Source organism: Gymnodraco acuticeps, unplaced genomic scaffold (assembly GCF_902827175.1).
Source record: "Gymnodraco acuticeps unplaced genomic scaffold, fGymAcu1.1, whole genome shotgun sequence".
NCBI classification, from domain to species: Eukaryota; Metazoa; Chordata; class Actinopteri; order Perciformes; family Bathydraconidae; genus Gymnodraco; species Gymnodraco acuticeps.
In genome coordinates, this window is record NW_022991970.1 from 310915 (window position 1) to 455093 (window position 144179).

Sequence of the window (144179 nt, forward strand, 5' to 3'; positions counted from 1 at the left end):
TCCATTTTGTTTTACGCTGCTACTTATAATAAATCACTTATAATTATATCAATACCAATCTGGTCGTGTCGCTTCCCTTTTGGTTCCCCTAGCCCAATAGGGAACGTAACACATTATAATGAACTATTCTTGTCTGTCACATACTCTTCTTGTCTGTCACATAAGCGGTATTGCGCTAAAGGGAAATTATTTTGACCGGACATTTTGACCGAAGATATTTAGATTTGCCGGCTAACGGGAACTCTGACGTAGCCATTTTGTGTGCTTCGCGGATGCGCTCGGCTCCTCTCGACTGCTGCTCGGGTCTGCTCGGTCAGCTTCCGGATGAGGAGGCATTCGTTCGACCAATTTACAGTAGATAACATTACAAACATTTTTAACAGGGGCCATAATAGTGTAAATAATGTTTGTTTTGGCAGTTATAACTGAATGTAATGTTTTCTACTTGTGTACATCTGGGAAGGCATTTGCCTTCATCAGATGGAAAGTGTCTTGACCAACAACTTAAGTGTTTCTTATAGCTATGCAGGGCATGCAAGCGAGCAAACACTAACAAGAACAAACAAAAAGTGAAATGAAGAATAAAATTGAAATTGTACAATATTGTGGTGGTTCATCTTATAATTCAGTCTAGAGAATGCACCAGACAGCATCTAAGACCTGCAAAAATCAAAATGTTCTAGGGGGAGGCCCCCCAAACCCTTCGTGCGTAATTTCGTCCGCGCGCATTTTCAGGGCAATCTCTATTGGGCTCAGGGCCATCTGTAAATTAGCTTAGATGGCCCACAGGACCATCTCCCAACATTCTTAATGTCATGCACTGTATAGTTACTACCCCAGTTCCTAAACTCTAATGGAAACGCAGCATAAAGTGAGCCTGGCCTAACTATACCGTACTAAGCCGTGCGAGGCCCTGCATTGGAAATGTGCCATAACAGGGAGGTGGGGGCTCCTGAACAGAGTCACGGGGAGATGGGGGGCTCCTGAGCAGAGTCACAGGGAGATGGGGGCTCCTGAGCAGAGTCACAGGGAGATGGGGGCTCCTGAGCAGAGTCACAGGGAGATGGGTGGGCTCCTGAGCAGAGTCACAGGGAGATGGGGGGCTCCTGAGCAGAGTCACAGGGAGATGGTGGGCTCCTGAGCAGAGTCACAGGGAGATGGTGGGCTCCTGAGCAGAGTCACAGGGAGATGGTGGGCTCCTGAGCAGAGTCACAGGGAGATGGTGGGCTCCTGAGCAGAGTCACAGGGAGATGGGGGGGCTCCTGAGCAGAGTCACAGGGAGATGGGGGGCTCCTGAGCAGAGTCACAGGGAGATGGTGGGCTCCTGAGCAGAGTCACAGGGAGATGGTGGGCTCCTGAGCAGAGTCACAGGGAGATGGTGGGCTCCTGAGCAGAGTCACAGGGAGATGGGGGGGCTCCTTAGCAGAGTCACAGGGAGATGGGGGGCTCCTGAGCAGAGTCACAGGGAGATGGTGGGCTCCTGAGCAGAGTCACAGGGAGATGGTGGGCTCCTGAGCAGAGTCACAGGGAGATGGTGGCTCCTGAGCAGAGTCACAGGGAGATGGGGGGGCTCCTGAGCAGAGTCACAGGGAGATGGTGGCTCCTGAGCAGAGTCACAGGGAGATGGGGGGGCTCCTGAGCAGAGTCACAGGGAGATGGTGGGCTCCTGAGCAGAGTCTGAGAGCACATTTCTCCCCCCTTCTGTTGACACAGGCCAGATTAACATGGCAGTTTAAAATAGTGCATTAGTTTGTCTGTGGACAGTGTGTGCATGTGTCTTTTGGTAAATTTTTGGTAGAGTTTGACCAAATGTGGTCTGAATGTGTGTTTATATCCTCTCTGTGTGTTTGTGTGTTCAACAGCCTGGAGGAGATGAGTGTAGCTGAACACAAACACACACTGTGTATCTCTACACAGCCCTGTAGGCAACAGGTCACCAGCAGCACACTTTGTCCTGCCAAAGTTCTCTCAAGCAAGGCACTGCACCTCTACCTGCTGAGTTAGAGTAACTGATACTTGTTTCCAATGCAATTCGATACAACATAGAGAATTGTGATGGAAGAGGAGAAGCACACATTTTTAATGGTGTTATGTCATGAAAAAGTAGAATTTAAATTTCAATACATTGTAAACGTCTGAAATTGTAGTATCTAACAGAGGGAACTTTTTTAATTACTCAAATGCAGTTGCTATGGCAGCAGTTGTCAGGAAGAGGAAGCCCTCACCATAAGAAATCGTCTGAAACTAAAGTTTGTCTGAGAACATCTCATCTTGATATAGGCTTACAAGTGTGTGTGTGTGTGTGTGTGTGTGTGTGTGTGTGTGTGTGTGTGTGTGTGCACGCATTGTGTGTGTGTCTGTGTGTGTGTGTGTTTTATGGTCCTGAGAACTTGCAAGATACAATCTGGCCTTGCCCAGTGGACTTTGCTATTATAAACCTGTTTCTTATTACAGGGGGAGGAATGTGTGTGTGTGTGTGTGTGTGTGTGTGTGTGTGTGTGTGTGTGTGTGTGTGTGTGTGTGTGTGTGTGTGTGTGTGTGTGTGTGTGGTGTGCAGTTTGTCTGAGGTGACGCAGCGAGCTCTATGGTTAATGTAGCGATCCTTACATTATATACTGTGTGTGGTGTAAAGCTGATCACTTAGAGATGCAAAATGTGGCTCTGAAGTACAGAAACACACACTAACGCACACACTAACGCACACACTAACGCACACACACACACACACACACACACACACACACACACACACACACACACACACACACACACACACACACACACACACACACACACACACACACACACACAATGGCTGTGTAGCTGCTAAGTGGCCTTCTCTGGCAGTGAAAGCACTCAGTGTAATGTCCAGTGTTTGCAGTGGGCTGCTGTTATATTAGTTTGGCGATGAATTATTTCACTATGAATTCAACATAATCTGCTGACAGCAAAAACGTCCAATGTTTGCAAACAGCTGACAAGCTGCCTCTGATCTGCACCAAGAAGTCACTTTTTGTCTGGAGTTTGAATGGAGGAGGAATCTTTCTTTTTAACCATGCTAGCGTATCGACTGTGCTTCAATACCAGATTCAATCCTTCCAGTCATAGTGTTGTGTGCTTTTTCTTTTATTATTACACACACCCGTTTAAATACACATAGCAGCTTAGTCAGTAAAATAGTTTTTAGTCTTTAGTTAGTGGCCATTGTATTATAATTTACCCACAAAGGGGTTTGTATTTTAATTTGAAGACTCAATCTGCCAAAAATATTTATACCCCATTCACAGCTTTATTATAGTTCTAATTCTGAAAGTAGCATTATTGATATATTTAAGTATTTTAAAATTGTATTCCAGTATTTGAATACATTTTCTTTTCACTTTCCGTATCTCCTTAGGTTTCATATAGCAGTAGCAGTAGAAATACAATTTAGAGAGAAATTATAACCATCCATATTGTCACTCTACTGTATTAACAGAGGAATAAGAACATTAACGAAGTCCTATCAACTTTGATGTGTTTTTCCTTATAGGCCTACTTAAAAACCCCACGCAAACACACTTACACACTAAACCACACTTTCCATAGGCTAGTGTTGGTGGTTACACACCTCACCCTGCGACCCAAACACACACACACACACGCACGCACGCACGCACGCACACACACACACACACACACACACACACACACACACACACACACACACACACACACACACACACACACACACACACACACACACACACACTCCCTCTCCCTCTCTTTCACTTCCTCCCTCCCCTTGTCGCTGACAGCTCGCGCAGGGTTCATATCGTCCCTTCGAGAGAACGTGCGCAGCCCTCGCGCGCTGTTATCTGCGCTAAAGAGCTGCGCTAAAGAGCTGCGGTGCACTCTTTTTTTCCCACCGAGTAACCCTGCTGCTTTTGAACGAACACAGGATTGTTTTTGCTCCTTTTTTGCGGAGTTTAAACCTTGAGAACACTTGCTTGTAAAAGGGATTGAGGAAGACTTCTGAAAAAGTGAGTACACTGTTTGAAAATGGAAACTGTCAAGCAACTTTCCTTTTTTATACTGATAGTAGAATACGTGCTATACTTACAGTTATATAACCTGGCTTAAACCCCCCAAATAGCCGTATACTTCAATAATGACTCTTAGGGTGTAACTTGTTTTTTAATAAGAGGAATGTTCTATCCTAATAAGTGCTATTAGTGTAATGGCTCACACTCCAGGATTTCTGTGCATTGCATCATTTGACAGTGCTCACTAGTTGCAGACTTGAAGACGGTGGTCAGTGTAGGTAGGATAACTGTTAAAAACCGACACCAATAGTTTTTACAGCAGGACCTCCAACTTATGGTTTAGTTTGGTGCCAGTGGCTGGCATGGAGCAGACTCAGAAACACTAACTTTAGCACTTGTCTGCTGCAGGGGGGTAATTTACCTGCTCTGCTGCCAGTCTGCAGAATGGTGTGGTGTCTCCATTTGTCGAAGCAGATTATGGGTGTTAATTTTCAGCAGTGGAGTCCCTGATTTCTACTTAGAATGTAAACTGACAGCTAAAGAGAGAGAGAGGAGGCTGTAGGAGAATTTATAGGGTTTACACTTTCATGACTCTAAATGAATGGGACCTTGCTGATTTCATTTCCTGGACTGCTCATTAAAATCTACAGGCTGAATGAGAAACGTTCACAACCTCCAAAAACCACAATCCCAGAAACTGCAGACTAAGGGCCCTTAAACCACACGGAACGTAAGCAGGAGTTAGCCAGCACCTGGATTCAGCCGTGGTGCATGTGTGTCATTCAATCATGAGGCATTTCCATCTGCAAAGCCAAGTGTGAGTTACCAGAGGCTCTGTGACATCTTTCTAGACAAATGGCCATAATATCATTACATTTTGATTACCGTGCACACCCACCACAAAGGATCGAGAGTGGTGCCTTTATGCTCTCAAATCAGCTTGACTTCTGTAGGTTACTGATTCAAATAGAAGCTGTTTATTTAAAAGCACACATTGTTCAACACAAATTTGCCTCAGAAAAAATAAAACTAGATTATTAAAAAGGAAGTAAATACTAATTAATGCAAATAACTGTAGCAGCCAGGCCGCAGCAGGTCATTGTATATGGCGTTTAGCGACAAATACAACCGGGATTAAAGCCTGAAACTCTTCGGAGTATTTGCTAGCCTTAAGCACATCACAGTTTTCATGATTACCCCGATCATGACCTCAACTTGATAAGGCTCTAATACATCACCTTAACCCTACCCACAGTACATTTAAAAATAAGACTGTTCAAAGCACACACTTTCAGTGTTGGGACTTGCAAAAAGTATGGAACCGTGGAGTAACTCATCGATGTTTGCAGATTTGATGGAGCAAAGAAAGCCAAGAGCAGAAATGTTGTTTCGGTTTAGAAAGGGATTAAGATCATCTTCACTGTATCCTCTGTGGCCCTGCAAACCTGCCTGATGTACTGTATGTGTCATTCTATCTATCTGTGTGTGTGTGTGTGTGTGTGTGTGTGTGTGTGTGTGTGTGTGTGTGTGTGTGTGTGTGTGTGTGTGTGTGTGTGTGTGTGTGTGTGTGTGTGTGTGTGTGTGTGTGTGTGTGTGTGTGTGTATGTGTGTGTGTGATCAGAGGGGCATCTGAGTTTGTGGCAGGATCAAATGTCTGTCTCTGCCACTTTAGTGTAATTAGATTAGAATATTGTGTCTCCTTAGCTAAACAGTCAGTAGAGACACCTGTCTGTCTGTCTGTCTGTCTGTCTGTCTGTCTGTCTGTCTGTCTGTCTGTCTGTCTGTCTGTCTGTCTGTCTGTCTGTCTGTCTGTCTGTCTGCCTGCCTGTCTGTCTGTCTGTCTGTCTGTCTGTCTGTCTGTCTGTCTGTCTGTCTGTCTGTCTGTCTGTCTGTCTGCCTGTCTGTCTGTCTGTCCTGTCTGTCTGTCTGTCTGTCTGTCTGCCTGTCTGTCTGTCTGTCTGTCTGCCTGCCTGCCTGCCTGCCTGCCTGCCTGCCTGCCTGCCTGCCTGCCTGCCTGCCTGCCTGCCTGCCTGCCTGCCTGCCTGCCTGCCTGCCTGCCTGCCTGCCTGCCTGCCTGCCTGTCTGTGAGACACTACAACTGAAACCTCGTCCATTTTGCTTACACCTGATCACTTCCTGTACTGCGACATGCCAGGACATCTCCCAGGAAGAAAGCCAATTTGTTTGTGTTTCAAACTAGAAAATCAGCTCAACAAAAGCTTAATTAGTTTGATATATCAGGTGATTTTATTTCCAGTCACATAATGTTTTCGACCAGTAATTCAGTTTCCTTTTCAGATGCTGATTTGTCAGAGGTGGTTGCAGGACGGTCGCTAGGGAGCAGCTGTCTGTCAGGACCACCATGGAACGAGAGGGCTCATTAAGGAGGTAAGAATACACACACACACTCTCTCCTTGTCACCGTCTTTTGGGTACAAAGGTAGATGAAAGTGGAAAACACACTCCCAGAAATGCTCACACACATTCCTGAATGACGTCATTCATTCTTTCACTCGTGAAAACATCCCCCTTATCCTCCTTTGTTTAGTAATTAGACCAGAGCATTTTCTCTCACAACTCTTCCTGTTGTTTCAGAGCCAACAACAACCTCCAGGTTGCATCAACATCTTCTCTTTTACGTAAATGCGTCGAACAATCCCTTTCCTTCAGCAGTGGCATAATCTCGGGTTAATTAATGCACGCTCTTGATTACACTTGAGTCTTTGTATCTTCTGTTTAATTCTCTGCATCATCCATTCATGAGGAAAATCATTTGACTTAAGTTGCACGAGGAAATGTATCCTCCTTTTGCTTAAAAACAGTGTGTGTGTGTGTGTGTGTGTGTGTGTGTGTGTGTGTGTGTGTGTGTGTGTGTGTGTGTGTGTGTGTGTGTGTGTGTGTGTGTGTGTGTGTGTGTGTGAGAGTGAGTGTTTGTCTAGGCCCAGGGCTCCTGTTTCTCGCTCTGACCTAATTATCTGGAGTTGAACTTAGATCTAGGCTGACAGACAGACCTAAAAAACACACACACACACACACACACACACACACACACACACACACACACACACACACACACACACACACACACACACACACCTCTTTCCTCTTCCATATTCTTTTACATGCTTCTGTTCCCCTTTAGTCTCGTTCCCACTTCCTTTCTCTCCCCTTCTCTTTCTCTTGCATCTAGTCTTTGTGTCCACAGTTATTTAAATTCAATTGAGTTCATGTGAACAATGTTCATTGATCATAGATTATTACAAATGTATTGATAACAAGTAAGACAAGTAAATCATTTCTCAAAAAGCTGACCAAATCAATTCAATAAAAAAAAAAAAAATGAACCAGTGATCAGTGATTCTGGCCAACATGTGCAGTAATATCAGCTTGTGTACAACTTCCATCTGTCCTGGGCCACACACACAGAAAAGGAGGAGGAGGAAGTGAAATGTGTGTCACCTTTAATTCCTTCCTCTCCCTCTTGGCAGCTCTTCAACCTCAAAGGGTTCCTTTGTTTGGCACAAAAGCTTGCAGGGTCACATGGTCACAGACTGGCACAGATTGGCAAAGACAGAAGAGGGTAGAGAAGAAAAAGTTACGGTAGGAGAAGTAGGAGGGAGGATTTACAGGGATAGAAAGGAAAGGAGAGAAAATGGCAAAAAAGGCATGTGAAAGAGCGAGATAGAGAACAGGGTCACTCCACTATCTTCTTCTATTCCTTTCATCCGCCACTTGTTTACTTCAGCGTGACACACATACTCATGGAGTGGGAATATGCGGTTCCTTTTCAATTACTAGAGTAAGTAGTAAGTACATAGTGTGTGTGTGTGTGTGTGTGTGTGTGTGTGTGTGTTTTCTGAAGAAATGTGTGGTTTAGTAGTTTGACTGAATGTGAAAGTCTTTGTCATTCTTTAGAAACCATACAGCATTATTTCTAAGTACTGGAGTTCACAGTGTGTCTGTTTATTCTTACTCACATACAGTTGTGCATCATATAGCAAATATACTAACACATGTACTGTATATACCTGTAGGAGAAAACATTTCCTCATTATCTGCATCTGACACATCAAGCAGTTTTATTTCCTATCTCTAGAGTTTCAGCTCTTAAACCACATGTTAGTCCTTGTTCCTCTTCTTCGTGCACTTTGTAGGGCTCTCATTGACATTGCTGCTTGAATAATGAAACCCAGAAACCCAACAATATCTTACAATCCCTTACTGGACACAATGATCTCTATTTCCTCTTTCTTAATAAAAAAGTCTACATCAGCATGTGATTTAAAACAAATGTCTCCATTCCTCACTTCACTCTCTATTTTTATTTTCTGCTATTACTTGTTGTACTGCAGATTGTGTAAAGTGCCTTCATCCCACCCTTCTCCCCTCATCCTTGTCTAAGTATTCCCTCTTTTTTCCCATTAGTTTTTCCATTCTCAATTTCTCTATTTAAAGCGTCCTTTTATGCTCTCTTGATCGCTCTCCCTTACCCACTTATCTCTTTAATGTATGTTTCCAAAGAGCTATAACGCAATATCTTGTGTAAACATTACCAGATGGCCAATAAAAAGTAATAACCCATCAAGGAATGCCAATGTTTTCAGCTATTACAATCAAGATGAATTTAAGTGGGCTATTTTTTTCCACAGCTGTATCTCGTAGTAGAACCTTTTTTCTACTTGATGGATAGATTTTGGAGTGTTGTTGAGTTTTCTATCTGTTGAGTGTGGTGTCATTAGTGTTAACATATACCATAAACACTTGTCCCGTACCAAAATATGCTGTCATTTCTGCTTATAACTATTTCCCCTCTCTGCATTCTGGATTTCGAGGAGTCTCCACAGTAAGCTGAGGTTGGGCAGCAGCTCGTCCTCCAGTCTGAACGACCTCTCGCAGGCCAAAGCCCCGGGGGGGGGAGATAAGGGAGGAGCAGCTGGGGGCCTGTCTGAGGAGTGCAGCAGGGACAGAGGGACCCAGAAGAGGAGTGCCGGGGCCAACGCCACCTGGAACAGGTTAGTGTTTACTGCTTAACTTGTTGTAATTATCTAAATATGTGACTATATAAATGTTTCTGTCCTACATTAATGCAACCCTACTCAATCTGTCACGCATGTATGTTTACACACATGGACGTAGATGTGTGCATTTTATTCATGCTGTGAATACAAATCTTATTTTACACACATGCATATAAGCATCACCTCTTTCTGTTCTCTTCCCTGAGGGTCCATCACCGCTCTCTTCTTATCTCCATTCACCCCTCACTCCTCTTTCATCTCATTCTGCCTCATAGAGCCTTTTCTTCCTTGGTTCCCCTCTCTCTCTTCTTCGGTTATTTTGATGGTGTTTCAGCTTTATATGACACGAGACAGCAGAGTGAAAAGGTTTGCTCGGGGGTTGATGGTGGATCTGCATGAACAACATGAGCTGAACTCAGCTTGAGGAATGAAATCATAACATTTAAAAAAACTTTTTCTTCCATGAAATGTTGTCTCATGCAGCAGCTACTCATTAAAGTCAGGGGTGAATAAAGTAACCCAATTTTTACTCTGTAACTAGTACAAGTCCTGTGTTCAAAATATGACTTCAGTAAAAGTACAACACCTTGGCATTTACCAAAAGTAAACTTGTAAGCATAATGGCCCCTTTCAGAATGATTTGTAATAAATAACCGGATTTTGATTAATGGTGCATCACAGATGGTAAAGGTGAAGCTTTTTTGTATTACTTTATATATTGCTGCTAGATATTTAACCCATAATTATATATCGATGTTTACTGATTATTTGATTTGTATTTTGTATTAGTTATATAATAATCCTAATCTATAATTGTGTCTCCCAGCATCCACAGTGCAGTGATATCAGTGTTCCGGAAGAAGGATCTGGGAGAAAATGAACTCTACACTCTGAATGAAGGTGTCAGGTTAGCTTCCTGTCTCTTCATCTGTCTGTCTGTCTGTCTGTTTTTATGTTTATTTTCCTGCTTATCACTTTCTCACTCACAGAAAAATTAACCAAGCACGACCAATGTTGAGTTTGGGATGAATAGTGATAGTGCTTTTACTCTGTAATCCCCCACCTTCCCTAGCTCACGTACAGTTGAAGCTTCAGCAAGCTAATCTTAATGACATATTAGCAGTCACAGTTTTACTGCCTATTGTCCACTGAATCAGAAAGTCCTTCGAGTAAAAGAGGGAACGATGGGGGGAGGTTACAGAGGGTTCACTGCTGTGTTTTTAATTACAATAGGGCTGTCAATAGTGACTCCAATCCTGTACAGTAAACTACACTCACATACACATAGTATACACATACTGTACATGCTACCTCTTTTTTAAATAAGCATAACTCTCCACTTTAAATATAGTACATAGTATTGCCATATTTTATTACATTTTACTGCACTCAGTTTCCTCCATAACTATATTTTGTCTACATTGTGTCTTTATTTTTCATTTGTTGCAATAGTCTTAGCTTTTTTAATTGTGCAATTTTGTATCCACCACTTATACCAAAGCAAATTCCTCGTATGTGTAAACATACTTGGTAATAAAACAGATTTGGATTCTGACTCAAGCTGTTGTATCTTCACATTAGGAGAAACACCTGATTAGATACAGACTAAAGGTCAAATTCTCTCTTCCTGTCATAACAGCTGTAATTTCTACATGTTTACAGTTTATTGGAGGAAATTGCTGTTGTTGAATTGTTCTTTGTCTTCGGTGTGAACAACATCTCTTCTCATTTCCTGAGTCTGCTGCTGTTCAAACACCGCAGCTTTCCAGTGCACTAAAGCTCATTAGTTTTTCTTCATGTTTAGGCAATACAATGAATGTTGTGTTTGTGTTGTGTGTGCACTCATGTGAACTTTTCTTTCAGGCAGCTGCTGAAGACAGAGCTGGGCTCCTTCTTCACAGAGTACCTTCAGAACCAGCTACTCACTAAGGGCATGGTGATACTGAGAGACAAGATCCGCTTCTATGAAGGTATTCACACAAACACACATCAGAAACATGCTGTATGTGCACATATTCTGATGAAGCCCTGTTTAGCAAGAACATCCTGTTTAATGGTAAAATGATAGACATAGGAAGAATCCAAGTTAAGTCTAATTGAATAGAAAAATAGAAAAGTGACGCCAAACCTATCAAGACTATTTGTTTGGTTTATCCTAAGATTTCAATTCCACTTATTTTACGAACAACTGCCTCCTGGCTTTAGAAAATAGTTTTCACATGCAGTGCCAGTGAGTCATTACAGGGAAACTTCAAGAGTTTTTTTCTCAATGTGACAAAAGTCACGAGGAAGAAATAATAATTGACAAAAATATCAGATGCTTAGTTAACCCCTCCAGCTATTAGTTTGAACTGTTAGAAGAACAATCTTTCTCTCTCCACCATCTCTCTTTATGAAGGACATTTTTCTGGAATACACACCTGTATGCACACAACACACACACATACGCACGCACGCACGCACGCACACACACACACACACACACACACACACACACACACACACACACACACACACACACACACACACACACACACACACACACACTTCCCCCTCCCGCATAAACACACATACATAAACACAGAGTCAGAGTTAGATAGAGGCATTTAAGAGGAAAAAGTGAAATCAATGTGTTCTCTTTGTTTTATTAATGTATGACTTTTGTTGTGTCGCTTATTTGAAGCAACAATGCACACACACTGACTCAGATTTTCAGGGCTGTCGTCAGAGCTACAACACAGGAAGTGATGCTTTACTTCAATTGCACAATATCCAGTCAGTGAGAAATTTCTCAGATGCATTGTTCAATGTGTGATTCAATATGCCTGCACAGACCTATGCTGCAAAAAAAGCTTTACAAATATCTGATCTTTTTTAGGGATTCTCTTCTCATCTTTTCTTTTCTACATCAGCTATGGAGGTTTGATTTTTTTAAGCTAAAAATATAGAGAATATTTTGCCTTGAGTGCATACTTTACAAATGCATCGTCTAACATTACAGACATAAAAGATTTGCATGAAATAAAGTGAACAGACAACCACTGCAATGAGATCAAACCACATAAAAACGTAGAAATTACATAACGTAGGACACTTGTTGACTGCATGTGCTAGACACTTGTTATTTTTGTTTATTTTTACTTTGTGCTGATTGGCTGTTTGTCGTCTTCTTGTTTGTTTATTATAGGTCAGAAGTTGCTGGACTCCCTGGCCGACACATGGGACTTCTTCTTCTGTGATGTTCTGTCCATGCTGCAGGCCATCTTCTATCCTGTACAGGTACACATACACACACTGCCGTGAACACACTACCATGCTTATATTATCCTAACAAAACTGTGTGTTGACCCATGTGTGTGTGTCCTCAGGGAAAAGAGCCATCAGTGCGTCAGCTGTCTCTGCTTCACTTCAGGAACATCATCACCCTCAACCTGAAACTGGACGAGGCTCTGTCTCGACCCCGAGCCAGAGTCCCTCCTTCTATCATACAGATGTTGCTAATACTACAGGTACACACACACAAACACACAAGTTATTTATCGTTTCCTTTCATTTCTCTCACGCTATCTCCACACACACATTTGGCTCTCATAAACAAACATCTATTAATGTTGTCGGGTGAGGAGGAAGAGGGTAAGTGACAACAGATGGAGGATTGACGAGTACAAAGAGCTGTAGACTTTTTTCTTGCAAAGGGATCTCACAGGAAGTAATCTCAGTCTTCTTCCCATGACCACTCAGTAGTACCCTCTGCACCCTGTCTCTTTGTGTCCTGACAAAAACTGAAAAAAGTGTTTCAGACCGAATTAGTAAAAAACTTGTTTTCTTGAGGATGTGTGAAATATTTGTGTCAACTGCAAAGTGAAGAGAGCTCAGGCATGCATGTTTCCCCTGTGGATAATATAGTGAGTAACATTAGGGGACTGTTGTTGCTCCATAAGGCTGAATCAGGTTTATTTCAATGTGGTTCTTCATCCATTCTGCAGTGACTTATAGCTGCACACAGTTAATGATATATTACCTTTACTCCTCGTGGGAACAGGAAGAGAGTTGTTTTTATGTATTATTTAACCGTGGTGATGCTGTTCTTTTGCAGACAACACGCACTGGAATTATAAGTTAAGATGCTTCTCATTTCACAAAATTCACACCGTGCTTATTCGCCCTCTGGATTTCCACAATTTGTAATGTTACTTTTAATGGATGCATTCATCATTTTTTCTCTTCTGAGTTTTTTTAAGGCCGAGGTCAGGACTTGTAAAACTAGCTTGAAACATTACATTGCAGTGAATTTAGACACGTACACTCCAAAACACAGTTGGCCATGTATTGGTCAGATGTGAGATGTGGGTCAGGGAGTGAATGCAAGTGGATTGGTGTGTTCTCAAGTGAGTCTGTGTGCTGTTTTTGTTGGGTTACTTTATTTTAGTGACTCATTGACCCAAATTTGCCTCGTCCAGACTCAGAGAGAGAGAGAGAGCATGACAGCTGGACAAGGGAAGGTATACAGAGTCAAAAAAGACAAGAATAGAAAACAGGATACATTTATTTGTTTCTCTTCAATTGTGTACAGATTTTTAAATGTTTTTTCCCCCACAATAAATATCAAATCAACAGGTAGCGTAAAGATATAAAAGCCAACTGTTTTTTTTTAAGGCAGGGCAGTTACAACACAAGGTTGAGTGTAAGAGAGATAAAGATCTGCAGAGCATTTGCTGTTTTTGCGACTTCTTGTTTCATCTGTCAGTAATTTCCCTGTTCGTTCTGGGATGCCAATTCGCCAAAGTCTGGTCTATTTATGTGGTTTTGATGCTAAATGGTTCAGAGTTCTGATATTTGATTGATCTTGCCTTTGTCATTCATAGACTTTTCTCTGAAGTGATGTCAGGGTCCACATGTTTCACACCCCTCAGGCTACTCACACTAAATGCAACTTCTGCGCAGAGCCTGGATCATTTAAACAGTAACGTTTTTGTTTACTTTTCCTTAAAGGTCCCATGTCATGCTTTTCCGGTTATTACCCGTCCCCTTGTGTGTTATGAAGGTTTTTATTCATGTAAACGGTCTGCAAAGTCACAAACCCTCAAAGTACACCCTGTAGGGCAGGGGTGGGGAACCTTTTTCCTCTCAAGGGCCATTTCAATGTTTTCAACATCCTCCGAGGGCCGTACAAATTATTGACCTCTGCTTAAAAATACTAAAATCACAGCCCACTCATTTCACCTTTCTTTCATGCTGTGCAAAGAAAAGGCAACCTCTTAATCCAGATATCTTGCCATGACTTGCGCATGCATGCACGTGCACAGTTGTGGCATGACCACCAAAACAGAAAGATATGGACACAAGATGTGTGCAAATGTATTTAGTTTCCTATCCATGTGAACATGATTTAAGTGGGGGGGACCTAACCTCCTCTAGGGGGGTCCCTCCCCTGGGAAGATTTGTTTTTAAATGTTTAAGTTAAAAGCATCAATCTGGTGCACTGAGAGCAACATTAAGAGATCTATGGATACATCTTTCAACACCCAGATGAAACAGAACTGTAAGCAGATTTTCTTTTTCTTTATGGATATTTTACAAATCACTCACCTCACCTTTCAAACTGTATTCTTGTTTATTAATAACAACTTTTTTTACTGTCATATAGTATTTTATACCTGTTTACTTTATTCTCTTATTTTTTTATAACTAGGCTATAATGATCATATAAAGATGTGCCTTTACCTCACTGGTTGTAGAAAAAGCTTCTTATATTCGTTAGCATAGCTAGCTAACCAGATGCTAATAACAACAAAGTTATTGACTGTATAATCAGTATGACAGATCGCCACTGGGCTTACAACTAAGACACAGCCACGCAAAAACTGCAGCATGTGTACGGCTCCTTATGGGTACTGCAATTTTTGGAAGTGCCGGAGCGGAGCGGCGTTCTGGTGCTCCCCGAACTACATCCCTGTCAGACTACACATATACCAGGTGAACATGGTGATGACACGTTAGGCTTGTGTTGTGTTCAAGGACCCTGACCTTGGCCAGGAAAAACAGGCACTCACTTGTTTAATTATTTTGCGGTCTAGATTTCTTTAATTTTTTGCGTGTGTTTATAAATTACCTCGAGGGCCACACCAAATGGTCTCGCGGGCCGTATACGGCCCGGGGGCCGGAGGTTCCCCACCCCTGCTGTAGGGAGTAAAACTCTAACACAGAAAACACCTGTCTATGCTGCCCCAGAACGCCTCGTTGGAGATTTCTCTTTTTCTTCCTGGGTACAGTGACGTGCCCATACCCAAATGGACCCATTGGTCCAAATGGACCAATCCGTGGAGCCGTTACGTCCACGGAGCCGTTACATTTGGACCAATCCGCGGGCTTCCTCACACACACAGACTCAATCTTTTCTCAGCTGCAGCTCCGCCGATTTCTCCTCCCTGATGGCGGGACGAGGCGAGGCTGTGAGTCGGTGTGTGAGCACACACACAAACTCCCAGCCAGGCTGCAGGTGTGTGTGTGTATTTGTTCGGGCTGGGTTTCGCTGTGTCTCGCTGTCGGCCACTGGGCTCATAGGGAGGGGGGGGCAGGAGCTCCAACAAGCCGTTTAGGACAGAGAGTGAATACACATACTATACAGAGACGCTGTATGAAACAACACTATGTTGATTATGAGTGTTAGTTCATTGCCACTGATACTAATTAGAAACAAACACTATCTTAAGGGAAATTTGGGTATTGAGTGCCTGTTTCCTGCAGAAACAATTGCTTGGGCCCCTTGACACAAGAAAAGCAATGTTGTTGATGTTATTCATATCAATGTATTTTTACATCTTTATACAAGTTTATGAAAAAGCCAAATTCACTCAACACTATAAGCTCTTTCATTCATGTGGTCCTCCGGGCGGTTTTATAAAAGCATAGTGTGACAATGGTTGCTGTCCCCAATATGTTTCTAACTTTAATAAAATCCAGCTTCTCAGAGACCTTTGATTTTGGTTTCAGAAAGGAAAATTAACTGTCTTTATTTTTGTACCCCACTGTTCTTACATTTGTGTGTGTGTGTGTGTGTGTGTGTGTGTGTGTGTGTGTGTGTGTGTGTGTGTGTGTGTGTGTGTGTGGTGTGTGTGTGTGTGTGTGTGTGTGTGTGTGTGTGTGTGTGTGTGTGTGTGTGTGTGTGTGTGTGTGTGTGTGTGTGTGTGTGTGTGTGTGTGTGTGTGTGTGTGTGCAGGGAGTCCATGAATCTAAAGGTGTCACAGACGACTACCTGCGTCTGGAGTCTCTGATCCAGAAGGTGGTCTCTCCCTACCTCGGGACTCATGGGTTATACTCCAGCGATGGATCCTCCAATCTACACTGCTCCTCCTGCCTTTTAGGTATGTGTGTAAATAAAATGTACAATACAAGTGCTTTTAAAAGATACAAGTGCCATAATCCCTCATGTCTTGTACTTAAAAAATATAGAATAAAATCATCTTAATTCTTTATCTTTCTCCTATTCTCTTTAGAAAAGCGTTTGCAGCGATCATGGCCCTCTAAACCAGGCTCCCCCGGGGTTAAGAACCTAGTGGTACGCTCCAAGAGCTACAACGTTCCCATGCTGACCCCCGTGGTGGAGTATGACGTGGACTCCTCCACAGGTGTCAGACGACACTCCGGTGTCAGACGACACTCCGTCTCAGGGATGACTTCCTGCTTGGAGGAGAGCATCTCTTTGGCTGAATCCACAAACACTGCCCCCAGCATCACCAGCATCACCAGCATCACCAGCATCACCAGCATGTCCAGCTTCCATAACCATTCTCCAGCCTCCACAGCCTCTGCTTCACTATCAGGTAAGCTTTACCAGCACTAAAACATGCTACAAATCATTGGCTGTGGCACATTTCCAGTTTGTATTGTTTCAGGAGTGATCAATAATTGATTAAGATTTTCAAGGGTGTGTTTTAGTTTAAAGGGAATTCAAATTAAAGTGGGGTGCTCTGAAGTAATTTTTCATGGTCATTGTATCTCGTTAGATGGCAGTTGTTGGGACAGGATTAACAGCATAATCCAAGCAATGTACTGTGATATGGATTGTTTTAGACAAGCTTTTCTATTAGGTGGGTCAAATACAATTTGCTCCATCCACAGCTGTACATAGCTTTGCATTCATGATGAAACTTGTGCCCTCTTCTCTTAACTACTATCATCTAGTGAGGGTAATTCAGTACAATGACCATCATACTAGGCCACTTTAATTTTCCCTTTAAAATCTGTCGAAGAAGAACCTCTTGCATCTTACTGAACACTGTGTAAATAATTGTTTTATCATTAAAGTAGTGGAAACGAGGGAACTTTCTTTAAAGCTGTCCAGAAATGTTGGGTTGAGGAAAACATTAAGAGAAAAACTCCTACTGCCCTGTGTACAGACACTGTGACCTTCAGCCAGGAGCCCCCCCCAGGAGCCCCTGACTGTCCTGCCAGTCTCCACTATCTCCGGGCACAGCATCACTCCCCCTGCATCCTCCCAGAGCCGTCCCCAGGAGAGGACACCCACTGCACAGGCTCGCTGCAGTCAGACTCCCCCGCCTCCCTCAGAGCGCTGGCTCAGGACACCAGCTCCGGCCCCAGCCTTGCATCCAGCCCGGAGGTCCTGAGGGGCCACGCCCCCGAGTCTTTGGACTCTGAGCCAGAGCACGATGGCATCTTTCTGGACTTCTCAAAACACTGTTCTGAAGGGTCGGACACACAGCAGAGTGTGGCGTGACACAGACACACACATGCAGACAGATGCACACTGATGCAGGACGACATTCCTTCCCACTGGGACAATCCTGCTGTTTTTTTGAGACTCAAAATGATCAGGGATTTTTTTAACTGAATATTTTTTATGGAAAGGGTGATTACCCATACCTAGAATCAAGTCTAACCACATGCTGACTCACAGAAATAAATATTTTGCCTTTTTTAAAGTGTTGGCACTAGGCTAGAAACATCAGCTCTGTCTTTTTTTGGCAGCCAGGATCACATGCCTCCCTCTGCTGTCAGAAGAAGTTTTCTCTACCGTTTTTTTCTTTTTAATTAAACTTTGAAAATACATGAAGCCAGTGAAAAGACATCCCAGGGGGAGGGGCACATGTTGAAAAATAATTGTCAAAATATCTTAAAGAGGCTATTAAATACATTTTGTAACACTTTAAATGTAAAGGTAACTCTCCAGTTCACCCAATGATGCTTCTGTATTGCTTGTTGAACAGCAACTTATTTTATTAGTTGATCATTAAAATATGAATTTGAATGTTGCAATCTTTTATTCTGTGTCAAATATTGAATGAGCTGTATTTTCAAAGCAGTTTAAGTTAAGAAGGAGCTCAAATCAGTTGCAATGTGTCTTTTTCTCTAAGGACCCATAAGATCCATGAGGTTTTTATTAAAGATATTATGATCTAAAAAATGTTTGGATAAAAACACTGATAATTACATTTCTCTACATAAGTTTGTAAAAGAAAAATCTCTTAGTTTGAAACCAATGATATCAGCTCATATTTTGGTTTAGGTCTACATTTCTGCATGATATGAAAAGGTTGCAGACACCGCCATCTTGTGTCATCCCGGTCTCATTGCACGGCAGTATGGTTTCCCTGCAGGGCAATGCTGCAGTGTAGCCGGTAGGTGGGAGTGGAGAGCAGCTCAATCAGAGACACTGGCTGTGAGTCGGGGGAGAAGCAGTGGCGATGGCAGTACAGACTAGAGGAGAAAAGAAAAGAGAAATGTGAAACACTTTACCCAGTTTGTCCCCGTCCCTTGAAGAAACGTACATGAGTAAAGTAAATATATAGAGTTATGATGAGTCAGTTTGTTCTGGAAGCGGCTGAGTTTCTGCTCTTCCCTGGACTCCCGCGTTCTGCTGCTGGACGCCGGTCACCGCGAGTAGCATGAAGCTGCAGACCGCAGTTTCTGGACCCTTCTTCTTTTTTTAAAAAGGCGGATCGCAAACAACTTTTAGTTACACTGCAACCTAGCGAGCAGGATACATTCATATGAATGACAACGCACATGTGAGTGTGAGTAATGTGAAGTGCTTTTAAAGTTTTATTTGTTTAACATTAATAACAATTCCGGTGTCTTGAAATGAAGTGTGATTAGCTAACGTTAACTGGGTCATTCTCAGTGGCGGCGGGTCATTAGGGGCAGGTGGGGCACAGCCCCACCTAGTGTCAGAAGAAAGTATTACAAATAATGATTACAAAAAAATACTAAAAAATAAATAAAAAAAACATATAAAATATATTTTAAGGTCATGTTTAATAATCTGATTCGTCTGTACATTTCTGTTTTAGTCTGTGTTCTTCTAATTAGTGTCTAGAGTGCCGTTTTGAGCTGTTTAGAGCCATGTGGGACAAAACCCGATCCTGCCCCTCCCTCTCACAGTCTAAGTGAACGGTGATTGTAAAAACTACACTGCGCATGCTCAGAGTATTTTTCTATTTAATGTGTGTGGCAAAAAAATAATGACCGTAGGGGCATAGTGCTCCCATCCCCACCATACGTCATCTCACATAATTCAGAATTGATTGGCTGTAAGTACTCACGTGTGCAGTGCTGCGAAACGTCACGTGTAGTTTGAAGAGGAGACGAGAGAGCAGCATATAGCTAACATCACCAGCGATTAAAAGAAGTAAAAAACTGAAAGAAAATGAATGAAGTTGACCATTTACTGGAGCACACATTTAGACACTTAGTCTCGGAGAGAAACTGGAGGTAAAGCGCCTCGGTGCCCACCATCCACCGGATTTCCAAATGGTCCAGACTGCGGGCAAAGTTAAACGTGGGTTTAACGCTGAGTGGTTTGCTAAAAAGAAATGGCTAACGGCGAGCATCCAGAAGAATTCCCTCTTTTGCTTTCCTTGCCTGCTTTTTGGTGAAGATCAAGGTACTTGGTCGAGGACAGGTTACAAGGACTTAAAGCATCTTTGGGAGAGGACAATGAAGCATGAGAGCAGCAACAGTCATTTGGAAAATGCCGTAAAATTGGGATTACTTGGAAGGGTGAATGTTGCAGCTCAGATTGACAGCGCCTACAGACGCGGCATTGATTCTCATAATAGGAAGGTGGAAGAAAACAGGTACGTGCTTGGTCGGATCATCACCTGTATTAAACTGTGTGGGAAATGTGAGACAGCACTGCGGGGCCACAACGAGTCGGCGGACTCTCTGAATCCAGGGATATTCAGGTCAATTTTCGAGACAATGTGTGAGGGCGATTCCAGGCTTCAACGGCACTACGAAGCTCAGCTTGTTTTCAAAGGGACCATCAAGCACCATACAGAATGAACTCTTGGACTGCATGTATGATGTGTACAGGGAGGAAATAGCCAAGCAAGTGGACAACACATCATTTGTTGCCGTTCAGGCCGACGAGACAACCGATGTCTCCTGTAAATCGCAAATGGTGATTGTGCTGCGATACATTATGCCTGACCTCACAGTTACAGAGCGTTTTTTGGAGTTTGTGGAAGTAAAGGACAAACTGGTGTAGGTCTCTCTAACAGCATCAAGGCTGTTCTGGAACCCCTGAAGCTGAAAGAAAAGCTAATCGCTCAGACCTATGACGGGGCGGCCGTCATGAGCAGTAACGTGCGCGGGGTACAGACGGTGATGAAGGAGATGTACCCAAACGCTCAGTTTGTTCACTGCTACGCCCACCAACTGAACCTGACCCTGCAGCAACTGTGTTCAGCCAGGATGAGCATCCTGAAGGTGTTTTTTGCAGATCTAACTGCTTTTTCCACTTTTTTCTCCGGTGCTCCAAAACGTGTTGCAGCTCTTGCAGAGGCAACACAGAGACGCATCCCACGGCCACCGGCTGTGAGATGGAACTTTAAAAGCAGAACTGTGAACGCGGTTTGGGAGACCCGAGATGCACTACTTCAGTGTATGAAGCATATACGCGCACAACCAGGATGGGATGCGGTCACCATAAGTGAGGCATACGGCCTGTCAAAGAAACTGCGGGACCGAGCATTTATGCAGCTCCTGGAGTTTTTTTCGTTGCTTATGCCAGAAGTGGATGTTCTATACAACACTCTGCAAAAAACGAAGCATCGATGCACCTGGGATCAACAGCGCGCTCTGCCGTTTCAAGGAAAATGTTCAGAAAATGAGGCAGAAAACTGATGCATTGGCCGCCACTGCTCATGATGGAACAGACGAGCCAGGCCGACGAGTCAGCAGCACAGCGCCGGTGATGAAGGAGGCTTGTGACACAGTCATCTCACAGGTGGAACAGAGGTTCTCACAGAGTGACCATTTGATCGCTGCAAAGCTTGTTGACAGCTCATTCTTCCCACAGCATGTCCTGTCATTTCCTACACCTGAGCTTGACTGCGCCGTGAAACTGTGGCCTGCGTTGGGAAACAAGGAGAAGTTGAAGTCTGAGCTGACCACGCTCTACCGCCACAGTGAGCTTCACACTGGAAACACTGCCCTGTCTCTGTTGAAATCCATTCACGAGAACAACTTGGAGGAAACGTTTGCTGAGACTGTTATTTTGGTCAAAATAATAGTGACAACTCCGATGACGACATCCGAGTCAGAGAGGACCTTTTCCACCCTCAAAAGGATAAAGACTTTCACTCGCAACACCATGGGACAGCCGCGACTCAACGCATTGGCCATGCTTTCAATTGAAAGCCAGTTGATCCAGCAACTACAGGACTTCATCCCCAAAGTGATAGACACATTCTGTCAGAGGAAGGACCGCCGTGCCGCTTTTCTTTTCAAGTGAGCCTTAAGCTTTGGTAAGTTCATTTATGTCATATATTTTGTTGATCTACTGTGTTTTGCCTCTGCTGGATCGATTGATATTGTGACCTCGATGATGAGTGTCTGTGTTTTCCTTATATTTACAGTCTATGGTGTTTTAATGCTAAAGCATTACGGTTGTTGTTATTGTTAAGAATTACTTTGTGATGGTGACCTTTACTCCATGTATGAAGGTGCATTACTATGACATCCCCACGCTGTGTACGTAAATGTATGCGCTCACAGTGTTGCTCCTGTGGTCTTCAGTATGTAATTTGACACTCCCCCTCTCTCTCTCCTCCCCCCCTCTCTCTGTCCCCCCTCTCTCTCTCCTCCCTCTCTCTGTCCCCCCCCCCCCTCTCTCTCTCTCTCTCTCCCCCGACCTCTTTCTGCCCCCCCAGTTTTGTACACCTAGAAACGCCACTGGTCATTCTACAGAAAAGGTGGAATCTGGGTGATACAAATCTGCTGAAATATATTCCTTCTAAAAACATCTAAAACCTGTTAAATAGCAATAACTAACTCTTAACTTGATGAATCCACAACAAGTAGAGCTTAAAATATTTTTATTATTTTTATACTTTATACAAAGCTTATTTGTATAGGAATGTCAGTCACTGGTGTTACGTGTTACCAGGAAGAAGAGTAACACCAGTGACAATTTGGTGAAAACACTACCATTTTAACAAAATGGCTACAATGTGTCAGACCAAATATGGCTTCAGTTAATATCAAAATCGTTTAACTCTTCAATACAATACATTTTCCTATTCAAATGTTCACCCCTAGGGCTATGCAATGAGTAACACTAATGACAGACTTGAAAGACGCATGTAAAATTTGAAGATAAAATGACACCTTTAACAAACAAAGTAAGAAGTATCTGACTTTCCTTATGTCTTTGTCCACTGCACTGCCTCAAATGATCTCTTGTTACAGGAGGCACTTCAGAGACAGTACATTATTTCAAAAATAAAAGCGTTTTGTGTAGCAGTAACACCAATGACGTAATTTTGGGTGACTGACATTTATTTGATATTATTAATAATAATTTGCGTTTTTTTTTACCATTTCAGTGTTATATTTAATGCTTGTAATGTTATGTAAATATAAATTAGATTTATTTATTGAAAAAAAAATCTTTTAAATTAAAACTATAGGCTCCATGTATGATCAAAGTTCCTTGAACTTGACATTTTAAATAAATTGCAATTTACGTATAAAACAATTTTTTATTTATTCGTGCCCGCAGCGGCAGCGGGCACGAAGTCCTCAGCATGCATTGAGGTATCCCCGGGAGGCAGGAGCAGTCACCCCGGGAGGAAGGAGAGCAACCCGGCCGCAGGCAGACGCGCAGCGGCGGCGGGCACGAAGTCCTCAGCAGGCGTTGAGGTATCCCTGGGAGGCAGGAGCAGTCACCCCGGGAGGAAGGAGAGCAACCCGGCCGCAGGCAGACGCGCAGCGGCGGCGGGCACGAAGTCTTCAGCAGGCGTTGAGGTATCCCCGGAAAGCAGGAGAGCAACCCGGCCGCAGGCAAACGCACAACGGCGGCGGGCACAAAATCCTCCGCAAGCCTTGAGGCATCCCCGGGAGGCAGGAGCAGTTTCCCCGGGAGGAAGTAGCCGTGGACAGATGAGAGGCCAGATAGGATCCCGGAGCGCGCCACCCATGGGCCGATGGAGCATGGGCGACGTCCGGAACTGTCGAGGCGAGACGGGGTCCAGGAGTGCGCCACCCAGGCGCTGATGAAAACGTGAGTGGCGTCTGGATATCCCCGGAAGGCAGGAGAGGCCAGACAGGTTCCGGAGCGCGCCACCCACGGGCCGATGGCAGCATGGGCGACGTCCAAAACCGTCGAGGCGAGACGGGGTCCAGGAGTGCGCCACCCAGGCGCCGATGAAAACGTGAGTGGCGTCTGGATATCCCCGGAAGGCAGGAGAGGCCAGACAGGTTCCGGAGCGCGCCACCCACGGGCCGATGGCAGCATGGGCGACGTCCAAAACCGTCGAGGCGAGACGGGGTCCAGGAGTGCGCCACCCAGGCGCCGATGAAAATGTGAGTGGCGTCTGGAACCGCCGTCGAGGTGGTGAAAAAGGTGAGAGTGTCCACACGAGGTCAACCGGCTGGTCGAACCTCCTCTCCGGCACCGGAAAAAATTGTTAATAGTCAGATGTTAACAGAAATACGTCGACAGCCGTTAACAGCTAGCCGTTAGCCGCTAACTGGCAGCCATGGGTAGCTGCTAGCCGTCGTTAGCCCCTCGTGGTTAGCCGCTAGTCGTCGTCAGCTAGCGCAGCCGGGACATGCAGCCGCACGCCCCGAAGAAACAAACCCACGAGGTAGCCATCGGGTTGCTGGTCGACCCAGCAGGTTGTGCATCGTCCCCCTGTTGGATGGAAGGCTGATGCGGGAATGGCGAGCAACATCCCCAGCCCCACCTAGTGTCAGCAGAAAGTATTACAAATAATGATTACAACAAAATGCAAAAAATAAATTAAAAAATATATCAAATATATTTTAAGATCATGTTTAATCATCTGATTCGTCTGTACATTGCTGTTTTAGTCTGTGTTCTTCTAATTAGTGTCTACAGTGTGTGCCTATTGAGCTGTTTAGAGCCATGTGGGACAAAACCCGATCCTGCCCCTCCCTCTCTCTGTTTAGGTCAACGGTGACTGTAAAATATGAGGGGCCGTACAGGCCGTAATTCATACTGGTCCTCTCACGCACATATATTCTCCTTTTACATACATATATTTTCACTCTTACATACATACATTCTCCTTTTACATACATACATTTTCACTCTTACATACATACATTCTCCTTTTACATACATATATTTTATAATATATGCATGTCTTTTCAAATCAGCTGCTCTTCATATTTTACAAATATTTTTTACTGAAAGTTCTTAATAAAACTGACACTGTTGGACTCGAGGGGAGAAGAATAAATGGACAACATTGTTAGGAGATTTAAACTATACAGAGAGCCGTTTTTTCAAATCAGTAGCTCTTCATTTTCTTTTTACAAATATATTTTACCACAAGTTCTTCATAAAACCTCATAGTAAAAACTACACTGCGCATGCTCAGAATATTTTCCTATTTAATGTGTGTGGCAAAAAAATAATGACCATAGGGGCATAGAGCTGCCATCCCCACCATACGTCATCTCACATCATTCAGAGCTGATTGGCTGTAAGTACGGCCAAATCCCAAACCACTCCCTCGACCCTACTCCTCCGTGACGGAGTGAACTCCGTCCGTAGCCACACTCGCAGCTCAACGAGGCTCCCTCCTGTCAGATGGAGGGAGTAAATACAGCAGCAAGCTTTGGGACGGCCTCCCCTCTCTCCGGCAGAAACAGGAAATGCCGTAACTGTATGTAACAACGGTTTCAAATCAGCATCTCTTAAACAAAAAGTTTAAATGAATAACTCAAATAAAACTCCAAACATCTTTCATTGTGTTTCAAAGCTCTTTTAGTTTTAAACCTGATGTTTATAAGCTTCTTAGTTTTTGCAACAGTCTGTAAATGTACACAACTTTATAATAAAATGCACACATTTACCTTTTTCTAGACTAAACACAGGTATGATCCTAAGTTAAAAACATATGAGGTTATCATGAGGTTGTTAACATCGCAATTTATCAGTGGATGTTTGCTGGAACTACTTGTAAACAGCGTGTTTCCTGACGGACACACACAGCGTGACTCCGGTCAGGTAGAGACCGGTCTCAAGTCAGCACCGCTGCAGACTCGCTGTTTGAGGGCTTGATAGCCCACTCCCCCTCCACACCGCTCCACACTCGTTGCTTTGGAACAGCCCTCAATATGGCGGACCCTCCGCGTGAACGAGCAAACGGAGGGGTAGGGTGTAGGGGTAGGGTGTAGGGTGTAGGGGGCGGTTTGGGAATGGGCCTACGTGTGCCGCGAAAAGTGTGGTGTGTGAAGAGGAGACGAGAGAGCTGCAGTGACGCATCCTAAAACCAGGAAGTAAGCTGCGCATGGCTTCCCTCGACAAAAAAGCAATGAGATTTCTCCATAGGATTTTAGAAAATAGCTCCAAATAAGGTCTGTGGGAAACGTAGCTGTTAGATAAATGCACATTTTGTTCAGCCGGATAATATCCACATGTCTACCCTACTTTTATAATTTTCGAATCATAAATCTATTGATTAGATTAGATTTATGATAGACTTTTGAAACTACAAGAACAAAAGGAGGACTTTTACAAAAAAGTAATAGAGATTTTTGTCCAGAAGGATAGGCAAATGGACTTCATCTTCAAATCAAGGTAAGACAGCAATTTTATTGAAAATGGGATCTTACTAAGAGAGAACAATTCAATATTTAAATGATAACATTACATTTTTTGGGTATCCTTCTGTTGAACTGTCTGTTTAAAATTAATTGCCAACACTCTGACATCATTCAAACAATCCCTCAAAACGCACCTTTTCACTCTAGCCTTCAACTCCTTATTCCACCTAGCTTAGCACTTTTTACTTTTGTTGTTATTTTTCTTCTTTCCTTGCTTGTAAAGCGATTTGAGCACCAGGAAAAGCGCTATATAAATCAAATGTATTATTATAAGCGTTGATTCAAGTCTTTAAACGACTTCGGTCATGGCCGACGGCATCCGCAGTGTCCCCCCCACACTGTTGCTTTGCCTTCAAATGGCAGTGTGCGAGCAGTTGGGTCAGTTAAAAAAGTGTCACTTTTTTCATGTTTTGGGTAGTGTGTTTTTGATGACTGTCCTGTGACACAGCATGGCACCACTGTGAAGAACTGAAACTTCGGCCTGTGTTTGCAGATGAATGGGATGCCCTTGCTAATGCCTTCAAAATCGGAATAAGCTGGATGACACTGTGTTGGCTTCTGGAAACCGAGATCAGGTACCATCAACTGGTGTCATGAAAACATTGTCCTTGCAGCAATGAAAAAAGCACAGAAAGAAAAACAATGAAATGATCAGCCTCCAAAAAATGATGAAGGAAGAGCTCGGGACTGAGGAAGCAGTCATTCAAAAAATGATATCCCATCCTAAAGGTGTCGTGCTATGATCCAAGAAAACGGTTGACCTCTTCCATGACAGGTGCAGGGAAGATATTGTATATTTGGAAGCGACAGGGAGCAAAAGGGAAAACCTCACCGTTTTATGTATACGAGATGGTGCTCCGAAATCCATTCAAAGGATCCTCCCCTGTCTCCGAGGCCACAGACATCACCAATGACCACACAACGGCCTCCATATCATATTTCATTGGGGCATTTGTGACGGATTGAATAAGACTCCATGGAAGAAGAGCCAAGCAAAGGCCTGCCGTGTTGATATGCGATGGCTCAACAGTCCTTCTGCAGTCCATGGCCTATAACTTCTATGGAGTCAGCCTCCAGGAACTGCTCTCCAGAAACCACAGCATTGTGTCTGGACAGGCGAAGCATGGTTGCATAGGGCTACCCATCATGCATCGCTGTTAAGTCATGTCATGAAAAATGCCGAAAACAATAAGTGATTTCTGTCCTTTAGTACAATGCTTCCTGAAATCATTCATTGGTGAAGTCTTTGTAATAATAATCTTTCAACCTTTTGCTTAAAGTGCTGCCAAACATTACCACCTGGCTATGCATGTCTTTGGACTCAGGACACAGGCCACCACACTGTAGAGCAGGAGGAAGTTCTCTCCAGAGCCTACTGACAGATTCAGCACAGTCAGACTGGACAATTCAAGTGTTGTGGTATGTAATAATTATGTGAAAGTTGTTTCCTAGCTAAAAAATATCAGAAAAAAGGGTTTGTTGACCTTCAAGTCCAACAGAGCAGAAAAGAGGACAGAGGCAGTGTGACCACAAACAATATTAACATGGTTTACATATTTTTAAATGACCCAAATCTCAATGCAACTAAACTTATTTTTGGATTGTTTTTCATAGAATGATATTGGATCCACGCCATTCCAACAACATTTCGGGGACCTAATAACAAAAAGAGTACTTGACAAATTCTGCCCAACTGTATCCCTTCATTGCTGAAGTACTTTCTGCCCCAGGCTGGTCTGTGGTCTAGCCCAGGGGTTCCCAAACTTTGCCATGCCAAGGACCCCCATATAGCATTATCCTCTGGCTCCCCGCCAGAGGATAATGCTATATGGGGGTCCCCTGTAGCAATTTGTTAGTCTAACCCTTTTTAAATGATGTGTACAAGTGCCTCACGATTGAGCATGCATTGCCACTACATTTGGGGCCTTCTGCCTGATAAAAGCTGTTACTCCGCTTTTTTTGCCTGTCATAGCGCCACTGCCCCATCTGAACACACACCCACACAACGAGACAAGTCAAGTCCATTTGAGATGATGTACTCATCTAAAACTTGGAAAATGTCTCTTCATGTGGTCCTACCTTCCAGTGCTTTGCAAAATAATATTTCCTCAACAAAGTTGTCTTCCGAAATAAATCTGATGTATGCAAGCAATTCTGCGACATTTGCTACATCCGTGCTCTCATCCAGCTGCAGAGCGAAACATTCACTAGCTCTCACTTGCTCCAAAAGCTGAGCAGATACTCAGTTTCACTCTCAGTAGCGGCAGCTCGATTCTGATTGGCTTGAAGGGCGGTTGTGTGATTCAAAAACAAGAAATATTAAAAGATTGGCATCAAAGGACACATAGATTGATAGATACAGTTATTAATAACATCTAAAAAATAAAATAAATAAACTTTAAAAAAAAAAGAATCCTGTTTCCCTCAAACTTTGCATGACCCTCCTGGCGCCCCCTGGCGGCCCCCCGGGGGGTCGGGCCCCCACTTTGAAAAATACTGGTCTAGCCTACTCTTGTCTAGCACGTTTTTCAATAGCTGCTTGTTAATATAATTACATTTAAAATAAGAAGGCATGTTTACTGTCGGTCAGGTGACCTGGGACGCCATGGAACAGGGCCCATTTATGAATAACTTTCCCTGAAGCACCAAAGGGCTCCCAAAAGACCCACACAGGTACAATAAAGCTTTGATGTCAAATTGAATTTCCTTGCATTATTCCATCATCAATATTATAAACTACAATGTATACAGTATGTAAACCATGTGATGTTAACAATATAATTTGATGTACCGTAACTAATATGTTGAACTGCAGATTAACACTGGACAACAAAACTCAAGGCATTATGGAAAAAAGCGAGGGGGACCTCTAAAGATCTGTTTTCAACGAAGACATCTGACCAGGCTGGACGATAAGGGAATATGGCGACTCTCTGAGGAGAGCAGAAGGTTAATGTTTTTTATTTTGGCTGTTATGTTATTACATTTGTCCCAAGTCATTAAGCATTGCTATTGGTTAGTCAGCAGGTCATTTAGTCATTATTAACATTTATATCAGGTGTGCTAATAACTGTCAAAGAAATAAAAGTGATATATCAATCAAAACTGTGATGCAACTGAATTTAGTAGGTTTCATAATGTTGATGAATAATAATTAATGCAATAATCAATTTATTTCCAGGCAAAGAAAATATTTGGTGCAAAAATAAATCAAGATTGAATGACGTGAAATGGCAGAACATGAAATGAAAGGTAATTTACGAGTGCATTTACCCTGTGAATACTCCTTATTACTCATCGTGTGGAGCGATGGAAGCAAAGAAAGCAGACAGGCGAGGAGTTTGACACCCATAAACAAGCCTTTTGTTTCAGACTGCACAAGAAAAATGTGTCTTTTTAAGAGCTAACCAAGTGTTTATTCAACAATTGTATTTATTGTTGAATAAAACAAATGTTCTAATATTTGTGTCATAAACACTTTGTTTTTCTCAGAGCATGCAGGAGAAAAAACGGAAATATGTTGAAAATATCAGAAAACACAACATAGTATAGAATGTCAAGTAAGTCAAAGTATAGTTTGTGAACATTTTAAAATAAAAATGCTATAGTATGTTGAAAATATCACAAAAAGTTATAGAACAGATTATCGAAAATATATTCATAGTAAAAAACGTCCAAAAAATAAAATACAAATAAAAACCATCAGTTTAATATGTAGAAAAATATCAGATGTTTAAAAAATGACAGTTTAGTATTTTGAAAATATCTGAAAAAGGTTATAGAATGTCAAAACATAATATAATATATGTTGAACTTTTAAAAAAATGGTGAAGTATGTTGAAAATATCAATAAAAAATGATATGAATAATATGTAGAAAAATATCAGAAAATTATTAGATGGTCATATGAAAGTATATCTGTCATATTAAAAAAAGTACATGTTGTAGTACTTGTAGTATAGTATGTGGAATAGTTAAGAAAAGCAACATCAGAATCACAAATCCTTTGTGTTCTACAGAGGGGATATGTACGCTGCTACAGCGAAGGGGACAACACGGACAGACAACATATGAAATAAAGAGGCAAGCACATGTTAACAAAACATTATGTTAAATAAGTACACGTTCATGTTAAAAAAGAGGAGTTGCAGTATTATAAAAATGAAGTGGAACATATAACAAATAATGAATCTATCATAGTATTACATCCAAAGTGTATGTACTGCAAAGTGTTATTTTACAGCATTGTTGTTACAGTATTAGGTAGCAGCCAATACTAGCGTTGTAAAATAGTATGTATTGTGTTTACATCAGTGTTGTTGCACAACAGAGTGGTTATAGTGTGTGTTGTAGTGTTGGTTGTGTGTGTTGTGATTCAGGGCCTTGGTGACTGTACACAGTCCTGCCGACAACAAGAAACAAAAACATTTGATCACAAGTTATTTTAATGGCAAACTGTGACAGTGTAATCCACACCCTGCCTTTGTGAATGTAACTGAACCCAACATTGTGCTGTCCACGTTTCATACATTCAGGCTTCAAAGATCCAGCATAAAGAACAATCTGTTCAATAGTTTAGTACTCAAATGATTCTACTGTCAGCCTCAGATTAAAACATGTGAATGATCACACTGATGAGCAAAGAGAACAAAGTCTCCAGAGCGTCACACACAGACATGTGTGTGCAGTGCATGGCGCTGATCCCAGCTCAGCTCCTGCCTGCACCTCCCGGCAGCACTCTGTTAGCACACAGGGCTTCATCTCATACACATCTGATTTATTTGGACATTTCTGCATCTCAAGTAGATTTGGGTTGGCCAAAGTACATTCAGAGAAACACATGTTGGTATTGTGGCATTAGCTAGCAACTCCACTACTCTGAGTAACTTTCTAATAGTTGACTGTTTATATTACAGCTCACAGGAACTTTGTGTGTGTCAACATGAAGCTGCTGTATACTGAAGGTAAGTGGTTCAACCCCACAAACTCGCATACATTCATACCTCAATTCACATGGGACGAGCACGAGTTACTCCATGTGACTTAAATTGGCATTGTATTTGACTATTTATAGTCGGATATACAAATAAAGTCTGGACAGTCTTTGCCAAAAGCATTATGTCACCCCGGGGACATAAGCATGCAGACTTCTTTTCAGTGGCAGTTTGTGGGTCCGATCTGGACCAGAAGTCCTCCTTAGAGCTGAAAGTGTTTTACAGACCACCCTAATGTCTACTTCCATTAATGGAAGTTAACACAAGCCTCTAGATATGGCTAATTTGCTCTTACCTCTTTTTTGTTACAATGATATAAATCCTCTTTGACACTTCCACTGCATATTTAAATGTTTCCCATGAGTAGCTGAACATTGCCTAGAGCAAATCAGAATTATTTTTGGGTGAAGACACAGCTCCTGTTTTGCCCACCATGACAATAGCACGACTCAGACATTTCATTAAGTAAACAGTACTGTGTAGCATTTAAATGAACTATTTTCAGTTGATGATATGCATACATTGTTTTCAGTCTTAAATGACTGTAGTCCATGAAATTATGATTAACACAATTGTTCTGCTCTAAGTTTCAGATGCACAGGGGATCAGTCAAAAACATCTTCCTGGGAGGAGATGAGTCGAGACTCCCCGTGGTGCAGAGTGAAGAAAGAGTCTGGCTTCAGTCCTTTCTGCTCCAGGGCCTCTCTGAGACGCACCGGAGGCTCCAGGTAGAACTGATGGAGGAAACAAGACCAGGGGGGACAGACCTGAGTACGTTTGATTCTTACTTTCTGAGCAAGGCAGCATGAGGTTGCATAAACTGTAAGCAGCACAAATATTAAGACAGCTTAACAAACAACCCGTCTCTGTTGTGTTACCAGAACATATTGGTGTCTTTACCTCAGGAGCAATCTGGCTTTAAAGGGACAGTTCACCCCAAAATCAAGATGACATCCTTTCTCTTTCACCTTTACGAGTTGCTGAATGTTGGATACAGCTGCCTGCTACTGTTGCTAAAGACGCTAAAACAATGTCTATTACCAGAAATAATAAATTCATGCAGGAACTTTGTTTTCTTACTCAGTTTCTAACCAGGTCATGATTTCTGGAAAGAGACATTGCGGTTTCTGCTCTACAATCAGAGTGTCTTCTATTTAATCATATTTATTTAAGAGAAGGCAGACATATATTCAGCTGAGTTCTCTTACACTTTGGCTGACACTATTCTGGTTACACAAACACTTGACTATCTGTTGGGAGTGTTCACTTTAGTTGCATTTATCACAGTTCTATCCTTATGGGTTATGTGACGAAGGTAACTTCGTCACTGTGAACTGACGGCTTCGGGCATTTTTATACAATTTATACTATTTATTGATGTAGTGTTTATTGTATTTTATTTTGAAATGCGTTCCCCTTTCCCCATGTCTGTGGCTGATGATTGTGTGCACCTGGTGCCCTGTGTTGTCTCCTCCCCCCTCACCTGTGTCTTGTTGTGCTGATTAGAGTGTGTGTATTTAGGCTCTGTTTCCCTGTCTGTTGGGAGGCTGGCAGGGAGTGTGTGTGTGTGTGAGATCCTGGTGGCTGCAGGCTGGGCTCACGTGAACAGCAGCAGCAGGATTGAGGCTGGTGGCTGTGTGCACAGGAACAGCAAGATTGAGGCTGTGTCCTGTGCTCAAGTTTTAATAAATGCCCACACCGGGTTATATTTTTGGACGTTCTGCCTCTGCCTCCTTGCTTGGTCTGGGCCGCTCAACGGTCAGCTTCACAGGTTAAAAGAAAGATATGTTTCTGCAACCTCGGTGAGGTTCTACTTCTATTCTACTAGTATGCATTAACCCTAGCAGATAGACTGTAAATAGCTGGTCTGTCTAAAGCAGTGGTTCTCAAAGTGGGGGGCGCGCCCCCCCTGGGGGGCGCAGAGGCATGCCAGGGGGGGCTCGAGAGACCAGGAGGAAAAATTGTTATAAAAAAAAAAGAAAGATAAAAAAAAAAAAATCATAATTTGAAAAAGTATTGATTCGAAAATAATATGATGCAGTACTATTACGTCTGGGTCTCTGTGTTTCATTAAAGCTCGGCTCTGTGTGTGTGTGGAACGAGCCATTTTGTGTGCGCGAGAGAGAGAGAGCGCACCGGTACCGGAGATCGTTGTTGTTAGCTTCTGGTGCTAGCGAGCTATGCTAACGGATATAAGGAGTCTTTTCAACAACAAAGTGGAGGAGAGTCCTCTCTTGTCAGACTGAGAGACTCAGTGAGCTAAAGGACTCTCTCAGTGGATCTCAAACGTTTTGGTCACCATTAATGTAAACAATTATTTCCGAGGCACACATTTATATGATCATTATAGTTTTAAAAAAATAAGAGAATAAATGAAAAACAGGTATGAAATACTATATGACAGTAAAACAACAATAAAGTTTAAAAGGGGAGTGATTTGTAAAATATCCATAAAGAAAAAGTAAATCTGTTTACAGATCTGTTTCATCTGGGTGTTGAGAGAGGTATCCATAGATCTCTTCATTTTGCTCTCAAAGTGCACCAGATTGATGCTTTTAACTTCAATATTTAAAAAAATATCTTCCCGGGGGAGCTTGCCCCCGGACCCCCCTATGTGAGGTCCACACACCATCTATAAAAATAGCACTTTACCCCTGCTTACACCTATATGCCGTGAGCTGATTATCGTGCCTTCATTGTAACAGTTGCGGGTACACTGTGTATTTGCGTGGGGAGTGTTGCAGTAGAAAATTCCCCTGTAGCGACCGGTACATTAATGGGAAACCCTAAATGTTTGAGCACCCTCTATGAAACGTCAAGCTACCCAACAGAACCCCCAAAATAAATATCTGGCGCCGCCACTGAGCCTGACTATTTGTGTTGGGGGGGCCCGATTTTTTTTTTTCTCCAAAGGGGGGGCCTGACAGAAAAAGTTTGAGAACCACTGGTCTAAAGGAACACAATTCACCTAGAATTTGCTTAATTAAACATTGTGTGTTTTGTGAGGGGGTTATGAGCTGGAGACTCTGCTTTAAAGAGCTGACTTGTCCAGCATGCAAATCCTATTTAAATCAACAAAGTGTACCCTAAATTCTTTAGACAGGCTAGCTGTTCCTCCTCCATCCTTAGGAAGAATGAGTAAACATGTCCCCTATCTGTCATTAACTGTATACTGCTTACCTCATAGGCGAGAGTGAACGTTCCCCAGTGGATGGCCACGGACTGTTTGGCCTGAAGGTCTTGATGGACCTGAACAGCCTCTTCTGGATCTACATGCTGCCCCTGCATCATGTCCCTGAAAAAAAGAATGTTCTTACATGTTTGTCTCTGTAAACTCTAATAAACAGAAATGATCTCTAGTGGCATGTGCCTCTCTGTCCTAAATACCACCTTGGTTTGGTCATTTGATAGTTTAAGGTAGAGTTGTTGTAATCCTATTACATGAGGGGGCAGTATATTAAAAACTTGAACTATGACAAGTCATAGTCTGCAATAACTCACAATTGAATTACCATGTTGACTGGAGGAAATAATAGGCATGATGAAAGTAGACAGTGTGTGAATAATGTGCAGTACCTGGGCAGGTAGGCTCCGATGGGGATTGCCGCGAGGTCAAAGGGTCCGAAGCGTCGTCCGATCTCTTGGAAGGAAGAGCAGTAGCCGGTATCACCAGCGAAGAAGAATCGATGGTCCGGACCCAAAATAGACCAGCTGCTCCATAAAGACTGGGGGAAATACATCAATATATTTCAGAATAATCTAATAAACCTGGCCTTTTATATGTTGACTTTTCTACGAATGCATGTATTTTTGTTAAATGTATGGTTATGTCTCATTTGCCTGCACTTTAGGTGACGGCAATAACACAAAGGTAATATTGAATCCTTACCTTGTTATCGTCGAGCGCGGTGCGTTTGCTCCAGTGCTGAGACGGTGTGCAGACGAATGTGACGTCATCGTGACCGGGGACACAGTTCTCCTCCCACCAATCCAGCTCCATCACATTCTCACATCCTGTCTTCACCAGCCAGTCCATCAAACCCAGGGGCACGAACCTGCAACACAGACACACACACACTCAGTTCATATGCCACAGTACTTTTCATGTTATGATTGAGAGCGAAAGCTGAATATTATCAAGACTGGATTTTAAAAAGGGCCCTATTCTGCTAATTTTCTCTTTATTGTTCTCATACTGCTGCAGCACCTCTTTTCACCCTCTGTCTGAAACCGGCTCTGTTGTGATTGGTCAACCGCTTAGAGATGTCCCGCCCCTTAGCCAATCACGTACAATGTTTTTGAGCGCTAGCCAATAGGAGCGTGAGTGTCAGTCTATGTTACGGAAGTAAACAAAGGTGTCCAATAACATTTCAGGCAGGGGGGGGGGGGCGAGTGTGTTAGAGAAACTCCTTCTGGAGGGAACAGGGATTTTAGCCTTTGCAGACCATTTACATTAACAGAAAGCTTATAACTCACTAGAGGAGAGGGAAAAGCCCAAAATGCACAATAGGGCCTCTTTAAATGTACTTTCAGACTACAGATCCAGGACACGTACCAGCGTAGCTCCCCTCCGAAGCGTGCGTTCAGGCTGGCCACAGACCCAGCATCCAGATGGTCATAGTGAGAATGACTGATGACCACAGCATCGATCCTGGGCAGCTGGTGAAGGACGATGGACAATGAAACAAGGCCTGGGTTAAATACTGTGGAGGGGGTGTTAGCTTTTTATTTTCTTTAAAATGTAAAAGGTACTCAACCTGTTCCACAGTGCAGGGGGGCCCTCGGTACCTTTTGTGGCCCATGAACTGGAAGGGTGAGGCCCTCTGGCTGAACATTGGGTCTGTGAGGATATTCAGCCCGTCCATCTCCACCAGAACTGTGGCGTGACCCAGCCAGGTGACCCTCAGCCCGGGGCCCGACTCAGAGAGGTCCGGGGTCTGGATGAAGTACGGCTCCAGCACGGGGAGCTCGTTGTCCAGAGCCTACGGGGGGGGGTTACGGGTATGTTATGTACAACCGACCCACATTCTGATGACGGCTAAGAGGATGTTTCAGTCTTATGACCTCGCTTGATCATACTTTTCAAAAATCATCCCTAATCCCCTCTTACCCTAATAACATATGAACTGTTGTACGCTCTGCACACATTACTGCGCTCTCCTGTTTAAACCTCTTTGAACAGAGGAAGGAAAGGCTCTGTTTAAGCTACCTCCTTTCAGAATATGTTTACAGAAAATAGCTTGCTACCTTGACAAGGTAAAATGTAAATCTATTTCCTTACTGGAGGACTAAAAGTGTGCCATTCTTGGCTTAAAACATGTTTCTGTTGCTGTGAAAGCATAGTTTGAAGTCTGTTAAGCCCCAACAGAGCTCAGCAAGGTTTCTACTTGGAGCTTAATACTCACAGCAATAATCCAACAGACGAGGGGAATACTGTATATGACCTCTAATGCCGGTCACTATAAGGATAATACAAGTGCCAGACACCCTGGCTTAACAATATTTTAGGTAATATTTGAGTAAGTTCAGAACACCTTCCAACACTTTTATATTTATTCAGTTGTTTAGAAGTAGGTGAGTTTAGGCTTAGGGTGGAGCTATATCAGCCACTATGTACTGAGGTTACATTTAAACCCTCTATTACTGATCAGACACTATTCCAGCGTTTCCGCCAGGGGGGCGTCTTGCCGTCATTTGACGCTCTTATTCAGCTCGGAACGCCCTGAACGCGAGCCGAGGGCGTCCAAAAAAATAAATAATTTGAGAGAAGATCGAGAGTTTTTATCGCTTGAAATGACGAAAAGGAAAAAGGACAAGGTCATCCCTCTGTTGGAGGGGCAAAGGAGTCTGGTGGGATTATTTTCGCCTCCAGCCTCCTGTGTCGAAAAAAACAAAACACCGCCGCATCTTCCAAGGACCATGCCAGGAGGGGTGTCCCTGTCGGCAGGGAGACGTAAAGAGATAGTATCTATAAGAGATGGCGCAATTCAAAATTCTCTCGGGGTGGACGCCCTCTCAGCCCTGGTCCGGCGGAAACACTGATTGAGACTAATAATATATTAGATGTTAGTCTTATTTGTACCCACCTCTTTACTGGTTGGTACATTGCTGTGGTTTTTATCCAGCAGCAGGAATCTGAGCAGGGTGGTGTAGGAGGGGAAGCGCCATGTGGGCCAGGGGTTGGTCCAGCGGCCATTTTTGTCCCGACAGGACTTTGTCACTTCCTCCTACAATCAAAGTAAACAATGTCGTTTCAGTTGTTATAGAAAGGCATTTCAAACGACGTCAGGTTAAAACACAATTTAAATTAAAAATCTTTATCTTGAATTTGAATAAAAACCACCTGGGTTTTATTCAAATTCACCATTTGTTCAAGTTTTTCACCATTCAATAACATTGAAAGAACACAAAATCCCCCAATAACTAATTGCAAACAGTTTCCAAAATGAAGTGAAATGAAGCTGTAAAATCTCCAATTTGGCAAGTTGAGGGAAGAAAATGGAAATCAGATAGTGAGGAAAGAGGAGGTGATGAGTGTGCTTTAGGGGAGTGAGGACTGACCTCCAGCCGGTAGTCCAGGCGGAAGCTCTTGCGGGAAGAGCGAGAGGAGCTGCTCTTCCTCGGAGTCTGAGGGTCCACCTCCCCCCCCCCCAGCCCCCCTCAGCACCCAGCTGTCCTGCACCACAGGTACAAACAGAAGGAGAAATTAGCCTGACACACATAACCAAAAATCATCAAGACATCCTCTTGTGCCTCAAAATGTAAACTTTGAGTTTCAAATACATTTTCAGCTTCTGGTGGCTTTGGGTGTAACAATACACCTCTGAAATGCTTCTATATGCACCATAAATGTTCCAATCCATATAACATGTCTGTGTTTATTATCGTACCTATTTTAAACAAATATTTAGACTGATTAATTAAATATTTTAGACCATTAAATAGTAAGGGTTAGAGCAGTTTAGGCACTAAAAGGAGCATTAGGAACATTTTCAATAAATAGGGTCAAAATGTATACATCAGACCCAAAGAGATGTCCTCTTTTTATCCATGCATTCGTTTACATTCGACATCACAATAGAGGGATTGGAGTGCTGTGCTACTAGCGGCTCAAAGAGCGTCAAGCTGCTAGACTGAAGCAGAGATGAGGAGCGGGCTATGGAGGTCACTTCTTACTACCATTTTTATTTTCAAACTTGAATCTTTTTAAGCCCTAACAGACATTATGGATCTCAATGGGATAAGATGTTGGACTGCTCCTTCTGAATTGACTAAGGCTTTAACAAATGTGTCTCCCCATGAAACTCAATAATAAGAGTGTAAAATCAATAGGTGGAGCAATAATCAATACACCCAATCACAGGGCCTGTAAACAGTCTTTTTCACAGCAGATAGTTTTAGTTAATAGAAAACTATAACGAAATGTCGTTGTCGAAATGTAATGTATTAGCAAACTGTACTTTTCTGGTGACATTTGATTACTTTTTTACATGATTACATTGCATTTAGCTGACGCTTTATCCAAAGCGACTTTGGTCATGTTACGCTAAGAAGGGTGGCAGTTTTATCAACACTGAGAACTTAGCAGCTCACAATATTTTCCATGCTGATTCATTGTGTCAAAAGGCCTGCTGTTATAGAGGTACATTTTGAGCTCTAGCAGAATCACAGATCCCCAGGCAATAAGGAGTCTCTCAAATGAGCATAGCATGTTTTTCATTCTAAATGTGAGATTTTAAAAACACACTGTATTCTTTTTAGTATCTAGTTGTGTCTCCTTGAGCAGACTGCTTACCTCCACCAGACCCCTCCTCTCCTCCAGAGCTGCTTTGCCTGAAGATGATGGCTTCTCCATGGGCTCAGCACCACGCCTACACACACAAACACACACTTCAAGCTACTGCTTCGGTCAGTGGAACCACAGATTGACAGAGCAACGATAACAGATCTCTTTGAAACGTGTGACAGCTGAACTGTAGTCATTTGCATGAGACAGAAAGATGATGAAGATGATGGTGAATAAGGCCAATTGTATCTCCGTTTTATATGAATCTTATCTCATAACATCTGCAGGACGATTATGAAACAAGTTGCTAAGTGAGGTAGGTGACACATAAAAGTACACAAAGAGAAGTGTTTTTCCTCTTGTGTAATACTGAATGGGAAGTACTGTGACGCATGATACTAAAAAAACAAGGGCAATCCGTGTTGGAAAAGACAACGTTAAATAAAACAATGTGCTTAGGCTTCACTGCAACATATTAAAGCCCAGTGCAACAGCTACAACTGCACTGACGTATTCCTTATTATACAATATCCGCCTAAAACACGATGGTGCAATATTAAACTTTGAGTTGAGGCCTACACCGAGATCAGGCCTGGCTTCAGCTGTGCAGACCTGGGGTATAATAAAAGATTCCTGGATCGACTTAAGAGGAATAAGACCTTTGATAGGAAAGGTTGGAAACATTATGGTGAATTTGACATTTTAGTTTAAGGGTAGGGGAAGAAACACCTACATTTACTGAGCAAATAAATTGATGTTGGCAGTGGGCACCTACTCGCTCCAAAGTAAGCCTAATCACAGACCTTCCTTATCCTGCTTTTATCCACAGCAGACACAGGGCAGCACACACCCTCACTGACTACTATGATCACCTCATAATAGTTCCTTCATGCACTCATGAGAAAAGGCACTTGCGTGAGGTTGCTCTTCCATATTGATTGATTAGGGATGTGGTCTTTTTGTGGCATGGTATTGATGGATCCTCTGTTGTGTTAAGAGACATTACGGACTCTGCCAGGTATACACACATAAACACACTAATGCAACAGAAGATTCACAAGTATGTGTCCTCTTAGAGGGAACTCAATACATTAAAGCTATGCTGATAATGCACTCACACTCATGAATGGACTTAAACTGCACAGACACACAGGCTCTGGGACAACAATGGAGCTCTATGGACCACAACCAGACAAAGACCAAAGTAGGCAGCCAGCGTGCCTGATCATATAGGCAACAAATATAGCCTGAAGTGAGTTTCTCTCCTCTGTTTCTCTGTAGATCCAATCTTTCTATTAATTGATCAGACAGTGTGGTCTCCAAATTATTTCAAAGAAAACACACAGGATGTACATAATAACATGTATCCGGCCCAGGTTTCCATCATGAAAGCAGTTAAATGTCTAAGAGTGAGCTAACAAATTAGTGCTATTAACTTAACAGCATCACACACACAAGTCCTAACATGAATGTGTCCCTGAGATACTCACTGCCAGACCATGTGATAAACTGCCTTAACATCTTTACACCAGCTGTTTCCTTTTCAAAGTATGTAAACAGGCCGGTTAGACAACAACAACAACAACACTGAATCACAACACCTTTACCCGTCCCACGGAGGGGGACATTACACTGTAACAACCACAGTGAAGAGCATTACATAGCTACATATTCATTAAAAAGGCATGCATAAAATATTAAAGACAACAATAGAAATTACACAAATTACAATTTACAAAAACTGAAAGTGTAGCAGTGTAGCATGTATAAAGTAGTGTCTGTAGTGATAATGTGACACTGGCTTTATTATTAATGTAATAAAATAAGCACAGGTAGTAATGCTATGCTAAAATACATTTTCACCAGCACAGCAAAATGTGTCCATTGGGGGGGAAAACCGAGATAGTATAAACCAGATTAAGATGCCATAAAGCCACTCACTGTCGAATAGCACAGCCATAGGCTACAAAACATGCCTGTTGTTACCGGTTTCACCGAATTTACCTGAAAACTTGAACGCAGCAGAACAGCACCGGTTGTTTTCTCAGCGGGGAGACATGTCTGTTGCATTTACGGTAGCCATATACCAGGTTAATGCGAGCTGGACAGCATTATCAGGAGATATACGGTTCCCTACGTGTTTCCAATGCAGTTTACATTGCTATAAGGCGTATTTGTTAAGTCACTAGCCAGTGTAAAGTTAAAGACATCAGAGAATGCTGTGGAAAGATGTCTCTGGGCAGTTAAGTCGCGCGGAGGATCAGCTCTGTGTCTCTGACGTAGGAACAAAAACCTCTGGTCACGTGACCGTCCACAAAACTCTCGCGGGCTGTTTTATAAATAAAGACACAAGTAACTAGTAAAAGTAAGTTTACTATTTTGTCTGTTATATTTTATTATGCTATAGCTGACTTATTTTGTCCTACATTGCATTGTTTCAATTATGATTTAAATAACGTCTTTAACTAATTTAATTTAGTAGAAGAGAGAAAATAGAGAGAGATCTAATTTACTTTAAACATATTTGATGACTGGGGTAATTGTTTGTGTATTTATTTCTAATTCCTGACTTCTGACGGCGGGTTGCACACAAAAAATAAAATGTGTGGTCTATGCCAGATTTTTTTTTACAATATATAACTATAACTAGATTAAAACGAAATCCAGTCAAATAAACTTCACTACATTAGAATCATTTTGAAACCATGTTATTGTTGCTCGATATAACGCGAACTGTTCGGTGATCAAATGAATGAGCACTGTGTCAAAGGTTGGCAACATCTGATTACACAGGGTGACCGTGTTCAATTAGAATTATTTTAGTCATAATAACTGAGAAAATGTGTCACATAACAGGTGAAGTCCCCCACAAACACAAACACTTCCATGAGTACTAAATTACACAAAAGGTGAAATGGTCCACCTACCCTGAATGTGTCCTCCTGATGGCGGGCAGCCGGAGCACAGCCGCCTTCAGCCGGAGCACAGCCGCCTTCAGCCGCTCGGAGAAGTTACTAAAGCCGCCCTCCAGCAACACATGAACCGGCCTGCACAACACTGACTTCATGATAGCCCTTTGTGTTAGACAATATTTGCTTTAAAGTTGTAATAAATCCCCCAAAGACGCCATAAAGTTGCATATTTAAACATAATGGTTAGTACAGCTCGAGGAAGTCTCAGTACGGACGCTGAGGTGGTTGGAAATTCCACCCAGATGCTTTCAGGGGCTTTCGGAAATGTGAAAATCTCGGCTCAAATGAAAAGACCTATATTACCTCTTTAGAATAGATACGAAAACAATATCACCATTGAATCGTTAAGAAATGTAATAACGTTTGTTCTCAAATCTGGTATTGGTCAAACGTGTATGTATACAATGGTAGGGCACATTCAGTTTTACCTAAGCTGAAGTTTATGGTGTTACAATAATGGCTTTATCACAGAGCAAACTTTCACTACATTTGACCAACTTTTGCAGAACACTCCTATGCCAATCCTAAAAGCCATTTCTCACTCAAAGGATTCTATAAGAGTTAATCAACATAAACTTCATCAGCCAAATCAGTCCTCATGCAGTCACCTTCAGCTGGTTTCCCCACCCATCTAGTGTATGTGGACTGTCAGTGGGAAATGGTGTATTCTGCAAATAAATATAGACAGCATCAGGATTGAAAAGCAGGACAAACTCTGCTCAACATTTGCAATTGTGGTGCACAATGCTTAACAATATTGTCATATAGTAACCTTGACTAGCCGGACGCTACTATGGTTGCAGTTCAACACTTGTCATGTGTTTTTAATAAACCCTCATCTAACCCAAATTGTTACAAAATAAATAACATATACAAGAAATCTTGTAAACACAATTGCTTTTATAGAAAAAATCAAAAGATCAGTAAAAATTACCAAATTATTACACTTTTACATTCCGACACAAAAGTGGACATCTCTTCAGGTAGGTATGGATGTGGGGATGCTAAAATGACTTTTGCTGTTGTCCTCTTATCAGGTACCAATAACATGGACATGAGTGGACAGGATTAATGTTGGATCAGCGGTTCAAGCAATGTGTGGGTAAAAAGACAACAATGACAAGTTTATAAAGAAACAATCCCAAAATCCTTGTTTCAGTGATATACTAAAAACTATGTTATGTAAAAAATTATTGTAATGTTTTCTCTGAGGGTCCATGTAAAGAAAAACGATTAAAACACAAAATGTGTGATCATAAAATATGTCACAGCAATGTTTTGAATCATTATGTCCGTTCCTCAGTGGTCCTTGTGGTCTCCGTCCTCCTCCAGCTTCCTGATCTCTGCCTTCAGGCTGTTGATGTTCTCTCTGCTGGCTTTTAGTTTGTCCTTCAGCTCAGTGATCTCCAGGCTGGTTCTCCTCTTTGCCGCGTCCATTTTCTCCTTGGTCCTCTGCTCCAGCTCACTGACTGCAGACACGGACAAGCACTCATTAGCATGAGAGGGACTCAAACTCTTTAGTTCAGTGACACAAACTACATGTTTCCATTATGTAGGGTACTGAGGTTAACAGTAAGTCACAATTACGGCCCGTCCACACAGCGGCTTTGGAAAAAGCTTGCCTGTGGGCGTGTCTGAAGCTCGACCAACAACCAATCACATGAATTTCCCGCCCCTGACACACAAGCAGCGGTTTGATTGGCTAGAGCTTGTACTGGCATATGATTTGGTTGGCTGACGCTTCTGCCGAAAGCTTCAGAAGCTTCAAAAGTTGAACATGGAAAGCCAGGAAAGCTCCGCTCTGCTTCCCACAATGCAGTTCGGCGAAAAGTGACGTCACCCCATTCAAAGTGAATGGGCAGAAGGGCCGCTGTGTGGACGGGCCGCTGTGTGGACGGGCCGTTAGGGTATCTGAAAATGTGTTTGTGTGCATTGTTGTTGTACATACATTCTGTCTCGTGCTTGTATGCTCCCAGTGTGAGTTGTCTCGATGTGGTCAGTAGCTGCTGCATCATGGCTGTAGGATCCTGGAAGATCTGAAAAAGAAAGAAAACTGAGTTAGACCCATTACATTAAAGGTCTCCTATTATGCCATTTTTAGGCATACATTATGGGTCTCAGATATATAAAAAAAATATAAAAAACTAGGGATGCTCCGATCGCCAATTTTGGGGCCGATCGCCGGAATCTGTATCGGCCGATACCGATCGACGATCCGATCGAGTGGGCGGGGCCTATGGGGATCTTCCATTTAAAGTGATGGTTAAAACTCAGTTAATGGGGCTCATTCACTGGCGCTTCCACAAACAACAACCAACATAATTATTACATTCAAATGAAGTACATTATTCAAGTTTACATTAACTTTGGATAATAACACGGGAGAAATGAGCGGAAGCGCTCTCTTTTCCTCTCTACCCCTCTCTCTCTCTCCTGACAGCCTGTCAGTATCTCATGCAGCTCAATTATCCAGTAATGAGTGACCCGACAGTGAAGAATAAACATATGTATAACTAGTTTAGCTTGTTCCAGAAGTAGATACAATAGCTACGTGTGTTAGGTCTAACTCTTTTGGCGCATTTCCACTACAGTGCGGTTTAAAAATGCCGTGCCTGGCCTGTTTTTGGTTGCGCTTCCACTAGGCGTAGTTCCGGCTAGCGAGTACTTTTTCACAGTTTTCTGGCTCTCCAAATTCGAGGTTCTTTCCGGGCCAACAACTGGGCTGAGTATGCTAAACTAGTGAGAGAATCGCTGGCAACTACAACAAAATGAACATATTTGACCGTGATTTAATTGTAATACACGTTTCAAAATGATGCCGAAGTAACAACATACTGATACCGGTTAGTAAAAACCATGAATCAATGCTTTGACAAGTCTGCAGAAAAGACGTCAGGCGAGAAACCTTTTTAAATGCGTGTTTTTCTGAATAGAGTTCGGCTAAGCTAACGTTGTATATGCTCCGACTGTCCACACTCACAACAACGGCCTCCAGACATAAATAAACCAGCGACTGTATTCGCCATGACACAGGCAGTCTGTGGTTTGTACTTGTTTAACTTTTGTCTAGTTTCTGAACAGATATGAGGAGCTGTGAGCTCTGAGAGCTAACAGCTAACGGCTGATGTTGTTTTTGTGTTTCGCATTGAAGATGACGTCACGGCTCCGCCTACACTGCGTTACTATAGTTACTACCCTAGTTCCTAAACTGTAATGGAAACGCAGCATAAAGTGAGCCTGGCCTACCAAGGCCTAACTATACCATACTAAGCCGTGTGAGGCCCTGCAGTGGAAATGCGCCATTAGTGTGTGTTGCTCTGCTCACCGGTCCGTCACAGCGGGTGGAGCTGCAGGATTTCTGCTTCACACACGTTTCATACCGCTATTTTATTGTCATTTTCGGACACCTTAAAAAGGTCCCATGTCATTCTTTTTTCAGTTATTACCCGTTTTTATGCATGTAAACGGTCTGCAAAGTCACAAACCCTCAAAGTACACCCTCACACACACTGGGGCCGTTTCTCAATCTCGAGGAAACTGGCTTCCAAGCCAATATTTCAAGGATGCTACGTCATCGAGTGCTGCCGAAGGACTGTTCCAATCTCCAGCATACTTGGAATTCCACCAAGCCCGCGTCCTTGGTTTGGTGGTAATTTCGAGGCTGCACATGGGTAGACTTTGCGTCCTTAAAATCCCCACAATGCTTTGCGCACGGGCCAATTTCCCCAAATCTGTGGCGGAAAATGTAAGGCGGGGCCTCTCATATGACGCACACCTGCTAGCCTGTTCCACTCTTTGTTTTCCCAATGCCAGGAAGGATTCTTGTCTAGCTTCTGAAGCAAGTGATTCGGAAGACATGTGCTACAAAGCAAGCATCCTCGCGATTGAGAAACGGCCTGGGTGTTTCTCAATGTCGAGGATGCTTGCTTGGTAGCACATGCACACTTGCTTCAGAAGCAAGGCAAGAATCCTTCCTAGCCTCAGAAAACGAAGAATTGTGGAACAGGCTAACAGCAGGGCCGCCTTAATGCACGGGCTGACCTGAGCTGGGGCCTGGAGATCGGGGGCCTATCATGAGACAATAAAAAAATTCCCAATTTTTTAATTTTTTTTATTTCGGGTGTTTTTAATTTTTTTTTAAATAAACAAAGTCTTGGCTTTCAGAATATGAAACTTATTTCCAAAATCACACGATAAATACATTTTTGAAGCTTGTAAAGGGAAGAAGACAGCTCTCCCTCGCCACTCTGCTGTTCCACAGCGCCGCTTCCCCTCCCTTCGCTGAAATTATGAATGTAAGGGAAAATGTCGGAGAAGAAAAAGTTTGAGAAAGGCGCTCGGAAAAGGAAATTTTTGAGGGAAAGGGAGTTTTGAGACAAGCAGCGATTACAAAAAATGCCGAAGCTTACAGGTTATTTTAAACCTGTAGGCCAGGATGAGGAGGAAGGACAGATTAGTTTTGTACCGAGCGGTAGCGGTGCCGGCCGCGAGGCCTCGGAGGGCCGTCTGGTTCCGATAGCAATGGAGTAGCGGGAGAGGAAAAACAGACAGGAGGGACATTATCTGTTGGAGGAGATGGAGAGGACGACGAGGACTTGCTAGGTGGAGGGGAGCCAACGGCAACCGGACAGATACATGAGGGAGGCCCGATACGTCACTCATCTGGAGGCGAGGACCAGGCGCGCATAGAGCAGAGTGGAGAAGTGCGATCACAGAGCCTGCCGAGGCTATAAATGACTTTGATTTGTTGTTTAAATAGGCCCCAGGGCCTTATGGCAGGTTAGGCTAACAGGTGTGCGTCATATTCGAGGCCCCGCCTTAAATGGAGCACGATTTCCGCCAAAGAAAAATACCAAACAGATCATGCATTTTAGACATCCCTCATATCCCTCTATTTCAGGCATGTTAGAGAATGGCTGATCTGGGTCCTTAGCTTAAAAAAAAAAAAAGAGGAGGGGGAGCTTGTGCCTGCTCAGAATTCTACCGAGAGATTCTCTGCTAAATGCTACCGTGATGAAACACCATATCATGTTCCAAACCACATTAAGGATTATTTCTGAAACAGTACGGAGCTCAAATGCTTTTTCTCTTGCGGGTTTACAACAAGGTGAGTTCCTTTTTATGTCCTGCTTTTTTACACATACTCTCTCACACTTTGTGTATTCCCTGAAACACCGGGGACACATATTTATGTATGAAAGACATCAAAAAGTGCATTTTGCTTGATAGGTCCCCTTTAAAATACTGATGCCATGTCAGTGTGAACATCTAATTCTCTAAGTGTGGACGGTAAACAATATGTGATTCATGCATTTCCCTTTATGGTAGCAAGATTAGATATTAGTATATCACTATAACTGATGGGCCTAGCAATTTAATTAAAGAAATACTTAACATTCAGACAATTCAAAAACCCGAGCACAAAGGAAGGAGTACCATTTCATCATAGAATTCAGAGACAACCGTCTTCTTCGGTATGGCGCTGGTGTCTGACTGGAAGAGCTTCAACAGATGGTACAGAGTCACCTGACACACACACAAGGAAAACAAGTTTTACATTATTTTGTCACACTGGCTTGAATACTAATCTTATCATGTGTTGAATATTGAATATTAGGAATCCAAGCAGCTCAATCAAAATATATATTAGGCACTCACAGGTCTCTCATTGGGGTCAATGAAGAAGATCTTGACGATGATCTCAAACTCCCCCCAGCCCGTCTCTGTGATCTCATACGGAGGCTTCGTCACCACTGGAAGGCAGAGAGAAGTATTTGTACACACGCATATAGTATTTTTATTGTCTGATCACACATTTGAATTACCTTTACATTTAAACCAACCTGGCTTATTTATTGTACTATCCATTTCCAATCACTTTTTCTCATTTGTAAAAAAATTCATTTTCTCATAATGTAAAATAATTCACAAGAAACAATGCATCCCCTCTAAATCACAGAGACATTGGGATGCAGTTACTGCCTGTGGTCATCCTGTGGTTTCCTCACCTCTCAGTGGGTTACCATAGCTCTCATGAAGCTTGAACTGGATCTTCTTCACATACGCAGACATATCCTGGGAGACATGGGGGAAACATGACAATAAGTAGAAGACCAATATCTTTGAAATGACGAGCGTGTTAACATACACTGCTGTATTTGATATCCTTGGTGTGATCCGGATGTCTCACCTCGTTTCTGTAAGGCTTCACATAGACAGACCACTGATGTGTGTGTCCGTCCTCCTCTCTCTTCTTCCCGAAGTAACGGGCAACGTTCCCGAACACAATGGGCTTAATGATGGTTACTCCCTGCAGACCACAGAGGGGAAACATCACGTTGTTATTATATAATTAATCAGTTCCTGTTCAAATACTCCCACATTCAAGAAGAAGAAAAACAGTGGTTATCGTTAGTCATTCCTTATTGGTGTAATTATGAACTACCGTACAGAGAAGTAATGCAACACAGTGAGTTAATGTAACCGCAGACAGCTCCAGTGTTACCTTCACTCTCCCCCCGGAATCTGGACCAAATTCAGTCATCTTTTTGAACATAGTACGATAGAGAGAGAAGTTCAACTCTGTGTTCACTCTACAGGACTCTTCTTGTTCCTAGGCGGGTATCCACATGTAGTATAGCTGCCATTTAAGCATTAAAAGTGTGTTTCATATAGCCAGCGTTTGTAATTTTAAACTACCAGCCAAACAAGCACCGGAAGTGCAACATGCTAACTTGCACGGCAGGAGTGAGACACGGCTACCAGAAGGTTCCGGGCACAATAACGTTGCATTTATTTGTATATGTATATATAATTTCAAGAATGTTATTTTTATTGATAATTGAATCGCATATATTCATAGCATGATGTCCTTGAAAATGGTGATATAAAGTAAACCCTCTTTAACCTCAATACTTATACCTAAAATAAAAATGTATCAGTGAACGTCCCTTAGTGAAAGTATCTCGTAGTAAGTTACATACAAAAAAGTCCTTGCCTCTAAAAAACATTTTATTTCCATAATTTGTGTATTGAACCTCTATCTATTTGGGGGCGGGGGTGGATTTAGAAACCGAGGTTATTGTAGAATGTAGATAATGTGCAGAAATCATTTGTATTTCCATAGACTGCCTAGAAGTAATTGATGATAGCCCTTCCTGACTGCAGCCTTCTCTGAATACCAATTAGATTAATCGTGCACGAAGGAAAGCCAAGAAACCAAACTGCATTTACAAATCTTTTATTTATTTTACTAATGGCCATTTGATAACTTTTGGCTACAAGCTGTCTCTCCCTGTCAGGGAAACTGTAAATGGAACAAATCATTACTAGCAGCATTATAACAGTCCTCCCTGGAAATAATCTAAAAGTTACCCAAATCATAGAAAAAACCCAAGTTACAATAATATCTGATCATAGAGACTCAACGTTTCATACCCTACGTGTTAAAGTGCAAGTTTGCATTGCCATGCTGATCGATTATATTTACAGGTAAAACACTTTAACTGCCATCACCAGGTACCTTTAAAGGTTCGGAACACCTTTGTCAAGTTTCACATGGCTTTTTTTTTCAAATCAATTGTTACTGTTGGTTTTAAAGTAGCCAAGATGAATATTTAGTGAAAATATACTTTGTCAAATACTACAAATACATACACAAAAATATACTTTCCATTTGATTGTGAGGTAAAGTCTGGATCTGGGTTCAGAATCAGTCCTTCTGCAGGGACGAGGACCTGAAAACACTTACCTTCAGCGCTGTGGAGAGCACAAAGCAACAAATACACAGCGACACCTATGTCTGATTGACCTATGTCAGGATGACACCGATTGAAACCGTTTTCAGATCACAAAATGTATATAAAGTCAATGTACAATAAAGGCTTTGTAAGGCACAAAAGAGTCTTCAATCAGGCATTTTCTTTTACAAAACCCTAATTTACAATGTTTCATTAGTCTTTTACAGAGTTTACAAGGTTATGGGTGCATAATGATTAATATCAGTGCATATCAAACACTTTTTAAAGTATACTGTTTGCAAGATTAAAAGAGCAGCATGGGGATTTAAAATAGCGGTTGGCTTTACAAAGTTAACAACTTGTTTTTTGATCAGATGATTCTGAAGCCATTACAATGAATAGGTGGCGTCAACAATCCTTACAATCATCAAATACTTTTAGGCATGCAATATTTCAGGAGAAGGTTGTGCATTTGAATCGAGACTGATATAAAAAGGAAAGACAAATATCTTGACAAGTAAACCAATGATCTCAAATAAGACAACACATAAAAAAAGATTGAGACAAAGTTATTGTTGACCATTTAAATAGTTATGCTAAGCTGTCAATATCAGTGTTAATCAACAATGTCAGTTTGAGTCTCTTTTTATCCATGTCTTTGTTATGGAGTACACATGGAACAAACAGCAATATCAAACCCTCTGATGAAACACTGTTGCAGCACCACAAATATTTTTCCCCAATTTTTATTTACTAAAATTCAACAACTGGACTGGCCAATGTCAAATATCAGGTTATCTACGCCAAATATATTTTGTAATTAAAAATATTGATCAGACAGTAAAAAAAACAGACATGAACCTCAGTGCTTATTGGCCTAAACGCTCTACTTAATACTACCAACTAAAAGCTCTGTATCACAAAGTGTATACAATCACAGCCTAACAAAAATGCAAGACAAACATTATGGGTGTAGGAAAGAAAGACATGATGCCGTGCATATGACAACGTTAGTGAGATGGTGCAGACAGCATGTTTAAGAAGTTGCTTATAAAGACCCTGCACTGAATCTGTTGCTTATGTTGTGGAGTGACAGGGCCAAGTGTTACACATGAATATACAAAAATGTGGACAAAATGGTGTAAAAGCACGGAAAAAAAGTCAAATGTACTTGAAATGGAGGATCTAATTTAGAATTTAAATCACCAATTACATGTTTACTACAATCCCTGGTTGAAGTTATATGGATTAAGAACATATTTCACATCAGAACATAAGACAAATTTGAATAGGGAGATTGTGGCGATAGCTAGTCAGTGCGATTAGACACAACAGAAACCACTTTGTAAACAGCATTTGCCTCTTGTTTTTTGGTCAAGGTATGTGTGTACCAGAGCTGCCTGAAATAGTTTAGCGCTTCAACCTGTTTAAGGTCTACACATCTTCCCAGCAACACATCATTTCACATTGCAATAAAGTACATTCATCTTACCTTTTAAAAGTTTTTTTCCATTTAGAGAAAAGAACACAACAAAAAAAGATTTGTTTTTCCAAAACCATAGAGCCGTTTGCTAATACAGCTAGGAAAAAAATAAAAATTAAAGGTGGACATTCATTATGAAAAGTTTGCAGTCCAAAATACACATTTAATATAAATGAGCCAAACATGTAGAGGAATCACCAACTGCATCAAGTACATCAGTAAACATTTTTTATTACAACACCATCTAGTTTTTAATCAAAAGCAGACATTTACAAACATTCTAACAACAAAAAGAATAAATGAGAATGAGGAGGGGGTGGGGAGAACACACCAAATATGTACCCTATAAAAACTGATCTCTAAACTGAATGTACACAGTACAGCGAGCCAATGGAAAATAAAAAGCAAACGGGATGTGATGTTTGTGTCTTCTAGAAAGGAATCGGTGGGCCATTTTATCGTTTCTTCGCAACAAAAAAAAGCATCACACAGTCATTTTCTTGTCAAATAAAACATCATAAAAATAAAAGAACTGTCTGGAAAGTTTCTTTTCTTTCATCTTTAGTTAACATGAGTATAGATGTTTGGATAACATAGCCTTACACAGGTCAGGGTCTTCCATCCACTGCTCTTATTCAGGCAGACAAAATGAACAGACAAGAGAGAAGTATGGTGGACAGGAGAGATGGAGGAGGAGGTGGTGCTTTGATCCTGTCCGGTCATGCAGAGCGGGGAGGTGGTGGCGCAATGAAATCCTTCCTCCTTTTCCTTCCATCCATCCATGATCCTCGTTAGCTAAAGGGGGCCAAAACGAAGGGTGGAGTTTGGTTTGGAGGCAGCCCAACAGAGAACACTTTACCCCCCTCATCATTAAACCTCTACACTACACATACATAGTGCATACCAGGGCTGGGTGCAATTCAGCATCACTGTGAGTTACACATGTCCATTTACTGTTATGCTTACAACAGTATGGTCATAACACAATTAAACGGTCTGTGAAAATAGGGCATATAAATTGTATAATACAATATAAGGACAATCACTGCTGTAGACGTTGTATTGCACCCAACCCTGGGACAGACACAGAGAAACAATGTCATGCAAACTTTAACAGGACAAGAAGGAAATCTATCAGTATATACACAAACCAGAAAATGAAACAATATGCTTTCAAGCCCAGGCCTAAATGTACTTTATTTGTGTTTTGGAGACATGGATTAAAAATGTGTATTATATAAATGTGTGTGTGTAAATTAATATATAGATGCTTGAACGTGACACAAAGCACGACTATAATGTACACTACATTTCAGATGAATGGATAAAGGGAATATGCTGATAGAAAGGGCTAAGACAGGATTTAACTAGACTCCTGGCTTTACAGGGTCACTCCTGCATAGTGCAGCATATTTTCGGTTTTGTGTAGCATACTGTACGCCTAGTGCAATTTGCAAAGATTCTGGTACATTTGTTAAATTCTCCAATCCCCAGTGGTTTTCCAAAAGACTTGCCCTCTCCCGTTTCAACAACTTCTAAATTATTCATTGGTATGTATTAGGGATGGGAACGATTAATCGAATATTCAAAATTATTCAGGTCTTCGAATATGAGTTATGAATATTTTTATTGTAATTTTTTAAAAACATTTTTTGGGAGGGGGCGCCTAAGTTGATTACATATTATCAAATGGAATAATTCAATGTATACGACAGTGCCATAGCTAAATGTGTTAGGTCTAAAGGTGTGTTTTGCTCCGCTCAAACCTCATCGTATGCCCAAATTCCAGCTGAGAGGGTCTTCTCTACAGCGAATCGCCTCCGCACCCGCCTCTCCCCTGAGCATGTAGACATGCTCATATTCTTAAACAAGAATGAGTATTGAATAGCCTCTGTTGTAATAGGGTTACGTTATCCTAACCCGTAATGTTGTTCGTGTATGATCCCTCTTTAATTTAAAAACTAAGTTATGTTTTAAGCATGAAAGCTGTAGGCCTATAGCTGTCAACTGTTCAAACTGTGATCACCTATTCAATACATTTGACAAATTCGACTTGGTTTCTATACTTTTTTGAACATGTATTTATTTATTTCTTCTTTTTTTTTATACGATGTGTACATTTCAGTTCATCGGTTAACCGTTTTTATGGGGGTCAAATATACATTTGCTTTTAAATTCCCATCCCTAGAATGCATTATGTTTAGGGTTGGTTACTACCCATAACACTGGGCTGTACGTTTGTCATACAGCTATTCCCAGAACACATGTATCTTAAATCCAAATGGTAATGGTAATGGCAGGCATTGAATACAAAGCTAGACACTGAAAACTTGAACCACTGTGACACAGCCAACGTTTCCGGAAATGAAGCAATATAGTAGTAAAAGACACAGAAAGGACAAAAAGAGCTGTAGATACAAACACAAAACTACCAAGAGGACGGTATGTATCAGAGGTCCACTTAAAGCACTTCAAATGGAATGTAACATTCATCAGATGAAACGTCAACAGTTCTGATACAGAAAGTCAAATTTGTTAGTTACTCTATTACTTTAAATCCAATTTAATGCAAGGTTTTTGCTTTACATGGGGAATTTAGAGTTAGTTTATGCACCAGGAAAGCCTTACTTACAGGCGATTTAAAGTGTATATTGAAACTTGAACATTCTTTTGCTGTACATAGGGTTTTACATGTTATAAAACCGACAATACCAAACACAGAAGACAAAGTTAATCCTAGTCACACTATTATTTATAAAAGGGGAGAGGGGCATGACTGAACCTTGTCAACAGCCAATTACAAAGCAGACCAAATCATAATTTGCCATATCAAAAATAAGATTCAAACATGTTCTACTCTTAAAGATATGTAATGTGTAGCAGCGTGTCATCTAATAAAGCATGGAAATGAATAAGGACAGAGCCAAACCAGGGTCAAACAGTCCATCAAATCAACGGATTCAACTTTTATAAAACACAACGCATGTGTAATTTATCATTACAAATGTTCTACTGAAAAGATTAGAATATCAAATAATCTTCAGAAATACTACTAATAATGCTTCAGGCATTCAAAAAAAATTGCTATTGCATGGTGGTGTAGAAAAATGTACACCTTAGCAATTCTACTCACTGTGATATCTACAAGGCTGATTGGTTGATCTTTATACGGGGAACTAAACAAAGCATTACAAATGTTTGAAGGCAAATTGGGTGAATGTTAACATTGTGCATAGGCCATCTTTAAGTGTCACAAATATTCAAGTCAAATGTTTTATTATTGATTTTGTTTTCTTAAATGGGCATAAATACTAAGTGCTGACATAGTCAAAGAAACTCTGTTTGACCCTGGTTGAACATGAGCGGATAATATGGTTTTTTTCACAAGTACATCAGGCTTGTGACGATGAGAAAAATGTCAGCCTGGAAAATCCCCCCATGGCAATATGAACAGATAAAACAATGTTTAAGCATATCTGTGGACACAACAAATAGCCACACTACCATCAGGATAAAAAGGGCCAAATTCGCTTTTTCACCCCCCAATTACCATGATCTAAAAAAGGTATCAAGAATGAATACAAACTGGGATTTCTGCAGACATTTAGGTAAAAATATACTTAGTGATTAAGCCCTGTGTCCACTGGGGATCTATTATCTAACAGAGAGAACAACGTGTGTGTTAGAGGAGGCTGCAGTCATTCATGTTGTAATGCTATAATCAAATGCATTGCTTTAAAAGAGCATTTAGGAAAAGGTTTTTACATTTAATTATTACAACTGTGAAACTATACAAATGCTTCATGTTCAAATAGAGAAAAACTAACTCCTTTAAAGAATCAGAAAAGGGAATCTTTTATAAATAATGTGTCTGATGGATAGAGCCACTATATTGAAGTTGTCAAAAGTGAATGTAGGTTATGTAGAGAGTAAATCAATTCTATATCAGAAAATGATTTGGGGGGATGTGCGACTGAGATGCAGAAGCTTCTAGAGTCTGCTCTATGAGCTCTGGTTATTAAACAACACCACAGACATCATAAGGGCTTTGCCGTATAGGGCAAGAGGACAACACAAAATCGTTCAAATCAGATATTTCATCTACAGGTTTTTGCAAAAGTATCATGTTGTTAAACACGCAAGAGACGCCATGGAAGAAAGCATCCATCCACAAACATTACATAATGATTTGAAAACCTCAACACCAAGCGACAATTGGCCTAAACAATATTTCCGTATACATTTATCAGCAACTGACCCAGAACATAATCCAAAAAGCCAGTTACTATACTGCGGCCGAAATGGAAATAATTTCAATGAACATAAAAGTCACATCAAAAATATCAGAAGTATTCAAATGGAAATTTCAGTTTGAGTGAATCAGGCAACTCAACTAGAAAATGCAATGTCTCAAACGTTTTTTTACACATTACTTGTGCTCAGGGTATCAAGGTCTATGTTGTCAGAAACATGATATCAAAAAGGTATTTTTACGTCACCTCAGGTTCTTAAATTGAGGTACAATTATTCACAGGTTAGCAACACTAAATTACAAGACATTGAATTTGACAATAGTAAAATGTCAGGAAATGTTACTGACATGCAAATGTGGCAAAATGACATTCTCAGTTATACGCGAATAAAACATTTACCAAGTATATGTTGCCCCATCAACAAATTAAACATTGGATTTTTCTTCTTCTAAAAATACATCCCAATTTGAACAGATGATACAAAATGCTAAATCTGTAGGGAATACTTTGACATGCCAAACCTGAAGCAGAGATGAGGAGCGGGCTAAGGAGGTCACTTCTTACTACGATTTTTATTTTCAAACTTGAATCTTTTTAAGCCCTAACAGACATTATGGATCTCAATGGGATAAGATGTTGGACTGCTCCTTCTGAATTGACTAAGGCTTTAACAAATGTGTCTCCCCATGAAACTCAATAATAAGAGTGTAAAATCAATAGGTGGAGCAATAATCAATACACCCAATCACAGGGCCTGTAAACAGTCTTTTTCACAGCAGATAGTTTTAGTTAATAGAAAACTATAACGAAATGTCGTTGTCGAAATGTAATGTATTAGCAAACTGTACTTTTCTGGTGACATTTGATTACTTTTTTACATGATTACATTGCATTTAGCTGACGCTTTTATCCAAAGCGACTTTGGTCATGTTACGCTAAGAAGGGTGGCAGTTTTATCAACACTGAGAACTTAGCAGCTCACAATATTTTCCATGCTAATTCATTGTGTCAAAAGGCCTGCTGTTATAGAGGTACATTTTGAGCTCTAGCAGAATCACATATCCCCAGGCAATAAGGAGTCTCTCAAATGAGCATAGCATGTTTTTCATTCTAAATGTGAGATTTTAAAAACACACTGTATTCTTTTTAGTATCTAGTTGTGTCTCCTTGAGCAGACTGCTTACCTCCACCAGACCCCTCCTCTCCTCCAGAGCTGCTTTGCCTGAAGATGATGGCTTCTCCATGGGCTCAGCACCACGCCTACACACACAAACACACACTTCAAGCTACTGCTTCGGTCAGTGGAACCACAGATTGACAGAGCAACGATAACAGATCTCTTTGAAACGTGTGACAGCTGAACTGTAGTCATTTGCATGAGACAGAAAGATGATGAAGATGATGGTGCATAAGGTTAATTGTATCTCCGTTTTATATGAATCTTATCTCATAACATCTGCAGGACGATTATGAAACAAGTTGCTAAGTGAGGTAGGTGACACATAAAAGTACACAAAGAGAAGTGTTTTTCCTCTTGTGTAATACTGAATGGGAAGTACTGTGACGCATGATACTAAAAAAACAAGGGCAATCCGTGTTGGAAAAGACAACGTTAAATAAAGCAATGTGCTTAGGCTTCACTGCAACATATTAAAGCCCAGTGCAACAGCTACAACTGCACTGACGTATTCCTTATTATACAATATCCGCCTAAAACACGATGGTGCAATATTAAACTTTGAGTTGAGACCTACACCGAGATCAGGCCTGGCTTCAGCTGTGCAGACCTGGGGTATAATAAAAGATTCCTGGATCGACTTAAGAGGAATAAGACCTTTGATAGGAAAGGTTGGAAACATTATGGTGAATTTGACATTTGAGTTTAAGGGTAGGGGAAGAAACACCTACATTTACTGAGCAAATAAATTGATGTTGGCAGTGGGCACCTACTCGCTCCAAAAGTAAGCCTAATCACAGACCTTCCTTATCCTGCTTTTATCCACAGCAGACACAGGGCAGCACACACCCTCACTGACTACTATGATCACCTCATAATAGTTCCTTCATGCACTCATGAGAAAAGGCACTTGCGTGAGTTTGCTCTTCCATATTGATTGATTAGGGATGTGGTCTTTTTGTGGCATGGTATTGATGGATCCTCTGTTGTGTTAAGAGACATTACGGACTCTGCCAGGTATACACACATAAACACACTAATGCAACAGAAGATTCACAAGTATGTGTCCTCTTAGAGGGAACTCAATACATTAAAGCTATGCTGATAATGCACTCACACTCATGAATGGACTTAAACTGCACAGACACACAGGCTCTGGGACAACAATGGAGCTCTATGGACCACAACCAGACAAAGACCAAAGTAGGCAGCCAGCGTGCCTGATCATATAGGCAACAAATATAGCCTGAAGTGAGTTTCTCTCCTCTGTTTCTCTGTAGATCCAATCTTTCTATTAATTGATCAGACAGTGTGGTCTCCAAATTATTTCAAAGAAAACACACAGGATGTACATAATAACATGTATCCGGCCCAGGTTTCCATCATGAAAGCAGTTAAATGTCTAAGAGTGAGCTAACAAATTAGTGCTATTAACTTAACAGCATCACACACACAAGTCCTAACATGAATGTGTCCCTGAGATACTCACTGCCAGACCATGTGATAAACTGCCTTAACATCTTTACACAGCTGTTTCCTTTTCAAAGTATGTAAACAGGCCGGTTAGACAACAACAACAACAACACTGAATCACAACACCTTTACCCGTCCCACGGAGGGGACATTACACTGTAACAACCACAGTGAAGAGCATTACATAGCTACATATTCATTAAAAAGGCATGCATAAAATATTAAAGACAACAATAGAAATTACACAAATTACAATTTACAAAAACTGAAAGTGTAGCAGTGTAGCATGTATAAAGTAGTGTCTGTAGTGATAATGTGACACTGGCTTTATTATTAATGTAATAAAATAAGCACAGGTAGTAATGCTATGCTAAAATACATTTTCACCAGCACAGCAAAATGTGTCCATTGGGGGGGAAAACCGAGATAGTATAAACCAGATTAAGATGCCATAAAGCCACTCACTGTCGAATAGCACAGCCATAGGCTACAAAACATGCCTGTTGTTACCGGTTTCACCGAATTTACCTGAAAACTTGAACGCAGCAGAACAGCACCGGTTGTTTTCTCAGCGGGGAGACATGTCTGTTGCATTTACGGTAGCCATATACCAGGTTAATGCGAGCTGGACAGCATTATCAGGAGATATACGGTTCCCTACGTGTTTCCAATGCAGTTTACATTGCTATAAGGCGTATTTGTTAAGTCACTAGCCAGTGTAAAGTTAAAGACATCAGAGAATGCTGTGGAAAGATGTCTCTGGGCAGTTAAGTCGCGCGGAGGATCAGCTCTGTGTCTCTGACGTAGGAACAAAAACCTCTGGTCACGTGACCGTCCACAAAACTCTCGCGGGCTGTTTTATAAATAAAGACACAAGTAACTAGTAAAAGTAAGTTTACTATTTTGTCTGTTATATTTTATTATGCTATAGCTGACTTATTTTGTCCTACATTGCATTGTTTCAATTATGATTTAAATAACGTCTTTAACTAATTTAATTTAGTAGAAGAGAGAAAATAGAGAGAGATCTAATTTACTTTAAACATATTTGATGACTGGGGTAATTGTTTGTGTATTTATTTCTAATTCCTGACTTCTGACGGCGGGTTGCACACAAAAAATAAAATGTGTGGTCTATGCCAGATTTTTTTTACAATATATAACTATAACTAGATTAAAACGAAATCCAGTCAAATAAACTTCACTACATTAGAATCATTTTGAAACCATGTTATTGTTGCTCGATATAACGCGAACTGTTCGGTGATCAAATGAATGAGCACTGTGTCAAAGGTTGGCAACATCTGATTACACAGGGTGACCGTGTTCAATTAGAATTATTTTAGTCATAATAACTGAGAAAATGTGTCACATAACAGGTGAAGTCCCCCACAAACACAAACACTTCCATGAGTACTAAATTACACAAAAGGTGAAATGGTCCACCTACCCTGAATGTGTCCTCCTGATGGCGGGCAGCCGGAGCACAGCCGCCTTCAGCCGGAGCACAGCCGCCTTCAGCCGCTCGGAGAAGTTACTAAAGCCGCCCTCCAGCAACACATGAACCGGCCTGCACAACACTGACTTCATGATAGCCCTTTGTGTTAGACAATATTTGCTTTAAAGTTGTAATAAATCCCCCAAAGACGCCATAAAGTTGCATATTTAAACATAATGGTTAGTACAGCTCGAGGAAGTCTCAGTACGGACGCTGAGGTGGTTGGAAATTCCACCCAGATGCTTTCAGGGGCTTTCGGAAATGTGAAAATCTCGGCTCAAATGAAAAGACCTATATTACCTCTTTAGAATAGATACGAAAACAATATCACCATTGAATCGTTAAGAAATGTAATAACGTTTGTTCTCAAATCTGGTATTGGTCAAACGTGTATGTATACAATGGTAGGGCACATTCAGTTTTACCTAAGCTGAAGTTTATGGTGTTACAATAATGGCTTTATCACAGAGCAAACTTTCACTACATTTGACCAACTTTTGCAGAACACTCCTATGCCAATCCTAAAAGCCATTTCTCACTCAAAGGATTCTATAAGAGTTAATCAACATAAACTTCATCAGCCAAATCAGTCCTCATGCAGTCACCTTCAGCTGGTTTCCCCACCCATCTAGTGTATGTGGACTGTCAGTGGGAAATGGTGTATTCTGCAAATAAATATAGACAGCATCAGGATTGAAAAGCAGGACAAACTCTGCTCAACATTTGCAATTGTGGTGCACAATGCTTAACAATATTGTCATATAGTAACCTTGACTAGCCGGACGCTACTATGGTTGCAGTTCAACACTTGTCATGTGTTTTTAATAAACCCTCATCTAACCCAAATTGTTACAAAATAAATAACATATACAAGAAATCTTGTAAACACAATTGCTTTTTATAGAAAAATCAAAAGATCAGTAAAAATTACCAAATTATTACACTTTTTACATTCCGACACAAAAGTGGACATCTCTTCAGGTAGGTATGGATGTGGGGATGCTAAAATGACTTTTGCTGTTGTCCTCTTATCAGGTACCAATAACATGGACATGAGTGGACAGGATTAATGTTGGATCAGCGGTTCAAGCAATGTGTGGGTAAAAAGACAACAATGACAAGTTTATAAAGAAACAATCCCAAAATCCTTGTTTCAGTGATATACTAAAACTATGTTATGTAAAAATTATTGTAATGTTTTCTCTGAGGGTCCATGTAAAGAAAAACGATTAAAACACAAAATGTGTGATCATAAAATATGTCACAGCAATGTTTTGAATCATTATGTCCGTTCCTCAGTGGTCCTTGTGGTCTCCGTCCTCCTCCAGCTTCCTGATCTCTGCCTTCAGGCTGTTGATGTTCTCTCTGCTGGCTTTTAGTTTGTCCTTCAGCTCAGTGATCTCCAGGCTGGTTCTCCTCTTTGCCGCGTCCATTTTCTCCTTGGTCCTCTGCTCCAGCTCACTGACTGCAGACACGGACAAGCACTCATTAGCATGAGAGGGACTCAAACTCTTTAGTTCAGTGACACAAACTACATGTTTCCATTATGTAGGGTACTGAGGTTAACAGTAAGTCACAATTACGGCCCGTCCACACAGCGGCTTTGGAAAAAGCTTGCCTGTGGGCGTGTCTGAAGCTCGACCAACAACCAATCACATGAATTTCCCGCCCCCTGACACACAAGCAGCGGTTTGATTGGCTAGAGCTTGTACTGGCATATGATTTGGTTGGCTGACGCTTCTGCCGAAAGCTTCAGAAGCTTCAAAAGTTGAACATGGAAAGCCAGGAAAGCTCCGCTCTGCTTCCCACAATGCAGTTCGGCGAAAAGTGACGTCACCCCCATTCAAAGTGAATGGGCAGAAGGGCCGCTGTGTGGACGGGCCGCTGTGTGGACGGGCCGTTAGGGTATCTGAAAATGTGTTTGTGTGCATTGTTGTTGTACATACATTCTGTCTCGTGCTTGTATGCTCCCAGTGTGAGTTGTCTCGATGTGGTCAGTAGCTGCTGCATCATGGCTGTAGGATCCTGGAAGATCTGAAAAAGAAAGAAAACTGAGTTAGACCCATTACATTAAAGGTCTCCTATTATGCCATTTTTAGGCATACATTATGGGTCTCAGATATATAAAAAAAATATAAAAAACTAGGGATGCTCCGATCGCCAATTTTGGGGCCGATCGCCGGAATCTGTATCGGCCGATACCGATCGACGATCCGATCGAGTGGGCGGGGCCTATGGGGATCTTCCATTTAAAGTGATGGTTAAAACTCAGTTAATGGGGCTCATTCACTGGCGCTTCCACAAACAACAACCAACATAATTATTACATTCAAATGAAGTACATTATTCAAGTTTACATTAACTTTGGATAATAACACGGGAGGAATGAGCGGAAGCGCTCTCTCCCCCTCTCTCTCTCTCCTGACAGCCCGTCAGTATCTCATGCAGCTCACTGATCCAGTAATGAGGGACCCAACAGTGAAGAATAAACATATGTATAACTAGTTTAGCTTGTTCCAGAAGTAGATACAATAGCTACGTGTGTTAGGTCTAACTCTTTTGGCGCATTTCCACTACAGTGCGGTTTAAAAATGCCGTGCCTGGCCTGTTTTTGGTTGCGCTTCCACTAGGCGTAGTTCCGGCTAGCGAGTACTTTTTCACAGTTTTCTGGCTCTCCAAATTCGAGGTTCTTTCCGGGCCAACAACTGGGCTGAGTATGCTAAACTAGTGAGAGAATCGCTGGCAACTACAACAAAATGAACATATTTGACCGTGATTTAATTGTAATACACGTTTCAAAATGATGCCGAAGTAACAACATACTGATACCGGTTAGTAAAAACCATGAATCAATGCTTTGACAAGTCTGCAGAAAAGACGTCAGGCGAGAAACCTTTTTAAATGCGTGTTTTTCTGAATAGAGTTCGGCTAAGCTAACGTTGTATATGCTCCGACTGTCCACACTCACAACAACGGCCTCCAGACATAAATAAACCAGCGACTGTATTCGCCATGACACAGGCAGTCTGTGGTTTGTACTTGTTTAACTTTTGTCTAGTTTCTGAACAGATATGAGGAGCTGTGAGCTCTGAGAGCTAACAGCTAACGGCTGATGTTGTTTTTGTGTTTCGCATTGAAGATGACGTCACGGCTCCGCCTACACTGCGTTACTATAGTTACTACCCTAGTTCCTAAACTGTAATGGAAACGCAGCATAAAGTGAGCCTGGCCTACCAAGGCCTAACTATACCATACTAAGCCGTGTGAGGCCCTGCAGTGGAAATGCGCCATTAGTGTGTGTTGCTCTGCTCACCGGTCCGTCACAGCGGGTGGAGCTGCAGGATTTCTGCTTCACACACGTTTCATACCGCTATTTTATTGTCATTTTCGGACACCTTAAAAAGGTCCCATGTCATTCTTTTTCAGTTATTACCCGTTTTTATGCATGTAAACGGTCTGCAAAGTCACAAACCCTCAAAGTACACCCTCACACACACTGGGGCCGTTTCTCAATCTCGAGGAAACTGGCTTCCAAGCCAATATTTCAAGGATGCTACGTCATCGAGTGCTGCCGAAGGACTGTTCCAATCTCCAGCATACTTGGAATTCCACCAAGCCCGCGTCCTTGGTTTGGTGGTAATTTCGAGGCTGCACATGGGTAGACTTTGCGTCCTTAAAATCCCCACAATGCTTTGCGCACGGGCCAATTTCCCCAAATCTGTGGCGGAAAATGTAAGGCGGGGGCCTCTCATATGACGCACACCTGCTAGCCTGTTCCACTCTTTGTTTTCCCAATGCCAGGAAGGATTCTTGTCTAGCTTCTGAAGCAAGTGATTCGGAAGACATGTGCTACAAAGCAAGCATCCTCGCGATTGAGAAACGGCCTGGGTGTTTCTCAATGTCGAGGATGCTTGCTTGGTAGCACATGCACACTTGCTTCAGAAGCAAGGCAAGAATCCTTCCTAGCCTCAGAAAACGAAGAATTGTGGAACAGGCTAACAGCAGGGCCGCCTTAATGCACGGGCTGACCTGAGCTGGGGCCTGGAGATCGGGGGCCTATCATGAGACAATAAAAAAATTCCCAATTTTTTAATTTTTTTTATTTCGGGTGTTTTTAATTTTTTTTTAAATAAACAAAGTCTTGGCTTTCAGAATATGAAACTTATTTCCAAAATCACACGATAAATACATTTTTGAAGCTTGTAAAGGGAAGAAGACAGCTCTCCCTCGCCACTCTGCTGTTCCACAGCGCCGCTTCCCCTCCCTTCGCTGAAATTATGAATGTAAGGGAAAATGTCGGAGAAGAAAAAGTTTGAGAAAGGCGCTCGGAAAAGGAAATTTTTGAGGGAAAGGGAGTTTTGAGACAAGCAGCGATTACAAAAAATGCCGAAGCTTACAGGTTATTTTAAACCTGTAGGCCAGGATGAGGAGGAAGGACAGATTAGTTTTGTACCGAGCGGTAGCGGTGCCGGCCGCGAGGCCTCGGAGGGCCGTCTGGTTCCGATAGCAATGGAGTAGCGGGAGAGGAAAAACAGACAGGAGGGACATTATCTGTTGGAGGAGATGGAGAGGACGACGAGGACTTGCTAGGTGGAGGGGAGCCAACGGCAACCGGACAGATACATGAGGGAGGCCCGATACGTCACTCATCTGGAGGCGAGGACCAGGCGCGCATAGAGCAGAGTGGAGAAGTGCGATCACAGAGCCTGCCGAGGCTATAAATGACTTTGATTTGTTGTTTAAATAGGCCCCAGGGCCTTATGGCAGGTTAGGCTAACAGGTGTGCGTCATATTCGAGGCCCCGCCTTAAATGGAGCACGATTTCCGCCAAAGAAAAATACCAAACAGATCATGCATTTTAGACATCCCTCATATCCCTCTATTTCAGGCATGTTAGAGAATGGCTGATCTGGGTCCTTAGCTTAAAAAAAAAAAAAGAGGAGGGGGAGCTTGTGCCTGCTCAGAATTCTACCGAGAGATTCTCTGCTAAATGCTACCGTGATGAAACACCATATCATGTTCCAAACCACATTAAGGATTATTTCTGAAACAGTACGGAGCTCAAATGCTTTTTCTCTTGCGGGTTTACAACAAGGTGAGTTCCTTTTTATGTCCTGCTTTTTTACACATACTCTCTCACACTTTGTGTATTCCCTGAAACACCGGGGACACATATTTATGTATGAAAGACATCAAAAAGTGCATTTTGCTTGATAGGTCCCCTTTAAAATACTGATGCCATGTCAGTGTGAACATCTAATTCTCTAAGTGTGGACGGTAAACAATATGTGATTCATGCATTTCCCTTTATGGTAGCAAGATTAGATATTAGTATATCACTATAACTGATGGGCCTAGCAATTTAATTAAAGAAATACTTAACATTCAGACAATTCAAAAACCCGAGCACAAAGGAAGGAGTACCATTTCATCATAGAATTCAGAGACAACCGTCTTCTTCGGTATGGCGCTGGTGTCTGACTGGAAGAGCTTCAACAGATGGTACAGAGTCACCTGACACACACACAAGGAAAACAAGTTTTACATTATTTTGTCACACTGGCTTGAATACTAATCTTATCATGTGTTGAATATTGAATATTAGGAATCCAAGCAGCTCAATCAAAATATATATTAGGCACTCACAGGTCTCTCATTGGGGTCAATGAAGAAGATCTTGACGATGATCTCAAACTCCCCCCAGCCCGTCTCTGTGATCTCATACGGAGGCTTCGTCACCACTGGAAGGCAGAGAGAAGTATTTGTACACACGCATATAGTATTTTTATTGTCTGATCACACATTTGAATTACCTTTACATTTAAACCAACCTGGCTTATTTATTGTACTATCCATTTCCAATCACTTTTTCTCATTTGTAAAAAAATTCATTTTCTCATAATGTAAAATAATTCACAAGAAACAATGCATCCCCTCTAAATCACAGAGACATTGGGATGCAGTTACTGCCTGTGGTCATCCTGTGGTTTCCTCACCTCTCAGTGGGTTACCATAGCTCTCATGAAGCTTGAACTGGATCTTCTTCACATACGCAGACATATCCTGGGAGACATGGGGGAAACATGACAATAAGTAGAAGACCAATATCTTTGAAATGACGAGCGTGTTAACATACACTGCTGTATTTGATATCCTTGGTGTGATCCGGATGTCTCACCTCGTTTCTGTAAGGCTTCACATAGACAGACCACTGATGTGTGTGTCCGTCCTCCTCTCTCTTCTTCCCGAAGTAACGGGCAACGTTCCCGAACACAATGGGCTTAATGATGGTTACTCCCTGCAGACCACAGAGGGGAAACATCACGTTGTTATTATATAATTAATCAGTTCCTGTTCAAATACTCCCACATTCAAGAAGAAGAAAAACAGTGGTTATCGTTAGTCATTCCTTATTGGTGTAATTATGAACTACCGTACAGAGAAGTAATGCAACACAGTGAGTTAATGTAACCGCAGACAGCTCCAGTGTTACCTTCACTCTCCCCCCGGAATCTGGACCAAATTCAGTCATCTTTTTGAACATAGTACGATAGAGAGAGAAGTTCAACTCTGTGTTCACTCTACAGGACTCTTCTTGTTCCTAGGCGGGTATCCACATGTAGTATAGCTGCCATTTAAGCATTAAAAGTGTGTTTCATATAGCCAGCGTTTGTAATTTTAAACTACCAGCCAAACAAGCACCGGAAGTGCAACATGCTAACTTGCACGGCAGGAGTGAGACACGGCTACCAGAAGGTTCCGGGCACAATAACGTTGCATTTATTTGTATATGTATATATAATTTCAAGAATGTTATTTTTATTGATAATTGAATCGCATATATTCATAGCATGATGTCCTTGAAAATGGTGATATAAAGTAAACCCTCTTTAACCTCAATACTTATACCTAAAATAAAAATGTATCAGTGAACGTCCCTTAGTGAAAGTATCTCGTAGTAAGTTACATACAAAAAAGTCCTTGCCTCTAAAAAACATTTTATTTCCATAATTTGTGTATTGAACCTCTATCTATTTGGGGGCGGGGGTGGATTTAGAAACCGAGGTTATTGTAGAATGTAGATAATGTGCAGAAATCATTTGTATTTCCATAGACTGCCTAGAAGTAATTGATGATAGCCCTTCCTGACTGCAGCCTTCTCTGAATACCAATTAGATTAATCGTGCACGAAGGAAAGCCAAGAAACCAAACTGCATTTACAAATCTTTTATTTATTTTACTAATGGCCATTTGATAACTTTTGGCTACAAGCTGTCTCTCCCTGTCAGGGAAACTGTAAATGGAACAAATCATTACTAGCAGCATTATAACAGTCCTCCCTGGAAATAATCTAAAAGTTACCCAAATCATAGAAAAAACCCAAGTTACAATAATATCTGATCATAGAGACTCAACGTTTCATACCCTACGTGTTAAAGTGCAAGTTTGCATTGCCATGCTGATCGATTATATTTACAGGTAAAACACTTTAACTGCCATCACCAGGTACCTTTAAAGGTTCGGAACACCTTTGTCAAGTTTCACATGGCTTTTTTTCAAATCAATTGTTACTGTTGGTTTTAAAGTAGCCAAAGATGAATATTTAGTGAAAATATACTTTGTCAAATACTACAAATACATACACAAAAATATACTTTCCATTTGATTGTGAGGTAAAGTCTGGATCTGGGTTCAGAATCAGTCCTTCTGCAGGGACGAGGACCTGAAAACACTTACCTTCAGCGCTGTGGAGAGCACAAAGCAACAAATACACAGCGACACCTATGTCTGATTGACCTATGTCAGGATGACACCGATTGAAACCGTTTTCAGATCACAAAATGTATATAAAGTCAATGTACAATAAAGGCTTTGTAAGGCACAAAAGAGTCTTCAATCAGGCATTTTCTTTTTACAAAACCCTAATTTACAATGTTTCATTAGTCTTTTACAGAGTTTACAAGGTTATGGGTGCATAATGATTAATATCAGTGCATATCAAACACTTTTTAAAGTATACTGTTTGCAAGATTAAAAGAGCAGCATGGGGATTTAAAATAGCGGTTGGCTTTACAAAGTTAACAACTTGTTTTTTGATCAGATGATTCTGAAGCCATTACAATGAATAGGTGGCGTCAACAATCCTTACAATCATCAAATACTTTTAGGCATGCAATATTTCAGGAGAAGGTTGTGCATTTGAATCGAGACTGATATAAAAAGGAAAGACAAATATCTTGACAAGTAAACCAATGATCTCAAATAAGACAACACATAAAAAAAGATTGAGACAAAGTTATTGTTGACCATTTAAATAGTTATGCTAAGCTGTCAATATCAGTGTTAATCAACAATGTCAGTTTGAGTCTCTTTTTATCCATGTCTTTGTTATGGAGTACACATGGAACAAACAGCAATATCAAACCCTCTGATGAAACACTGTTGCAGCACCACAAATATTTTTTCCCCAATTTTTATTTACTAAAATTCAACAACTGGACTGGCCAATGTCAAATATCAGGTTATCTACGCCAAATATATTTTGTAATTAAAAATATTGATCAGACAGTAAAAAAAACAGACATGAACCTCAGTGCTTATTGGCCTAAACGCTCTACTTAATACTACCAACTAAAAGCTCTGTATCACAAAGTGTATACAATCACAGCCTAACAAAAATGCAAGACAAACATTATGGGTGTAGGAAAGAAAGACATGATGCCGTGCATATGACAACGTTAGTGAGATGGTGCAGACAGCATGTTTAAGAAGTTGCTTATAAAGACCCTGCACTGAATCTGTTGCTTATGTTGTGGAGTGACAGGGCCAAGTGTTACACATGAATATACAAAAATGTGGACAAAATGGTGTAAAAGCACGGAAAAAAAGTCAAATGTACTTGAAATGGAGGATCTAATTTAGAATTTAAATCACCAATTACATGTTTACTACAATCCCTGGTTGAAGTTATATGGATTAAGAACATATTTCACATCAGAACATAAGACAAATTTGAATAGGGAGATTGTGGCGATAGCTAGTCAGTGCGATTAGACACAACAGAAACCACTTTGTAAACAGCATTTGCCTCTTGTTTTTTGGTCAAGGTATGTGTGTACCAGAGCTGCCTGAAATAGTTTAGCGCTTCAACCTGTTTAAGGTCTACACATCTTCCCAGCAACACATCATTTCACATTGCAATAAAGTACATTCATCTTACCTTTTAAAAGTTTTTTCCATTTAGAGAAAAGAACACAACAAAAAAAGATTTGTTTTTCCAAAACCATAGAGCCGTTTGCTAATACAGCTAGGAAAAAAATAAAAATTAAAGGTGGACATTCATTATGAAAAGTTTGCAGTCCAAAATACACATTTAATATAAATGAGCCAAACATGTAGAGGAATTCACCAACTGCATCAAGTACATCAGTAAACATTTTTTATTACAACACCATCTAGTTTTTAATCAAAAGCAGACATTTACAAACATTCTAACAACAAAAAGAATAAATGAGAATGAGGAGGGGGTGGGGAGAACACACCAAATATGTACCCTATAAAAACTGATCTCTAAACTGAATGTACACAGTACAGCGAGCCAATGGAAAATAAAAAGCAAACGGGATGTGATGTTTGTGTCTTCTAGAAAGGAATCGGTGGGCCATTTTATCGTTTCTTCGCAACAAAAAAAAGCATCACACAGTCATTTTCTTGTCAAATAAAACATCATAAAAATAAAAGAACTGTCTGGAAAGTTTCTTTTCTTTCATCTTTAGTTAACATGAGTATAGATGTTTGGATAACATAGCCTTACACAGGTCAGGGTCTTCCATCCACTGCTCTTATTCAGGCAGACAAAATGAACAGACAAGAGAGAAGTATGGTGGACAGGAGAGATGGAGGAGGAGGTGGTGCTTTGATCCTGTCCGGTCATGCAGAGCGGGGAGGTGGTGGCGCAATGAAATCCTTCCTCCTTTTCCTTCCATCCATCCATGATCCTCGTTAGCTAAAGGGGGCCAAAACGAAGGGTGGAGTTTGGTTTGGAGGCAGCCCAACAGAGAACACTTTACCCCCCCTCATCATTAAACCTCTACACTACACATACATAGTGCATACCAGGGCTGGGTGCAATTCAGCATCACTGTGAGTTACACATGTCCATTTACTGTTATGCTTACAACAGTATGGTCATAACACAATTAAACGGTCTGTGAAAATAGGGCATATAAATTGTATAATACAATATAAGGACAATCACTGCTGTAGACGTTGTATTGCACCCAACCCTGGGACAGACACAGAGAAACAATGTCATGCAAACTTTAACAGGACAAGAAGGAAATCTATCAGTATATACACAAACCAGAAAATGAAACAATATGCTTTCAAGCCCAGGCCTAAATGTACTTTATTTGTGTTTTGGAGACATGGATTAAAAATGTGTATTATATAAATGTGTGTGTGTAAATTAATATATAGATGCTTGAACGTGACACAAAGCACGACTATAATGTACACTACATTTCAGATGAATGGATAAAGGGAATATGCTGATAGAAAGGGCTAAGACAGGATTTAACTAGACTCCTGGCTTTACAGGGTCACTCCTGCATAGTGCAGCATATTTTCGGTTTTGTGTAGCATACTGTACGCCTAGTGCAATTTGCAAAGATTCTGGTACATTTGTTAAATTCTCCAATCCCCAGTGGTTTTCCAAAAGACTTGCCCTCTCCCGTTTCAACAACTTCTAAATTATTCATTGGTATGTATTAGGGATGGGAACGATTAATCGAATATTCAAAATTATTCAGGTCTTCGAATATGAGTTATGAATATTTTTATTGTAATTTTTTAAAAACATTTTTTGGGAGGGGCGCCTAAGTTGATTACATATTATCAAATGGAATAATTCAATGTATACGACAGTGCCATAGCTAAATGTGTTAGGTCTAAAGGTGTGTTTTGCTCCGCTCAAACCTCATCGTATGCCCAAATTCCAGCTGAGAGGGTCTTCTCTACAGCGAATCGCCTCCGCACCCGCCTCTCCCCTGAGCATGTAGACATGCTCATATTCTTAAACAAGAATGAGTATTGAATAGCCTCTGTTGTAATAGGGTTACGTTATCCTAACCCGTAATGTTGTTCGTGTATGATCCCTCTTTAATTTAAAAACTAAGTTATGTTTTAAGCATGAAAGCTGTAGGCCTATAGCTGTCAACTGTTCAAACTGTGATCACCTATTCAATACATTTGACAAATTCGACTTGGTTTCTATACTTTTTTGAACATGTATTTATTTATTTCTTCTTTTTTTTTATACGATGTGTACATTTCAGTTCATCGGTTAACCGTTTTTATGGGGGTCAAATATACATTTGCTTTTAAATTCCCATCCCTAGAATGCATTATGTTTAGGGTTGGTTACTACCCATAACACTGGGCTGTACGTTTGTCATACAGCTATTCCCAGAACACATGTATCTTAAATCCAAATGGTAATGGTAATGGCAGGCATTGAATACAAAGCTAGACACTGAAAACTTGAACCACTGTGACACAGCCAACGTTTCCGGAAATGAAGCAATATAGTAGTAAAAGACACAGAAAGGACAAAAAGAGCTGTAGATACAAACACAAAACTACCAAGAGGACGGTATGTATCAGAGGTCCACTTAAAGCACTTCAAATGGAATGTAACATTCATCAGATGAAACGTCAACAGTTCTGATACAGAAAGTCAAATTTGTTAGTTACTCTATTACTTTAAATCCAATTTAATGCAAGGTTTTTGCTTTACATGGGGAATTTAGAGTTAGTTTATGCACCAGGAAAGCCTTACTTACAGGCGATTTAAAGTGTATATTGAAACTTGAACATTCTTTTGCTGTACATAGGGTTTTACATGTTATAAAACCGACAATACCAAACACAGAAGACAAAGTTAATCCTAGTCACACTATTATTTATAAAAGGGGAGAGGGGCATGACTGAACCTTGTCAACAGCCAATTACAAAGCAGACCAAATCATAATTTGCCATATCAAAAATAAGATTCAAACATGTTCTACTCTTAAAGATATGTAATGTGTAGCAGCGTGTCATCTAATAAAGCATGGAAATGAATAAGGACAGAGCCAAACCAGGGTCAAACAGTCCATCAAATCAACGGATTCAACTTTTATAAAACACAACGCATGTGTAATTTATCATTACAAATGTTCTACTGAAAAGATTAGAATATCAAATAATCTTCAGAAATACTACTAATAATGCTTCAGGCATTCAAAAAAAATTGCTATTGCATGGTGGTGTAGAAAAATGTACACCTTAGCAATTCTACTCACTGTGATATCTACAAGGCTGATTGGTTGATCTTTATACGGGGAACTAAACAAAGCATTACAAATGTTTGAAGGCAAATTGGGTGAATGTTAACATTGTGCATAGGCCATCTTTAAGTGTCACAAATATTCAAGTCAAATGTTTTATTATTGATTTTGTTTTCTTAAATGGGCATAAATACTAAGTGCTGACATAGTCAAAGAAACTCTGTTTGACCCTGGTTGAACATGAGCGGATAATATGGTTTTTTTCACAAGTACATCAGGCTTGTGACGATGAGAAAAATGTCAGCCTGGAAAATCCCCCCATGGCAATATGAACAGATAAAACAATGTTTAAGCATATCTGTGGACACAACAAATAGCCACACTACCATCAGGATAAAAAGGGCCAAATTCGCTTTTTCACCCCCCAATTACCATGATCTAAAAAAGGTATCAAGAATGAATACAAACTGGGATTTCTGCAGACATTTAGGTAAAAATATACTTAGTGATTAAGCCCTGTGTCCACTGGGGATCTATTATCTAACAGAGAGAACAACGTGTGTGTTAGAGGAGGCTGCAGTCATTCATGTTGTAATGCTATAATCAAATGCATTGCTTTAAAAGAGCATTTAGGAAAAGGTTTTTACATTTAATTATTACAACTGTGAAACTATACAAATGCTTCATGTTCAAATAGAGAAAAACTAACTCCTTTAAAGAATCAGAAAAGGGAATCTTTTATAAATAATGTGTCTGATGGATAGAGCCACTATATTGAAGTTGTCAAAAGTGAATGTAGGTTATGTAGAGAGTAAATCAATTCTATATCAGAAAATGATTTGGGGGGATGTGCGACTGAGATGCAGAAGCTTCTAGAGTCTGCTCTATGAGCTCTGGTTATTAAACAACACCACAGACATCATAAGGGCTTTGCCGTATAGGGCAAGAGGACAACACAAAATCGTTCAAATCAGATATTTCATCTACAGGTTTTTGCAAAAGTATCATGTTGTTAAACACGCAAGAGACGCCATGGAAGAAAGCATCCATCCACAAACATTACATAATGATTTGAAAACCTCAACACCAAGCGACAATTGGCCTAAACAATATTTCCGTATACATTTATCAGCAACTGACCCAGAACATAATCCAAAAAGCCAGTTACTATACTGCGGCCGAAATGGAAATAATTTCAATGAACATAAAAGTCACATCAAAAATATCAGAAGTATTCAAATGGAAATTTCAGTTTGAGTGAATCAGGCAACTCAACTAGAAAATGCAATGTCTCAAACGTTTTTTTACACATTACTTGTGCTCAGGGTATCAAGGTCTATGTTGTCAGAACATGATATCAAAAAGGTATTTTTACGTCACCTCAGGTTCTTAAATTGAGGTACAATTATTCACAGGTTAGCAACACTAAATTACAAGACATTGAATTTGACAATAGTAAAATGTCAGGAAATGTTACTGACATGCAAATGTGGCAAAATGACATTCTCAGTTATACGCGAATAAAACATTTACCAAGTATATGTTGCCCCATCAACAAATTAAACATTGGATTTTTCTTCTTCTAAAAATACATCCCAATTTGAACAGATGATACAAAATGCTAAATCTGTAGGGAATACTTTGACATGCCAAACCTGCCAATCAGTCAAGGAACTACTATAACAATCACACTGACAAACCAACTCAGCTGTCACAATACACTTCAATTAAACTCACATTCAATGAAATGTCAATTTAGTATTAAATCTTTATATTTAAGCCAGAAGAAGCTTCTACTTTGTGGTCCACTGGCCAAAGAGGCTGGCAAAAATCAAAAACAAAATCCTCTTTTTATGAGCTGGATGGATGTTAACATAAGCAACAGTGTATCTATGGATCTGATGCATCTGAACTGACAAAAAGGCAGAGCACGTACAGCACTTTACCAACCAGACAAATATGTAGATGTAAAACGGCTGTTGCGGTTTTATAAGTAAATTAAATGATGCTTTTATTTTGGAATGGATATGGCAGAACACAAAGAGAGGCAGATTTTTTTTTGCAGATTACCAGTCTCAAAGGCATGTAGACAAAAAGGTTACAATGCATCCATAAAGTCAACTTCCTGAGAACCACAGCATTGATACAACTCTTACAAAACCCTTCTGCGCAATGCAGCATGATGATTACAGTAGTTGTGTATTACACATATTGTGACCAAGACCATATTCACGTCACAAACTTCAATACAAATGGGGACATTTTGAGGAAAGCAGACTTACCTTATACCTACCTTAAATCAAAGTTTTAAAAGACTCTTTCTTGCTTACCTCATCTCTCCTAGTCACTTTTCTCATACATTCTTAGTGGGACAAATAAATAGACTATGGCTTCCTTCTCTACTGTAAATGATGACTTCAAATATTGCTAAAATGTTCAAAAGCTTTTTTTATGCTATTTTATGAGTAAAAAGGCATCATTGCCTCATACTCAACTGAAACCTTTGTTGAAGAAGAGAGGAGGTGAGCAATCAAAGCAGAATTTTTTTTAAAGACATCTTCTGCCATGTAGATTAGGCTATTAGCGCCTGAACTGGTCTGGTTATGTCTAAAAGATGTAGTGATGAAAAAGACAGGAGAGTTTATTACAGAACAAAATACTACAGGAAATGTTGTACCCACCTTTCTTATCGTCTAGCGGTGTCGGTACTCCCTTTCGCGCTCTCTCTCGCGGTCTCGGTCCCTGTCCCGCTCACGATGGCGGTCGCGCTCCCGGCTGCGTTCTCTGTAATAGTCTTCATGCCTATCGCGGCTGCGAGACTTGTGACGCCGGCTCTTTTCTCTGGAGCGGCTATGGTCCCGTTCCCTGGAACGTTCTCGTCTGGCATTGAGAAGCATCATTGGACTGTGTACAAGGGTTTAAAAGTTTCAAATACCAAATCTTCCAGGGCCAATTCCCAATAGGAAGACATTTAGATACACTCAGTATAGTGTCACATTGAATATAAAAATGGCCCAAAATGAACATCTTACCTAGAGGCAGAACCGTAGCTTTTTGACTCAATGCCGTGGAGACAGTCCTGCAGGGAACTGATCAGGACCTTACAGCGGTCGTCCGCCGACACTTTGGACTGTTTAATCAGACTGATGGCTGTCACCAAGGTCTCTATGGCACTGCCATAGTCAGCTAAAGGACACAGAAGGTGGCATTGGCTATCAGTTGTTCTCTAATAATAATAATAGCTTGGATTTATATAGCGCCTTTCAAGGGACTAATGGCATCATATATGGGCTCACCCACAGTAAATAAGTACATGAGAAGTATATTCCTATATTATTGGAATTGTCACCTGCACTGGCGTCAGACACTGCTCGAGAAATTGCGCTGGAGGAGATGGCTCTGTTCCTGTTCATGATCTCCTCAAACTCTGCCTCGCTCAGTGGGGTCCGGGACACCTCCATTTCCCTACAAATTCACACAAAAGTCACAGTACTTGTTAGGTCCCAGAGTTACATAAAAAAGTAATCTTGCAACCAGTGCAACAACACATTTCAGAGTTAGCAACTTCATTTTATCATTAAAAAAAACTTTCTTTGTGGGACAAATGAATTGTTAACAAAGGCTGAGCGATTATATGTAATGTTTATTAGTCTGTCCTCCACCATCCTTTCTTACCGGCCTCCAGGACCGTAGTCCCCTCTGTCATATGGTGGCGGGCGTCCGTATAGGTCGTTTGGTCCGGGGGGGCCTCGGTTGTCGTTGGGGGGCATGTTGTTGTTGTTGCCAGGTGGGGGGAAGAATGCAGGGTTGACATGGGGTGCTGGTGGTGGTCCACCTGGTGGAGGACCTGGCATGTGTGGAGGTGGAGCCAAAGACATTGGGGGCCCAAGGGGGCCTGGGGGGCGCAGAGGGAAGGGTCCCGGGGGAGGTGGGCCCTGTTGAGGCGGTGGGGGACCAGGAGGAGGACCGTAACCTGGAGGTGGGGGGCCTGGGGGCAGGGGGCCCATGGGAGGCTGGCCAAACTGACCAGGGAAGAGAACAGGGGGAGGAAGCCTGTCACCACGATTTGGAGGACCAGGGTGGAGAGGGGGGAGACCCTGGCCAGGAGGTGGAGGTCCGAGTGGACCAGGGGGTCCGAGTGGACCAGGAGGGGGACGTGGTGGACCTTGCATCCCACCTAAAACAGAACACAGTGGACAAAACGCATGGCATGAGACAGAGTGAGATCCAGAAAACACTGTCATGGTTATTGTGTAGAGATCTCCCAAATATTAAGTGCATGCTTGGGGAATAAGTGTGCTAGTATTAAAACCACCAATACTTTTCTACTTGAAAATATAATTGGACCAGCTCTGAATTTAATATCCTGCCACATCCAGTATTTTCCATTATTTTATTCTGATGTAGATACCCGCAGGTAATTAACACACTGCTGTGTTGTATTTGTCTGGTTTTTCTGGTGTAGCACACATTTACTACTAGTGCATTTGGTTGTGCAACCCTGTGCTGCAGAATGACAATTAATAGTCCTTGAATTAATCATTGATATAGGGCAGTTCAAATCAAGGACACCAACACAGATGGGAGAGAAAGCCATAGCTACAGGGAACAACACATGTCAAAAGGCCAAAAAATAATGCTGCAAATAAAATCTGATGGCAACAAACCAGATGACGAGAAACACTTGTATTGTTTCAAGCAAGTATTTTATCCAGGTTCTAAAGTCAAGTCAATGCTGATGGAACATGTCTGTGAACCGCAGATACAAGAGCAACCGAGTCAAGTTTGTCTGACGTTGGCTAACTGAGCTTGTGGCCACCTGAGGGCTGTATATAAAAACACTCACACCAACAAGCCATATATCATTGTATTACGCTAGGATACCTCAAAGCACAGTGAGGCTTGGCATTCTACATTTACCTGACTATATAGCATGGAGCTGTCTATTTAAATAATCGGCACTTAATAACTACTTCATTATCACTATGTTTACTCCTATTTACTGTTAAATGGCCAATTGCTTACGAGAGATTCATATTGCTAAGCTTACTAGTTTTAAAATGAGACCAGAAATATGAATATATGACTTAAAGGTGGGGTAGGTAATTTTGGAGAAACCAGCTCGAGTGCACTAGAATTTGAAAATACACAGGTCTGTGGTTGAAACACATTTAAGAGACGGATCACGTTTTGTTCAGCCGGATAATCTCCACATGTCTATCCTACTTTTATCATTTTCGAATCATAAATCTAGTCGCCAGAAGCAAAATGCTAACGTTATGCTATAAAAGGAACTACAGAAGGGTCGCTGCTTCAACGTCACGCCAACTTAAGATCCATATTCAAAACTACAGATTCAAAGTTGTACAAGTTGAAGCGTTTGTTTTAACAGTTTGCAGGAGGCAGGGACTTGCTTTCAAGCAGAACACGGCAAACAAACTTAGCGGGAGTGTTTACGTGTTCGGTGTAATGTCGTAAAACGGCCTGGACAACTTCTGTAGTCCTATTCAGCCACTTGGTAACAACCATCGTTTCTCAGACACGGAAACTCTTCAAGAATCACCAGCGGGGTCACTGCTGATGTATTTAATGTTGTAGAACAAAACGTGATCTGTCTCTTCAATTTATGTCAAACACAGACCTTATTCCCAGATATCCCATTGCTTTTTGTCGAAGGAACCAGCAGTGGTAAAAATGCTAACTTACTTCCGGGTTTTAGGAAGCGTCACTGTGCTTCTCTATGCAGGATGATCTTTAAAAAACGTACTGTGGGATCCTGCCTCTTCAGTTTGCTTTTCAGGAGCATATTTTGTGAATTTCTGATCTGAACTAACCTCAAATGATAATAAAACAAATCTCTTAGTCCAAACAGAATGCAACTCTCGGCGAAAGGATTAAATGCAATTTGACTATTAAGGTAGTTCGGAAAGAAATTAGGGTCAGGTTTAAAAAGGTGATCGATCAATTGAATTGAGGTGTTTCACCTCTGCCACGCCAGTTCCCGTTCCTGCCCCCCGGCGGGAAGGGATTGAAACTCATATCCATCAGAGGGCCATCTTGGTGCCTAATCAGGTCTGGTCTCATTCCCGAGCCTAATGGGGAAGAAAGCAAACCAATCACAACTTTTTCCTTCATACCCTTCCCCTCAATAACCAAAGGCCTGCCTCAGCCCAGCAGCATGGGGAACAAGCTACTAAGCAAAAGGGGACATGTGAAAGAGGTGGGAAAAGATGCAAAAATGCTAAAAGGCTGGCACCTCCACGCTGTCCTACTTTGTTTCTCACGGCAGCCAATCCAAGATTTGCTAGGAGTTTAGGTTTGGTAGCTTGCCAAGTAAAGCTTTGAGAAAACTGCTTCTCAAGGAATGGATTGTTGGAAATAATCAGTGAGCAGAAAGATTGCAGCCAGGGAAAGATTATTTGTTCAACTACAGGTGAAGTGGGACAACTTAACAAACCAGATGGGGGGACATGCAAAAACACAGCACTGTCAAGAGAGATTTTTTTTTTAAAAACACACAAACACACACCAAAATAGACTATTTCTGGTTCCATGTGGGTTAGTAGAAGCAAAGCCTAGACTGTCCTTACAGAGCAGCACTGCAAGACAGAAATCAGAATTGTGTTTATGTGTATTTATTCACAGCATGAATTCGCTTTAACTGCTGAGACTGAAAATGTATTGCATCTACTTCAATGAGAAATATGCGATTTTCCAGTGAAGACGTGATAAAAATGACTTAAATCTCTTAATGAGATTAGGAGACAGGGAAGTAAGGATAATGTCATTGGCTAAATGAACTTGCCACAATGTTATAACAGCAAACTGAGGCCAAACTAACCAGGGAAATGTGGAGGTGGTCCTCCGGGTCCGGGTGGACAAGGGAAGCGGTCGCCTCCAGGTCCCGGTGGTCCGGGGAATCTGCCTCTGCCTCGACCCATGGGGAAACCTCCTCCACGAAGGCCACCGCCAGGGGGGCCGGCTTTGCCTTCCCCGGACATCTGGCCTGACTGGGCACCTTGGAAATGAGGGGATAACGCTAACTGAGTTTTAAAATCAATGTCAAATAATAACAAACATATGCATTGCAAAATGACAAGATGTTACTTAATATTTTTCAATTTCTTAGAGCATTTGCAAACATAGGTCCTTTTAAATATACATGGTGACAAGCATGCATGTTCAAATAATTCTCATCAAGTGTCAAATATAAAGCAATCTCATGTGTACATTACGCCTACTTACTTTTGCGTGACTGCATCTCAAACTGGCTGAGGGACTGTTTGTTGCACGGCGTGACGATGGGATTCTGACCATGGAGCTCCCTCTTCGACAGCAGCTCCATCAACTTCCTGGAAGATGACTCTGAGCCCACACACACCAGTGCAAACCTGCATGGTAAATGCCAAGGAGGTTATACACAATCCGAGTGAATGCATGACTTGTTTTTTCTTTTGAAATAGTTAAAGAAATATATAGGAAAATGTTTTCGCCCAAATTCAAATTTCACAAATTAGGACTGGACAGAATCAAATAAAGAAATTACTTTTATCTAAATTGAAACTGTCTAAAACTAAAATACTAGTGCAAAGTACAAATTATTTTATTCATAACAAGAACTTGGATAGATATGTAAATTGTAATCCCTGTAAATGTTGCTGTATGATGTCCTTTTGTTGTTCTGTTGTTTATGTTTTTATGTCTTTATGTGGAACCTACTGCTGCAGGTCTCCCTTGAAAAAGAGATCATTGATCTCAATGGGATTTCACCTGGATAAATAAAGGTTTTGAATTGAACTTGAAAGTACTATGAACAAATATGTAAGAAATAGCTCCCACCAAATGTTGGGACAATATGTTTTAAGAAGTCATTATAAGAACCTATAGCAGGTTGTCATTAAGTTCAATCATTGGAATTATATATAATAAAGACCTCACCCTTTTGACTGGCCATTGGCTCTGTTTTCAAAGAACTTGATCTCCAGCACATCTGTGATGCCGACCGACCGGATAGCTTCTGTCAGGTCCTCGTCAGTCGTCCACTGCATGAGAGAAGAGAGCGCCATTAGCATGACTGGAATCATGTGTAATGACCTGCTACGTTTTATATATTATGTTGCAAATTACACAGTAGAGGCTTCTCAATACTCTAATTTCCCCTCCTCGGTCCTCCGGTAGTGACCCGGAAATGGATTTTATTTTGACGATTATTCATTGACCATTTATTGAACTTTAAAACAAATAATATTTTACCAATAAACAAGATCAACAAATATGTTGGAGCGCACTTCCAAAACCATACTAAACATTTATTATTAATATGATAAATAAAAATAAATTAGACCAAAATAAATGAAATCAAATATGTTGCAGTGCACTGTCACAACCTACTGACAACTCCTTAACATATAGCCAACATGTTGGTAAAACATATTCAACATATTCCACTCAGTTAAACGTTGAAGGCTGGCCAACCGTCATGGTCCAGAAGTAACAGGAAATAAATGTTGAACTACAATTTAAGACCAAATAAAAATGTTTAGGCCACCATGGCAAATGCTGGTAGGGCTGCTCATGTCATCTCTTAAAGATTGTTCGCTAGAAACACCAGCCTGTTTACATGGTCTGGTTTCAGAGATGAGCGCAGGCAGGTGACAATATTGCCACCTGTACTGAAGACCCTCAGCCACGCCCCGACACATGGGGAGACGCCGGCCAATCACAAAGCTTTGATGCGTTCAAGTGCATTATTCTGGCACAGGAAGATTATGTTACAGGACATTAACGATAAAACAGAATATTGTTGTTCTATTTTTAGACACATCTCGCGATCGACTGGTTGGGCACCCCTGGGCTAGACCATAGGTCTGTTGTGGTAGCAAAGTAGTCAGCTGAAGCCACATCTCTCTCAACTTCCCCACGGCATTTGTCATATAGCGCAGGCAGCGCAGCCGCAGACCTGCTGAAATAATACCGAGACGGCATCGCGTAACGCTTGTCCAACGTGTTGACAAGTTGCTTAAAGCCCTCGTTGCTAACAGTGCTAACTGGGCACATATCTTTAGCGATGTGAAATGTAATGGCACCTGTAATATCTCTGTGTCTCTGCGAGCTCGTCGCGTAGGCCGTTGCTCTGTACAATGCGTCCTGAATCGATGACTGTGATGATGTGGTGGATGAAGTCGAGCGGGCATCTGCTTTTTGTTGTATTACTGCCCGGTCGTATTGCACTTTGTGGTTGTATTTCAGATGATTAAAGAGATGTGGTTGTGTTAGCGTGTGGTGCCAACACAACCTGGTAACAAATCCTGCACTGTACTTTGTTTTGCTCCACGTCGGACTCCGGAAAGCCAAAGTACTTCCAAATAGTGGAAATAGTTTGACCCTTCTTTTTAACGAGTTGCTGCTCTTGATCTGACATCTTCGCTCGCGCTGAACACTCACAACACATGTCACTCCCACGTGGCCGAGTGGGCTTTTAGGGAGGGGCGAAGCGCACCGAGCAAAAATAATCGTATTTTGTCAATTATGCTGTTTTCATAATCGTCGCAAACCATAATCGTAATCGCGATTAAAATACGATTAATTGCACAGCCCTACTTTGCAGTGTGCGCTCCTTTTGTTGGTGCCGCCGGCGTTTTGTTCGAAGTTTTTATAGTTTAACCTAATTACAAGCGATACAGCTGCAGGTGTGCCGCCGGTCGCCATGGTGTTACCATGATGTTAATGTTAAAGGTGGGGTAGGTAAGTTTGAGAAACCGGCTCGAGATACACTTTTTGTTATATTCCATGGAATGCTCTTAACATCCCGATAGCCGGCCCGGCTAAAGTAACTGGATGGCCGACCTGCCTGTCAGCCTCCCATCGGGGCACAAACTTATCTCGTGCCCTCATTGGTCATGTGCGCGTTCGTGTGTGTTGGAGGAGGGGCTCTGTGAGGAAGTGGCAGATTTTCTCCGGTTGTGTATTTTCAAATTCTAGCGATCTCGAGCCGGTTTCTCAAATGTACCTACCCCACCTTTAATACGCCAAAAATAGAAAACACAATGATTGTTCACGAGTCCCAAAACACGAGTCCGAAGTCTTTTGAGCGGGAGTCCAAGTCAAGTCTGAAGTCTCTGTGTGTGCGACTTAAGTGCGACTCGAGTCCGAGTCACAAACTCGAGTCCGAGTCACAAACTCGAGTCCCCATCTCTGGCGTGTGGTACAGTGTGTAGGTGTGTGTGTGTGTGTTGTACAGTGCGTAGATGCGGCGGACAGACGGGTCTCAGCTGGTTTGGTGTCCTCTGCTTACTTTTAATACTTGTAAATACAACGTTTGGCCCGTAATTTCAATTCCCCATTTCAGCGACCAGAGAGAGGGGGGTCTCTGATTGTGTTACGTTATTATGAGAGTGCTCTCATACTTTAAAAATTGTATATATTTATATAAATATATTTGTGTGTATATGTCCGCATCTGTAGCCTGTTATTGTCTCATTATGCCGCACTGTGAATGAATTAAAAATAAATATAGAAGTCATCATGAACACATCTGTCCATCAGACAGAGGGCTGCTGTGCCTCCTGTCATCATTAATGGACGTCTCTTTAAAATGACCGCTCAGAGGAGAGGAGTTCTCATTTCTCTAACTGCCTGCTGCTTCCCTTCCTTGACTCCTTCGCTCGCGTCTCCTGTGGGCGGGACTAAGTCTCGAGGATAGGAGTCGAGGAGGGGAAATTAGAGTATTGAGAAGCCTCTAATGTATAGGTGAACATCTGTCAAGGCACAAGAATATCTGTCTTTAATGATACTTTTTTTAAATTATGTTGCTTCTATTTATAAAATATTTTGTATGGATATATCATATCTAAGTAGCCTTCTACCCACCCATGTTAGGTTTCCTATGTACAGGGCAATCCTTTTGCCTGTGTAGGTGTACACCACGTTGGGTTGGGAACTCTTCCCTCCCTCTGAGCCACCCTGTGTAGGCAGTGTGTCCAGATAGTCGCGGTCCTCCGGAGCATCTCCATTGTTGGCTGATGGAGATATTACATCATCATACAGATCGATCTGGTCGTGGACCGGGTAGTCGGCTTCCTGTAGAGCGTGACAGTAACAGTTCAGTCAAACATGTGACACATTATGAGCAGCCCATGTATATAAATCAGAGACAATGCATAGAATCACATCGTTTTGACGTTTCGGTACATCATTAACAATTTGCAGGGGTGAATTTGTGAGTTTTATTTCTTATTTGATTTGATTGCAGCAGTATCTGGTGGCACAATACATCATGATGGGTTTTTCTAATTTGCAATAAATGCACCTGATTCAAGTTTACTGTACATGCTGACAAATCTTAAATAATCAATTTCTACATGCACAAAATACTCAAGTGCCTGCCCTTAATCCAAAAAGACAATATCCCTCCTTAGCTGTTAACACGGAGCATACTCTAAATAAGACGCTACTTTTCACTGTTGGTGGATATTTCCAACTGTAGTGTGTTAACTTGTTACCATTAGAGCTGGTAGGACTCTTGTGTCAACAAGTTTAGTTAATCTTTTTTTAAGCCTCTTATAGCTGTTAATGTTGAACACTATAAACTATATCGGAGTATGTGGAACACGCCTACAGTTGGTCCTTAGGCAGGTGAATACCTCGGTCTTTCTTTAATTCATGTGACCATATAACACCATGAAAACAACAAAGTGCAGTTTATTTGTAACTGAACACAAGTAGAACAGGTTATAGGGGAGCAGTGGCTGTGTAAATGTCTTCAGTTTAGCAGACGCTCTCAAAATAGATTGGGACTTGTAGACATAATAATTAAGGAGGTCATGCCAAGATATAATAAGTAATCTTCAGACTGATGCTTTGACTAACTTTGTGAACTTTTCCGTCTTTGAGTATCAGTATGAAGTAAGACTGTTAAAGGAATGCTCATGACACTCATTTTTAAATAATGATCATCCGATAAAACAGACCAGTCTCTGCCAGTCTCTCTTTTTTATTTGTTTTTAATCCGATGACATTATCAGTGATTTTAAACTGATTAATTACCGAAATAACATCAACACTGTGGGCAGCGCCATTTTACCGGACGTGACGTAAACCATGCGTTTGGTTTCGAGGACACGTTGATGTTCATGTTATTTACTGTAGTTACTCTCTTCAAATATGCCTCATTGTATCGCGAAACATTGCCACAATTCTGATAGGAACAATCCACGGAATGCTCGGTTCCTATCTGTTGCCAAAAGGTAAGCGTAGGTAAGTACGTTCGGAGGCAGTGGCTAGCGAAATGTGGCCGGCCCGAACCGAAAGATCCACAGGCGCATGTATGCAGCGAACATTTCAAGTTTCCGGACGACTACTCTGAGAGTATGATAAAACATAACATGGGATTTATTGAACAACCATTACTTAATGGAGATGCAGTACCATCGGTCTTTCTGGTGTCATCACCGACCAGGACACCAGTTCGGCCAGTTGAGAAATCGCCCTCTGCAAGTATGAAGCGACGGAGGACCAGAAGTAGTGCTCGGAGTAAGAATAAGGTATGTTATGGCGCATTTCCATTGCAGCGGGTAGCCCCGTTTAAACGTCCTTTATCGTCCAGGCCAGGCCAGTTTTTGGTGGCCTTTCCATATAGCGTAGTACCGGCTAGTGGGTATTTCCCCCCAGTTTTTCCGGCCCCATAAAATCGTGGTTCTAGCGCCAGGGACAACGAGGCTGAGTATGCTAAACTAGAGAGGGAATCGCTAGCAAGGGTGGTACTACATGCATACATATCTAGTAATCAAAATCATTGTATCTACTAAGTAGTACTAAGTAGGCTCGAACCTGTATGGCTGAATTCCCCCTTCCAATCTCTTCATATTGCTCAAAACTTCTTCCTCGGCTGACGAGTCCGAACTCAAATACTCCGCCCATGTTTTCATGTGTTTACAAATTGAACGCATGGATGACGTCACGACCGTCACGTGACTACTGAAAATGGGCAAAATGGCAACGGCCTGACGGAATATACAGGTTTTGATAAAAAAGAGCTATAAAATCATTATTTACCGGGGAATATCGCTGATTTCTTCAGGGTATGGTTTAAACATAATGTTTCACTAAATACTGATGTTTTGATTAATTATCTAATGAGTGGAGCATTCCTTTAAGTGACGTTAACTCTAATGCACCAGCCTGGTTGACCTAATGTTTAACGATTGAACAGAAAAGTGACTTCCGTAAATGTAAACATGAACAGCTGAGGGCATCTCTTATACAAACAAGTCAACATTAACCTACACTATGGAGGGAAGATTTTGCAGGAGATTAAGTTGTCTCTAAGGGGCCAGCAAACAACATATTGCCCCCTGGGTTCTGGTGTACAGGAAAGGGGCGTGTTAGGAGTAGACAACAACATATCCAGCCAATGGACACAGAGATGCTAAGGTTGCACTAAGCTAAGAGTATAAAAGCTAACACTCTATAATGTTACGTCTAATAAAATGCTTTCTGAATTAAATGTAAAACGCCATGCCTAGTAACAATTAAGGTTCAACCTACTAAAATGTGCTAGTATGAACTGAGAAAACACAAAGGGAGCCACAAAGTAACGTGCCAAACATAATTATTGTTAGAAAGCTATCGCCTGCTAGCTATCGTAACTAGCGCGCCACAGGCAGCCATTCCGAGGCCCGACACAGTGAACAATGATAGAGGATGATTTTAGCCTTCAGCCGAAGAAATACAATATATTTGCACATTTCATGTACTTTTCTTTATGCTTCACGCGTGGTGGTAAATGTCGACAACAGCGCAAATTCCACATTTCTCGGCGGTAATAGTATCTGAGGATGCGGGCTTGCAGCATGGTGGAGGGGGGCCTGTATGCGAGGGAAACTCTACCCAGCAGAACACACCATTTCCCAACCAGACTAAGCACGAAATATCACACACAAATACAGAACAATTAACCGTAAGATGAAGTGTGCTCAATGCGCGTTCAATACCTGATTGAATTCCTCCTCTACGTCGGCGTAGATATCGATGTGATCCACACCGTCCGCCATTTTCCACCAACCCGTCCCTCTCTCTGCCGGCAGAGCAGAGCTACACTGAGACCCAAACAATGAGCCGGAGAGGGACCGCTAGCGCCCCTGCTGGCCCCCTGCACTAACTACAACCCTGCTGAGAATAGAAACCATGATATAAACGCGATAACACCTGTGTGGGGAAGTGCTTTATCTTCAGGCTTTTTATTTAACCTTTATTTAACCAGATAAAAAAGCATTGAGATAGAATCTCATTTTCAATGCTGACCTGGCCAAGAAGGCAGCAACGTTACACATAACAGTAATACAAACATATAAAATACAGAGAACATAACTAAGAAAACAAAAGACATTAGGACAGTAAAAAAGGCTTGGGGAATAACGGATTACATGTTACGAGATTACATAATCAGGATACAAAAAAGGTAACTTTATTATATTACAATGAAGAAAGAAAACAAGTAATCACATGACTGTTACATACAAAAACAATAGAGATTACTTGAAGGATTACAGTGGTACAATAAATACATGTGAATCGATATGTTATAGGTAGGCGTATTGAATGAATGTTCCTTATGGTTTTACATTTAGGCTGCTTTAATTTTTAAACACCTTTATTTTTTAATGCAGTAGGTGGACCCCTGATTTATTCAACACAAATATAGTTGGCTTTTGATTAATGTATTAAGCTTAAACAGCATTTGTAAACTATAACTGTTACTTACTACATTTGTTATATGAAATATGTTGGTTTCTTCTTTCCTATGGTTACATTGTTATACACATAGTAAATAACTATGTTATAAATAAATTTATTTTTCTCTTTTAGTTATTTGCATTGAATTTGATATTGAGGTAATCCAAAAGTAGGGGAGTTTTCAGGTCACTTTACTTTTTTATTTTGATACTGAGATTACTGTAACTAGTAGTTAAAGTTACCCTCCAAACCCTGTTTATCTAGTCATTATACCCCAAGGTAGAGGCTGACTTGCCTGTCAAAAAACACCAGATCAACTATTCTTCTCGTTTTAAAGTAAAAACAAATTTGAATCTTTGATGGACTTCTTTGAATCTCTGAGGGATTTATGTGTTGCCAACCCTTAGGTTTCTTTTACGTTTCCCTTAAATTGTTGAGCTTCTTTGGGAAGATTTTCCTCGTACGATGTAAAGCCCAATCAGACAAATAATGTGATTTATAAGTACAATTGCATTGTTAGTTGCCTAGGACAAAAAGTGTCTTTTGTCAAAATGTATACATAAAATGTTATATGTTTAATTTATATCTAAATGTTGACTTGACAATAGATATGTTTTAATCATCGCCAACTATTTATATACTATTTCTAACAAATATTTTTGACAGTACTGGTGGATGCTACTGACTATTAGTCGTTTGTAATATTCAGCATTATCATCTAGTATATTAAATCAAAACATGAAGTAATACTGGATTCAGATTCCGAGACAAGCTGATTGACAACCATCACACTTCCTATACTCTTTTTGAAAAGCATTACACAGCAACCGTGTCTCAAGACAGTGTTGTGTAGTTGCAGATATGATTTCAAACCTTTGGATTGTTTATGTTGCTAGTGCAATATGAAAGCTGATTTGATTACAAGAGCTCACATCACCACTCTAGATATTCAACTTCAATATAATATATGTATTATATAACCCCTTTGAGTATTGGTAAAGTACTGATTGTTTTAGTCTGGTATTGTTAGCATCTGTAATATGTTAGGGTCATTAGTCACTGACAAGCAAAAAACAACAACAAACTGGTGACAAATACGATAAAAAAACATGGACAATTTATTTTACTTATCAAATCATGACTTCAGTCAACACACAACTTGTACACATGTCAACCATACAATATTAATATTAATGTACATTGCGATTACTCATATGAACATTTCACATTTTAATTTGTTCATAATAGAAACTTGTTTCCCAAACTGAGAGCATTTTTTATTTAATCATGAAGTTATACAATTATATTGTTGTATAGTCCAAGGGCTTAGAAGCAAATGCATGACCTTGGGACACAGGTAAAGCATCTGAAAAAACCCAGTCCAGTAAATGCATAGTCAACAGCATAAATGACTTCTGGAAACACTGATGCTCTGGTACAACTGCATCTTCCTTCCAGTTTAGCCTTGAATCCATTTCATTGCATGTATTTATCTAAAAAACAATCCATCTTTTTGTTATCCTTTTTGATTGTAGATCTACATCCTGTGAGCTCCACAGTGGTCTCTTGCCAAACATAATTAAAACCAAACAGAAAGACACAGCTGATAAAAACATAAAGGCAAAGATATGTCACAGAAACATTTTTTTGGATGTAATCCAAGTTTAAAAAAACAAACAAGATAGTGAAGTGACGTCCCATACTTTTTGATAATTTTTATCAACTCCACTGCAGGTACTTTCTTGTCACTGAACCATCGCCCTTTGAGATTAGATTCAGAAAAACTTATACTGTAAACACCATCCTCTAATCTGACTTTCAGCAGCAACACTGATGTTAAACAACAATGTTCACCAGATATGGCTGTAGCCCTTCTCTCCTGTCTCTCATTCAATGTTTAAAACAGTCAGAATATGAAGCTTTCAGGGGATAAAGTTCTCCAGTTGTGCATGCTTGCAGCTGCATATATAATATGCATGTACTGCAATATTCAGTTCAGTGGAATATGAAAAATGATTAATATATTCCCCCCTGGACTTTCTTCTGTTGCATCATGTGACTTGTAATCCTCTTTTATCAATTCAGGTCATAGCTGCCACCTGCATCTCTTTAGTCCCTCTTTCATTTTGAGATGCAACGTGGTGTATGAGAAAGCAAGTAATGGAAAAGTATCCACGGCAACAACGGCCTATAACAAAGGTCCGTCATTAGAGACTATTGTGGTCGTCATGGGTAGACATTTTTTTTTTTAACCCACTTGATCAGTGTCCAAACACTGATCCTGATTCATTCCAATCTCCTCGTTTATATGAGAAATTGAGTTGAAACAGCAAAGTTGTCCATCATCAGGAGACACGTGTAGAGAAGGAGAGGCAGGCGAGGAAGAGAGATGCAGAGAGAGATATAACAGAAGCTCCTCCACAGTCATTGGCGTTCTCCTGCAGAAACAAACAGAAAGTGATTTCACTTTGTGTCTCTGCCAAGACTAAAGCCATTCCAAACCAGTTTCAATGCAATCAAGCTAAATAAAATAGCAGATATACAGACGCCAGGACAACAAACAAAAAGGCACTCTCCTAATTAGAAATGGGTTTGATGCACAGAAGACATTGCAGCAAAACATTATGAGGAGGTTATGACACAATGAACGTATGGACCAATGAGAAGCTGACCTGGGGGTGGTAGGCGTGGCAGGACTCGGGGCGGCGGCGGATCTTCTGGGACCTCATCCTGTCACACTTCACTGAGGCATTATGTGCAGTGGAGTCAAGGAGCAACCGCAGCAACACAAAAGGATTCTCCACGGCAAGTACTTTCTTGGCACTGAGCCATCGCCCTTAGAGACTAGATTCAGAGAAACCTCTTTTTTTATATTAATCTAGTAAAAAACAATTCTATATATGTACCACAGCAGGCATACACAATTTCCAGAATTAAAGTTTGGTGCAAGGGAAAACAAATAAAGTGATCACTGTTGGGGAGTTTAAAGATCCTGGATTAGTTACAACATTAGAGATTCCTGTTTGTTGTCAACTCGCCCTCTCCATAGCAACAGGGACTGCATTACAAATGGAATTCATTTGGGAGAAATAGGAAGACAAAGGGCAGCACTAGCAGCATACTCCATGAATAGCAAAAAAATCAAAGGATATATTTGACTTCCTTGGGCTCCATGGTGATGGGTGGGTACTGTTTGGAGCAGTCACAGTCCGCCTGCACCACCAGCATCAACAGGTTGCTGTCTGGTATCTGTTGCACCACAAACATCCTGACACACACAAACACATGCACAAAAAGCAAACCTCTCTTGTATTGTATGAAATGAACACCTTGTCAAGAAGAGGTTGCTGAGCCAGGCAGATACAATACCCACAATAATTGTAACAGTGATACAAAATGATATATTTGTGTATTTATTAAATTATTATCCAAATTTGGTTCTCACAGAAACACTAAAGCAAATATGGTTGCAAATGTACTTGACTGCATTTAAAAGTCTCTAAAGTCTGTAACCGTGTCCTTTAGCATTTAAAGGGCTATGTTATACATTTTGTAGCCTCATGAGGGCGATCACACTCAACCTATGATCACAAACCTGCAGACATATTGTAGTAAACAGTGTTTCTCTCCCCTGTTTCCTTCTTTTCTGTTTTACACACACACACACACACACACACACACACACACACACACACACACACACACACACACACACACACACACACACACACACACACACACACACACACACACACACACACACACACACACACACACACACACACACACTTCTCTTCCCCCCTGCTCTTGCCTCCCACTGTTTTCCATCTCTGTTTCTGTCACCCACTCTCCTCCATCCCTCTGTTTTTTTCATTTACCTCTCTTATTAATTTCAGTTTTCCAGTCTCTCTCCCTCGCCCCCCATATACTTCTCGGTCTTTCTGAAACCACATGTACCCAGATCTAATTCCTTTCCTTTCTACGTATTCCCCCTCTTCCTCACACTCCCTGCTCTTAGTATGCAGAATGCAGAAAAGCAATAGAAAATGGATTTGAGGCAGACAATTTAATATAACTGGTCTAGGGTGTGTGTGCAGATTTGTGTGTGCTATAAGTGTGCATGAGTGTGTGTGCTTACTTCTGGCAGCGTCCACACTTAATGATGCTGTTGGTCTCTTTGACTGACGGCTCGTAGACAAAGCTGGGGTACTCGGTGTCACACGGCTGAAGAATGTCCCCTCTTTTCTTATGAGCCGAGGCTATTACAGAAATAGATATGGTTCATGTGTCAAGGTTGGATGTGAAAGTGTGTGTGGAGGTGTGTGTGTGACATTGTGTTGATGACTGGAAGGCTGATAGACTGTGACAGGAGGATGCTGGGTGCTATTTACAGTAAATGCTTCACACTTCAGCCATTTATTGCTCTTTGTACCATGTACCTCTGTTAGATGTGTGCAGGTAAAATTATGGGTTTGAAACCATAAGGAAGAGCTATAATGGTGTTTTGAGAACTTCATGTCTTCTGTATGACTTCCTCAGAATTACATTTGTTTCAGTTTTAACAGTCTGCTTAGGTCTTGTTGTGGAGAATTAGTTATGTAATTAGAGAGCAGTGGTGTTAAGTAACTAAGTACATCCAAGTAGTAGTCTTTTGCACTTTTGTAATTCTACTCCACTACAGTAGGAGGTAAATAGTGTACTTTTACTCCACTACATTTATGTAATACATTTAGTTACTTTACAGATGTGGATGAATGATGTGAAATATAATCAAGTGTTGAATCAGACTTTAGTTCCATCTGGAGTAAATTCACCAGCTACCCTGCAGTATACAAAGTCATTCAGACTAGCTGCACCTTTATCAGCTTTGAGAACACTTTCATGATCAATAATTATAAAACATATCATATATATTATTCTGAAATGGACCAATCTGCACAATGAGTATTTTTACTTTTGGTACTTTAACTATATTTTGATGAGAATACTTTTCTACTTTTACTTGAGGAACATTTTTAAAAAGGGACTTTTACTTGTAACAGAGTATTCCTGCACTCTGGTACTTCTACTTTTACTTCAGTACAAGATCTGAGTACTTCTCCCACCTCTTTCAGAGAGACTGCAATTCATCTGTTTGAAGATTACCACAAACATTACACCACATACAACATTTCGAAAAAAATAATTTTAGAGAAACGATTGTCCTAAAAAACCCTTTGAGACATATACTCACACACGCTGAAAGATGCCTTGGCTGAGTGGAGGGATGATGATGATGATATCGAGTTGGAGGAAGAGTGGATGATTGACAGGTGTAGTAATGAGCAGTGTGATCGATGGGAAGACAGAGACAGATGAGAGGTGAGGGGATCAGATGACTCCATAATGATTTCTAGATTGGGGATTAATGTTTCCACTGCTGGTATTGGATTGACACAACATACAGCACAATGACACGGGACATTACTCCTACATGTTCGCCATGACTGGTTGATGAGAATGAGCGATGGTGAGTTTTATTAGCCCAGACATTCACATTAATATTAAATAAGATTTAATAATCACTTAAGAATTGATTTGCATTCCATGTAGATGTGTGTATATTCTCTAAAGCAGTTGATAATAAGGTCATATTGCAGTAATCTAGGTCTGCTCTTAAGGTTTGATGATCTACAAAATATACATGCAAAAAGGACATTTTAAGAGACATTTATCACAAAGATAAGAGTTTGACCTTAACTGGCAACACTTTTCTTGTAGAACTCACCATCAGCAAAATGCTCCGTGTGCCAAAAGCCACAGAAATTAAACTCCAGGAGAAACCTTATGAGGAAGACAGAAGAGGAGAGTGGACAGAGAGTCAATTAGGCGGCCTTCGTTATGGACCAAAGCAGATAGCAAGCAGATTGCATTCTGACTTCAAAATCTGGGCCAGGCCCCAAAGTTGTACCGTGGGAATATTAAAGTGATTCCTCAGATGAATCAGCAGTAATTAGTAGGGATGGGAACGATTAATCGAATATTCGAAATTATTCAGGTATTCGAATAATTATTCATTTATTCGAATATGAGTTATGAATATTTTTATAATTTTTTTTTTTTTTTGGGAGTGATGCCTAAGTTGATTACATATTATCAAATTGAATAATTCAATGTATATATATATACGACAGTGCCATAGCTAAATGTGTTAGTTGACGTCTAAAGGTGTGTTTTGCTCCGCTCACCGGTCCCTCACAGCGGGCAGAGCTGCAGGTGCTGATCTCTCTCTCTCTCGCGTCCGGTTATACTTCACTCGCGTTCATGTCCAAATCCATCAGATCTAGCTAGTTCTAGCCAATGATATGGCTGCTGCCCCTCCCTACACGCAGATCACACAGACTCTAACCTCATCTTATGCCCAAATGTGGCGCAAATGTGCTCCGCAGCCGTTGCGAGGTTCTGGCGCTAACAGTTCATGAGCGTGCTCCCCGGCCCCCTGTCAACACTCGCGACACATGAGTGGCCAGCGTAAAAAACAATAAGTGCTGCTTGGCAACCGTGTGTGGCGGCAAAGTACATAGACATTTTGACAGGAGAGATTTAGTTTTGCCGGTATTCAACATATTTTACCAGTCATAGTCCGGTAATTATTTACACTCTAAGAAGAGTCCTCCACAACAGACATGGCGTCAAAAAGGAGTAATGTGTGGAAATATTTCGACTAAGTTAGTGAGTGCGGTGTAGAGTGCAAACTATGCTAAATTAAACTTATATATGCTATACCTTGCTATACCCGCAACCTCCGTTCCAGCTGAGAGGGTCTTCTCTACAGCTGGGCTGATTGTGAATCGCCTCTGCACATGAAAGCTGTAGGCCTATAGCTGTCAAACTGTGATCACCAGTTCAATACATTTGACAAATTCGACTTTCTACACTTATTTGAACATGTATGCATTTATTTCCAAAAATTATTGAAAAAAAATTGGGTAAAAAAAAAATTATGAAATTTTTATTTTACCCAATTTTTTTTTTTATAGGATATGTACATTTCGGTTAACCGGTTAACCGTTTTTTGGGGCGTCGAATATTCGAATATACATTTGCTTTCAAATTCCCATCCCTATTAGTAGCATTGGTAGCCGTTCTGGATAACTGGAGGAGCCTTACTAAGTAGTGACAACTGAAAAGTTTATTCCAGCACATAACTTCCCTGTAAAACAGCAAACTGTTGTTTTTGCTATACGGTTTTATAGCAGATTACCCAAACAAGATATAATATGTCATTAACTAAGCATGAGGTGCTGGTAGACAGATTTGATAAGGTTGGGACAAAGCCGAGCCAGCTGTTTCCTTCTGTTCGCAGGCTTTATGCTTTCAATTTTAGACCTAGCTTCATTTTTATCAAACAGACATGAAAGTGTTATTGATCTTTTATCAAATTCTTGGCAAGAAAATTGATAATGTGCATTGTTCTCTAAATATCAAACCATTCCTATTATAATGTTGTATTTTCAACAATGAAATAAAAAATCCACTGCTTTTACAAATATGCAAAACTTAGTGAATAGTGATACATAATAGCACATTTTTACAAAAATCACTTTTGTTTAGGATACACTGACATTGTGGTTGCCCCTAGCAACACTTACAGTAGGAAGTTGGAGAGGAACCACTTGAGGGCTGAAGCCAAACCATAAAACGGCTGAAGAGATAAACAGATGAGCGTTACTTCAGAATTGATTGGACTGTAATATTAGTATTAATATTATGGTATACAGATTGAGTACACTGTGCTTACACTGAGAAGTGGACGGGCGCTGCTGACAGAGTGCGAGTTCATCTTACACATGGCCTGGTAGTCGAACAAGGACACCCTGTAGAAACCCCCCCCCCACACACACACACACACACACACACACACACACACACACACACACACACACACACACACACACACACACACACACACACACACACACACACACACACACACACACACACACACACACACACACACACACACACACACACACACACACACACGGTGTTGCTCTTCAGGTAGTATTTCACTGACTTACAGCGACTCCTCTACCCTCTGCAGACTACCACACACAGCGCTATAGCGCAGCTTAATCTCTCTAGAAACCCTAAACTTAGAGAAGAAAAAAAACTGAGAGAAAATCATCTCAGTTATAATTACTGGCTTTTTTACAGAGAGGATTGACCCAGTGTATATACCGTATATATACTGTACTATGTAGGTAGAGGCAGAAGAACACAGACATCTTTGCAGATGCATGCACTTACAATATACAGTAAGTATGAGTGCACAGCCACTGAAGTTCATGCATGCTCAAAACCAGTTATGTAATATCTTGTGTCAAATGAAACATGACAAAATCCTTTAGCTGCATAAAAATAGCACATCACTCATGAGACTTCAAACATAGATGGCGGGCAAAAGTAAAAGGGAAAATAATCCAGGGCAGTCACAGAAGCTCAAAGGGGGAAAAAGGGGAAAAGCTGAGACATCTACAGAGGACTGTGTTTACAAAGATGGGTGGATTAGCTACCCTCGGCACGTAAGAGTGCAACACAGGGCAGAGACTGTATAGCAATAAAAACAGAGCCTTTGAGTCTCTATAATGACAGCAAAGCACACCCTCCAGGCTATTGGTTTCTAAGCATACTAATGCATGTCTTAGGTCGGTAAGAACAAATAAATAGACATTTGCAACAACCCTTACGTTTAAGACCCAGCAGCAACCACTTATGTGTGTATTACAGAACAAGGGTTACATGTCATCATATTTATGAGCCACAATTGAATTGCAAAATAACCAAAACAGAGAAGCACACACAAAACAGACAGGCAATGAGAACCAGACATTACCGTTTGAACATGCCCATTCTGATTAGTGTTGTCATTACTGATCCGTCAATCTCGCCAAAAAATCTACCCGCCTACAAGAAAAGAGAAGGAATCATCTGTGTGGCTGAACATAATAAATTCACATCATGATCACAATGTGAACTGTACGATCAATTATTCATCCAACCATGTTATGTTGTGTGTTGACAGAGAGGAATAAAAAGAGCTCAAAAACTCACTTCAAACTATAACTGCTACATTCAAATGATTTTCTGCTTTGCTTATTTTGTTATGTTGATTAATTTAAAGCCTCTGCAGTGTTGTGCTAATTATACAATTATTGTGTGTCATGAGTATTGAATAATTACTCCTGCTTGCACATACTGTTGATGATTACTGTGGGAAAAGTCTGACATTTGAAAATGCTAATATGAAAACAAAAAAGGTCATGGAAGTAGTTCTAAACCTAATTAACAATAACAATGTGTTTCTAGGTAATACATAGACTGTTTTGGGTATTCAACATGTGTTTTGTTACTTGTTAAGAAATTGAAAAGTCGACAGGAGTAAGAGCACACAAAAAGTAAAGTCAAAGATTAGAAAGCACAATTTCTGTGTGTGTGTGTGTGTGTGTGTGTGTGTGTGGGTGTACTCACATCATTGCGCTGTTTAGAAATGATGACAAAGCCATTATTGTCAATCATGTAGCATGCAATATCCTGCGATGACAAAAAAAACAGAGAGCAATTATTTATAAAAAAAAAAATCTGTGTCAAACATAAGAAGATGACAACAGGCAAAATAGTAATATCATTTACTTTATGAAGTTAAAGCTACATGTGACAACCTTTTAGAGTTTGAATACAAAGACATGATATAGTTCATTCCTTTTTATCTTGAATTCATAATGACTTAATATCAGACAGTTATACTCACAACGCTGTCACACCGAAGAGGACAAATCCCATCTACGTCAGAGCACTGGAGGACAGACAAGTGAAACTGTTTCAACACTAACAAAGCGATTTAAATATAGGTGGAAGATGTGAGAGTGCAGTTTGTGTTGATGATGATTTTTGTGTACGTGAAAACATGATTGAACCCATGTTGGGTCTGTCTGTGGACGTGTTATGCGTGAACATGTGTCCGTGTCAAGTGCATTTGTACTACCTGTCGCTCTTGGTGAGAAGGTGTTCGTTTGTGTGTGATACTGTATGTCTACCTGTGATTGACTCCTGTGTGTCTGATTTGTATTTGTCTACATCTCTGAATGTCTGTGTGTGTATATTCTGTTTTGGTGTGAAGCCGTCTTCACAGAACTAAGCAGGCGCTGTAGATGTTCAATTTGGCTCTGTGCAAAAAGTAAAGCGATGTTTTGATAAATGAGGGAACTTATGGATACTTACATCTGTGTCATTTGGCTGAGAAGACACCAAGGGAGGAACAACGAGAGATAAAAGAGAACATGAAGAAGAAAGAGAGAAACATTACTTCAGTTAATGATGTGTGAGCCGCTGCATTGACTAGACTGTCTCACTCTGTTGCTGTTAGATTGCTGGGGACAAAGCCATGCATCATCTCTGAGCATAGGCTTTTTAGGAAAAGACAAAAGAAACCCTTTTTTTTGTTATAATTGAAAATGAGTGAAGATTTGTTTACAATATTTACACATTCTCAAGCAGAAATGTAACACATAAAGTAACGTGCAGTTAGGTGTGTGTCACTAAAAAGGGTTTGTTTACTATATATCAGCCGTTGCAAGTGTGCATCAACACTCTCTGTAAACTTAGCTTACTAACACTTTCCTTCTTCACTGAAAGGGTCATAGATCAATAGTTCTCCTCATGACTTTATGGTCATCTTATGTCCACAGTGTCTGTGGACTGGCGTCTGTGGACAATGTGTCTTTAGATTCATGGTCAGGCTATATAGAGCGTGTCGAAGTGGCGAATGAGACAATCTATCATCCTTTTCAATCCCATTACAGCAAAGTGTCATTCTTTCTCTCTGCTTCCCATCGCTGCCTCCTGAAATAAACTGCAACTCAGTGAGGGGACTGACAGAGGATGATCCTTCCCCACATGCTGTTGGTACATAGCATGGCATGATGAGCGACACAATTGATAGGAAACTATATCATCTGTTCCTGCTAATTACGTAACCAAATAAAGTCTTAAGACGTCCTGCTGAAACCTGTAGGATACAATGTTTATTGGACTTAAGAAGCACATACATTGAACAAGCTGAAACGTTGACTTTCATTACATGTATTATGTCAACAGATTTCACATAACTGTATTTTTCAGTGTACTTGAGATTGTATAGTCCTGTAGCTTTAGTCAAAAATGAGACCACAAATTGAAATGTTATCCTGACTGGTGGCACTGGTTAATTGTACATTTGTTGAAAAAATACACAGATAATCGGCCCATTATTACATCATTCATTTCTGAGTGCATGATTGCTATTTTTAATCTGTTGTGTTGGATGTGTGAAATCCTCAGGGGGCCATGAATGTGCACATGAAATGTATGGAAAATGATATTACACTAGGATATTTTTGGTGTACAAAAGAGTGTTGTCCTTATGGTGGCGCTATAGAAACAGTCAGGTAATCACAAGACTTGAAGAAGACATACTAACTGTCTTCACCATCCGCAGTGACTCTACACATAAATGAAAATACAGAAAACTGCCAATTTGTTCAACTTAGCTAACTGCCTCGGATCCTCTCTTTGTTCTGATGTACGTTATCCACTCCGTGAGCGGCCATGTCTCTCTCAGCCTCCTAACGTTTCACACCACAGCTTTCTAAATCTGGGCAGCATGTAAGAGGCTGTTTCCCTGGTTGGTAAATGTGTCTCATCTGAGAGCTCCAGGTGGAGTCAAGGTGAAAGTGAGAGCCTCAATTATCACTCGTACTCTCTGAAACTCGTTCTCACCGCAGTAGATGATACCGCTCTCTGCTCCAGCAACACACACTTGAATTCAAAGTAAGCAACACACTTCAGTATTATAACCATGGCGTTATACACTGAGCTTGGCTATGCTATGAAGCCTGATGCATAAATATACTGTTTCCTTACAAGCTGCTCCATTTCTAAGTATACATAAAACATTTTTATCTTGTTTGCAAAAGATGAGTTCTGTTTCTGGGGATTGCACTAATTACACATACAGTATACCTTCATAACTTATTTGAAACACTGCTGTGCTGTTATCACGCATACACTGAAACAGTATTGTAGTTGCAAATGTGGGACTATAGAGATAGGAAGACCAGCTGAGTCTTGTCCACGAGATAAAGAGCATGCCAAGATGCGAATGGCAACAAATCTGTCATTTTTTATTCTCATTACTTTGGCCTCACAGCCCCTCACTGCGTCTCCGCCCGCTGTCAGACATAATATAACAGCAATGGACTGTAAGAGATGGATCCTTGCTCCGTGCTATTCACACTGTACATTTTAATGTGATGTATCTGTAAGAAATGGCAGATATAACAAAGGGAGGAACAGTCAGTGTTGTAAGGCAATTATTTTTTACTCCTTTGTATTTATACTTGTTCTTATATTGACATTTACAAAACATTTGCAACTTTGAAACACCATGGCAGAAGACACACACACAAACACACTGAGACAGTATACCCAGCAGTGTGCTGTACAGAGCCATCAGAAGATTTTTCTATTCACATTCTGACAGATTCCTATTAGATGGAAGCTAATGCCTTATACTTACCCCCACTAATTCATTATGTATGACCTAATAACATCTTATTTGAAGCTGCTCAAACTTGATACTGTAGCTACAGTATAAGGTCAGATGGAATTTCCCTCACTTCCCCTGCGATCTGAGAACGAACACATGCCTGCATTGCTTACAATGATCATTTCTCTAAAACACATAAAGATTAAGCTCATTTGATTTAGTTAGTAATTAAAGTAGGGATGCATTGGATTAGATTTTTCGCTGATATGCCTATATTTTCAAACTAATTTAGCAAATTGCCAATAACAATATTTTTCACCTAAATGAAGAGAACATCAAGTATTTCCTGCAGTATAATTAACATAATATTATGAATAGTCTTAATTTGTATATAGGCTTTGCAGAGTTTTCCTGAAACTCCATTATATAATTATATAAATATAATTATTATTATATTAACTGAAATTGAAAGTGTCATCTTATTTTTCAGAAACGTTCATTTCTTTCAGATACCAATATGTATTTTCTTAAGCCTTTATAGGTCCCTACCAAGTGCCAATATCATTGTGCAATCTTAACTAAAGCAAATAAATCCAATTTCTTAATGAATGCACTAGTCATTTCATACATATTCACACAATAAACGTAATTATTACAATGTTTTTGACCCTTTTACTGCTACAAAATGCATGGGCAGCATGGGTGAAGACCCAAAGATTACAAGTAATATAAGTGTCATGAGCCATAACAGGACACCGTGTTTCGAAGACGTCCTTTAATGTATATGACTCTGTTGCCATGTAACCAGTTGTTGTACTTCCTCCTGAATATGTATTTCATTCAGGATTTTACAGTAGGTGCAGCATGTTCACCCCCGAGGGAGCCTAACACTTAAAATAGAGCACAGAGAGGGTTTCACACAAACACACATGCATGGATAGACACACATGAACACATACAGTCATGACAAGCACAGGCTGTGAATGAAGGCACACACAATCCCCTATGAAGTAAAGATGTGTGACGGTGAATACATGTCAGGAAGATAAGATGATTACGTAAGATATCTGAGGGCTGAGGGTTGAGGAGATGAGGAAGAAGGAGGGACTATAGGAGATGAACAAAGGGGGTGGAGCATTAAGGGAAAGAAGAAAATAGAGAAGAATTGAGAAGAAAAACGGGACATAAGAGGATAGAATATTGAGAATTGAGGGAAGAGAGGAGACAGACAAAGGGTCAGTGGCGGTTCTAGAACATTTTACATGGGGGGGCAAAGGGGGGGCAAGAGGTCATGCCAGGGTGGCATGGGAGGGCGGACAGTATGTGGTATTTTATACTGTATATAACCTATTTATTGTTAATTCATGCCCTAACACAAGTGTTCTTAATGCACAAGAGAAACAAGGTTCAGACAAACAATCGGGTGCCCTTTGAGTCCCCCAAGCTTACCTCAACCATTTTAAATGAAAGGAAACTACAAAATGTATTTTAAAGCAATGAATTAATGGAACAGGTTGTTTTGCATTACAATGTCAAACTAAATATATATTTAGTTTTTAAAAAATTGGTTTTCTTAGTATTAGACAGACATATTTGCATGTCCTCACTAAGCATTATTACATATTCATTTAATATCAAACAAATCAAAATGGCCAATTATCCCAAAATGTTGCTGCTAATATAATCATATGCTTGTCAACTTTAACTGATCAAAAATAAATTCTGAAAAAATACTTGAATTATCTATGAAATTGCAATATTGTCCCTCAGTTTGTTTCAACCCCGTCACGCCATACCATTTACCCTCCTATTAAAATAATGGATCAGTCCATGTGTGATCTGCATGGAATTACATCATAAAAGTGTCCGTTTCTTCTCTTACCTATATTTCAGTTTTTGTATTTTCAGATTAAGATTGACAAACTCAACATTTCAACTTATAATTAAGTACACAAATGACATCACCCATCTCTTCAGAGAGCTGAAGGTGACCTGTGCAGCAACACATTTCAATCAATATTTGTCAATACTAAGAGCTGCTAGATTGTGCTGCTGTGATGGAATATGTGAGGAGAATAAGAACATACCATGTGGTCCAGCTGGAGTCTCCTCTGCCTCCTGATCCCTGCCTCTGTCCCTCTTTCTGATACTTCATCTTTATTCCTCACATACATTTCTTCTTCTTCACTAATGTCTTCATCTCCTCCTCCTGCTCTGACCCTCCTGGTTTCTTCATCTCCTCCTCTTCCTCCTGCTCTGATCCTCCTGGTCTCTTCAGTGAACTCTCTTTTCCTTTTCCTCTTTCTGTTCGTCCTGATCACTTCTCATATGTCTTTGTGTTGTTGTTGAATCACTCCTATACTCTGGCCTGCAAGAGTCTACTTGTGAAAAGCACTGGTACAAATGCTTGTATAACTTTGCACATTAGGGCCATGTAGCCTAGCTAATATGTAGCATATCATATAACATCAGAAAGTATTGATCAAGCGCACACAGGCAGCTGTGTTTGGATCCAGTTTTTACAGTAAAGGATGTATCCTGGTTTCATTGATCTGGCCTCATGGTTGTGATGTGTAGTTTACGTGGATGTAATAGTAGGCTACCGCGTAGTTTATCAAAGTGATCGATCTCCCAGCTAACGCTGTCTGCGTAGTATTTTGTAACGTAACGCCCCAAACAGCGCCCGTCTGTTAAACGCTATCGATTCAAACGGCAGCGTTTTATTAATATTTAGTTTCAAGCTCTCGTCCTTAGTAAAAATAAAACTAGTGGAAAGGGAAATGCTCCCAGGGGAAGCTGATCCATAGGTGCTGGGACAGCTCGCTCCCTCTCTGCAGCGGTGTGAGCCGCGGTCTGTGTGAGCTGTGGTCTGTGTGAACGCCGCTCCGCAGTTTAATGCAGGGCCGTAGCTGCGTTTTTAACGGGCCTAAAATTATATTTAAAATGATTCACTTTTAACTAATGTAATGCTTGTTTTGTTGCTTGAGAAGCTTGTGGAAATATAAATATATATATAAATAGTGTTTTAGTACAGTTTTAGGGAAACAAAAGTTAGGGGGGCAGCTGGGGGGGCAAGGCTCTACAGTGGGGGGGGGGGGCAGCTGCCCCCCTTGCCCCCCCCGTAGATCCGCCCCTGCAAAGGGTACACAGTAAATGAGGGTGGGGATGACTTTCTCCACAGCATACATCTTGTGGATAACAAGGCCACTGCTAATGCTGCTAATGAGTTCCTGGTAGATGAATGTGGACACAATAACACACTTGTGCACAGATGGTCTTGCATATGGTCCTTGTCAACATGACACACATTAACATTAACAGACACATATACGATACTCTCCCCTTCACACCTCCACACACACGTTCTGAGCATAGCTTTGGTGGCTATCCATCATTTAGTGGCCGGCCAGAAGCCCTAATGCTCTTTTAACTGCCGCCATTTACAGTCATTGGAGCAGAGCCGGGGAACTGCCAAGACATCAAACACCTGCTACAGCAAAGGTGTTATGCCAAATTTAGCAACTTGTCCTCAAGAAAATGTTTCTTGAAGGTGTTGAAGAACCCAGGGGATACTAAGATCCTACACTGAAACCAGTCTGATGAAAATATCCAAGAAGCAGATAAATATCACCTGTAACAATTTGAATAAGGACATTTAAATCTAAAGAGGATGTTGGGGGTTTCCCTTCCCTGTAGTGTGTTATAGGGCTGAACGATATACCGTGTCATGGCGATAACCACGATATGCGCATGCGCGATATTCACACCGCAGGGACGTGCGGTTTTATTCTTTTTTTAAATGCTAACGCACTTTAGCACAGAATTCAAAATAAAGATACCCTTATTACTTATCGAAACTGCACATACAATATATCCGATTAAAGCTGAGACTCCACAGATTATTTAAGTATAGTATCTAAGCGATCCGATCTCGCGACAGGGGAAGCAAACACAGACATCACAACACGTACCTTTACGGAGCTTTTACGGGAGATCGTCTCAGCGTAACTGTCAATCTGATCAAAAGACGTGTTCAATTGCATTAAAACGAGAAAAAACGCGGCTGAATCGGTTAATCCATAGGTTAATAATGTATCTGTGGCTTTGAAGCAATTGTTTATAATCCATAATTCAATTTTTATGTAAAAATCGGAGCACAAAAGTTAGCTGCTAATGGTAGCCACCAGAGTGTATGCAGCTTCCGGTTTTGGCTACGCGTCACTCTCTCCTTATTTGGTAATGTGTGTGTGTTAGACTGCCGCATAGCCGAGACCGGAAGCAGCAGCCACTCTGGTGGCTACCATTAGTAGCTAACTTTTGCTCTGCGATTTTTACATAAAAATTGAATTATGGATTATAAATGAAATATAAAATAAAAAAAATGTATACAGAGACGTTAAAAACCTATGGATTAACCGATTCAGCCGCGTTTTTTCTCGTTTTAATGCCATTGAACACGTCTTTTGATCAGATTGACAGCTACGGTGAGACGATCTCCCCTAGAAGCTCCGTAAAGGTACGTGTTGTGATGTCTGTGTTTGCTTCCCCTGTCGCGAGTTCGGATCACTCAGTGATGATACTATATACCTAAATAATCTGTGGAACCTCAGCTTTAATCGGATATCTTGTATGTGCAGCTACGATAAGTAATAAGGGTACTTTTATCTTGAGTTCTGTGCCAAAGTCCGTTAGCATTTTTCGCTCAGGGGTCATTTAGATGCTTCTTATGAGACTTGTGTTTTGTTTTGGTAAAAATGGTTTGTATCGTCAGTTAGCTGAGATTATTTCTGTTAATCTGGTATAACACATTAATAGGTTCTTAAATATTAAGATCCCCTGAGACACAGTGTCGTGAAAAAAAAAGTAGAGTCCCCGCCGGGACCTTGGGGCTTAACAGGTTAAAAAAACCGCAATATATATCGCAGGGGAACAAAAAATCGCAATGTCAGTTTTTTTCAATATCGTGCAGCCCTAGTGTGTTATATACACTATATAGACAGTTTGTGAAATGTCTTCTCTCCTGCCGCCACTGGACTCTGGAGCAGTGGAAACGTGTTCTGCGGAGTGACCAATCACACTTCCCTATCTGTCCTCTGATGGACGAGTCTGGGTTTGGCGAATGCCAGGAGAACGTTACCTGCCGGACTGCATTGTGCCAACTGTAGAGTTTGGTGGAGGAGGGATAATGCTATTGTTGTTTTTCTGGGGTTGGCCTAGGCCCCTTAGTTCCAGTGAAGCGGATTCTTAATGCTTCAACTTACCAAGTCATTTTGGACAATTCTATGCTTCCAACTTTGTGGAAACAGTTTGGGGAAGGCCCTTTTCGGTTCCAGCATGACTGAGCCCCAGTGCACAAAGCAAGGTCCATAAAGGCATGGTTGGATGAGTTTGGTGTGGAAGAACTGGACCGGCCCCCACAGAGCCCTGACCCCCACCCCATTGGACACCTTTGGGATGAACAAGAACGGAGAGCCAGGCCCTCTCGTCCAACATCAGTGTCTGACCTCACAAATGCTCTTCTGGATGAATGGCCAAAAATTCACACTCCAAAATCTTGTAGAAAGCCTTCCTTAGAGTGGAAGCTGTTAAAGTTGCAAAGGAGGGACCAACTTCATATCAATGTCTAAGAATTTGGAATGGGATGTCATAAAAGCTCCTGGAGGTGTAATGTGTAGGTGGCCCAATACTTTTGTCTATATAGTGTATGTGTTTGTGCATGTAAATGAACTGCAAAGCCTAACACTTTAGCCTTTGTTTACTTCCGTTTCATAATGACATCACTATGTAACACTCACACTTATATTGGCTAGCACTCCAACACATTGTACGTGATAGGCTAAGGGGTGGGACATCTACAAGCAGTTGACCAATCACAACAGAGCCAGCCAGCTAACCAATCAGAGCAGACTGGGCTCTGTTTCAGACAGAGGGTGAAAAGAGGTGCTGCAGCACAGGCAGTAGGAGAACAATAAAGAGCTTTTTGAACATTAAAGCATGGAGACATGTCCCAGTAGAGGCTCTGAATACAAATATGAACCTGAAAATGAGCAGAATAGGGCCCCTATTAAGGCAGGGAAAGTGCTTCTTTTAAAGTTGGTTGCAGAGATATGGAAAACACTGCATTAAGCCTTATATTAAACAAAGGATGAAATGCTTTAAGTACCAACTAATGGAGCAGAGAAATAACCTATAATCATCCTTGACTCCTTCTCATATAGTAATAAATCATGTCAGAATGTCCTGGTGGCCTAAAGGGACTTTCCTGAATATAGGACGGGGGCCAAAGGAGTAAAACCCCCCTGAAGCAGACAGTGTATCCATCAACAGAGCCGTCTCCTCCTATTAGAGACTCATTTATAGTTATTGTAATAACTCAAATGTGCTCAATTATAGAATATAAATTATAATGTATTTACATAGTAAACATGACAAAGCCTGTCGATATGGTTGCACAGATGTTAACACTTTCAGTTAACCGCAGACAACACAGCAGAAGTTGGGTTTAAGGGGAGTGTTATTTCCCAGTTACAAAATAAAACAGCATGATTGTGTTGTTTCTATTCCGCTAGCACTGTTCAATATAACAGCAAACCAAAAAGACATCAAGTCTCTCTCATTAGTGCCAGTGTACTGCTGCAATGAACTTGTTTTATAGTGGGCATAAAAAAGTAAAAACAAACAGCTATAAATCTGCGATGGAAAAAAAAGCAATACTGCTCTGATCACAAGGTTTAACAACGCACAGTGGAACCTGACGTTCATGATTCATGGGTTTGTTTTTTAGATGGATCCAATACATCATGTTTTGAGAGCATAACGTTATTAATAGCTGACAATTCATTAAATGGTGATGAAGTGATGTCCTCACCTGTGCTGCAATGGCCCAGAATTTAGACTCCAACACATCCAGAGTCATCTGGATACCGATGGCTGCCAGAAAGACAGAGAGAGGGGAATTCATGACAGTTAAATAGACCAGTACATAAAAACAAATAGAGTAGGGCTGAACGATTAATCGATTTTAAATCGAAATCGCGATTTGAAATGATGCAATTATCAAATCGCAAAGCCTGCGATTTTTTATAACTATTTTTTTTATTTTACAATTTATTTATTTTTTAACAATTTTTTTTTGTTTCTTCTTGAGTGTAAGTCATCCACACCAATCAGAAGTGCTGTGCTCCACATGTACCAGCCATTGTTAATCAATCAGAAGTAGCCCATGATAGAAGGTGATAGACAGATTGATCCAATCACCTGCCAAGTGCTTCTGAAAGTGCCTGCCCTTTCCAAATGGCTTCCAATGGAGCTTTATGGCACATTTCCACTGCAGCGGGGTAGCCCCGTTTAAGCGTCCCTAAGCGTCCTCGCTCAGGCATCGGGCTGCCTCGCTGGCCGTCCGAGGCCGTGGCGCATTTCCATTACAGTTTAGGACCTGGGGTAGCAACGCAGTGTAGGCGGGGCGATCGGCTTTGTTTTTGTTCACATTTCGAGTTGTTCCGTCGAGCTCCCGCTGGATTTGATCATCCCCAATGAGATGTAGGAACGTCGTCACCTCCTCGGTCGACCACGGTGTGCTTTTCTTATTAGACGTAGCCATTTTTGTAGCTCATCCGTTTACAAAATGCTGTTTATAAAAATGCTGCAAGCTTGCTTCTAAATATATATGCGACGCTAGGGATGAACTCGCGCGCGATCTTGTGACGATTCTCTCTGACCAATCAGCAGTCGAGAGTGTTGACGTCACTAGTTCAGCCCTGGCCCTGGTCTGATAGAACCACGATTTTATGGGGCCGGAAAAAGTACCCGCTGGCCGGTACTAGGCTATATGGAAAGACCACCAAAAACTGGCCTGGCCGCTTGAGGACGCTTAAACGGGGCTACCCGCTGCAGTGGAAATGCGCCATTAGATGGTTTGGTGAAACAAAGCATCTGAGTCAGGTTAGTACTGCTCCATCACGTGTTTCTATTACAGGGTGAATCTTAAACTGAAGCTTGACTTTAAAGCAACCCAACGGAAGTTTCATGTAAGTTTAGTTCTTTCACTCGTAGCTCGGACTGTGGGGGTGCTAGAGACGCGAGCACGTTGATACGACCTTCCTAGCCGGAGATATGGCCGCATTTTACAATAAACTTCCGTTGGGTCGCTTAAAAACAAATATCGCAATTCGAATCGCAATCGCAATATTTGTCAGAAAAATCGCAATTAGATTTTTTCACAAAATCGTGCAGCCCTAAAATAGAGTCAAATACATACGTTTGAAGAGATGTTAAGCAGGAGGATGGGAAAGGTAATATTATTAGAAGATAGATTGGAGGATGTGGCAGACCGGCATATTTACAGTATTTGCATTTTCTTGTTTTAAGTGTTCGTTAATGTGCATTGTCCCTGCTAAATAAACGATTCATACAAAATAAAGAAAAAGAAAAAGATGTAGTGTTTATACTTTATACTATATCATCAGAGATCATGGCTTTAAATCCCAAAGTGCCTCACTTTCCAAAAGGGCAAATCACTGCAAACATTATTAGCACCTGCTGATAGTGTCATGGCAACGGCATAGAGCCATGAAGAAAACAATGTAAACCACCTGTGGCTACGCAGCAGGATCCTTCCAGTATTTGTTTTTATTGCACTCTCTACCTTTGTATCCATTTTCTATTCTTGATATTAAAAGGTTTGTATGCTTTCAAAGAGATTTGACATTTGATACATTTTGATCACTTTTCTGTATTACTTTTCATGCTTGACAAAAGAAAAATGATTCACACAAATTAGAGTTACATATTTCACAAAATAAAGAAAAGTATATATTGTGTATGCTAAGATTGTGTGACTAAATATATATAATTCTTCATTTCTGTATAATCTTCACATAATTCTACTGACAGGTTTGTTGTGCAGCTTTCAACCAAATCACACTTCCGTCTTCATCAGCGGATTTTTGTTTATCCATATGATTAAAAGCTAATAAGTGGATCTGTCTTATTTTCAAGTTCAAGGACATATTTGATACAGAAAAATCTGATGAATGTAGGCTTCATGATGCTACAATCACTTCTCTATGATATGAAGACTGTGGTACAGTGGTACTGTAAGGTCAATGTAAAATAGCAGATTTGATAGAGAAGTAATATACCAGTAGAAACATATATATAGTATTAGTAAGAGCCTTGATGGTCATAGATACCCTGCTGTGATCATATTTTCCGTTTAAGTAGAGGCTTCTTTAGATGTAATGGTTGTAGCAGCAGTTTTATAATGCAGACGGGGGAGGGAGCTTTACTTCCAGTGGTTTAAAAGAAAGAACAGTAATGAGCTGATTAATGTCCCAGGGTGGGAGACGGTATCTCTCCCGGCTCTCAGGCTGGAGGAGTGGAAGAGGACCTGCTGTACGGATCAGCTCTGCCTTCAGAACTCAAATGATGAAAATCCTTTTACAGTTGGTGGCCTTCTGAGCCTCAGTACCACTGTGTGAACTGACTATTCTTAGACAGTGTGTGTGTTTGTGCACCAGTAATGTGTCTGTCCAATCTGCCCACAACACAGAACTCTAAGTCACAAAACATTAAGCCAAGAATTAGTGTGTGTGTGTACCTGTTACACACACACACACACACACACACACACACACACACACACACACACACACACACACACACACACACACACACACACCACACACACACACACACACACACACACACACACACACACACACACACACAGGCGGAGTGATTACTTGTGTCAGCTTAGGGCTGTACGTCCATCAGTATTTTAGTCAGCGTGGTAATGCAAAAGGGAACTGTAATTGCGTAAGTTCTCACTGCACACATACTGTATATACCCACACACACAACAAACACGCACGCACACACACACACACACTGCGAGGGGAAGATATGACACTTCATATTAGCATCAAAGATTCTCCCAGCGTGCTTTTTACAGGCACACAGGGAAAGCCTCCGCGATGCTCACAATACACGTAGAAAACACACATGGTTGTACACACACTCACCTCCCCCTCACACAACTCGCACATATAACTACACTAATTCCAAACCACACACGAGTACACCGTCGTTAACTATAATTATTATTATGAAACATATTGGTGTAATGGAGTCAGGTAAAAAAGGTACTTTATTATGGGGGAAATTTGTTTATGGGTTGGTCCTTTTTAAAGATGGTTGCAGCGCGGAAATGGAAAATTAGGGGAAAGGCAAAAAGAGTGTAGAGAGAAAGAGCTGCACACTTGTTTTGATAGTTGAAAATAGATTAAGATGAATCCATAGCAGTGAACATTAAGACTGCAGTAGTTGCGTTACATTGTTGTTGTGAGGCTAAATAAAAGAAAACCAATAGCTAGGCATTAGGAAAAAAGTATAAAGAAAAACTGTATAGGATACCCTTGAAAAAGGTCAGGCTAAATGTATAATATGCACATTAAGAGCAAAGACTTGGTAAATGGTCGGGGATATTTCCTTTTAGTCCATAGCTATAGGCTGAAAAGTTTGAAAGAGTTCACTCAATTATGCTTGTAAAATGCTATTAGCTGATGAATTATAGATTGCTGGGGGTAAGAATAAACCATGAGCTGTATGTCCCCATAGGAATCAGTCTGGACATGATAAGGAAAAGGCCCGAGGGTGTGTTTCAGTCTGTATGCATGTTTGGTGTGTGTGTGTCATGGATTCAATCCAGTCTTTTGAAAATCAGTTGTGCTGCTGATGTGTGCCTGTAATCACTCATGTACACAGAAAAGTGACTTTAGCTGATTGGGGAGTTCTTTATCTTGTCATACAGCTTATTCAACAGAGTTTTAGAAAGTGTTCAAATCCATCTTCTAACAGCTATGGAAAATCATAGAGATGCTGGTTTTAAATAATGTGGATCATTCTGTGAATATGTATCTGAAACACTTTTTCACATGTGATTTTCCATTTTGAAGAAGAAAATAAATCATGTAAGGATGCAAAATCAGCCCCCTTTCATTTGTACACAAACAAAGGACTTTAAAGGTGGTTTTATATGACATTTGTGACATTTTTGTTAGGGTTTTTATTAAACACCTGTCCTAATGTGTCCCCTGAATAGTGTAGTAACCTTGAAGTCGTCTGCCTCGTCCATAATCTCAGATCAAGTGGTGGAAGGCCATTATGGAGGGCAGCAGTAATCTGCCTTCTCTCCCTCTCTGAGTTGGAGGCTGATAGGCCAAATCGAATTAAAGGCATCACACTGATCCCTCTATGTGTGTGAGTGCGGTGTGTATTTGCAGCAATGGATGTTTTTTTCTGTAATGTGTGTGCACAGCTAGAAAGCATTTCTCAATGTGTGCTAGTTTGCATACAAGTGTGTCAACAAGATTGTGTGTGTGTGTGTGTGTGTGTGTGTGTGTGTGTGTGTGTGTACGTTTGCTTGTGCTCGTGCACACTCACAGTCTGGAGTGCAATTAGCGTGAGCTGTCAATCACATCGGAGTGCGCTTTCAACAGGAAATTAATTAATGAGGAAATAAAGAAAGAAATTGAAGCAACCAAAAACCGGAGTTAATTGGTTATTACACTAACGAGATAGAGGGATGAGAGACGGAGGGATGTGAACGATGGAAGGAGAGACTGGTGGATAAAAAGATGGAGGAACAACGGTTAACAGACTCAAGTCTTACTGCATTGTTGTTTCAAAATGTAAATCATTATACATGTAGTATTAGATAAGTTTCACTGTTTTTTTACGTCATCAAAACGTAGCCTTTCTATCATTGTATAATTCAATGCAAATAAAAAAGTGCCCTTGATGCTCTAAAGATCAAATGTACTCTAATTTAAAAAACTGATGCCTTTGCAACCCTGTTTTAAAAAGATGGTGTTATATACTATTCATTTGGAATAGCCAATACATTTTGAAAGAGAATAATTCTTGCCTGCCTGTTGCTTTGTATCACCAAGAGTGATCATAATACATAACATGCAGCAGCAACTAAATAATATTTCTAGGAACCAATGCTATACTTTCCTGCCACTAAAGTGTAATGTGATGAACAGAGACACAGGGAAAGGTGACGCACATGCTGGCCGTCTGCTAAATGAGGCAGTGAGAGTGTCAAGTGTCTGACAGACTGTGGAGAAAGAGATAAGGGTGATGGAAAGAGAAAGAATAGAAATATCAATCAATCTATCTATCTATTTATCTACCTGGTTGAAACAGAGTGTGGTGGCCGTGCATTTACACATTTATTACATGGTTTAGCGTGACTATATATGTGTTTCAGAGTGTGTGGTGTGTCAAGGTGGCACAGGAGGTCAGCTCGAGTTAAATGACAAGAGAGCCGGCCGGCCGGTGGTGATGGGTCCCTTAGCAAGGCTCTGGAGTCGAGGCTAAATGTACTGTACTACACACACACTCTCACACACATACTCAAGCAGTCAATAAATGAACCTGGCTCTGGTCCCCAGGCACAGAGGGGGGACGGAAAATAAGGCCACCAGTGGCGAGGTAATTTCATTGTTTTATTTTTTCTCTTTCACACACGAACACACAATATACCAAAAACAGAAAGAGTGTTGACTGCAGTAAGGACACATTGATATTAAAGGAAATGATGAATTGGGGTGATAGTATCAGGTGGCCCAGCTGGAGAGAGCATGAGGGAGGGATGAAGAGGGACATGAAGGAGGACGGGAAAGGGAAAAGATTAAAGGCAGAATTGATGAAAGAGGATGAATTGAGTTTTGTTTCAACCAAGCTAGGTATCAACAAAAGAGTCCAATGGTTGTGTGTGAGCATGCATGAGAGCATGTGTGTTTCTATCACATAGGTATGTGTGTCTGAGTACTGAGACAAGAAGGGGTGGGAGGTGTGGAGAGGGAAAAAAAAGAGTGTGTTTTAAGAATGTGTGTGTCTTCATTTAAAATTCACACCTCATTTAAAAAAGATAATTTTCGTTTGTTGCAGCTTTCTATTATTTCTGTAGTCTTGGCCTTCACTCCTGTTACAATAACATTGTAATTACCAAGTCACTGCTAATTCAAAAGAACGTTTTAAATCTGTGTTACCTATGACACACCCTGGAGTACACTTCTACACTCTCACTGCAGCGAGAGGAAAACCACAAGAGGTCAGCAAAAAACGTATGTTAATGTTGTATTAAGTGACTTTTTCATTCCTGAGTGTACAGACATTTCAGTTTTACCTACATATTATGTGGTGTACATAATCTTCTTATTTTTCATGCCTCATCCAACTACAAAATGTGACTTAGTTTTGATGCAAACTATGATGGGATACATGCAGCGTGATTATGTAACAAGGGACACACTGTACACTGAGGCTATTGAAGTGGAATTATTGAAGCCTTGTACTCGAAACACAATGTCTTTGTGTTGCATAAATGTCTACACAATATGATCAACAGGGAAGCATTTTCTTATCTGTGTATGCATTTAAAACTCTGTACTTGTGTGTGTTTGATACAACAAGGAGTTACTGATTCATATGCATCGTGCATGTAGCTTGACGTCTCAGAAATTGAAATAACTGGGGATAACAAGATGACTGTGTATTTGAACGAATGTCAATGTCTGTCAGTGTTGCACACCGTTGAACACACAAACACAGACAAAGACACAATCAAACCAGAGCAAACATTGCAGAGATTATAGCATTCGTACTTTAAAATGTCACTTCTGTTCTCTTTGTTTCCCTCAAAAACACACAGGCATATAATTATAGCTTTTATCGACAAATGTCAAACATTCATCAGGAAGATAGAATAGAGTGAGAGGGAATAGAGAGCATTTGTTGTCTCTTTTCTACCGGATATTTATTCTCCTTCTTTCTTTTATCCTCTTTAATATGTGACTGTTTGACCCTGAGAAACTAAATCTCCCCGCTCAAATCTCATGTTAATCTTAACCCCACTATCCGGGTTTCCAATGGTGTAGACATCTGTCACCAATACGCCGCACACTGTAATCTGCCTCTTCATTCTGTTCTGCTTAATCATGTCCTTTGCTGTTTTATATATAGTTGATATAGTATGTAAGGTTAAGGGTAAGGCTATTGGCAGAACTCAAAAATGAAATACAGCATTGAAGTTCAATATTGAAAATTAATAATACTCGCAAACATGACAGTAATGTCATGTCAGGATATAATATGTATATTATTGTATTGCTCCGTTATACCCTGGAGTTATGCACATAAAAGCTTTTCCTAATGCATCTGTTGGAATTGGGTTTGGTTAATAAGGTGTTTCAATAGCCTTTGTGGAATTGTCTTACTCCCAAGTTCTCCTTGTGTGAGAGAAAGGTATTCTCAATTCTTCAACTTCATATGCAAATTCATAGCAGAAGGGCAAATTATTGATCCCAGTGGAGTCAACTGCCAGTAATGCTAGGCTACATAAATATAGAGTGAACAGTACAGCCTTCTTTTCTTTATATCTAAAAAAACCCTTATCAATTTTACACAAGTAGATACAGTAATTAAATAATGTTTTTGTTAGTTTTGTTGTCCTTAAGAACTGGCTTCGGTTTACCTCTTCTTGTGGGCAAAGTACATTTCTACAGTTATACCGCACTCTGGATACGAGCATCCTTTATCTGACTAATTCTTCCCATCCCACATAGACCCCGACAAAAAGGATACTCACTCCACAAACACATAACTGAGTGACCACAATTACTGTTTGTTTTGCCCAAAAGCAGCAGTGCTATGTTAAAAAAAGCCAGAGGAGCTCCTATTACTTTGTGATGGGGAGTGTTCAATAAACTGATGTTGCCAGGCAACAAACACTGCTCCAGCCAGTATCAGGAGATATGGAAAACACTGGTTGAGTGCTCAGAGAGAAAAAGGTTTAGCAACAATTGATTGTAATGATAGAAAACCTTGACAAAAACACAAACGCATGTACATATACACAACACAGACTCTCAAAACAGTACACACACATCATTTCATTTCAAACCTTTATTTAGACAGATAAATCCCATTGAGATCATTGATCTCTTTTTCAAGGGAGACCTGCTCAAGTAGTTCCACATGAAACATAACAACATAAATAGAACAACAAAAGGACATCATACAGCATCATTTACATAATTATCCACATAAACAGGTACCAATAGCTTCCGATTGAGTAGCATCCAACCGAGCTTTAAAAACATTTAGTGGCACCAGATTGTTCAGTTTCCATTTAATTTGCAGACTATTCCAAGACAGAGGAGCTGCGCATCTAAAAGCTGTCTTCACTAAGACAGTCCTAGCAGTTGGCACATTTAATAAAACCACAGCATTCGATCTCAGGCAGTAGCCACTTACACTTTTCCGTGAGATCAGGGAGCAGATATAAGATGGAAGTTTCCCTAACAAGGCTTTGTATATAAAAATGTAACAGTGACTGAAAGCAAACCAGCCCTTGCATACAGGGTACAGTGATAGGTTAATGCTTTACAGTTTGTCACAAATCTCAGTGCACTGTGATACGCAGCATCTAACTTGACCAGGCAATTGGCAGGTGCATTCATACATCAAATCACCATAGTCCAGCACAGGTAAAAAGGTCACAGTGACTAGCCTTTTCCTGGCTTCAAAAGAGAAACAGGACTTGTTCCTGTAGAAGAAACCTAGTCTAACCCTCAGCTTTTTAAGCAGGTTATTGACATGAAGTTTAAAAGTGAGACAGTCATCAAGCCAGATACCAAGGTATTTGTAACAGGTAACCACTTCAAGTTTTATTCCTTGCGTAGTTACAATATCTAAAACAGGCTCTGGTGTCTTTTTAGCTTTATAAAAGAGCATTACCTTGGTTTTATCAACATTTAAAAGAAGCTTTAGTTCAGAGAGCTGAGTCTGAATAATGTTAAAAACATCCTGTAATTTAACACCAGCCTCCTTAATGGAGGGACCTGCACAGTACATCACGGTATCGTCCGCATACAAATGTAAAGTAGCTTCATCCACATTTTCACCTAAACTGTTGATATATATGGAGAATAAAAGTGGACCTAAAACTGAACCTTGAGGAACACCATTAGCAATGTTTAACCACTCAGAAGACAGCCCATCAAAATGAACACATTGGGACCTTTCAGCTGGACATGCCTATACTGAGTAGCCTCTGCTTTAAAATGTGATGATCGACGGTATCAAACGCGTTTGAAAGGTCAATAAATAGGGCTGCACAACTCTGCTTATTATCTAAAATACTCGCCACATCATTCACCACTTTCATTGTGGCAGTGATGGTGCTATGTTGCTTTCTGAAGCCTGACTGATGTTTAGACAGGATGTCATTTGTACATAAAAACACCTTTACCTGTTCACTCACTAGGCGTTCAAGAACCTTAGCCAGAACTGACAACTTAGAGATTGGCCTATAGTTATTTAATAAGGTGGCCTCCCCTCCTTTTAGCAAAGGCAGGACATACGCTGACTTCCACAATTTTGGAATTGTGTTAGTGCTGAGGGAGAGGTTAAAAAGAGTAGTGAGAGGTGGAGCAATACAATCTGCAGCTATCTTTAAAAAGAAAGGTTCTACATTGTTTCCCACAGATCTGAAATATACTTGTGGTGGTAGTCGAGACGGGGGATGCTAGTGGAGCACAGCACACTCATGAACTGCTCGCCGGAGCCTCGCAGCGGGGTTATTGCGGACCGCATGAAGCGATAGCGGAGCGAACAGGTAAAGGAGGATCGTTGTCCACTAGTTAATCGATCGTGGATGGTGTCGTGCTCACGGACGAATAATTTCTTTTTTACATATTTTAGCGGACGTTAATATAGCCTACCTGGGCGGCCCGCCCAAGTAAAGTCTATGTGTGGGATGCACATTCATCCACGCACAAGTTAGGAAATCCTACCTGTTTCACTTTTCAAACTGGTGAATAATTTAAACTGACCTCTAACCTTAAACTTAACACCAGTTGACTTTTGGGACAAACTGGAAAGAGAGGCGCGTACACACGCATGCACACACACGCACGCACACACACCTCTGTGCTGCAGCTTGCTAACCTCAGAGGAGTCGCGAGAGGCTGCACTGACATCACGTTACCAAAGCAACAGGCAGAGGCTCGAGATTGGACGAAAGCGTGATGACTCAACCTCCCTCCCTAGAAACTCACCATAATCCCTCTCTTTCTCTCTCTCTAGAAGTGTCTCTCACTTTGTCATGCGGAACTTTTTGAACGTCAAAAATGCGGACAGAGGGGAACGCACAGGCAGAGCCACATGATATTTGTTTTTAAATTAAAACCACAGAAATGGTGTCGGCTCGGACTAACTAGCTTTGAATTAAAAACACAGGTAATGCATTCACACAAGCAAACAAAATGAGGCTGCAAATGTGTGCTTAATGATCCGAGAAACAGGTAACACGTTCCCTGTGGAGCAAGCACTAAAAGACAAAATACAGCTGTGTGTTTCTTACTGTTGAAACTGGTGACTCAGCTGAAAGTGGACAGAGGATTGTGTCAGGTCAGCGTCCTCAAAGGTGACAGAAGAGAAGTGACAGAGTGTTGAATCAGTAGTCTGTTTCTCTAAGTGCTGTTGACATTGGGTATATGTATGTGCAGACCTTTTCAAGTTGGCACATCCTACCTTAAGTTAACCTAGTTTAACAGCCTTCTTTAGCAGGCCTGTTAGAGGCACGCTCACTAAATCATTCATAGTGGAGACAGGGACAAACATGTTCCTGTGTGTGCGTGCGTGTGTGTGTGTGTGTGTGTGTGTGTGTGTGTGTGTGAGAACTTGTGACTGCAATCTGCTATGCTCTTGACTCTGTTCTGAATGTTTACATGGTAGCTGGTGCTTATCACAGGGCTCTTTGCCACACATCAAAAGGGAAATTAAGTGGCGACATTTTGAGGCAGTAGGTGTGAAATTCAATTACCTGCTCAATCTTTAATAATGTGAAAGGAGATCAACATGGCACTGTGTGTGTGTTTTTTGCTTTGTTTAGGGGTCACTTCTCTTTTATTACCTCACTAATCAAATTATAGAACGACAAGTAGTAACTCAATGTTAAAGGAATAGTTCAACATGATGGGGTCATGATGTCTGTCTTCTGTGCAGTATGTCCAGTTACAATGCAGGTTGCCAAACATATACATATATATATCTTTACAAGATTGTTGGCACCAAGTCAACATTTGTGTGCACTTATGTGCAGTCATTTGTCATTGTTCCAGCATGCACTGTAACTCCCAGTAAGCAAGCACACTCATTTATATATTGTTGTTTTCCTACTGTAAAAAAAAACAAGATCCAGAGATATTAAACTTTTTAAGCCAGCATTTATAGATTTCTCTTAAAATGTGATGACAACAAGCTATAAACCCAATACTGACAAATAATTGACTTTTTAAGTAGAAAAATAATTAAAAGATAGACGTCAAATATTACTTTATGACAAAATAAAGAACACGTAGAAAAAAAGAGTCTAAAAAGACAGATGGTGCTCTTCACTCCTTGTCTCTCAACTATTCCTCTCTATATTTCCCTCAATTATTCTTTTGCTATCTTATTGATTGTCTCTGTTTTACTTTGTACTCCCTTTACCTCTGATGTTCTCTCCCTCTTGTCGCCCCCACTCACTCTCGCCTGCTGCCGGCCTCATGCCACTCTGTCTCTGTCTGCCTCTCCTCTAGGAAATCCCACTCTGCCATCTGTCTGGATTGGATGAATTCAGAGCCTTTCAGAACAAATCAACTTGGCCAAATTAATGAGACTCTCAGAGGGGATAAACTTTGTGTGTGTGTGTGTGTGTGTGTGTGTGTGTGTGTGTGTGGTGTGTGTGTGTGTGTGTGTTGGTGTGTGAGAGGGAGAGTGTGCAGCTAAAATACTTCATAATCCATCGATATTACCACTTAATGTATCCTGCTGTGACAGATAGCGTGTTAAAGGGAAATAAACCAGCTGGCTACACACAGTGACTTTCTGAAACTATTACAGGTCCGGACCTCAGATGGGCCTGTTTTTGCTCATGCTGTTTTTTTCTTCTTTTAATTAGGAAGATACAGTATGTTTAATTCAAACAACATTTTCAAAAAGCTAGGAGGTAAGGAAACTGGCAACCAATGTTTCTGGGTTTCAAATAACGATTTTGATGACCTATTTAATGACTGTGTGTTGGTAGATATGCATCACAAGCCAAGCTCTGACTATATGCTGCTACACAGTCAGGCTACTTTGTGTAGTTTTAGCGTGTTGTATGCTAGAAGCACCCGTAATGCTCAAGGGAAAAACACACATAATTGTGCTTCAAGTGTTTGCTGAAAAGAAGATATGATGTTTTTGTGGAGGCAAATGTATTTCCCTAATAAAAGGCCACTCATTAAACAGCAAGACTGTTCAGTTGCTTTGAAAAAATAACAATTAAACAGTTAAGTTAGTATTAATAATGTAAAACTGTGTATGTTTCAGACAAAAATGCTATTAGTACACACAAAATTATAGCTAAACAATATCAGATGTATTATTTACACAGCTTGATTTGCCAAGGCCTTTCTGTATAACTGATCACCATGTGTTTTAGTGTATCCCTGTTGTGGTTGCTAAAATATCCTCAAAGCAGTCAGCTTAAAGGAGCACTTTAGCAATTATACTTTATGAGATTATAAAAGATAATGTAGCATTTTTTGTTTATTTTCCTGAAGGCAGGTTGATTTGATAGGAAAGAAAAGAAGTGTTTAAAAACAAGATGAATGACTCATGCAGCAAGAGGTCACAACTGACGATGCACTTTTCCAAAAAAAGCATTACATTTCCAAATAGTTTAACAGTCTATTGCATTGGATCCTTAAAATAATCCATCAACTTGACATGTACTTGGATTCACTTGGAAAATACAGTACGTGCTACCTTATTTACTTCATGAATAAACATGACAGGTCAGAAAATATTCTTTCAATCAAGCCACTCTTAAAGTATCAATAAAATAGATGACATGCAATACTGTGCTTTATAAACCAGTATAAAAGTGCTTTAAAGCTAAGGAGGGAAACCAGATATATTATAAATAAACTAATGAGAACACAATAAGAATATTCAATAAAAGCCTGTCTGTTTCAACTCATGAATTAAAACCTGATTGATTTCTCATTGACCATATTGACCAAAGGGCCATAAAACTGTCTGGTCCATATGAGGCTGGGATGATAGAAATCACTGATTTATGGGAACATACACACCGATGACGCCTGGGATGGCACCATGGTCTTTTCAGTGTGTGTGTGAGGTGAGATTGATAGTGCCTTGAAGTTACTTGCTCAGGAACTCGTTGTGGTTGTAGCGCTAAACGTGCCGGGGCCAGACCTGGTGTTAATACAGAGACTAGATCCAATTAATCTTCACTGACACTCCCCCAATAGCACAGTCAATTCCAGATTGAGGGAGGGGGTGGGGGTGTGAGAAGATAAAGAGAGAACGCGAGAGATGAAGGAGGAGACAGAATAGGTAGAGGAGAAAGAGAGCAGAAAGGGGAGAGACAACAACTTTTAATGAATGCAACTTAATGGGTTTCAATTCATACATCGTCTATAAGAGAGGCAACGAACAAGGAGTGCATGGATTTAATAATGCCTCCTGGATAATGAATAGGCCTGTAGCTAAAGAAGAAATATATCTGATAGAGAATATAATAGCAGGCAGAAAGGTCAAAAGATACACTTTCTTGCTTCAAACCACTGCCAGTAATCATTTTTCAAAACACGTATTTCCTGCAGCATCGATGGAACAGAGCCGGCCAGAAAAGTCGCTTGGCAGAAGGTGCTGGCATTAACAAAGCCTCCACGCGCCAGCAGGCCTCGATGGCAGACACATAAACAGCCTGAAAAAGCGGACACATCCTTCACAGGAGCAAATAAATCGAGCTTACCTTGCGTTCTTATCTCGTGATAAAAACCTCTTGTCTCTCAATCAGTCAACAAAGACGACTCGAAGGAGCTGGGGCAAATCACAGCAGTTGTTTATAGAAATCATCAAACTTTTATAAACTATGTACTTGAGGCGGATTTTGTAGCTGCATTAAATGAATGACTTGTTGCTGCCGACTTGAAAGAGTATAGTGCAGAATCTCTGAGGGCACGCAGTGATAATTCATTGTTGAAAGTTCATTAGAAGCCTGTCTTAATAAAGTTCTGCTTTGTGGGAATTATTTTCATGGGACACTAAGATTTAAACATGTACGACATACAGATTCTACTGTCAAAAATACAGTGATTAAAGAATAACGGAAACACAGATGCCCAGGTAATGAGAGTAAGAATCTGATGGCTTGGGTGCAAAATAACCTTTCTCTGATGGCTGTACTCACAATGGTCATTTAATCTGTTGCATATTAAAAGGTCAAAAACCGTACCTCGCTGCGTCGCTTTAAAAAAGACCTAAAGAATATTTTGACTACTGTTTGATGCCCGGTTTTCATATTCACATCAGTGTTATTTTGTTTAGATGTTTTCTATTGAATCCAAGCAACTGTTTGTATATTGATCTTGTGTTTTATATAAAATTGTGATTTTGAACATTATTTAGGTAGAGGCTTTGAATAAGCCGAATGGTTTTTTGCCTCTTCCTGCACTGTTTGTCATTTGTTATCTGTTATGTTTGTGTATTATTAAATTGTGCAAAACCATTAAAACCATTGAGAAAATCAAAGAGAAAGTTGAAGCAAATCGAATTTGATTTCAGAGAAGCGAAATAAAATCTAAGTGCTGCCATGTGGAGGGCCTTTTCCACTCAGGGACACAATGACTCCATCAGATTAATGTATTTGCAAATGAATATTCCTGATAAACGTGTAGAGAGCATAGGGAGGGTGCACAGAAGTCAAGAGTGTGTTCTGCAGTAAGTTAGTTAGTTTGAATTATATATACAGTATATATATATTTAATTTAACCTTAGTTTAATGTATTTTGAAATATATTATCTTTTAGCCAAAATGGCAGCAATCATATATGGCACAATAAACCTTGACAGTAAAATTAATGCATTTTTCAACAGTATAGGCGTATGTGGCATTTTTTCTATATTTGATTCAAAGTGTCTTTGAGCCTGGCACTAAGAAGCTGAAAGGTTGCAACCCTGTGGCTCACGCTCGGCCCTGACCTTTGAACTCTAGAACGAGGGTGCAGGGCTAATTACTCCGTTGGGACAGATGGACGCACACACACACAAACAAACACATACACACAAACACTGAGTGAATTGGTATATTGCACTCATCTTTTATAACTATTACTGGAGAGTACTATGTACAGTAAGAGCGCACTGGCAGCAGCTACTGGCAGATAAAACTGATTTATTATTTTCAGGAAGTACATTGAAAAAAAATGAAGCCAACACAAGCGCCCACAAATGGACAGGAAACCAGAGGAGTCAATCTCAGGTTGTATTTATGTGTGTGTTGGGCAGCTGACCAGTATAGTGTTTGAACCCATTGGCCTGTGCAAACTCAGGAACCTGGAGACACAGTGATGTGTGCAAACTCAGGAACCTGGAGACCCAGTGATGTGTGCAAACTCAGGAATCTGGAGACCCAGTGATGTGTGCAAACTCAGGAATCTGGAGACCCAGTGATGTGTGCAAACTCAGGAACCTGGAAACCCAGTGATGTGTGCAAACTCAGGAACCTGGAGACCCAGTGATGTGTGCAAACTCAGGAACCTGGAAACCCAGTGATGTGTGCAAACTCAGGAACCTGGAAACCCAGTGATGTGTGCAAACTCAGGAACCTGGAGACCCAGGGATGTGTGCAAACTCAGGAACCTGGAGACCCAGTGATGTGTGCAAACTCAGGAAGCTGGAGACACAGTGATGTGTGCAAACTCAGGAAGCTGGAGACCCAGTGATGTGTGCAAACTCAGGAAGCTGGAGACACAGTGATGTGTGCAAACTCAGGAAGCTGGAGACACAGTGATGTGTGCAAACTCAGGAAGCTGGAGACACAGTGATGTGTGCAAACTCAGGAACTTGGAGACCCAGTGATGTGTGCAAACTCAGGAACCTGGAGACCCAGTGATGTGTGCAAACTCAGGAAGCTGGAGACACAGTGATGTGTGCAAACTCAGGAACCTGGAGACCCAGTGATGTGTGCAAACTCAGGAAGCTGGAGACACAGTGATGTGTGCAAACTCAAAAAGGTGAACAGGTAGGTGACTAGTCAGTAGGAGAGCTGGATGACAATATTAGAATACAGTTATAGAGGAGAGGTTTTTCCTTTAAAAATGATCCCGCTGACAAGTTTAATGCTGGCCTGAAGTTACTCATTTCCTTCATATTTATTAGAGACACTCTATATGATGTGCTGCTTGCCAGTTTTGTCATGTGATCCTGTGAAACCTGCTATAAATGAGAAGCCAGAACCTGAATGTTTTGATCATCCCTCTTTGCTAATAAGAAAAAGATAACAGTTTGACAATACATAATACGTATTAGGTATTTTGACAACCTGGGTGTCCTGCAGCGGTGTGCCCTGATTTTTCACACTAACATGCAGTGAAATGATCCACCGTCGAGACAAATGATTCACATGCTCATTAGCAGCACAATGTGTGTGTGTGTGTGTCTGTGTTTGTGTGTGTGAGTGTATTTGTGTGCGCACTATGATCCAGTCCATGTAAGGGAGCAGCCAAGTAATTATATGCTGTGTTCAAATAAACACAGAGTCCCCCCACCAGTTCATATCCACCATCGACAATGATCACTGGTGTCTTCCAATGAAAACGTTTCAGACAATTCCACTACACACAACACAATGACTTGGAGGATATTGCACTCACTTACAATTACAATATCCCAAAATGTACCCGGAATGATATTGCTTTACCTTGTGAGGACCAGCTTTTTGTCCCAAAATGTGGACATTTCCCCCCCCCCCCCTCAATGTGACTAATAAACATACACACAGTCTAGGACGTGTGCACACAAAGCCATATGCAGACATACTCTACTCTATACACACACACACACACACACACACACACACACACACACACACACACACACACACACACACACACACACACACAAAGCCAGCCGCTAAGAGAAGTGCCACAGGGAGTAGAATGAAAATGAAAGTGGAGCGAGGAAGATGTGAGGAGAAAAAAACAGAGCACAAATCAAGGGAGGAGAAAAGCCCATGTGGTAAAAGGGAGATTCTCATCTTCACTGAAATCAGCTGATCCCCCCTCCCTCTCTCTCTCTCTCCCTTCCTCCCTCCCCCTATTGCTATAGCTTTCCTTCTTGCATCTACCCTTACCTTTTCCCTCCCTCCTATCTTTAACCCTCTTCCACCAGCCCCTTTTCCTCTCACTACCTCCCGTCTCTTTACTTTCTTTCTTTACTCCTTTCCCTCCAACTCCTACTCCCCCCTTTCCTCTCTCTGCTTTATTATGATCCTCTATATTCCACCTCCCTCTCTGTCACAGTGGGAGAGCTGCAGGCAGACAGAGGATGCACACACTAATGTTACTATATTTGACAAGACACACACACACACGTATTCTCCTGCCACATGCAAGACTGCACACACATAGGGAAAAGAAGGAGGGGAGGGGAGGTGGGGGCACAAACACACACACTCCGGAAAGACAGCCCTCAAGTGTACATGCGTGGATAAACACACACACACTCCGACGCGTGCTGGAATCACTAACATAGCGACACACAGAGGGGAAAGCGTATGACGGCAGCAACATAACGCGTTGTCTCTTTTTCTCCCTCACACACACACCATCCGTCTCTCTCCTTTCACACACACTCACGCCTCTCAGACGCACACAGCAAAGAACAGGACGGCGAACAGGACGTATCGTTCATATAAGGAATAGATCTGAAGAAAAAGGATTAACTATCTACATCCCTCTCCCTCCACGGACCTCATCCCTCCTCTTGTGTCTCTAAGCCTCTCTTCATCTCGTTTTTTTCTTCTTTCTACAATCCCTCCTTTTTCACAATTTATTGCTGGGCTAAAGGGAAGCTGGGGGGATTGTCTCTGTACAGAAAGAGGATTATTCTTACAATATTCACTTGACCAGGATCTTGAATGTATGGATTTCTTTTTGGGAAATCTTTTTTTATCGAGGATGGCTGATGGCAGAAAGCTATAAGGCTGGTGCTGTCTGAGATATTTGGTCAAAAGGTAAGTCTGTTTGTGATGTTAGTTCTCTTCTCACTCACACACTTGATTTCAACTGCTCCTGCTCTCATTTTACGACCAGAATTAAAGATGTAGCACGTGTAGACTTGGCTTTTTTCACAACAAATGGGCATTTTGTAAGGGGCCAAAGGTGGATGCTGAAAATGTCAGCCCTGTTTTCTGGAACCATACAATATTCACAAAAAATGTTGAGCTGTGGTTTTGGGGAAAAGCTAGCCAGAAGTGGGAGAAGGTTCATTTAAAAACAAGTTGTTTTTACATTTTTCAGCTAAACATAAAAGAAGAACATGGCAGCAATAAAGCATTAAGGAAAAAATACCTTCAAATAAATGATATGCTGTAAAGAAACTCTTATATTTCAAAATAACAACAAACCAGGAACAGTAAATGGTTGTGTCTGCATGATGCCCAGGACATGATTTACTGTATAGTAATGGGAAAAAAGTGTCTGTAAACCCAGAGGTGTCATGTGACCTGCAGGTCAGACTCTGGCCACCACACCAAAACAGCACATCACATTACTACTGATGTCATCTGTTATACTTCCATTAAAGCATCATTTAATTTGAACCTTTTTAGCTTATTTTCTTGACGTATCCCATGTAGACAAACAAGTGCATGTCTTTATTTGTTCTAATTCTAATGTGATATAATTGCTTGAATTGGCTGCCTAAACTGTAGTCAATGTTTGTTTCACTTGCTGTAGAACCCTGTGTAGGAGGTGTAAAAGGGTGTGATGAAAGCGTGATTAACTTTGGAGAACTGCAGTGTAATTATACGATAATACAGTGGGTGTGAGGCACTCCACCCTGATATCCTCTTGTGCCTCTCTACATTAGCAACCAATTAATTTGAATTGTCTATTTATTCCACAAGTAATGACGATGCTACATAAACCTGGAGAGAATAGCAATGACCTGGTGCCAACATTACACATCTTAAATAAATAGCTAACCCTTTAGACTTGTCGGAGAAGTCTTGCAAAACCGCTCATCACATAATGTGGATATGCACTTTACATTTTGGTGAACTGAATTCATAAAAACAAAACATTAGTAATAGTTTAAAATGTGTATGACAACATGGTATAAAATAAATGCAATATCCAAATGATAAAATGTGACCTGTAGGTGAATGCCTGAACAGAATGTGTGTGTTTATGTACAGTATGTGTCTGCATACCCACAATACATGCATGTGTAATAATTATTAGGGCCGGGACTTTAACGCGTTAATTAAGATTAATTAATTACACAAAAATTAACGCATTTTAATCGCACTTATTTTTGCACCGCGGAACGTTTCTCACTGGATGAGTTTCAGGCGTACCGATTATACTGGAGCACCAACTAACGTTCATGACTTCAGACAACAACAAACCACAGTGAACAACAGTGGGAAATGTTGTTTTAAAAAACGGACGGATGGAAGCGTCGATAAGAGCACGGTTGTGTGCAAATTATGCAAAAAGGAATTCGCATATCACCGCAGCACATCAAGCCTCAAGTATCACCTCAATGCAAAACATATAGCAGCTAGCGTGGAAGCTAGCGTGGACGTTAGCCTCTTTTATCGCGTTCACACCAAAAAGAGCCTGTGTCAGTACCAGATATGTTCGGGCTACCAGATATGTTCGGGTGTATTTCCGTCGTCCGTCATATTTTACGGCAACTCAAGAGGGCCATCACGGTCAAATTCCGAACATTTAAACATAGCCGACACTTCATTCTTTACTTTGTCCGTTATTATATGTAGAAGATTATACTTTTTCTCCGTCATGTTGTTTCCTTAGCAACAACTTCAAACAGGCATAGCCTACACTTCATTCTTTACTTTTCCGTTATTATATGTAGAAGATATTAATTTTTTCTCCGTCATGTTGTTTCCATAGCAACAACTTCAAACAATAACAACTAACCGCTAGCCGCAAAGCTAGCTTCACAGTCACTGCTCCGTTTTCGGAGACTTTGCACATGTTTTTCACAAACATTTTCACACGCTAGGAGTACTTCCACTAGCTTCGTCTTGATCTGTAGATGTGATTTGATGTGTCGTGTGTCCCCCAACTCCTCTCCAAAGTTCAGATATTTAATAAAATACTCAGGGGAGTTTCCTGAATTTTCATGCCCAAAGCCAAGCACTAGGCCCTGGGTAAATTAAGAGGCTGATCTCGGGCACTTTTGTCCACTTTCCCTGGTGGTCGAAACTCAAGCCAGAGATCCCTGGAATCGTCTCAGAGAGTAGATGATCAGTGGGGCCTTGTTTTTACTGAATGATGTGTTTTTTTATGGGGAATTCAAATATGAGCTTATTTTTAGGATTTTCGGAGACTTTGCACACGTTTTCACAAACATTTTCACGCTAGGAGTATGGGAGTACTTCCATTCGCTTCGCCTTGATCTGTAGATGTGATGTGTCGTGTGTCTCCCAACTCCTCTCCAAAGTTCAGATACTATATACAAATACTAAAAGGTAAATAAAACATTAAACATAATGACAAAATAACAACCTGAAATATATGTATTCTATCTACACATTTCGTAATTATCTAATCTAGTGGCCTTATAAAAGTGTTGGCTAAAGTAACGCAGAATATATATATTTTTTTAAATTGTAAATAATTAGAAACATTATTTATGTGCACAAGTACATGGGACCCCACCATAGCACCCTCACATAACAGGCTGTCCCGAGTTCCTCTGGCTGCAGTTCCGCAGACGGCCGGTGTGTGGCAGCAGAGCGCTGGGAGCAGAGGGAGGTGAGTATATGACGGATATGACGGAAGACGGATGCGACGGAAATACACCCGAACATATCTGGTAGCCCGAACATATCTGGTACTGACACCGGTACTAAAATTAGTTCATGAGAACCTTTTTACCCCCACGAAAGTCGTACGACTCTCTTGTGAGAAAAGAGCTATATTTCTGATTGGCTAGGAGGATTGCAAACCACGCCCCGTAAAACTCCCAAAAAGTGTTGTGAAGCCGCCATTTTATTATCCTCGCATTAGCATTATTAGCATTAGCCCAGCGCAGAAACGCAGAGAGACTAACTTATGGCAACACAAAATAAAACATGGGAGCGGTGGAGATGAGGAGGTGTCGGCGTTCTGGCGATTTACTCGGAAGGCTGCTGGGACTCCCAGCAGCTTCTACTGAAGCCAGTCCCTAACTCCGGGGACTTCCGGCCGGGGACTTTGGGCGGTAGTATACGCCGTGAAGTGGTTTGCGGCCTGCCAGTAAACCCAAAGCAGAAGAAGAAGAAGTGACGTCAGCGGCTTCATTTGCCTAATCCACCTCCAGGTTCAAAGAGTTCTCATGAACTAAATTCTCATGAACCTTTGTGGGAAAAGTACTGCGGTGTGAATGCGCCTAATGGTATACTAAAATCCATGTGAAAAAAAAATTGCTTCTCACTGTTCTTAGGTCAAATATTTATATGTGATTAAAAATGCGATTAATTTCGATTAATTAATTACAAAGCCTCTAATTAATTAGATTAATTTTTTTAATCGAGTCCCGGCCCTAATAATTATATATCTGGACATATTTTTACACCATGTGCCTGTCAACACATGTGTTGCTCTATTTGTCAAGCTATCGGCATGTGCTTAGGTGTGTGTGTGTGTGTGTGTGTGTGTGTGTGTGTGTGTGTGTGTGTGTGTGTGTGCGCTTAGGTGTGTGTGTGTGCTTAGGTGTGTGTGTGTGTGTATGTTGTGTTGCTCCACTCTCCTGTGTAAAAAAAGCCATTAAAAATTGATTTAGAGGAGCTTGTCTGCCTCTCTCAGCCTTTGTTAGCAACCTGCGCTGTTACACTGACAAACACACATTCAAACACACAATTTATGACTCTTCATTTCTTTCTCCTATCTATTGTAATAATGTAGTTTGTTTTGGCAAATAATCTGATATGTGTGTAAATAGGGAGTAAAGGGTAGAGCTGAAGGTTAACAGTTGGGCTGTATCTTTACAGCTGTGATGCCATTCATTCAGGGGCCACACACACACAAGGAAAGACATCCTCTTGTGTGCAAGTGGATTTCAATTTGGCTGCAAACTGGACAACATTTCAGCAATATTAATACAAGATATTGGTCATGCAAGTTCACACACACACACACACACACACACACACACACACACACACACACACACACACACACACACACACACACACACACACACACACACACACACACACACAAAAGGCAGAGGAGAGAAGAAGGGGAGCAGAGTCGACCAGAGGAGGGGAGAACTTGTTATTTGACTCCCCCAACATGCAGACCATTCAGGCACCCGAGTATTTACACGTGTGTGTGAATGTGTGCATGCTGCATGTGTGGATTTTGGCTGCCCCGTGTCCAGGTCAAATTGGTATAAAAAGCTTTGTGAGAATAGACACATGGACAGACTTAACATGATGAGATAGTAACATGTGGCTGTAGAGGTGACCTTCCAGCAATACACAGTGACAGCACAATATAACCACATGTTGAAAGAGTTCAAAATGTGTATACGTCTTTTTTTCCCCTTTCCAACTCCCTAAATTATTTCTGCCTTTCTCCTTTTGATTTACTCCCATTCAATTCCTAAAAGGTACAGAAAACTATTAAAAAGTCATGATAAAGATAAATGAGTATTAGGCTATAAACCTGATAGAAGCTCTGTTACCGGTTTTTGCAGACATTTGATATGACTGAATATTTTTCATTTAATTAAATAACTGTTTATCCCCCCCCTACACAAAAACAAACACAAAGCCATGAATGAAACCAATATGCAAAACAAAGCAACACTTACAGTCCCAAAGCTGAAACAACAAACAAAGATTGATTTCAGAAATCTTGAAATTATCGCAAAAATGTTTACTTGAAAAACAACCACAGCAAAGAAAAAAGTGAAGAGGGTAAAATTAAGTATGGAAAAAACATATCCTCCTGGGACCCGAGGAAAAAAAGTGTCTTCCAATTTCCTTTTTTTTGTGATTTCCTACCTATTTAGGGTTAAAAAAACATCTTGCAATTTAGAATTTTTTTATTTAATTTAATTTTAAAATGTTCCAGTATGTCCACTGTAGAGGACGTCGGGACCATATTAGTTTGAAAAGACAGAATTAACAGATGGACTATGTAACGTATTATGGTTATAGAGTGATATTAATACAAGAATACATTCACCTTTATTTAAAACATGAATAAGTAATTGATCTGAACATTGCTGTTTATTTGGTCAATAAAAAACTAGTTTGGTTTTTGGTGAATCTTTCCAGATCTTCAAAGACTTTGTAGTCAACGTAGTGGGGAAAGTACCTCATTGACTCCAGTCAGCACGGGCTGTAGGGTCATCTTGACTAGTTTTATGGATGTGGTCTCCATTTGACCTGCTCATAGAAACAAAGCTTGCATTCCTGAGGCAATTCTCATTTTTCATGGCTCCACTTAAAATAAAAACAACAATAAGACATACGTGCTACTCTTGGCCCACAGAGGGCCATGTCTTTCCAGCTCGTCCCTATCTGTCTCTGTCTGTATCTGTGCGCTCATGGAGCCTCCTGCATCTTTCCCCCCCTTCTTCTTGACCCTCTTCTATCCCAGGTGTGAAATCCTCATCTCTCTCATCATCTGAGAGCTCAACATCGTAATCTCCCTGAACTATCTGGTACAGAAAATGTCTGCTTCAGTTCCGTCTCCTGCAACAATATTGAGTCATAAAGTCCATGAAGATGGTTCTGACGTCCACTAGAATGGACATTTATAAAAGGGCTGTTATTTGAAAACTTGAATTATTGAATTGCTTTCAGAACTAATTATATAGTTCCTCACATGTTAATAAACAAGAACATATTTGATTTTCATGGTAAAAATGACAATTATTCAACAATATTTGACTTCTCCTCCTGCTTCTACAACATTTTGTTTTTGGTATGCCAGCCATTTTGGATGAAAAGAAAGAGGAACTTCCCAGCATGCAATTTTAAGCAATGACATATCACTGGAAAGACCAGGATGTCCTCTGTACAGTACATCAGGGATTGATAGAGTAGCTCAAAAGAGTAAAAGGAGATGCATGTTAACAAAATGTCCACTACAGTGGACATTTTCAATGGGCTGGGTCCCAGGAGGATTAGCCTACACTGAAGCTAATATAATTTTGGCTCCTGTCAGAGATGGGGACTCGAGTCTGTGACTCGGACTCGAGTCGCACTTAAGTCGCACACACAGAGACTTCAGACTTGACTTGGACTCCTGCTCAAAAGACTTCGGACTCGACTTGGACTCGTGTTTTGGGACTCGTGAACAATCATTGTGTTTTCTATTTTTGGCGTATTAAAGGTGGGGTAGGTAAGTTTGAGAAACCGGCTCGAGATCGCTAGAATTTGAAAATACACAACCGGAGAAAATCTGCCACTTCCTCACAGAGCCCCTCCTCCAACACACACGAACGCGCACATGACCAATGAGGGCAAGAGATAAGTTTGTGCCCCGATGGGAGGCTGACAGGCAGGTAGGCCATCCAGTTACTTTAGCCGGGCCGGCTATCGGGATGTTAAGAGCATTCCAGGGAATATAACAAAAAGTGTATCTCGAGCCGGTTTCTCAAACTTACCTACCCCACCTTTAACATTAACATTAACATCATGGTAACACCATGGCGACCGGCGGCACACCTGCAGCTGTACCGCTTGTAATTAGGTTCAACTATAAAAACTTCGAACAAAACGCCGGCGGCACCAACAAAAGGAGCGCACACTGCAAAGTCTGCAATATTAAAATCAAGGATGCTGGTGCAACAACGTCAAATTTCATCAGGCACTTGAAAACTCACCCGGAGAGGTCAGTCACATTAACGCATATGGACGGTTAGCAAACATGTTTAGCTCAGCATCAGCTATGTAATGTTAACTTAGCTTGCTACTAGCTTTGTAACTGAATATTTGAAAAGATGAGTGAATGTTTGCTTGTCACACTTGTTTGCGTTGAGTGGCGTTGACATCCAACTCTTGACATGACATAAAAAAGGTCGGTAACGTTAATCATTACGTTCCGCTGCCACCATCTACTGGCTAACGTTAAACGTAGAAAAATACATAGTTACATACATACATACATCTGTCGGTTTATAGGCAGGTTACAGGTTTATTGTTGACCACGTAATGTTAATGTTACAGGTTTATCAGGTTACCATTACACTGGGTTTGAGTGAGAGGATAGAGGAATATGTTTATTTATAGTAGACTTAAAAGATGTAATTAGAGACCCAGTGTAATTAAACAATACGGTTGCAGAGGTAACATTTCAACATTTTTGTCCACTGGCCAAATGGCTAGCCTAGTGAATGTTGAAATGTTACCAGCCACTCAATAGATTGCCATTGTTATTTGTGGCTGGTGCGTGCAACATACAGTACCAGCCACTTGCATGATTTACCAGCATTTGGCTGGTAAATGGTGTTAATGGTAGATATCTCTTTTGGAACAGGTCATGTTTTAATATCACCAGTTCAGTATATTTCAGATAATATTGCAGCAATAGTTTTTTAGTTGCAAATGGCACAGAACAAACGTTTACTTTTAAGTACTTTTAACACAGTTTCCCTGCGGGGGATTAATAAAGTATTTGTGATACTGATTTCTGATTCTGAAGTGTTTTGCTTATAAGTTGTTTGCATTTAGCTAAAGTGTGATGTTTGTCCTCATATTGCATTGCAATAGCCTGTTTAAAGTGATCATATAACATACAACTAATCAGTACTGATACTGTATGCTAATAGATATAGGAGTGATAATAATACAGTAAATGCTTTGAATTTCTTAGATATAGCTGTGCAGTATTCTTAACAGACTGGATAGCAGCAGACAATAGAAGGCTTATTACAACCAGAAGAGACATGAGACTTTTATTTTTTAGAGACTTGAGACTTGACTTGGACTCGTGACCAAAGACTTGAGACTTGATCAAGTCTCACCCCACAAAGACTTGAGACTTGACTTGGACTCGTGACCAAAGACTTGAGATTTGACTTGGACTTGCAAAAAAAGACTTGTGAACATCTCTGGCTCCTGTATATACATTCACTGTATATTTTAGACAAAAAACAGCGTAACAGAGCTACCATTAAGTTACTTTAATTTCTAGTTAGTGCTCCAGAATTCTTCAATGAAGCTCTTGTGCTCAATTAAAAAGAACAACACGAATGTCCCAGTAGTGCCTGGCTAATGTGACTTAAATCACATGCAGGAAATCTATCTGCAGAATATCCTCGGTACATGCTGTCGCTTGTCAAGGCGAAGAAAGAGCCTGAGAGTGAGAGATGGAACGAGAGGGAGGGGAATCGTGAACATTGAATATGAAGGTCATAAAGACAGTGAACAGAAAGAAAGGCAGAGGATGAGATGATGGAGAGGAGAAGGGGAAGGCATAAGATGCAGAGGGGAATATAAATAAAGAGGGCAGAGCAGAGAGATCAGACGCGTGCTTCATATTTTGTTCAGTGTCTGGCAGGCAGTAATAGCAATAATGACAACACAAATAGCACTACCTGGGCGCACACACACAATCCCACACTCATCACACACATATCAAAACATTGGAGAGGTTGTGGAGGAGAATTTGAATGACCGCCCTCTTTGCCCATTACCTTTATGTTTACCTCCCCTCCACTTAAGTCATTTCCTGCCTCGCCTGTTTTTATCTTTTCCTCGCTGTCTCTGTTTTACACCTCATCTCCTCTTCACCTCATCCCTTACTTTGTTCCCCTCTCCTCCAGTTTCCACTGACGTATATTGCAGGTTGTAAATAACTCACCCTGAGTGTTAAGTTTGCAGTCTGTCACTCCGCTTGTGCATAATATCTACCTCCTTCATCTGAATCCATTTATCATGTTTTCTTTTCTTTTCCCCTCATTTCCACTTTATCCTGCCACAACTCTGGATCATTTTTGCTTAATAGGCCTATTTAAGGCAGTGCAGGTGCACATTTACATAATTACTGCACACGCATTCACAAATGAATGCAAACACACTCAATAATTCCCATTCCCCTTTATTGCAAAATGAGCTTTCCAATCCTCACAAACCAACCAGTGAACAACAGCCTAATCTGATTAGTGCAATAGTTCACACACTAGTGACTGGGTTTTAAGGATACTTTCCAAAAAGACGCCTCTCGCAGCAGCAGTACTGCTTTTAAAAATCACACTGATTGGCCCAGGGGGGGCGAGTCAACAGCCAGCATCAGTCATGTGGCACTGAGGTTCCAACAAGATTTCTCCCATGGTCATTCCCCACTCATCAAACCTATTTTCACTGTAATTAATCAACAGTCGACAAGAAAACTCATCTTTTTTTTTAGAGCAAGTGGGATACGTTTCATTACACTGCTGTAATTGGACTGGTTATTCTTTTTCAACTTTTTCATCAAGATAAAAGTCCATCTATCACACTGATACAGTAAACTAATGGCCACCAGTCAGACTCCATATAATATAGAAAACTGTAAACAAGAGACAAACATTTTTTTTTAACTATAGAAGTAACTATATTATATATAACACTATGACTCAGGTTATTCGATCACATACTGGTGCAAAATAGTTTGTTTATATTTAAAGGTCCCATGCCATTTCTACTGATCATAATTCCATTGTTGAGATTTATATTGTGCAATGTTCCAAAATCACATTGGTTTCTCATACAGCATCTCTGTATAGTGTGTGTATTCACTCTCTGTCCTACACGGCTTGTTGGAGCTCCTGCCCCCCCCCCTCCCTGTGAGCCCAGTGGCCGCCTGCGAGACAGCGAGACACAGCGAAACCCAACCCGAAACACACACACACACACACCCGCAGCCTGGCTGGGAGTTTGTGTGTGTGCCCAGGCTGAGTTCCGCGGTGTCTCGCCGACCCCACACCAGTGAGCCAGCTCACATTGTCCCAGCTCACAGTGTCCCGCTCCTCGCAGCAGCGAGCCTCGCAACGTCCCGCCGAGTGTGTGTGTGTGTGTGTGAGGAACTCCACGGAATGGTCCAAACGTAACGGCTCCGCGGACCAAATGGACCAATCTGCGGAGCCGTTACGTTACGTCACTATATCCGAAATAGGTCACTATACCCAAGAAGTAAACAATGGAAGAAGAGAAATCTCCAACGAGGCGTTCTGGGGCAGCATAGACAGGTATTTTCTGTGTTAGAGTTTTACTCGCTACAGGGTGTACTTTGAGGGTTTGTGACTCTGCAGACCGTTTACATGCAGAACAACCTTCATAACACACAAGGGGACGGGTAGTAACCGGAAAAGCATGACATGGGCCCTTCAACGTGCAGTCTGATCTGAATAGTCTTTGCTTTTTTTAATGTCTTGATTTTTTTAACCAATTTGCTAAGGATGGACCACTTGAATAGCCTCAGAGATTTCAGAGCTGATGTATTTATTGTGATCAGTTGCACGACATCATCCTCGAAACAGTAAAATGTTCAGGAACAGTAGACAGTATGCTTGAGATAATGTTTGTCGCAGGATTCAGTTTAAGTTGGATGTTGCACTGTTGCCTTTACTAATTCAGAGAACAGTTCAAATTGGGCCAGCAGTACTCTCTGTCTCCATCCGTTCCAAAGGGTAGATTGGCAGTATCACACTCGCAAACAGATGCAATATCTTTCTCTTTACTCTTTCCATTCATTATTTCTCTTGCTTTTCTTTCTGTTTGTGTTCCTTCCATATGTCCCTGTATTTCCAACCTTTATACTTCACTCTCTCTTCCTCCCCTCTCTGTCTCTGTGTCATTCACACTTTTTCTCTCTCTGTGTGTGTGTCAGTCTCTGTGCCAGACAGTAGCAGTAGGGGGTATGTCTGTTGAAGGCGAAATGATTGTGTAAACTGCCAAAGACACACACATCTATTATTAATGCCTGTAAAATACCAGGGGTCTGTTCGCGATGCTTGTGCAAATGCACGTAAGGGCACATAGGAGTGCACACAAAGGAGGATAGGTGCGAAAACAAAAGCTAAATCTATATATCTGTCAGTCAGTCTCACTCGTCTTGTTTTCTCCTCAGGTGTTTTGGTGCAGCTTTTCTCAGACGCCGCCCTAGTGGAGGCTGCAGGCATGGCGGCTTGAAGCCCCCATAGCCCCGCCCCTCCGACAGAGGAAGGCTGCAGAGCTGTGTGTCATGCCCCTCCACACCCACCCTCCCGGGGGCATTGGCCTGCCCCCACCCAGCTCTTCCACCCACCACCTGACCAGACCTGGTGAGTCAACAACAAAAGATGAGGAATGATGAAAAACAGTCGAGAAGATGAGAAAAGAGGGCTCTGTTCCTACTGAACTCTGCTCTATTTTACTCCCTGCTATTGTAGTCCTAACTACACATGTGAAGAGGAGCACTGTCTGTTTTGACAGCTGCTAATGTTAGCATGCTCAGACCCAGACACACACACACACACACACACACACACACACACACACACACACACACACACACACACACACACACACACACACACACACACACACACACACACACACACACACACACACACACACACACACACACAGGGTGAGGTCACTGAGCTTGCTGTGCCAAGTCCTCCAGTGAAATGCCACATTACTGTATGTATTAATACAGCCCGCAGTCTGTAGAAACAAAGCAGCGTGGGTGGAGAATGATGGGGGAGATACCTGCAGGTTATTTGTCTGCATTTCCTTCCTGTTCTGAAACATTTCAGCTTCTTTGCTTCCCTTTCCCTTCTCCTGTCCTCTCTCCCCTCCCTTATATTCTTCTCTTCCCCTTTCTTTCCCTCTGTTTCTGATATTATGTCCGCTTTGCTCCCCTGTTTTCCCCTCTTTCCTCCCCCATATACTCTCTCTCCACCTGTCTTATACCGGGGATATGTTCAGTCAAAAGAAAATTCATTCGGAAGTCGGGTGGCATAGCAACAGATACGACAGCTATGTGCGTGTGTGTTGTGGATTGGACATTGGAGTGGATGGATGCTGCTCTCTGAGACACTCCCTCGGCTAATGGGCAAACATGAAAGCCCCATTCTGCATCCTCTCCTCTCTTGTTGTACTTTAATATAACCCAGGCAGGACACATGCTGCGGTCCCTGCAGGGAATAAATGGCTTTACATAAAAAGAGATCATGAAAATGGGGATGTTTGTCTTCCTGTTGGAGGGGTACTATTGTTCTAGAGGTGTCTGGTTAAAACGCCCCCAAGAAGTACTGTGTAACACCGGAGACAGTAAATAACAGGACAACACTATCCGTCAGACCCTCCACACACCCACACAGTACCTCCAAGTCGATACACCCCTCCCTCTGGGCCGCTGGGTCTCCCTCCATGTTTATCCCAACACCTCTTCTACCTTTTCTTCAGCCTTCCATCGATCTCTGCATGACACTCAGTTCAATAAAACACAACGTGTTCCGGCTAAGACTCCCTTTCTCATTTCATAACGTTTTATCAACATACATTTCATATTAACAGTATTTCCAAAGCCTTTAAGGAAGAAGAATCTGAAATACTCTATTTTCTGTCTCTCTCTTCCATGCAATTACATTCTTGGCATGAATTTGAAACCATATTGCCAGAACAGTCTCGCTCACTTAGTCCAATTCAATTTTCCTTTTTGACACATAATATGCATAATCAATACAGCCATGTCTTTCATAACAGGTGTTTTTTTATTCGCTTCTCCACTCTTCTTTTCCACTCAGTTAATCTGTGTATTTTTTACCAAGCTTGTATTTCTGCTTTTACTCTTCAAGGTCTTCACACACTGTCATGAACACACACTGAGTGCCACCGGGCCGATTTCAGCCGTCGATAGATGTCTGGCCGTCGATCCTGTCGCCCTACTCAGATTGGTGTGTCCCGCACCGTTGTGTCTTTTGCCGACAGCCTCCCGATTCAACGTGTTGAATCGGGAGGCTGTCGGCAAAAGGCCGTCGGCCAAATAAATCACTCTGATTGGCTGTTCAGCTTAGCGAATCAGTGCATGAGAAGCGAAACGGAAGTGAAGACATTTTTTTTCATTTTCCAGTACCGCACTTAACATGTTTTGGATTATAAGTCGTTATGTGAAACAGTCTGTGATGGACGAGAGTGAAAATGGAACGCATGCTATTTGTTGTTTGTATATATCACGCTGTCTGTCTTCCGGTTGCCTCTTTTGAATTAAGAATACACACTACCGCCACCTGCTGCTAAGGAGAGTTATTGCCACTCACGCATGCGCAGTGCGTACGTGCTACTTGGCCGTCGGCTGAAGTATTTGCGGTGTGTTCCAGTGCGACTTTTTGGCCAAGACGCAGGAGACGTGAGGCGACACAACAATCGGGTCCGTCGGGACGTATTCTTTGGTGTTCTTTGTCAGATTCATTCAAGAACAGAGAAAATACAAGAGTTCAAATCATCAAAGATGCCTCTGATGAAGTTCTTTTAGAAAAGGAATGTGTTTCAATTCAGTATTTGGATAATATAATTCAAACTTTTGAGTGTTTCAAAGTCAGAGGTGTGCTTTCCTCAGTGGCACTAAAGAAAAACGATTTCCGTGTGACAGAAACAGATCAACTAGAAAGATAGAAGAAGTAGAAGTATTCTTCAGTGTCAGCTGGTGTGGGCCATATTTCAGCTAATGGCCATCCAACTATGATGAAATGTGGCAACCTGCATGAGACAGAAAGGGATTTTTCATGTCTTTTACAGGATGCTTTTTGGGTGTTCAAATCCAGTTTTAAAATGTTGTGGCTCCAGGTAAAAAAATGTTGTGTCAAATGATCAATACATGATTTTCCATCTCAGATTATCGCGTTGTTCTGTTGTCACTCAAAACAAATCTATTCGTCTTGGGGTTTATAGTGGAAAGATGGTTTTATAATCAAGAAGATGTGCATGGCATCAAGACAAGATCTCATTAAAAAGAGGTTTTTTTTTCATTCACACATATTCCAGAAATATTCAAGCTTGCAAGGGTATGAAACTGGCACCCAAAGATCCCTGAACGTCGTCAGGTCTTAGAGCTTAAAAGTGACATAACGCCACAAGAAAGACAATAAGTGCTTTTAAAAGAAAGCGCAAAGAAGAAAGTGGGAATGCAAAATGTGAGTGACAGAAAGATTAAGAGAGATGAAGCGAGGAAAAGATGGAAACAGTGGGGAGTCGAGAGGAGGAGGAGAGACGTGAGAGGAAAAGGGCGTAGTGAAAAAAGAGAAGACAGTGGAGAAGAAGAAAGGCAGAAGGAGGAGAGGTGAGAGAGAAGAACAGGAAGGTCTACGAGAGACACGGAGACCATATGGTGCCTTCAGGCCTTCAAGATCTCATCTGACGCCACACACACGGCATGATCTCACTCCTATTCACTAGGGATGTGCATCTCCATCACTGAGGCCGATGCGATGCGCATCTCGATACGTTGCCACGATACGATACATTAACGATACATTTGAAACACCAGGCGATGCGATACGATACGATTCACCCCTGTTGCGATACAGTTCGATACGATTTGATTCAACATTATGCGATTCGGTGCGATTCAACACGATGCAAAAATAATGATACTTCAATATGGTACGACAGAGGATTTTTGTTTTATTCCTTATATGCAGAAAATCATACATTAACAAAAAAGTGCTTTACATATTTGGTACTGCACATCCCATCATGCCGTTTATTTTTTTACCTTTAAAAGCTCTCCGGAGTACAATTGTATAACACCTCACAGATAAACAATGTAAGGATGCATTGCTCATGATTAACAATGTGCAAATAACAGCTACCATAGAGCAATGCCCATACAGCTGCCAGCCTGATGTGCTTAACACTCATTCATAGGCTAACTCACCAGTGAGCAGAAAGCGGTGGGTTCTATATGAACAATAAAGAACACAAATAACCTTTCACAAACAGGTATTTCATAACTGCTTACAGTGAGGAATACATTTAAATTATTATTGGCCATCACAGGCTGCTGTAAACTAAACACCACTCTCTCTGACAGAACACCTCACTGAGTGATTTAACTCGTATGTCTAACTTTGAGGTTTCTCTTTTCAGCCGCAGACCCCATGTCGACTCTTTATGTGCGTCGCTAAGTTCCTCGTACTACTTGTGTACTTTAAATCGGCTCGGAATCGTTAACAATTTGCGAGCGATTTTTCAAGTTGACCGTCTGTGCCGCGCACATATACCATCAGGACGTTACTGATGGGGTGCGGCTGCGGAGTGATACTGTGTGTATGCAAGCCCGCATCTAGGACGGATCTATGTATCATGACTGTAGACCTGTTAAGTAATAAAGATACCTCATACAAAGGTCTACGGATACCTTATTACTCTCCATGACCTGCGGTCAACTATATAGCCTAGCATAAAGGACTATTACACCGTCTTTCTTGAACAATCCGAAGTGTTGCCAAACGTTTGATTTGTAGGTATTTTTCGGTGCGCTGTGTTTCTCTTTCTCCTCGACTTCCGTGTGTGTTGATAACTGAGACTCTCGGCCTCGGTAGTGGCGAAGATATCAAAGATCGTATCTGCTGAGCGTTGACAAGATGAGGGGATTTTATATGAATGAATCGGTTTTTTACCGATGCAAAGACGCTACGCAATCGATGCATCGCGAGTTCAACCCGGTTCAACCCAAACTGTAGCCGATGTGCACTCTTTCAACCGGTGCACTCCCATCTTGAACGTTTATGCCGGTGCACCGATGCGAATCGGTGAATCTTAACATCTCTACTATTCACACATAAACACACTGCAGCTTATCTGGTCGCACTGCGTGTGTTTATGCACCTGCTGCAGTCCCAAACAGAGCCGGAGATTAACTGACCACATAATCAAAAGAGTGGCGGAGAAAGTGTGAGGATGTGGCTTTGAATAGACAGCTAATACACAGACTGAGGAGAAAACATTTGGTTTGGAATGGAGCCATGATACAGTGACTTGGGTTGCAGCCTTATACTTGGGAATAAAGGTGTAATCAGGGTTGGGAGGGTTACTTTAAACATTTAATAATAATAATAATAATAATACTAATAATGGGTTTCATTTATAAAACACTTCATATTTGATTTCAAATCCCAAAGTGCTACAAGCAGTGAGCATGAACAGTATAAATAAACATTACACAACACGGTAGAATGAATAAATAGCAATAAAAAACAAACAATAGAAATAAAATAAAAGGGTGATAAAAAGGTCTAGACAAAGGCTCTTTTGAAAAGATGGGTTTTGAGGCCTTTTTTAAAAGGCTCCACGGTCTGTGGTGCTCTCATTTGGTCGGGGAGAGCATTCCACAGACTGGGAGCAGCCGAGCAGAAGGCCCGGTCTCCCATAGTACGGAGCTTAGTCCTGGGGGGTTTGAGGAAGTTGGAGTTGCTGGAGCGGGTGGTCCGCAAGGAGGTATGGGGGGTGAGGAGTTCCTTGAGGTAGGGAGGGGCAGTTCCATGGACACACTGGTGGGTGAGGACGGAGACCTTGAATTCGATTCTCAGTTCCACGGGGAGCCAGTGTAGTGCAGTGTAATCTGTTACAATAACTAGTTACATGTCAAAGAAATGGAATCAGTAACCTAATCTGAATATCAAAATATTAAAATAATGGAACCTATTTACTTCCAGTTACTTTTGGATTACCTCAATATCAAATGCAATGCAAATAAAAACGAGAAAATAAAAAACAATAATATGTTTTTTACTTCAGTGTTTGTAACAATGAAACCTTAAGAAAGAAGAAACGAAGATTCTTCATATCAAAATGTAGTAACAGTATTAGTTTACAAATGCTGTTTGAGCTGAATCAAAAGCAAACTATATTTGTGTTTAATAAATCAGATCCCCACCTACTGCATTAAAAAAGAAATGTATTTAAAATAAAGAGGAATTAAAATAGCATAAATAAAAACCATAAGAAACATTCTCTCAGTACGCCTACCTATAATATATCGATCTTTATCTAAAAATGTTTTGTATGTTCTAGTAATCTCTATTTTCTTTTTATATGTAACATTAATGTGATTCGTTTTTAAAAAAAATGTAATTATACAGTTACCTTTTTAAAATCTTGTTTAATGTAATCCGTTACTCCCTAAGCCTTCTGTGTAATGCAATGCAGTGACTAAAGACGAAGCGTTTGGTTTGGAACAGAGCCACATTAGAGAGGGCTAGCAGTGTGTCTGCCTGCAGCAGCTATCAGGCTGCTAATTCATTGGAAACATTCTCAGTTTAACAAGCTAGTTTGATTACAAGTCCATGGTCTGCCCTGAGAAGGTACCAACAAACAGATTTCTCTGGTTGAATTTCTCAACCCTGCAGGGATGTTGGGTTTGGCCTGAGCCCGCAGCAGTGTGTGTGTGTGTGTGTGGTGTGTGTGTGTGTGTGTGTGTGTGTGTGTGTGTGTGTGTGTGTGTGTGTGTGTGTGTGTGTGTGTGTGTGTGTGTGTGTGTGTGTGTGTGTGTGTGTGTGTGTGTGTGTGTGTGGCATTGGGTTTGGACTGCAGCCTGATCTCTTAGTGCCTTAGTGCAACATGAGACTCAGAGTTAAATAGAAACTGGAATGACAGCTTGTTGGCGAGCTATCCAAAGCATCTGGCCAATTCAAGTATGTAATTGTTATTTTAATGTGAAAGTTGTTCCAAGAAGTGGCACTCTTGTTAAATATGCAAAAAAAAACCTTTTGACAAGAAGGGTTCCCCATTGAGGGACGACTTTTACATTTTTGGTGCAAACATTTATTTGTGTCCTCTCTCATACGCTGGTTTATAGCATTGATCTTTCTAGGAAAACAGACATATTATATGAAATCAGGCCACTGTGGATTTGACCCTTGACCTCCTTACTGGCGCTGGCTTGTTATGTTTCCTGATCCAGGAATTAACATATCATTTGTGGTTGCGTCAGGCAGGAATGAAAAGATTGCTGCAGATGAAGCGACCTTGAACTAGATCAGCGGGAGACAACACAGCAGATATTTGTGTGCACATGCCTGTAAGCAAGTTTGTTTTTCCTTCTCTTTTGACCACAGTTTAGTTTGGTGCAGGTACAACAGGAAGGTGCCAGATGAAACACATAAACACAAGGTACTGCCCTCCTGCCAAAGGACATTGGCAGCGATACATCTGGATAATCCCTTGCATCACAAACACCTCTACACTTTAGCACTTGTAAAATGATACTGATATAGCATTACAAATCTAAGCAAGGGCGGTATGGATCGAGCATGTGGCTGATAAGCAAGCATGGCCCGTTCCTGAGAAAAATAGTACTTTTCTCCAACAGGTAATAATAGAACATCGCTAATAATGGTCCTGCCAAGTGAGAACCCAAGGACTGTAAAACCACACCTATCAATATATCTATCCATTCAGCTATACAAATGTGGTTCACAGAAGATAATACAAAAAACACTCAGGAAACCATGGCAATGAAACAACAATATGACAACTGTCTCACAATATTGTGTGTATGTGTCTGTGGGAGCACTTTGGATCAATACCATCTGCCACTCAATCCCTTCTCAGGAATGAGTGGGCATGAATTACGACTCGTTACTAATCCAAGACAGAATGTATTTTATTCTAGTACCAATGATGCGGATTTGACATCAAAAGCTGAGCGTCCTTCATTTTCTCTCCAAATTCTGAATGCCTGAGGCCCAGTTGAGTGGTCAGTAGAAAGCGATGCCACATCCATCAAGGAGATGCTGTTACAGTGAAATATATAGCTGTGGGTTTTCTGAAACTGAAATCGGGCTTTATTGATGATTTGTTTTCCATTATTTATTTTCCCTTTATCTCTCCCTCTCTCTGTCTAACCTGTCACTCTCGCAAATGAATAGCCACTATCATGGAATAATGTCATTGCATGTCAAACTCTCCCACGGGACATGATTTTGTGTGTTATTGCGCGTCTGTGTCACAACAAATTGATACAGATAGCATGAATTAGAGAGGCAGATCAGCCTACATTTCACCCACTCACCCCTCCAAGACATACCGATGCAAAATACATCATGAGAGAAAAGGACAGGGGTGACACAGAGAGAGAGAGAGTGGGGGGGTGGGAAAGAAATGGAGGATAAGAGAGGGACACGTAGAGGGGAGAAAGACATACATTGTGTGTTGGAAGCGATGCCAAATGGGGTTAAAACTACGACAGTCTCTCCTTTTCATCCAAGCAGGAGTAGAGCCTAAACCCCTACACGCTCTCCCTGCTTATCCTCAACTGCTGTACCCGTGTGCGTATGACGAATACTTTTGTGTGAGAAAGCTATTAAGTGCCTGAGAGTCAAGCAGAAAGGTTGTGTGCATGAGAGGAAAGAGATAATGGGGGTTAAATGAGGGGATTTGATGTGAACCTCAATCTTCTCTCATTATGTCACCTTTCTTCTTTCTCATGTCGTCTATAGCCCTTGGTTGCTACGGTAACACAGCATTACCTTGTCAGTGTTGAAGTCATGCGGTGGCGCTGCTTGGACCTTGGTATTATATGTGTGTGAGTTTTCTTCTATGCCTCTTATACTGAGCCTTACCAAGAAAAGCCATGGATAAAGTGAGACGCTGTTTAGTGTATGAGAGCCAAACACAAGCATTCAAAGCGATCACACACACACTCACTCACATACACACACTGTGCACACGCTGGCATCTGCTAACTACGAGGTCTCTGGTTACAGACATGTAACAGCCTCTGACAAATGACATACACACAATTGCTGTAAAAGGACAGGCTACACAGCGTGTTGACATATTACAGATGGTATCAGATATTGCAAATGATATTTTTTTAGATACTGCTGCTCGTGGCCGTCTCTGCAACTCAAAGCGTTGAAGGCCTGATTACATCATGTCTTCACTCACACGATACCT

General features: G+C 41.1%; 7 protein-coding genes and 2 long non-coding RNA genes across 15 annotated transcripts in view; 4 read left to right on the forward strand and 5 right to left on the reverse strand.

The window, feature by feature from the left end:
• Positions 1-3802: 3802 nt before the first annotated feature.
• On the forward strand, positions 3803-18316 carry LOC117536102 (proline-rich protein 5-like). Of its 3 annotated transcripts, none has more exons than XM_034200815.1 (10): positions 3803-4022; positions 6324-6413; positions 8858-9037; positions 9870-9950; positions 10907-11013; positions 12231-12322; positions 12412-12552; positions 16263-16407; positions 16540-16866; positions 17443-18316. In XM_034200815.1, the coding sequence occupies exons 2-10, from the start codon at positions 6388-6390 to the stop codon at positions 17778-17780; spliced, it is 1437 nt and encodes a 478-aa protein (XP_034056706.1). In that variant the 5' UTR covers positions 3803-4022; positions 6324-6387; the 3' UTR covers positions 17781-18316. The 3 variants fall into 3 exon arrangements, with proteins under 3 accessions (XP_034056706.1, XP_034056708.1, XP_034056707.1); XM_034200817.1 differs by having other exon boundaries at positions 8870-9037; XM_034200816.1 differs by lacking the exon at positions 3803-4022 and adding an exon at positions 6091-6109.
• A 7684-nt stretch (positions 18317-26000) lies between these two features.
• LOC117536108 lies at positions 26001-30229 on the forward strand. 4 transcript variants are annotated; one of them, XR_004567499.1, is made up of 5 exons: positions 26001-26120; positions 26640-27565; positions 28737-29095; positions 29328-29398; positions 30166-30229. It is a non-coding gene; the product is annotated as an uncharacterized LOC117536108 (long non-coding RNA). The 4 variants fall into 4 exon arrangements; XR_004567500.1 differs by lacking the exon at positions 26001-26120 and adding an exon at positions 29639-29706 and having other exon boundaries at positions 26169-27565; XR_004567498.1 differs by lacking the exon at positions 26001-26120 and having other exon boundaries at positions 26169-27565; positions 28737-28819; positions 28962-29095.
• Positions 30230-30573: 344 nt separating this feature from the next.
• Positions 30574-42124, reverse strand: napepld (N-acyl phosphatidylethanolamine phospholipase D). Its single transcript, XM_034200818.1, is given in 11 exon segments — positions 30574-31874; positions 34321-34435; positions 34717-34865; positions 35030-35195; positions 35696-35799; positions 35898-36122; positions 37227-37367; positions 37702-37791; positions 37793-37816; positions 38936-39011; positions 41854-42124. Coding segments are annotated over 11 exon segments (1359 nt in total). The 5' UTR covers positions 41994-42124; the 3' UTR covers positions 30574-31745.
• LOC117536107 lies at positions 31063-34499 on the forward strand. The gene is made up of 3 exons (XR_004567496.1): positions 31063-31110; positions 31728-31911; positions 34328-34499. It is a non-coding gene; the product is annotated as an uncharacterized LOC117536107 (long non-coding RNA).
• A 940-nt stretch (positions 42125-43064) lies between the features above and the next one.
• On the reverse strand, positions 43065-49449 carry LOC117536106 (YEATS domain-containing protein 4). The gene is made up of 7 exons (XM_034200820.1): positions 48404-49449; positions 48089-48208; positions 47907-47973; positions 47557-47651; positions 47335-47424; positions 43847-43934; positions 43065-43367 (listed from the first exon to the last, which is right to left on the reverse strand). The coding sequence occupies exons 1-7, from the start codon at positions 48452-48454 to the stop codon at positions 43198-43200; spliced, it is 681 nt and encodes a 226-aa protein (XP_034056711.1). The 5' UTR covers positions 48455-49449; the 3' UTR covers positions 43065-43197.
• A 10949-nt stretch (positions 49450-60398) lies between these two features.
• On the reverse strand, positions 60399-67694 carry LOC117536104 (YEATS domain-containing protein 4). Its single transcript, XM_034200819.1, has 7 exons — positions 66015-67694; positions 65700-65819; positions 65518-65584; positions 65168-65262; positions 64946-65035; positions 61468-61555; positions 60399-60986 (listed from the first exon to the last, which is right to left on the reverse strand). Exons 1-7 carry the CDS (start codon positions 66063-66065, stop codon positions 60817-60819), a joined length of 681 nt encoding a protein of 226 aa, XP_034056710.1. The 5' UTR covers positions 66066-67694; the 3' UTR covers positions 60399-60816.
• A 1249-nt stretch (positions 67695-68943) lies between these two features.
• On the reverse strand, positions 68944-85996 carry cpsf6 (cleavage and polyadenylation specific factor 6). 2 transcript variants are annotated; one of them, XM_034200814.1, is made up of 11 exons: positions 85842-85996; positions 82720-82929; positions 79789-79892; positions 79096-79241; positions 78692-78868; positions 77835-77942; positions 75526-76027; positions 75200-75315; positions 74883-75036; positions 74532-74754; positions 68944-69527 (listed from the first exon to the last, which is right to left on the reverse strand). In XM_034200814.1, exons 1-10 carry the CDS (start codon positions 85899-85901, stop codon positions 74544-74546), a joined length of 1788 nt encoding a protein of 595 aa, XP_034056705.1. In that variant the 5' UTR covers positions 85902-85996; the 3' UTR covers positions 68944-69527; positions 74532-74543. The 2 variants fall into 2 exon arrangements, with proteins under 2 accessions (XP_034056705.1, XP_034056704.1); XM_034200813.1 differs by having other exon boundaries at positions 78692-78889.
• A 1692-nt stretch (positions 85997-87688) lies between these two features.
• cacna2d4a (calcium channel, voltage-dependent, alpha 2/delta subunit 4a) overlaps positions 87689-144179 on the reverse strand; it is a 108494-nt gene continuing 52003 nt past the window's right edge. Inside the window, 13 exon segments of the mRNA XM_034200846.1 lie at positions 87689-89021; positions 89256-89338; positions 89736-89851; positions 90722-90842; positions 91817-91837; positions 92351-92406; positions 94215-94267; positions 94364-94439; positions 95459-95529; positions 96094-96156; positions 96374-96418; positions 96844-96858; positions 106017-106078. Coding sequence (XP_034056737.1) covers positions 88929-89021; positions 89256-89338; positions 89736-89851; positions 90722-90842; positions 91817-91837; positions 92351-92406; positions 94215-94267; positions 94364-94439; positions 95459-95529; positions 96094-96156; positions 96374-96418; positions 96844-96858; positions 106017-106078 — 875 coding nt within the window. The 3' untranslated portion in view covers positions 87689-88928.
• The window catches only part of lrtm2a (leucine-rich repeats and transmembrane domains 2a), a 33057-nt gene continuing 12698 nt past the window's right edge, over positions 123821-144179 (forward strand). Inside the window, exons 1-2 of the mRNA XM_034200847.1 lie at positions 123821-124292; positions 135364-135556. Coding sequence (XP_034056738.1) covers positions 135478-135556 — 79 coding nt within the window. The 5' untranslated portion in view covers positions 123821-124292; positions 135364-135477. The remainder of the gene's footprint in view (positions 124293-135363; positions 135557-144179) is intronic.

Bases quoted from the DNA above. Each gene is read 5' to 3' on its own strand.
- cpsf6 (XM_034200813.1), bottom strand. From the start codon at position 85,901: ATGGCGGACGGTGTGGATCACATCGATATCTACGCCGACGTAGAGGAG. The intron at 82,930-85,841 runs GTATTGAACGCG...CACGCTCTACAG, and splicing joins TAGAGGAGGAATTCAATCAG to GAAGCCGACTACCCGGTCCA. The intron at 75,316-75,525 runs GTAAGAAAGGAT...GTGAATTTGTAG, and splicing joins GACTACGGTCCTGGAGGCCG to GGAAATGGAGGTGTCCCGGA.
- LOC117536102 (XM_034200815.1), top strand. From the start codon at position 6,388: ATGGAACGAGAGGGCTCATTAAGGAG. The intron at 11,014-12,230 runs GTATTCACACAA...TGTTTATTATAG, and splicing joins CAAGATCCGCTTCTATGAAG to GTCAGAAGTTGCTGGACTCC. The intron at 16,408-16,539 runs GTATGTGTGTAA...TATTCTCTTTAG, and splicing joins CTGCTCCTCCTGCCTTTTAG to AAAAGCGTTTGCAGCGATCA.
- LOC117536106 (XM_034200820.1), bottom strand. From the start codon at position 48,454: ATGTTCAAAAAGATGACTGAATTTGGTCCAGATTCCGGGGGGAGAGTG. The intron at 47,652-47,906 runs GTGAGGAAACCA...TCTGCCTTCCAG, and splicing joins CTATGGTAACCCACTGAGAG to TGGTGACGAAGCCTCCGTAT. The intron at 43,935-47,334 runs GTACTCCTTCCT...TTTCTTTTTCAG, and splicing joins CTGAATTCTATGATGAAATG to ATCTTCCAGGATCCTACAGC.
- LOC117536104 (XM_034200819.1), bottom strand. From the start codon at position 66,065: ATGTTCAAAAAGATGACTGAATTTGGTCCAGATTCCGGGGGGAGAGTG. The intron at 61,556-64,945 runs GTACTCCTTCCT...TTTCTTTTTCAG, and splicing joins CTGAATTCTATGATGAAATG to ATCTTCCAGGATCCTACAGC. The intron at 60,987-61,467 runs GTATGTACAACA...CCGTGTCTGCAG, and splicing joins ATACAAGCACGAGACAGAAT to TCAGTGAGCTGGAGCAGAGG.